Source organism: Gastrolobium bilobum, unplaced genomic scaffold, assembly GCF_033153095.1.
Source record: "Gastrolobium bilobum isolate Gb01-03AN ecotype WA unplaced genomic scaffold, APGP_CSIRO_Gbil_v1 utg7290, whole genome shotgun sequence".
Taxonomy (NCBI): Eukaryota; Viridiplantae; Streptophyta; class Magnoliopsida; order Fabales; family Fabaceae; genus Gastrolobium; species Gastrolobium bilobum.
Window position 1 is genome coordinate 163,790 of NW_026898915.1, and position 130,106 is coordinate 293,895.

The 130,106-nt window shown below is 32.7% G+C and overlaps 7 protein-coding genes and 3 pseudogenes across 22 annotated transcripts; 4 read left to right on the forward strand and 6 right to left on the reverse strand.

The window, feature by feature from the left end:
• Nucleotides 1–14,497: 14,497 nt before the first annotated feature.
• On the reverse strand, nucleotides 14,498–25,407 carry LOC133285427 (amine oxidase [copper-containing] alpha 2, peroxisomal-like; annotated as a pseudogene).
• Nucleotides 25,408–26,050: 643 nt separating this feature from the next.
• On the forward strand, nucleotides 26,051–28,913 carry LOC133285428 (amine oxidase [copper-containing] alpha 2, peroxisomal-like). Its single transcript, XM_061482643.1, has 5 exons — nucleotides 26,051–26,838; nucleotides 26,962–27,346; nucleotides 27,437–27,550; nucleotides 27,924–28,462; nucleotides 28,709–28,913. Exons 1-5 carry the CDS (start codon nucleotides 26,051–26,053, stop codon nucleotides 28,911–28,913), a joined length of 2,031 nt encoding a protein of 676 aa, XP_061338627.1.
• A 4,684-nt stretch (nucleotides 28,914–33,597) lies between these two features.
• LOC133285429 (amine oxidase [copper-containing] alpha 2, peroxisomal-like) lies at nucleotides 33,598–59,549 on the forward strand (annotated as a pseudogene).
• Nucleotides 44,649–49,120, reverse strand: LOC133285417 (amine oxidase [copper-containing] alpha 2, peroxisomal-like). Of its 3 annotated transcripts, none has more exons than XM_061482633.1 (5): nucleotides 48,332–49,120; nucleotides 46,271–46,652; nucleotides 45,923–46,036; nucleotides 45,224–45,762; nucleotides 44,649–45,003 (listed from the first exon to the last, which is right to left on the reverse strand). In XM_061482633.1, the coding sequence occupies exons 1-5, from the start codon at nucleotides 49,102–49,104 to the stop codon at nucleotides 44,799–44,801; spliced, it is 2,013 nt and encodes a 670-aa protein (XP_061338617.1). In that variant the 5' UTR covers nucleotides 49,105–49,120; the 3' UTR covers nucleotides 44,649–44,798. The 3 variants fall into 3 exon arrangements, with proteins under 3 accessions (XP_061338617.1, XP_061338618.1, XP_061338616.1); XM_061482634.1 differs by having other exon boundaries at nucleotides 45,923–46,027; nucleotides 46,268–46,652; XM_061482632.1 differs by having other exon boundaries at nucleotides 46,268–46,652.
• A 6,660-nt stretch (nucleotides 59,550–66,209) lies between the features above and the next one.
• Nucleotides 66,210–69,415, reverse strand: LOC133285418 (primary amine oxidase 1). Its single transcript, XM_061482635.1, has 4 exons — nucleotides 68,249–69,415; nucleotides 68,036–68,149; nucleotides 66,870–67,408; nucleotides 66,210–66,363 (listed from the first exon to the last, which is right to left on the reverse strand). The coding sequence occupies exons 1-4, from the start codon at nucleotides 69,413–69,415 to the stop codon at nucleotides 66,210–66,212; spliced, it is 1,974 nt and encodes a 657-aa protein (XP_061338619.1).
• A 6,138-nt stretch (nucleotides 69,416–75,553) lies between these two features.
• On the reverse strand, nucleotides 75,554–78,819 carry LOC133285455 (uncharacterized). The gene is made up of 7 exons (XM_061482687.1): nucleotides 78,675–78,819; nucleotides 78,314–78,431; nucleotides 77,817–77,905; nucleotides 77,664–77,710; nucleotides 77,431–77,519; nucleotides 76,792–76,925; nucleotides 75,554–76,286 (listed from the first exon to the last, which is right to left on the reverse strand). Exons 1-7 carry the CDS (start codon nucleotides 78,771–78,773, stop codon nucleotides 75,648–75,650), a joined length of 1,215 nt encoding a protein of 404 aa, XP_061338671.1. The 5' UTR covers nucleotides 78,774–78,819; the 3' UTR covers nucleotides 75,554–75,647.
• A 20,626-nt stretch (nucleotides 78,820–99,445) lies between these two features.
• LOC133285430 (uncharacterized) lies at nucleotides 99,446–106,330 on the reverse strand (annotated as a pseudogene).
• LOC133285436 (uncharacterized) lies at nucleotides 106,260–111,985 on the forward strand. 4 transcript variants are annotated; one of them, XM_061482651.1, is made up of 9 exons: nucleotides 106,260–106,312; nucleotides 106,990–107,148; nucleotides 107,261–107,732; nucleotides 108,790–108,907; nucleotides 109,562–109,683; nucleotides 110,319–110,404; nucleotides 111,164–111,273; nucleotides 111,344–111,376; nucleotides 111,595–111,978. In XM_061482651.1, the coding sequence occupies exons 2-9, from the start codon at nucleotides 107,058–107,060 to the stop codon at nucleotides 111,655–111,657; spliced, it is 1,095 nt and encodes a 364-aa protein (XP_061338635.1). In that variant the 5' UTR covers nucleotides 106,260–106,312; nucleotides 106,990–107,057; the 3' UTR covers nucleotides 111,658–111,978. The 4 variants fall into 4 exon arrangements, with proteins under 4 accessions (XP_061338635.1, XP_061338636.1, XP_061338634.1 ...); XM_061482652.1 differs by having other exon boundaries at nucleotides 106,289–106,330; XM_061482650.1 differs by lacking the exon at nucleotides 106,260–106,312 and having other exon boundaries at nucleotides 106,337–107,148; nucleotides 108,790–108,911; nucleotides 109,575–109,683; nucleotides 111,595–111,985.
• Nucleotides 111,986–116,656: 4,671 nt separating this feature from the next.
• Nucleotides 116,657–120,081, forward strand: LOC133285450 (probable serine/threonine-protein kinase WNK9). 11 transcript variants are annotated; one of them, XM_061482681.1, is made up of 9 exons: nucleotides 116,657–116,860; nucleotides 116,943–116,980; nucleotides 117,173–117,400; nucleotides 117,527–117,747; nucleotides 117,947–118,104; nucleotides 118,196–118,637; nucleotides 118,760–119,140; nucleotides 119,255–119,588; nucleotides 119,709–120,081. In XM_061482681.1, exons 1-9 carry the CDS (start codon nucleotides 116,786–116,788, stop codon nucleotides 119,791–119,793), a joined length of 1,962 nt encoding a protein of 653 aa, XP_061338665.1. In that variant the 5' UTR covers nucleotides 116,657–116,785; the 3' UTR covers nucleotides 119,794–120,081. The 11 variants fall into 11 exon arrangements, with proteins under 11 accessions (XP_061338665.1, XP_061338663.1, XP_061338659.1 ...); XM_061482679.1 differs by having other exon boundaries at nucleotides 118,196–118,356; nucleotides 118,441–118,637; nucleotides 118,760–119,307; nucleotides 119,341–120,081; XM_061482675.1 differs by having other exon boundaries at nucleotides 118,196–118,406; nucleotides 118,473–118,637; nucleotides 118,760–120,081.
• Nucleotides 120,082–122,360: 2,279 nt separating this feature from the next.
• LOC133285431 (pentatricopeptide repeat-containing protein At2g22070) lies at nucleotides 122,361–124,709 on the reverse strand. Its single transcript, XM_061482645.1, has one exon. The coding sequence runs from the start codon at nucleotides 124,707–124,709 to the stop codon at nucleotides 122,361–122,363; it is 2,349 nt and encodes a 782-aa protein (XP_061338629.1).
• Nucleotides 124,710–130,106: the final 5,397 nt, after the last annotated feature.

Consider the following 130,106-nt stretch of genomic DNA (forward strand, 5'->3'; position numbering starts at 1 on the left):
TTCGATTTCCTTCCTTTCCTTCCCCTCCCCCCCCTGGATCCCCTTCCTTCCCCTCCCCTCCAAACTCTCAAACAAAGCCTTAGAGTTTTCTATAATCTCATAGTCTAAACATTAATTATGATAGGTACATACAACAAATCTTTAGAACTCTCATGGAGTAATCTAGAGTAGACTATTATACAAGGGGCATGTTACGTTTATAATTTTTTTGTTTACAAATTCTTATAACTTCAATTATGGACACAGAAAGGGCTACCTATAGGTTGGATTAAGGTGTCATATCTTCTAAAGGGGTGTTGTACTAAATACTGATAGGTGAGTGAAGTCGTCAAAAGAAAAATGGCTATTATCAGGTCAATGTCGATAGAGTGAAAATTTCTGTGAACGTCGGCTCTTAAATGGGGTGACAATGTTACAAGTTCCATATTGATTGCCTATACAACTAATGTGGGGCTTATAAGGCCTTGAACATTTTCACTCTTTAAGTTAGCTTTTGAAGTGATGATCTCAAGGTCCGTAAGAATTACATAGTTGAGGTTGTAAGAGTTTGTAAACAAACAATTATAAATATAACCCTTCCCATTATAAAATTTGGGTTAAACTACTTTTAATATAGTTGGACCAAATAATACTAAGCCCACTGGATCAAAATCAAGATTATTATTCAACATTAACAACCCCTGGAAAAGTAAGGATTGAGACACAAGTGTTTGGTAATTTGGTTGGAAATTAGAAAACGAATGTAGAACAACGAAACATTTCATCATTTTTCTGTTTTCAAATACTCCCAAGTGGTAACTAAATTTTTTTTTAGTATATAAGTGGTAACTAATTTATTATTACTATGTTCTGCATCCAAGTGTTTTCAATAGGATATTATGACATATTAACTATATTACGTAGCATAAAATTTTTAAAAAATAATAATATTTAGAAAGGACAAATATAGAATGGATCAATCCTTTTTTTCTAACATCAATCCTTTCTCATCAAATTCAAATGACTTTTGGGCCTTCTAAATTTGGTTTGATCCTAAACTACAGGAGATAATAAGGCCATTGATTAGACTGTACTTTTGTACACTTTTAATGTGCTAAAGTAAAAAAAACAATTGAAAACTTGAAAGTCCCTTTTGAAAATTTGGTAGTAAAGATAGTTAAAATTGATGTCTAGATCAAAGTTGCATATTTTGTGTTTTATGCAGCGTACACTTGACAGGTAGCTATTTTCAAACGTATCCTCTGTATTTGATGTACAGAACTTCACAAGCAAATGCACATTGTTTTCTCGTTCTAGTTATGCCTAACTTGCACATGCTTTGGAGGTCATTTCCATGTGATGGACAGAGTTATTTGATGACATTATTTGCCAAACAAACTTAAAGTGATGAAACTTGCACACCAATGCAGAAGTTTCAACTTTCAAACCATTTTATTTAAGAAAGAAACTAACAAGTAAAAAGACACTCAAATAAAATTTGGGAAGTGTTAACTGTTGCGATCATGGAAAATATACTTGTCGTACCAGTGAAGCGTAAAGTATTGTTTCCACGAGGATTGATCTATCAAGTAATAATTTATCTACGCGATCAAAGTTAGATCCATCTTTAGGATTTTTGAGAATATAATTTAAAATATAAAAATGAAAAAAAAAACTAACCATTAAATGACAAGAACAATAATCAAGAACACTTTGAACTCAAATAACGCAAGAGTAATTAGGGTGTTGATTTCTCCAACGTCTTCCTAACGAATCTACCATTCCGTATGACTAACATTCAATTCATGTTATTGACAATTATTTCATAATTAATTAAACTCTAATCCCTTGGTGTTTTAATCTTTTACCCTATTCAAAACTCTAATCTCTTTAGTGATCTCTCATAGGGCAAGCATTAAGAACAAGAATTATGTGTAATAGATTTTGCAAGTCTATCCTTATATCAAGCAAAACCCAACAATTAACCAATAGGAATCCTACACCAATATTTCTATTGTCATGCAAGACTCATGTGTTCATCTATGAGTGATCAGTTCATAAACCATGTTAGGAGTGAGAAAACAGATTAATTGCATAACATAGAATTGAATATCAAATTACAGGAAATGAATAAATAAAACTAGGAATTAATTGGTTCCATCTAATCCTAACTACAAAGAAACCTAGTCTAACATAGTCAGGAAAACTAAGAAAACAGATAAGAAACTAATGAAAAGCATAATAAGAACTCATAAACTTTGCCTCCAAAGTCGTCGCTCAGCCATCAAAAGTTATTAGAAAAACCCTAAAGTGTATCTTTTATAACAAAAGATCCATGGGCATTCATTAACGATGTTGCTAGCTGAAGCGAGCAAATTCGACAGCAAAAATATAGTTTCATATTTTGGGCATAACTTGAGTTATACTCGTCCAATTAATATGATATTATTTTTGTTGGAAAGATAAAAGAGAGATCTACAACTTCTATGAAGAACACAAGATCCAAATCCATCATCTTTGATACAAAAACTTGTCCGAAAGACAGTTTCAAGAAGATTTTTACTAAATGATTGCTCCTCATTTATTGTTTTAAATCCTTCTAGCTTAACCATTGCTCTAATGCTCTATAATAGCAATTTAAACTTGAAACCAATATATTTTTAAGTCACTATCATATCAAACATAAAAAACTCCAAAGTCTTTTGCATTTAATAATGTACACATTGTCTTTAACCATATTCATCGATATTAAGCACATTTTGGTCCTAATAACATAGTGTATTTGACACTTAACATTAAGAAACAAAAAAAAAATATTTAAAAAAAAAAGTGCATTTTTTTCTTTGCGCCTAAATATGCTATTGTGTGGACGTTATTAATGATTCTCCGAAGTCTAAGTTCACTTCAAATTGGTTGTTAAGTGCAGGATACTATAGGCAAAATTACCAATTTTACGAAGTTACTCATCTCGAGTTTTTATGTCTTTATAAAATTAAGGAGAGAATACCAAATTTACCATCATAGACAGACGAAAGACAAAGAGGTACATCTCCATAATAAAGAACTTGATTTGTAGATTTGTTTGGCGAGCTATATGTGAATGATTGACTAATTAAGCAGATTTGTGTGTCTCGTTCACAAATCTTTTTAACGTTTTTAAATGATTTTTTAATGTTGTCTCCGGTTATCCTTTCTAATTAAGTATAGCCGGTCAAACATAATAAGTGCATTTTCTCTCTTTGCCACGTCAGCCGACAATGTCTGATGATAGAAAAAAAAATAGCTTTATTGTTATAACTATGTCTGACTGGTCATACTTAATTAAAAAAGGATAGCTGTAGACAATCTTATCTAAATATCTAAAGTGACTGTAGAAATACTTTTTCCATATATATATATATATATATATATATATATATATATCAGAAAAATATTTCTGTTTTTATTGCAGATAAGTTATTTGCATTTACTCCAAAACGACATTATTTTAGGATTGAAATATTAAAAAATTATAATTATAAAGACTATAGTAACCCTGAAATAAATTAAAATTAAAAAAATATCATGATTTTCGTTCCAAAACGATGTCGTATTGGGCTTACTGCAGATAATTTATATGCAATAACTGCAGAAAAAACGAACCCTATATATATATATATATATTGTGATATTTTCTAAATAAGTTTATGTTTTTTAATATATATGATTTTTTAGCAGTATTGGGAAGTTGGGTTTGCCCTTTCAACATATGGGAGAAACGTACCTGCCTCATTGGCATACATTGATGAGAAAGTTGATGGTTGAATTTCGAGATAAGAAGGAACAACTTAAATGCTTTTTTAATCCTCGCATGTTTTAAATTATCTAATTTTCTGCGCGTCTGGATATTAGTAGAAGTATGCAGATTAGTGGTGATTTTTTTATATTCTTTTAGGGGGAGGTTAAACCGGTAAAGGAATTGTGGGGTTTTTTTTCCACACTACTTTTTTCTCTTTTTTTCCCCTTTTGTCACAATTTCTAACAATTGTTCTTGGGTATAGCAAAGCCTCGTTTAAAGGAAAACAAACTCTGGACAATAAAGTTAGATGGTTGACTGCTGCTTATTCCCAAATTACTCTCTCAGTTTTAGCTTGCAGGTATTCGCAATTGATTGATCAATTAACTTCCTTCTACAAGGTTGATGTTATAAATTAATTCCTTTGTCCTTAGGGCTTAATAGTTGCATATTCTCCGAATTCCAATTCAAATAGAACTTCATATGTTGATTTGGACAAGTATACACAACCTGTTCAGCATAGGGACAAGCTTTTCAGTTTGCCTCCTTGGGTCATTAGTTTCAACTTTCAACAGTGAACACTATTTTTTGTCCCTCTTTGCGCCTATCCAAGTTGCATCGGTTCCGATTGTCAGCTTTTATTGTTTGCTCCATTGATATAGCAAATGCTAATATGATCAGAGTGGTGGACGGATTTGTTCCACTTCCTTCTTAATGTTAAGCTCAAATCCGTTGAGGAGTTTGAAAAACCCTAAACCTTTTTTCCTTCCTTAGTTGTGGGATAGAGGCTAAGGTTGGCTTGAGAAAAAATTTGAGGGTCGTTAGAGAAAAACCAAAAGTTTTGATTTTGATAGCACTTCTAGAGAGAAGTTAGAAGAGTAATATCTCTTTAAAGAAGTTTGAGAGAAAATCACCATTGTAGATGAGGTTTGAGTTTACCACAATTGTTGGTAAAAGTTTGATCTTTTGTAACCCATTATTTTCATAGTGGAAGTTTGATTCTTGACTAGTGTCCTATGAATTTTTTACTTCTTCACATTGGAGAAGATTTTCCCACGTTGAAATCTGCCTGTATTCTTCTCTATCTCTCTCCTCTACGTTTTTTGTTTTTCCGTTGTGCATAGGCAGACCTGGTAAGTTTAGGCACCCCTCTGACTGAGCCGAACTCCTCGCAAATGCTTCTAAGCCGAGTTGAGGGAACCAAGTTTCCAACATTGGTATCAGAGCTAATGGTGGATTGTCATATGGTGATCCGAGTATGTCTTGATGTGGGAAGCCAAAGTCTTGATGAGTGTAGCCAAGCCTTGATGAAAGAGCCAATGTTTGATGAGAAGCCAAACATTGATGAATCCTGTGAATACTCAACAAAGCTTCTTCTTGAGGGGAAAGAATGTGGGCCTAAGACTTACACTTGAGGGGGAGATGTTTAGGAATTCAAGTGTAAATGATTGAGTGAAAAAGTCTCACATTGGTTAAGAATGGACTAAGTGAGTATCATATAAGTGGAAGGACTCGTGCATTTAATACCTTAAGGTTTTGGATTTGATTGTAGTGTTCCAAGCCCACTTAATGTTGTTGTTCACTTGACCCCTGGTTGACGGTCTCTCCCCACCATGAGCTCCCCCTGCATGACCCAAAAGGGTTGACAATTCTGAATTCATTACAATGGAAAACTATGTATCCAACATTTATTTATTTATTTATAATGTATTAGGATTTTTCAAGTCTGGACTCTGGATGTACTATTTTACTTGGGTCTATTATGCATGGACCATTCATTAATGTAGAAATTTTAAATCTCAGGACTCTTAGCACGTGCCAAATATAAGCCCAGAGACTCACCTCATTTATTAAGCAACAAAGTTATCTCTTTTAACCAAATGATGGTAGCTCAGTTGGCGCTAGGAATTTGAGTAGGTGGGGATGAGAACTTGTATTCAATCCTCCTCAATATCATTTTTGGGAGGGCTTTAAAATCTTAATACTAGGACTCGCCCTAAATCAGACTAGTCGCGAAGCGATGATCTGATTGGAATATCTCTAAAAAAAAGAGTTATCTCTCTTATCTTACACATTAGGATCCTATTTGACATCTTTTTTTTTTTTAAGTTAAAAGCTATTTTTAAGTTAAAATTAAAAAACAGAATTTAAAAAGTAAAGCTAAAAGTTGTTTGATAATTGTATAAAGATGTTCTTAGGGTTTTGAAAGGAGAGAGATGAAGTAATTTTTTATTAAGGTAAATTATAAGAGTAAATGATAAAATTCATAAATAAAAATTTATAATAAGGATATAATTAAAAAGTAAATTTGAGAATTCCAAAAAGATGATATTTATCTTAAAAAAAGTTCCTCTTAGGAGCTTTTAGCTTATATATTTTTTCTTCATCATATAAAAAAAGCTCTTTTTAAGATAAGAACTTTGGTAAAATTATGTTTGGCTAAGCTTTTGATTATAAGGAGAAGAAAAGTTAAAAATAAGAGCTCTCAAACAGGCACTATACCTATTGTTTTAATTTATTTGAGCATTGGAGTGCTTATAGTTGCACCTCCTTGTTCCATTAGAGCACGTTGAGAAGTCATTTTGTAGCCACCTGCGTTAAAACCTATATTATAGAAGCTTAAACACAACCTCACAATATATCCAGATACGCCTATCAGAATAGAATTATATTGAGTCTCACACCTTATCTAGTTTTGATGAAACAAACACAAGAGGACAAGTCATCTAACAGTTTCTTGAGTTTTTAAAAATTAGTTGCCAGATTTTTTATTTTTTTTGATAACAAAATTAGTTGCCAGATTTAATATATGATGAATGTGAAGTAGTGAATAAAACAAAATTGTCATGATATTTTGAAGATTGAAAATGCAAAATAAAATCTTAAATTTCATTAAATGATTAGATGAGATGAATCTTGTTCATATTTTGGATTGCATTAAGTTATAAAAAACTGAAGAGGAAAAATAGAAAAGTTTTCATCTTGATCTAAACATATTTTTTAAGATTTGGTTTTTTTATTTGAATTTTTTTTTAATTTAATCAAGCCTTCTAGAATAATTATTTATTTTTAGTGCATAAATTTTAGAAGGTTTGATTTTGTTTAATTTGAAATTTTTAATTATTTTTTATTAAATTTTAGAAAATTGATTTGAAAGGTTTGGTTTTATTTATTAAATTTTGGAAAGCTAAATTAAAATGTTTGATTTTATTTTTGAAAATAAATATTGAAATTTTTTTCAAATCATGATAATCTTAAAAAAAAAAATTAGCGCAAAAGTTTTTTTCTAATAATTTATTTTGAGAAAAAGTATGTAGAAATTATAAGTCTTTCTTCAAAATTGAAATGCATTGAAGATATTTTGGGTATTTCTTCCTAAAGTACATTTAAGACAATCTGGCAACTAATGTTTGAACAGATTTATTGAGTCATAGGTTGATTTGTACCTATTTACTTATTAATTAGATCTTAGAAGTATGTAAGGTAACTAAAATATACTTTTGTATTTTGATTTATTTATTTTTTAAGTTATTCTTAGAGTTAGCAATAATGGAACAATTATTTTGACATAATTGGGGACGTGTTTTGGGGCTTAGGATTAAGCCGAGTTAAGTACAAGAGTTATTGTCGGAGTAAACAATATGGGACTAGTTATCTAGTGATAAGTGGGATTGTTTAATCAAGACGTATGTTTAGGTGAATTCTTATACTTTAAATTGAGTTCGACTCTATATGAATTTGACTCCCAATTGAGGTTGTGACTTTTTTTTCCATCTTTTAGAAAAAAATTTAAATAATTACTTGAGATTTTTTAATTTTTTACAATATTCTTAATTTCTAAAGATTATTATATTTAAACTTGCATTGATTTAATTGAAATTTATTTTAGTAAATAGTTGAAAATTTATATGTAACTCAATTCACCCCTCTCGAGTTCATTTGAAAAAGTTTTTCAAAAATTATTATTTTAAATTCTTTAAAAAAATTATCATATTTATCTTAAGAATTTTTTTAAAAAAACTGATTTAATAATTGTAAAACAATTGAACATATTTTTTTAAATTAAAAAACTTTTTTTTAAAGAAAGAAACACAAAATACTGCCCATTATTAATTTGATAATATTAAATATAAGAAAACACCCAAAATCTAAATGAAATAGAAAGGATTGAATAAACTAAAGGGTGACTTAAACTGATAAATAGAAAATAAAAAAAAATAACAATCTGATTGTGCTTGAAGCCTACCATTATTTTGCATCATACCAACCTATTGAATTTTGTTTCGTTGATATAATTAAGTTATCCTCTAAGCAATTTTTACATAAAACGAATTCCGCCAAATAATCATAAAGCGCACCCTACAATTGAATTTTTTTTTTGTCCCAAATTTAAGAGTAAATGAACCGGGCCAAAGAAGCATGTTGTTCTCTTGGAAGATCCAAATTGCCATATCTTAAAATAGTTAGGCTTTATAACTCTGTTCCCTATTTGGAGGCCTACTTTATGGAGGAGTTGCTGGGATAAAGAGAGAGAGACCACTTCATATTTTGAGTGGGCCCAGTGTGAATGTAGATGAAGCCTAGTATTCAATGAGACCTATTAAGTCCATTTGCAAAGGTTTGTAATTTGAACATATCCGAAATTCAAATGCAAAGTTATGACCTGCAACTTTTATGGGCCTAAAATCCATAGGTGCCTGTTTAAATTTTATATATATATATATATATATATATATATATATATATATATATTACAAATAAAAAAACTAAATTAATCTAATAATCTTTGTATCAATTAAAAACTTTTAAATATGTTCATGTAATTAAGAATTATAAATTAGTACCTGTATTTTTTTTTTTAAATTCAATAGAGTTCTTGAATCGACTCTATTATTGGGTCGGTTCAAGAACCTAATTAAAATAATTTTTAAAACCATAAATGTCTATTTGTAATATTCAAAAAAATTACTTTATTTTTAAAAAAAAATACTATAGCTTATAAATTAATTTAACCATTGAAAAATAGTTTTTGGTTGCAAGCTTGCAATCGCCCGGCGTGCTATATCATAGTTCTATCTTTAGTAAGCGATGGTAACATTTTGGCACATATTTTACCAAAATATGGCACTTTAATTCTTTGCGCTCCGTATTTGTTGTTGTTGTTGTTGGTAATCTTTGCGCTTCGTATTTTACTCATTGAGTTTCTCTTCTTTTTTATTTTTTTTTATTTTTTTTGGTAAACGAGTTTCTCTTTTATTGTGGCCCTTTTGTAAGTGTTGTTCTTCCGAATTACAACCAAAATCATGTTATTTTGGCATTTTAGAACTTCTAATAATTATCCTCTAAAATAAATTTAGAATAAACAATGTCGTATTTATCATTAAATTATTTAAAAAATTAAAATCATAATATACTTTAAATAAAATTAAAAATATATTTAGGCACAAAGTTAAGTTTTTTTTTTTTTTTTGGTAATAAAAAGGGGGAAAACCCAAAAAAAAAACACTAAGAAGAAATAATACGACGAGGTCTAGAAACCTGCGCTAAATCAGCCTGAAATAAAAAACTAATTCCCGAAGTGGGAGAAGAAAAATAGGATCTATCAGACATAACTAAATGATCAAGAGGTAGGTTCGCAAGCCAATCTGCACAAAGTTAAGATTTTAATCCTAAAGGAACTAAGTCTAGAAATTAAATATATGTCTTTAAATATTTAAACAAAGAAAATTTTACAAATATAAAAGTAGGGCTGGCAATATGGGCCAGCCCGCCCCGACCCGCCACTAGCCCGCCCAAAATGGGCTGGCTCGCCCCGGCCCGTTTTGACAAAATGGGTTGAATTGAGTAACCCGGCCCGTTTTATGAGTGGGCTGGCGGGCTACGGGCCAGCCCGCCTAAAATAAAAAAATATAAAAATAAAATACAAAAAATTAAATTCTGCATAAAATCACATAAAAAAATCTGCATAAAAGCATACAAAAATTTGCATAAAATCCTAATGTGCTTATGAAACCAAGAAGATCAGTGTTTAATAATCTGCATATAAATATGCATCTTTCAATCCAAAAATAATAATAAAAAAATAAAATCATATCAGGATAAAATAGAGTAACAAAACAAGTAACAAAGTGTTGTATGAGCAGTCCACAACAATTCAAAAAAGCCACTTGCATGCAGAGAAATCTAAGATACGGAGCTACATAACAATTGGGTAATCTAAAAAAAAAAAAAAAAAAGGACTTGGCGGGCTAGCCCGCCCCGTGGCGGGCTGACCCATATGGGCTAGCGGGTTTGGCGGGGCGGGTTTGGCGGGCTGGTGGGTTGAAAAACTCAACTCAGCCCGCCCTATTTGGCAGGCGGGGCGGGCCAGCCCGGCGGGCTCAGCCCATTTTGCCGGCCCTATATAAAAGATAACCATGTAAAATAAAATAAACGCAAGTCATAACTAACATGTTACGAGTTGATCTCACCAATACAATATGGGCTGGCCCCACTGTATCGAGCCAAATCGCACACGGTTGAAGTGAGAAGGCCTTTTGGGTAATTTGTTTTCTGGGCTGGGGGTTGTTGTTGATGATGGGAGGACTTTGGTTCACCTTCAGCGCAATGATCCTGATTGGGGGTACCTGCAATGACACTCCGATGCTCAAGTTAGTATCAATGACTGGTTTATGTGTTTCTTACTGAATTAGAAGATAATACATGAGAATGTACCCTCTGTTTATATAGTGGTTCTGATGTCGCCTTAAGAAGGTGGTATGGCCTCTGATTGGCTGTTCAAGGACTGCAGGTTCTACTAGCGCTTTCATAGCCTTATCTTTTTATGTCAATCTATATTGATAGAGTGGTAGAAAACTGGTGCTGTCTTTTGTTTATTTGTACAATGGCGCGGTGGACCTTTATTAGTTCCTGTAATTGCTTCCTTATCTCTAAAGTTATGTTAAAGGACGGTTTCATGCGCGATGGTGGCATCGCGCCCTGTTATGTGCGATGGACGCCATCGCGCCTCACTCTGATCCTTGTGGGTTTGGGCCTTAGTTCTATATATTTGAGCCTTTGATGGGCCAATCATATTTTATTCGGATCACAAGTTAAAAACACTTGTTAATATATTTTTAAGATGGGCTTTATACCTTTCCTATAGCATGAGGGGTTATGAGATTCCTGTAGAGAAAACAATTGGTGGCCCCTGCGAGTTTAAAAAAAAAAAGTGAGACAAGATTTTTGAAGAGTCATTGACATGAGAAAATACTTCTCCAGCAATTGGAGAAATATTTTTCCCGTTTAAGATAACCACCAATGTGAAAAAAAGTTGAACGCGAATACCCCAGATGTTCCACCGTTGAATATAAATTTATTTTAAGTAAGTTTATTATTATTATTGTTATTTTTGAAATATAATGATAAAAATTGAACACATAACCTAATATAAGTTACCCAAATACATCACCACTAAACCAATCATAGCGGTTTATATTATGCAAGCATCCTCGTATCATGGCGAACCTAGAAAATTTTATTTATATTTGCAAACTTATAATAAAAGAATAAAGAAAAAAATTTTAAAGAAAATTTTAAACGTATTAAAATACAAAAGAATATAAACAAAAAAAGAAAATAAAACTTTAACTTAACATAAAAAAACAGTAATAAAGAGTCAGCTAAGCTATTACAATGAAACATTTTGGGTCCTCAACAAAAATCACAGGCCCCAATTTAATTCCTTAGGAAAAAAAGTCAATTCGTGGTTTTTCTGAATTTCAAAATAGATCCAGATAATCAAAATCGTGATCCCTCTGAAATTCAAAATGACTCGCACTAGTTCCTAGAACGGCCTAATATGAGTCTATTTTGAAATTCAGAAGAATTACGAGTCTACTTTCTTTTTAAGAAATTAAATTGAGCCCATTAATTTTAGGAAAAATATTATCTTATTCTGTAAGAGAGTATTTTTTTCTCCTACACATACATCGACTTCCGTGTTTTCTTTTTCTTTTTTTTGTAAGTGAGTGGGTCTCACTCATAACTATCTCTATGACATAAGAGAGCTTCTCTTATGTCACATGAGATTAATAAAGCCCTTAATTTTATTAAGGACCCAATTTTCAAAAAAGTTTAGTTGTGCACGCACACATACATGTCCGCCAATGTCCTGGCCTCTCGAAGTGCCTTGGGCACAGAGCTTTGTACAAAAATATAGAATAGTAAAGCCATGGGATATTAATCAAAATGTTACTATTCACCAATTTTTTTACCTAAATGTCACATGAACATTGTTATTTCCCAATCTGCCACGAGGGTAAATTCGCTACCCGGTGCAGCGAACTCGGTTTGCTGACATGTCACATTTTTAGTGGATAACAAGTATCAAAATTTTTTTTAAAAAAAAATGAAGTTCGCCTAGCATGTAGGCGAACTTGATTAAAATTAAGTTGATGTCCACTAAAAACGTGACACGTCAGCAAACCGAGTTCGCTACACCGGGAAACGAACTTGCTCCCGTAGCAGATTGGAAAATAACATTGTTCGCATGACATTTAAGTAAAAAAATTGGTGAACAGTGACATTTTAGTCGCTGTTCCAAAGCCATGCATGTTCGTATCTTATCATTTTAAGTTATACGACCACAGTGTGAAAATAAATATTATAATTAAAATCGTTCAGAACTTTATTCTTTCAGATGCGCACATTGATTTGATTCGATTTTTCGAGATCGTTGTTGTGTATATTCGTGCAAAAAGTTAAAATAAATGGAAATTTGATGCATTTTACAGCTTTTAGGGTTAACAAGCATTTGTTGGGAACAGTGACCATTTTGTCTCGTTTGGACAAAAAAATTACTAGACTGTCACACCAACAGTAAATTTTGCCAAAATATCACGCGGCATAATTCGTTACACAGTGTAGCAAATTATGCATGCAAGTAATTCGCTACACAGTATAGCGAAATATGCCACGTCAGAACCAAAAATGCTACATGTCAAATTTTGAGAAATTCGCTACCCTATGTAATAAATTTCTCAAAATTTGACATGTGACATTTTTGGTTCTGTGCATTCTGACGTAACATATTTCGCTACACTGTGTAGCGAATTACTTGCATGCATAATTCGCTACACTGTGTAGCGAATTATGCCGCGAGGCATTTTGACAAAATTTACTGTTGGCATGACGGTCTGATAATTTTTTTGTCCAAACGTGGCACTTTGATCACTGTCCCCATTTGTTGTTATTATTATTTTTATATGGATCTTTGTCTAAAATTTTAGTGGGTTCTATTAATTCAACTTCTGGTTTGAGTATTTTTACTTTTTCAGGAGCTGCGATTCTTAGCAATCAAACATGCTACTCTTTAAATATGTCAAATTCTAAGGTTTAGTTGAGATACCGTTAGACCAATAACTCTTAGATATATGTTATTTTTTTTTAGGGTTAGTTTGTATGAGTTTTTTTTTTAAAAATAATTTAATATTTTGACTTTTAAAATATTAAAAAAAAAGATTAAAGCAATTTTATATTTGAATATAATACTTGAAAAATATGTTTATGTAAAATATATTGTTTTAATGTTAGAATTAAAAAACATTTTTTATGCACTAAACTAAAAAAAGACATGTGAAGGTCACGACGACGATGGCATTAGATGTGGCAAGGTGCGATGCTGGAGGTGGCAATGGTAGGGTGGCAACATTGTTAGCGGAGCGGTGGACAGAGGCGGATCTAAATAGATGAGAAGAGGAGCAAGTGCACACCCTTAAAATATGATGTAAAAATACAAAAATACCCTTATTTTAAAATTCAAGTTTTTTCAATTTAATTTCGGGGTAGGATATTATAACAATCAATTAGGATTACTACAAATGTTACTACCAATCAATTTCACCGTAAGATTGATTATGTTGATCAAACGGTTATATTTATTTTCATCCTTGTAGGGTTATGATTCTCCATATTTAATATTTTATATTTATTTTTACCTTTGTATGATATGATTTCCCATATTTAATGCTTTTACATTAAATATGGAGATTATAACCATACAAAGATGGAAATAAATATAACCGTTGGATCAACTTTACAACGGTGAAATTGATTGGTAGTAACCCCATTTGGTTGTTACGATATCCTACCCCTTTAATTTTCCTCCTTCTATTTTATCTTCCAGTGAGTTTTTATTTTCTCCTCCACCTTCATAATATATATGAAAAAATAAAAATTCAGTCACTGGACTGTCCAATGCACTAAGTTCTCCCGCGGGAGAACACAGTTATAAATTTTACATTCAGTCACCGGACTGTCCAGTGCACTGGACTAGTGTTCTCGCGAAGAACTTAGTGCACTGGACTAAATTTTACATCCAATCACTGTACACTCACTAAAACCATGAGACACTAGTCCAGAATCAAACTTCCACTATAAGAATAATGGGTTACAACAATCAAACATCCCTAGCCTTTCACTAGAGGTACAATCAAACTTCACCAAGTATGGTGGTAATATCAAACGTTCCTAAAGATGTCTCACTCAAACTTCTCTCTATAGGTATTTTTCATCTCATATTTTTCTCATCATATTCACATCACTCAACCTCACACACTACATGCTTATATAGGGGAGGGAGATGGTTCTAGACATTGAACCACTCAAAGGATGTGTCTCTTGAGTCTTGCACCTTCATTAATGAGCCTAGAGCCTTGCACCTTCATTTATGACCCTTGAGCCTTGCACCAAAAATAGAGAGTTCTAACCTCTTGGTACTTGAGCAAGCATTGATGGAGGAACAACTCCCAACATATTTTTATAGTAAATGACACACCTGAGACTCCAAACGCTCAAAGTATCATCATCTCTGCTACGATCAACATATAATCCTGAAGCCCATTTCTCAGATTTGTTGTATGGTGTGACCCACACATTATAAATGGTGAAAGCAGCTTTGATTTGTGGATAATCATCAGTTACCAAAAGAGGGTGCACCACTGAGCCTGGAAGCAAAAGATACCCAATTTTATTTCCTTGTTTTGTCTTTTTATTAGGATTTACCATTGCTAGCTCAAAAGGCTTGAACCCCAGGTTGATTCTGGCATCAGCTTCTGTTTTAGCAGTTTCACTTACAACCGTCTAATAACTTTTTCTGTGTGTTGTGTGATCTTTCACTCTTACAGTCTCCAAATTGGACTTGACAAAGAAGTTGGCTTCACCGTCAATGTCAAGGTCAAGATAATAAGTCAAGAAGTGGTCATGGTAGACACCAATGGTATTATCTCTTAGCAATGTGTCGTAGATGTCCTCTTTTATTTGATCCGTGTTGGTGTATTCCCCTGCCTTAATCCCTAATATCCCAGTAAGCCCAACCTATTTTAAAATATAACACGATGTTAGCTTCTAAACAAAAGCTAATTACTCATTTAAGGTATATTATTTGTGATATTGAAAATATAATTTAGTCAACCGCCATTTAAATCTGTAAGTCCCTCTCAATTTTAAATTGCAGAAAAGGAGCACTTCTGTTTCATTTGTTTCAGTTATCTATTTAAAGAAGTGACAGTAAGTTGCACCATAAATAGCACATATGAATAAATAAATTTTTAAAATTCTCAAGGTAACACTCACTAAGAAGTAAGAACAAAATTAAAGCGAATCTCTTAAGAAATAGTGACTCTACTACATATGTTCTTCAAAATTTGCTATTGCAAGTTTGGATACAGAAAGGAAGGATCCAAATTTCACACATGGCATAAAGTATTAAAAGATTGGTGCATGAATCCATACCCCAAGTTTGATGCTACCACTTGGCTTAAACTCCCAATCTATGACATAGTCGTAGTTTCACACGGTTGAAACCATTCTCACCACTAGGCTTACGTCTGGCTTGACCTCAGTTATCTGCCAAAAATACAACGAATATTTATCAACTGAAAAATGGAACAAGAACGCAAAAATAAAATTAAAAGTGAAAAAAAACCATCACTTCACTTCATCTGGGATTGCAGTTTCTGTGTGACGCCACATGATATCACCAGCATACTTCTCAAATATGCATAAGGCTTTAGTTATTTTTACAGGGGTACCATCTGAACCAGCATAGTATGCGTCTAGGAAGGCAGCATTGGCAGGGCTGCAGTGAAGACATAGACTGTCCAAAGCCATATTCTCCACAGTCAAAGTAGGTTGTGTAGTACCATTCCTCTGTTGGGTCTTGATATGGCACAAATAGTTCTGATATGAATCCTCTGTATAGTACTCGACGATATTTCTTCTTTTCAAGATCATAAATTGATGCCCAAGAAATTATTGGGCCAGCCTTAACGTCGAATCCCAAATGAAAGACCCAATTGGCCCAACTGATTACAGAAAATAGAAGGGAAATAATGATCAGCATCGAAGAAACATTTAGTTGATAAACTCATAGTTTATCACGTTTTAAAAGATAAAAATCACTCTTATATTTAGTGACTGTTTGGATCCTCTTTTTTAAGTTAGAAGCTACTTATAAGCATAAGCTAGGCCAAACAGATTTTGGGAAAAGCTCCTATAATGAAAAGCTCTTTTTTCTATAATGAAGAAAAAAGCTGAAAATTAAAAGCTCATAGGAAGAGCTTTTTTTTAAGCTCTTATCTGTTTTTCTTGAATTGTGTGCTCTTTTTTTTTTTTAAATGAAGAGTGATAAAGATAGAAAGAGAGATAATTTTCTTGAAATATGTGCTTTTAAGTAAATTTTAAGCTAAAATTTTCATGTAATTTCCAAACAGCTTTTAGCTTCTTTTAGTCAAAAATCACTCTCTTAATCAATTGTCAAACTTAAATATAAATAATAAATTAGTGATTGAAAACTTATACACTTTATTATTCACAACAATATTCTTGAACAGTTTTACATCAAATGAGTAAAGTCCAAAATAAATAAATTATAATTTATCTTACCTTACAGAATGACCTTCGATCGTGAATCCAGGTCCACCATGTTGCGTGACAGCTATACCCTTTAGCTTTGGACCAAAGGGTGGATTCAATTTTGAAGCTCTGTACTCAGTACCCTCTGCTTTAGGCACTGGAACCACATATCTATCAGAGTAACTAACAATTTTCATATCGTCCATGTCAACCAATGCTGCCACACCCTTTAATGGCCTCGCATACAAATTAACACTCCCATTGGTGTAATAGCACTTTATCTTCGCAGTCCTTTTGGTATTGGCTTCTCCAAACCAACCAGTCGTGAAGGTAGCGCACAGAACTTGAGATATGTTCAGATCCCTCTTCCTCTACGATTCCTTAAATGGTTCATAGCTGAATGGTAGCTGTGACGCAACGGCTTGTTCGCCAAAGGTAAGCATAGTGTTGCACCCTATGCTTTAAAATATTTTAATGATGACACAATTGATATAATTAAATTACAAATCCTAACAATCTTATTTGTTGATCAAAAAACAGGATGATTTTTGTTGGGTGGTTACAGCATATCAAAAGGTTGTTGAGATTCCAAATCTGAAGATAAGATAAAGCTTGAAGTTGTTGCAGTCAATTGAAGATAAAGAGCAGAATCAAAATTTGAAATTAAGAGATAAGGATAAAGTCTAAACAACATTAGCAAAAGTTTATGAAATTTTTTTACTATATATATACCCATGCTCCAATAGTCTCATAGTGAAGCAGCAAATGAGATCTAAATTTTTAGCCTAAGACTTGTGTTCTTTATTAACTTTTTTTACAAGCTTAGGTTTTAAGTGCTTCATCGTCACCTTTTAGCTTTTCTAGAAGTATTAGTAAGGTGGTTCATTTTAAGTTGATTTTTCTCCGTGTGTGGAGACTTGCTATTGTTGGTAGTAACAATAGGTGTGGGTTTATCGGTGGATAAGTGTAAACTTTGATTTAAAGGGTTGAATCAAAGTAGTGTGCCTCAAGAGTAGATTAGGATCTACTTGTACTTGAGTATTTTGGCTCATTGAAATTAGTGAAGTTTTTTTTTAAATCCCATTGGATTGAAATCCAAGTGGGTCGTGGTTTTTTACTCCTATTGAGCCTAGGAGATTTTTCCACGTAGAAATCATTGTGTTTTTTTTTATTTGTGCATCATTCTTGTGATTTCCTTTTATTAGCAAAAATTAGAAAATTATATTAAAAATTATATTTGAATAAAAATAAAAAAGAGAGATAGGTGCTACTACTCAATTCAACCCCCCTTCTTGAGTACCACTGGGACTAACAATTGGTATCAAGAGCGTGGTTCTCTTTATTTTACAGGTAATTCCTGAAGAGTAGATCCAAGAATGGAGTCAATCCGAGAAGGGTACTCAACTCAAAGGCCACCGCTTTTTGAAGGAAAATTCTTCAATTACTGGAAGAATCGAATGGAGATTTTCATAAAAGCCGAGAATTATCAAGTCTGGAATGTAATCGAAAATGGTGATTTTGAAATCACTAAAATGAATGACAAGGGAGACTTGATACCAAAGCCAATCAATGAATATATCGATGAAGACTGGAAAAAATTAGAATTCAACGCTCAAGCCAAAAGACTTCTTCATTGTGGTCTTGGCACACAAGAGTACAATAGAATTATGGGTTGTCGTACAACAAGGGAGATGTGGAATTTATTGGAAGTTACCCATGAAGGAACAAATGAAGTCAAGCAGTCAAAAATTGATTTGTTGATGCATCAATATGAACTTTTTTCCATGAGCCCCAAAGAAAACATACGGACCATGATAACACGATTTTCAAATATTGTCAATGAACTTGGTGCATTGGGAAAAATAATCCCAACTGATGAGCAAATTAGAAAAATACTACGTAGTCTACCTCATGAAGATTGGAGACCAAAAGTGATTGCTTTACAGGAGACAAAAGATTTTAAAATATTTACACTTGAGGAGCTGACTGGATCACTAGTGACTTATGAGATGCAACTTTTATCTCATAATGAAACACTTAAAAAACACAACGACATTCAGCTCGCACTTAAGGCGGAAAAAAGGGGCAAAATAAAAAATCAATCTCAACGGGAAAAAGGAATAGCTCAAAAGTCAGAACGAGAGGAGGAAGATGAAACAGAAAGCGATGAAGATGAAGATCTCGCTATGCTTGCTCGTCGATTCAAGAAATTTTTCAAGAAATCAAAAGGCGACTCAACAAAGAATCGCTCAGGAAGACAAAAACCTAGGGTTGATGAAAAATGCTTCAAATGTGGAAAATCAGATCACAAAATTAGGGATTGTCCTTTCCTGGAGAATGAATCGAAGAAGGAACAAAAAGAGCATGCTAGGGAGAACCAAAAATATCAGAGAAGGGATTTCAAGAGAGCTATGGTGGCGGCATGGTCCGATTCAGAATCTGAAGAAGAAAAATCTGATGAAGATGCACAAGCGAATCTTTGCTTAATGGTGCATAGCGACTCAGAAACTGCTGATGAACCACAAGAGGTAAATCTTAAAATTCTTAAGTCTTCTTTGTGTTCTTTGTCTAAAAAGCATCTTGTTAAGCACATAGAAATTCTGATTGACGAATATGTGGCTATGTGTGATGAGAAAAATGAAATTATTGATGAATATAGTGAATTAACAAAGGACCTGAAAAATGAAATCAAGATTAAAACATGTCTGAATGAAGAAAATAAGAAGCTCAAGTCAGAAATTATTTTGCTAAAAACTAAAATTTTAGATGATGAGAGATCTCTTGAATCACTAAATGAAGAATTAAAAAAAATTAATTCTAAACTAAATCATGTAAATATTGAGAATGCTAAGCTGAATTTAGAGAACGAAAGTCTGGCTGCTAAAGAAAATGCCTTGAAAAATGAAACCAGTAATACAAAAGAAGAAATTACTGTCGCTGATTGGTTTATTAAGAGTGTGAATAAAAATAAACAAGGCCTGAGATTTTTTGGTGTAGCAAGCAAAAATAAATGGAAGCATGTTGATTTGTTTGACAAAAAGATATGTTTACATTGTGGGAGAGTTGGTCATCTTAAGATGGATTGTAGGAAAAGAATTGATGCTTATAGGAAGAACTGCACCTATTCACTTAAGAAACAACGTGAAATCTGTTTTAATTCTAAAATTAAAAATAAAATGACAATTCAACAGATATGGGTGAGAAAAATAAATGGAGTTAAGCCTGATATCAAGAAAAAGGAACCCAAACAGGTTTGGGTTCCTAAATCTAACCTTTAATTTTCTCTTTTGCAGGCAAAAGTGAGGGGGAACAACCTGTGGTATCTTGATAGTGGTTGTTCTAAACATATGGCTGGAGATAAATCAAGATTTCTCTCACTAATGCCTTTTCAAGGAGGGAATGTGACATTTGGTGATGACAAAAAAGGTGAAATCATTGGAATTGGTTTCTCAAAAGTGAGGACAAAGAAGGTAAAAATGTTGATGAAAAAATGTATAGAGGTATGATTGGATCACTTTTATATTTAACAGCTAGTAGGCCTGACATTGTGTTTAGTGTAGGCTTATGTGCACGTTTTCAATCCAATCCCAAAGAATCCCATTTGAAATCTGTTAAACGGATATTAAGATACTTAAAAGGATCTGATAACTTAGGATTATGGTATCCTAGGGGTGCTAATTTTGATCTAGTGGCATATAGTGATGCAGATTTTGCAGGTGACCTTGTTAATAGAAAAAGCACTTCAGGTATGGTTCAATTTCTTGGTCCTTGCTTGGTTACTTGGGGTTCAAAGAAACAGAATACTATTGCATTATCCACTACTGAAGCTGAATATATTTTTGCTGCCCTTTGTTGTGCTCAATTGTTATGGATAAAACAACAGTTAATTGACTTTGGAATAAATGTTGGTTGTATGCCTATCCTTTGTGACAACTCAAGTGCTATAAGTATATCAAAAGATCCAGTGTTGCATTCAAGAACAAAACACATACACATTAGGCATCATTTTTTGAGAGATTGTACAGAAAAATGTTTAATCAAGTTGAATTTTTGTCCCACTGAATTTCAAATAGCAGATATTTTCACTAAGCCGTTAAATAGAGATAGGTTTGAAAAATTGAGACTAGAACTAGGCTTGATTAGTTCTACATAAGGATTTATGTGACCCCCAATATGGATGCTTGAATTAGAACCAAAAATTTGTTGTCCCGTCTGCATACTTATCATCACTTCTATATTTTTTTTATAGAAAAAAAGACCCTATTCCACTTCATAAAGACAACATCACCTACACAAGACAAACTCTAGGTCCTTCTGACTATACACCTAGATTTCCATAGCATTTGGTGACTGTGTGGAGCATGATTCAATGGATGTGGTACTGTTATGCATACTCATGAAAAACATGTTAGTTAGGTGACCAAGTTTTGAGTGAAAACACTACTGAGTGAAAAGGTACTTCAAAACTTGTATAACTGATTTGCTTCTTTTTGGTGGAAAAGTGCATTCTGATTTATTGATGACTGTCATTCACTTTTTTTCCCATTACTTTTTCTAATCTCTATTTGACATCATACGAACCATTCATGAGCAGAAAGATAATTCTGCCTATTTTTGTTCCACTAGTATTAGCAGAAAACTTACATCATATTGTGAAGAGTATGTCCAGATATATATCCTATTTATCTTTGATCCACATGCCAAGTTGAAGGGGAACAACGAAAAAAAAAGGAGGAGGAAGAAGAAGAAGAAGGAGAAGATGATTAAAAAGAAAAAGAAAAAAGAAGAAGGAGAATAAGATGAACAAAAAAAAGAAGAAGAAGAAGATGATGATAAAAAAAAGGAAGGAGAATAGGATAAAAAAAATATATATATATATTAAGAAGAAGGGGAAGAGGATTAAAAAAGAAGAAGAGAAGAACGAGAATAGGATAAAAAAAAAAGTTATAAAAAAAAGGGGAGAAAACTTCAAATGTTAATTATCTCATGGCATAATACAGCATCCAAACAAATGTCATTTTTTTGTTGTTCTTTGCAACCTGAGTCATCTTGCCAATAACACTCCCAGCTTCTAACAACTAAGAGAGTTCTTTAATCCTTCCATTTCCTATCATCTTTTCCTTCATGCTTAAATTTTTCATAAACTTTATTCTACTTGCACTTTTCTGGTTAAAAGGATTCCTAGGTCATGAATTACAAGTCCATGAAGCATCCTTGAAGGTGAATAAATTGTGAGTTAAACACTTGAGTGTCTTCTATCATGAATATTGCAAAATACACCATGCCATTGCAAAGTGCTCTGCTGCTTCCCATTTGCTTTACTCTTTCTCATACATCTCTTGCTCCATTATGCCTAATATTTTCCAAAGTTTGATGATGTCAAAAAAAGGGGAAACTAAGATGCCTTATTTGAGTTAATTAAGTGTTGGTTACTAGTTGAATTTGTCAACATTATCACTGTTTAATTACTACTGTTTGAATATCTGGTTTTGGATTCGGTATCAATTATTCAACTTGATCACATGACATGCTACATTGTTGTTGTTGTATACAAAACTAGCTCGTTGACTATGAAAATAGTTTGTTATTGCTGAACTTCAATGTTGGATTGATCTGTCAAGCTACTTGGATTTCTAAGGCATCAATTGTTTGTCATCATCAAAAAGGGGGAATTTGTTGCACCCTATGCTTTAAAATATTTTAATGATGACACAATTGATATAATTAAATTACAAATCCTAACAACCTTATTTGTTGATCAAAAAACAGGATGATTTTTGTTGGGTGGTTACAGCATATCAAAAGGTTGTTGAGATTCCAAATCTGAAGATAAGATAAAGCTTGAAGTTGTTGCAGTCAATTGAAGATAAAGAGCAGAATCAAAATTTGAAATTAAGAGATAAGGATAAAGTCTAAACAACATTATCATGGGAGCAAAAGTTTATGAAATTTTTTTACTATATATATACCCATGCTCCAATAGTCTCATAGTGAAGCAGCAAATGAGATCTAAATTTTTAGCCTAAGACTTGTGTTCTTTATTAACTTTTTTTACAAGCTTAGGTTTTAAGTGCTTCATCGTCACCTTTTAGCTTTTCTAGAAGTATTAGTAAGGTGGTTCATTTTAAGTTGATTTTTCTCCGTGTGTGGAGACTTGCTATTGTTGGTAGTAACAATAGGTGTGGGCTTATCGGTGGATAAGTGTAAACTTTGATTTAAAGGGTTGAATCAAAGTAGTGTGCCTCAAGAGTAGATTAGGATCTACTTGTACTTGAGTATTTTGGCTCATTGAAATTAGTGAAGTTTTTTTTTAAATCCCATTGGATTGAAATCCAAGTGGGTCGTGGTTTTTTACTCCTATTGAGCCTAGGAGATTTTTCCACGTAGAAATCATTGTGTTTTTTTTTATTTGTGCATCATTCTTGTGATTTCCTTTTATTAGCAAAAATTAGAAAATTATATTAAAAATTATATTTGAATAAAAATAAAAAAGAGAGATAGGTGCTACTACTCAATTCAACCCCCCTTCTTGAGTACCACTGGGACTAACACATAGGGTAGCCATGCCCTTCGTAGACTTTGGTTGAGACGATGGAATGAGTTGACAAATCCACTGTGATCTCGAGAGACTGTTTTTGAAACCGAGCTATGACAAAGGCGCGACGAGGTGGTAGGGATTTGGTTTTGTCGTTTATGTTTGAGGATATCCATGATAGGATGAGAGGCTTGTTAGGTTCGTCCAAACCTACGTATTGAAAGGTGAGGTTGTGGCCGTTGGTTGAGGTTGTCTATGATTTTTTTACTATGGTTCGGACAAGGCTGAGCTCATTAGGGGTTAAAGGGTCAAGTGGGTGAGGATGGCTGCATTCTGCAGAGGACCAAAAGAGCGTGAGGATAAAGAAGAGCAAGATATTCATGGCTATATGTACAAAAAAAAACACACCCCGGTCTTTGTTCTTTTATCATAATGAAACACCATATTCCTTTCGGGCTACATTGAAGGTAAATTTTAAAAATACGTGAGAAATGTAATTATTAGGTATTCATACGGAAAGTTGAATAGATGGAAAAGTTAAAAAAAAGTAATTTGGTTTGACAAAATTTTACTAAGAAAATATATGACAAAAAATGTGTCAACAGTGCATTACTCGAGTTTTCTCAAAAAACTATCCTCAAGTCTGGTTTCTAAACAACGCAAATTCTTATCTTTCTAAAAAAAGTTATGCATTTCACATTGATGAGTTTTGGTCAAAAACTGTTGAAACAAATATTGATTTTCTAAAAATCAAATTTCATTTGCCTAGAAAATTATTGAAAAAAATGGAACCAAACACCACGTTAGAGAAATAACAAAAGGGGTAGTTCCGTAGGTACTAGTTACAATAGTGCTAAGTAAAGATTATGGGGGATCAAGTCAAACAAAAACTCAAGATGGAGTAAAGATACTTAAATTTATATTTAAATTTTAAATATATGTAGGGTATCCACAATAATACATACATGGAGGCCAAATGTGCTGGTCTTTTATTTATTTGTTTGTTTTTATATATTTAGAACTCGTAGATAATTGCATCTAACTTTAAAAAGGGAAGGAAATTATAGCGAAATGCAGCCATGTAGTTGCTATATTGAAGAATATTTAGAGTTGTTTCTTTGTGAACTCAACAGCATGGGGAGATTTTGTTGTTGGTCGTGTGATGTTGAAAATGGTGTTTACTCTATTTCAGGATAGCCTTCTGCGTTGTCGCTGTTGATGATATGCAATCCAACTAGTTTATCCAAATATCATTTTGAAGAATTTATTGGTTTGGCACTCCTCGCTGTTTTTATAAGGTTGCTAATATTATATATTTTATAAGGTTTTATATTTATCATGTAATATAATGTAACCTCACTTTTCTTTCTCTCTCATCATTCTACTTTCTCTCTCCTTTTTATTGTATGTGTTGGAAACAATACTTAAATTATGTTACATAACATTAATAAAACCCTATTTTATATTACATGAATCACTTGCTAAGAAACTTTTCAATACAGAAAGGAAATGTATCACCAACAAAATTACGTTGAAACAACTTCAAAACATAAAATTCAAATAGAGGATAATATGCATCATAATTCCATTAAAAAATAAGTTGACTTTGTGTTTGAAATTTGAACAGTATTATCCCTTAAAATAAAATGTCAAAACCTTTTCTAACCCTAAATTAATATTGCTTTCACTTGCTTGTTCTCGTATGCTGCCTTTCTTCTGAAAAAAGAATTTTATTGTAAGAAGAAGAGTAATTTTGACTTTTTGCATAAAAGGAAAATATTCAAACAAAAAATTTATTATTAACTAAAAAGTTATTGATTAGCTAAAAAGATACACTCATCTAAGATTAATAAGTGTAAGTTATACTCACGTAAAATAAGAGAGTCTCCGGAGAAAAAAAATACTGACCCGTTTTTGTTTTCTTTCTTTTCTGTTTTGCAATTAGTTGGGCCAACTTGGAGTTTCATGTAGGATTTGACAGTCGGTCCGGCCCAATAATTTCTCTAGCTTCAATTTATGATCTTCAAAAGCAAAAATATCGTCAAGTACTATACAGAGGATTCATATGAGAGCTGTTTGTGCCATACCAAGACCCAACTGTGGATTGGTATTACCCAACCAACCTACTTTGATTGTGGAGAATTTGGATTTGGTCAATCTGCATCTTCACTACAGTTCAGCCTTTGACCGATTGTCCTGCCAATGCTGCGTTCCTAGATGCCATACCATGCTGACGATGGTACACCAGTTAAGATAGCTAATTCTACTAACTGATATTAAAACTTCATCTATATAGTATACTGTAATATCAGAGCAGAGAGAGAAAAGAGAAGTCTCTTGAAAATGGAAAAGCAGAAAGGTTACAATATATACACGTAGCTGACGTGGCACCACTAAAACAAGGAATACAATTACTTAGCTGAACTAACTATAACAGAAAATTAACTCACTAACAAACTGATAGCTAATTCTACTAACTGATATTAAAACTTCATCTATATATACTGTAATATCAAAGCAGAGAGACAAAAACAGAAGTCTCTTGAAAATGGAAAAGTTGCATTTTGAATTGATAATCAATTTCTGATACAGGTTACAATATATACACGTAGCTGACGTGGCACCACTAAAACAAGGAATACAATTACTTAGCTGAACTAACTACAACAGAAAAATTAACTCACTCACAAACTGATAGCTAAGTCTACTAACTCATCTATATGCTGTAATAGACTTGTTGCCCCATAATCTTCACTTAGCACTATTGTACCTACCTACCACTTGTGTTATTTCTCTAAGTCAATAGGGTGTTTCATTATAATAAAAGAACAAGACCGGGGTGTGTTTTTTGGACATATGATAGAACCATGAATATCTTGCTCTTCTTTATCCTCACGTTCTTTTGGTCCTCTGCAGAATGCAGCCAACCTCACCCACTTGACCCTCTAACCCCTAATGAGCTCATCCTTGTCCGAACCATAGTCCAAAAATCGTACCCAGTCTCAACCAACGGCCCCAGCCTCACTTTTCAATACGTAGGCTTGGACGAACCTAACAAGCCTCTCATCCTATCATGGATATCCTCAAACACAAACACAAACACAAACGACAAAACCAAATCCCTACCACCTCGTCGAGCCTTCGTCATAGCTCGGTTTCAAAAACAGTCTCTGGAGATCACAGTGGATTTGTCAACTCATTCCATCATCTCAACTAAAGTCTACGAAGGGCATGGCTACCCTATGTTTACCTTTGGCGAACGAAGCCGTGCGAAACAGCTACCATTCAGCTATGAACCATTTAAGGAATCGTTGAGGAAGAGGGATCTGAACATATCTCAAGTTCTGTGCGTTACCTTAGCGATTGGTTGGTTTGGAGAAGCCAAGACCAAAAGGACTGCGAAGATAACGTGCTTTTACACAAATGGGAGTGTTAATTTGTATGTGAGGCCATTGGAGGGTGTGGCAGCATTGGTTGACGTGGACGATATGAAAATTGTTAGTTACTCTGATAGATATGTGGTTCCAGTGCCTAAAGCAGAGGGTACTGAGTACAGAGCTTCAAAATTGAATCCACCCTTCGGTCCAAAGCTGAAGGGTGTTGCTGTCACGCAACATGGTGGACCTGGATTCACGATCGACGGTCATTCTATAAGGTAATATTTATTATAATTTATTTATTTATTTTGGACTTTACTGTTCAAGACTATATGTTTATTTATGTTACTTCGATGCTGATATCATTATTTCCTTTTTTATTTATTTTATGTAATCATCAGTTGGGCCAATTGGGTTTTCCATTTGGGATTCGACGTGAGGGCTGGCGCAGTAATTTCATTAGCATCAATTTATGATCTTGAAAAGAAGAAATATCGTCAAGTACTATACAGAGGATTTCTATCAGAAGAGTTTACGCCATATCAAGACCCAACTGAGGAATGGTATTACAGAACCTTATTTGACTCTGGAGAATTTGGCTTTGGACAGTATATGTCTTCACTGCAGCCCTTCACTGATTGCCCTGCCAATGCTGCATTCCTAGATGCATACTATGCTGGTTCAGATGGTACACCTGTAAAAATAACCAATGCCTTCTGCATATTTGAAAAATATGCTGGTGATATCATGTGGCGTCATACAGAAACTGCAATCCCAGATGAAGTGGTAATGTTTTTTTTTTTTCACTTTTAATTTTTAGTTTTGCGTTCTTGTTCCTTTTTTTCAGTTGATAAATATTCGTTGTGTTTTTGCCAGATAACTGAGGTCAGGCCAGATGCAAGCCTAATGGTGAGAATGGTTTCGACTGTGGGAAACTACGACTATGTCATAGATTGGGAGTTTAAGCCAAGTGGTAGCATCAAACTTGGGGTATGTATGGATTCATGCACCAATCTTTTAATGCTTTATGCCATGAGTGAAATTTGGATCCTTCCTTTCTTTATTCAAACTTGCAAATAGCAAATTTTGAAGTAACATAATCTAGTAAGTAGATTCACTATTTTTTAGAATTGATTTATTCATATGTGCTATTTATTGTGCAACTTGCTCTCACTTCTTTAAAAAGATTTCTGAAACAAATGAAACAGAGGTGCTCCTTTTCTGCAATTTGAAATTGAGAGGGACTTACAGATTTAAATAGCTCTTGACTTAATTATATTTTCAAAATCATAAATAATTTACCTTAAATTAGTAGTAATTAGCTTTTGTTTAGAAGCTAACTGCATGATATATTTTAATGTAGGTTGGGCTGACTGGGACATTATTGGTTAAGGCAGGGGAATACACCAATACTGATCAAATCAAAGAGGACATCTACGGCACATTGCTAGCAGACAATACCATTGGTGTCTACCATGACCACTTCTTGACCTATTATCTTGACCTTGACATTGATGGTGTAGCCAACTCCTTTGTCAAGTCCAATTTGGAGACTGTAAGAGTGAAAGGTCACACCTCACCCAGAAAAAGTTATTGGACAGTTGTAAGTGAAACAGCTAAAACAGAAGCTGATGCCAGAATTAACTTGGGGTTCAAGCCTTCTGAGCTAGTAGTGGTAAATCCTAACAAAAAGACAAAACCAGGAAATAAAATTGGATACCGTCTCGTTCCAGGCTCAGTGGTGCACCCACTTTTGGTAACTGATGATTATCCACAAATCAGAGCTGCCTTCACTAATTATAATGTGTGGGTCACACCATACAACAAATCTGAAAAATGGGCTTCAGGATTATTTGTTGATCGCAACAGAGGGGATGATACTTTAGCTGTTTGGAGTCTCAGGTGTGTTATTTACTATAAAAAATATAACATAATAGTTGATGGAGTAACGTTGCTTACTAGTATTTGCCCTCTCACACTTCTTAGATATTCTTTTATATATTATTGGGTAATCTTCTTGATTTCATCTTAACTTTTTTTTTTTTTTCCTTCCTTCTAAATAATTCAATTCAAAATTTGGCCATACTCCTCATGAAAACGAGGTCTGAGAAATGGTCTATGTTTTGGCATTGTCAATTGAACGTGCAGGGATAGGGAGATTGAGAATAAGGACATAGTATTGTGGTACACCATGGGAGTTCATCATGTTCCTTCTCAGGAAGATTTTCCAGTAATGCCAACATTGAGTGGTGGATTTGAGCTGAGACCGACCAATTTCTTTGAGAGTAATCCGGTCCTTAAAATAAAATCACCAAAAGCTGCGCACTGGCCTAACTGCACCTCTCAACATTAGTTTGGGTAATGCATTTGACTGAAACAACTCGAAGAAATCTGAAGGATTCATGTATTCTTGATTTTGTGGTTTCTTCAGTTTCCATAATCCAGTTGATAAATAAAATGCTACTACTATTTATTTACTTTTCTTAAGGTATGATTTGGTTGATATATATTAGCTTTTTGTTTTGTTTTGGAAAGGGAACAGTGGAGGCTGTATCTTCACTTTGATTCCTGGGTAGAGTCAGTTATAAAAAAAATTAAAGTCAAAATAATTAAACAAGGTTCGCTGAGGGTGATATTTTCAAAAAAAAATAAAAAATAAAAAAATAAGGGTTCGGATCAGGATTAGACGAGTTTTTAATTAATTAACACAAAACAAGACCCAATAATTATCAAATTTCATTTAATGCCATTTAGTTTAATCAAAGTATTTGAACATTTTTAAATATCGATTCAGTTAAGTTTTGATGTTTACGGATTTATTCAAAGTTCAAACCGATCATCACCTCTAAATAAAAGTCTTGAGGTTAGTTTAAAAAAAAAAAAAAAGGTCTTGAAATTGAAAGCACGAGGAAGGATGGAAAGGAAAAAAGGCAAAAGAAAAAAAAAACGTGGAATAAGAAGAGGACAAAATGCTTTAGGCCAAGCATTGGCTGAAGGAAAAGTCAAAACAAATACGCGTAAATTTATTATTATTATTATTTTTTACGAAAAAAAATAAGAAAAAGAAAATGAGCGAAGATGAAAAAAATGATGGAAAGAATTTGTACAATAAGCAGGCAAGAGAGAAAATCTTTAATAGCATCATATGAGGTATAATAGAAATGAGATAATTTCAGAGAAGTAAATCAAAGTTATTAAATAAGAAAGTTGTTTATGGTCATATCATATGTGGTTTATATACTATTAAAGATGGGATAAATAACAATAATGTTACAGGAAAAGGATTCATGTAACGCAACACCAACGAACAAAATTTTTTTTATTGAAAAAAGTGTCTCTTCTAATTCTTTATTATTATTCAACTTGTCATTTTTTGTTGCAGGAAACAAAATTTGTTGCTGTCACGTGACGAAACCAAAGCCCATTAAAGATATACCAAATTATAACTTTTTTATGGTCATATCATATGTGGTTTATATACTATTAAAGATATACCAAATTATTTAATTATTACAGTAATTTTAAGTAATTATTAACTACAAAATTAAACACCAATTCAATAAACTCAACCAATTATAACCACAGTTTCCATCATATTCATTACCCTTTTAAATTTAATAATAGATAAATACTTTCAAATGAAGATAATAGTCAAGATCGACAGTTATAAATAATTTGTGATTTATATATTTTTTTAAATAAGAGAATTTGTTTATATACGCTGGACATATGTGATTTATACATTATTAAAGATATAAAAAATTATTTAATTAATCGCAATGCTTTTACCTAACTATTAACTAAATAATTAATCACCTACTAAAGAAACTCAACCAACCACTTGTAATTACAATAATGCAAACAACGAGATTAGTACTTCACAGAGTGAAAACATGCACTACACGATAATATTTAAAAATTAAAAATTTAAAAAAAGTTAGTTTCTTAAATTTTTTGAAAAATAGCTTTTGTTTAGAGGCAAAATCCAAAATCCTCTATAAAAGACAGCAACAAACACGGAAATATTTAATATGCTCTAAGATCACTTAATGATTTGGTGCTCTCTCTCATAACATTAATTTTTTCTTTCTCATTTTATTCCTGCTATTTTTTTCTTTTAAAATTTTATCCTTCCATTTATACTAAAAGACTAACTAAAAAATAGTGGTCCCAGGCCACGATAAATTCTATCAACAAACACATGCTGAAAGCAAAAGTAAAACGTGCAAAAAAAAAAATCAGACAAAAACTGTGCGATTGGGTGCTCAACTAAAACAATAAAATAAAGGTATATATACATGGTTTTTTAGTGGGTTATAATACTTAATAACATTACATATTTAAATTACAATAGGAAAATATAAGAATCATGTTGTAGGAATGACACTGTTCATTCCTGCAACAAGGATACGGCGTCGTATCCTAAGGATACGGCGTCGTATTCTGACTTTGGTCTGACTTTTTTTTTAAGCGTGGGACCCACACTTGATTTGTGTGTAGGAAAATGCTCTTGTCATGTCAAATGACAAAAAGGGAACCCATTACAATAACACATCTTTTATTGTTTTCGTTCCTTTCGTTTTGTGTTTCTTACGAAAATATTTATTATGCTCCAGGACCATTCAATGATTGGGTGTTCCCTCTCACAACACTAATTTTTTCTTTTTCTTTTTACTACTGCTATTTTTCTTCTTTTTTAATTTTACCTTTCCATTTACACTAAAGAACCACTTAAAAAATAGTGGTCCCGGTTCACTATAAATTCTCTCGTTCCTTGCCGTGAATTCCAACCATCAGCTTCCGCCCTACGCCGTACTCAGCATATTCTACTACATCATATGATATGGTTGACTCGGTCCATCGAAATATGATATTATATTTATTCATTTAATTATTATTTAAGAAACTATTAGATATTAGGTATAAGGGTAGTTTGGTATTTTAATGATATTCTAGATCTCTCTTTTCTGTTATGCTCTTCTATATAAGAGCTCACTCATTGTACAAATCAATTACCACAATCAATGAAATCAATATTTTCTCTTTACTCTCTTTTACCTTCTAATATGGTATCAGAGCATTTTTATCCTCCATGATTGGAGGTTCCGCTGCCATCGATTTTTTTTTTCCTTTCATCATTTTTCCTTACCCATTGGTCACTTTCCCTTTCATCTTCTTTCTCGTTTTATGGTTTTCCAGGTCTACAGATCATCTAGATTGTTCTAGATCTGTGATTTCTTCATTGTCTTAGATCTACGGCGTTCCTGTGCTAGCAAGCTAGCAGTCAGCAACATCGTCTTCAGCGCTCCGCCGCTGGTTCACCATCAGTGCATCGTTTGTTTTAGATCTGTCGCCGTTCATTCACCGCCCAGCTAAGATTGTTTCCTATTTTATTTTTTATTTTTGGTTTCGGGTCGTCTTCTTCAATGGCTTTCCCGAAAACCTTTTATCTCTATGTGTTCCTCCGGGCGTCTCCTTCTCCGGTCATCATCTCCGGTCATTCATTTGCCTTCTGTCGTTCTTCTTTGCACAGATCTGTCGCCACTCTGGTCTCTGTTCTTCCAGATCTGATTCGGATCGTTGGTTTTTTGGACCATCGTGCTTGCTGTTTGAGTTCATGTTCCTGTTCGTCGGAACCAGATCTGGTTCAGGTCTCAGCCGTTCGTCTTCGCAGTCTTCATCTCGTAACCACTCTCCTCCCTTGTCGCCGCTTCAATGCATTCCCTCGCCGGAGACTCTCTTCCTTCTCTCTCCCACAGATCTGTGTCTCTTTATTTTTATTTTCATCCAGATCCGTGTCTCTTTATTTTTATTTTCATCCAGATCCGTGTCTCTTTTCTTTTCTCTTTCTATATTGGGTTTCTCTCTTAACTCTGTGAGTTTGTGAACATCTGATTTTAGATCTGTTTGCTGCATTTTTTTTTCTTCCTTTCAGATCTGTTTCATTTGATTTTAATTTTTTGCACTTTTTGTTTCCCATCATCCCTGTTCTTAGATCTTAGATTTGTTTTATTTTTTCTCTATTTTTTTTTCTGCCATCGTTCCTCCACTGGCGTCGTGTCACTGTTCAGCGTTCATGGCTGTTCTATTTCTCGTTCTTGTCTTCGTGCGACCTGTCAACCACCGAGCCGCGTCGCTCCTGTCTTCGTCTGTACCTCCATGGATCTTCATCATGTCTGTTCCTATTCTTCAGATCTTTGCCGTGTTGACAGCCTCGTTCTCTCTTTGTTGTTGCAATACTCAGATTTTATTTCTGGGTTATTTGTTGCACACTAATTGTTTGCTGATTTGTGTCACCAAGTCATTAAGCTTTAGTTTCTGCAATTTTGTTCAGAATTCATTTTTGGGTTATGTATTTGTTTTCTGAATTTTCTTATGTTGCCATTTCTATTTTGGAAGTTTAGTTGATGTTAGGCTTGTATTTGGCCAATTTGATTTTATTCCCACTTATGTTTGTGGTGTTATTTAAGTCTGATTTGGCTTGTATTTGATTTATTTTTTCCATTGTTTGGTTTTATTTTGGCTTCCTATTCAGGCGGAGCATTGTTCATGTTGCTGATGTTCATTTCAGCACATTCGATTTTGCCGATGTCCATCCCGGCAGTTCATATCAAGGTTGCTGATGTCCATCCCAGCCCTTCCTTCCTTTGCTGATGTCCATCCCAGCACATTTTAGCTGATGTCCATTCCAGCACTGTTTCTTTACTGGCTGATGCTCATGTTATTTGGTTACTATGTTTTCTTGATTTTTCTTGTTCAAGATGGAAGTTATCTTTGTTCACTCTCCATCTTGAGGGGGAGTATTAGATATTAGGTATAAGGGTAGTTTGATATTTTAATGATATTCTAGATCTCTCTTTTTCTGTTATGCTCTTCTATATAAGAGCTCACTCGTTGTACAAATCAATTACCACAATCAATGAAATCAATATTTTCTCTTTACTCTCTTTTACCTTCTAATAGAAACCAAGCACTTAATCAGGAAAGTTTAAGAAATAGCTGTGCTGGCTCTCTCATTTTACCGACACAGTGTAGTCATGAAGATCTTGATCTTCTTTGTCTTCACCATCTTTTGGAGCTTTGGAGAATGTAGCCACCCTCACCCACTTGACCCTCCAACCCCTTCCGAGCTCAACCTTGTCCGAACCATAGTCCAAAAAGCATACCCGAGCAACATCACCTTTCAATATGTAGGATTGGATGAGCCAGACTAGTCCACTATCCTCTCATGGCTATCCTTAAACTCAAAGGCCAAAACCAAAACCAAAACCTTACCACCGCGTCAATTCTATGTCGTGTCCCGTTACCATAAACAGTCCCTGGAGATGATAGTGGACTTGAGAACACGATCCATCATCGGAAGCAAAGTGGACGAAGGGCATGGGTACCCTATGCTAACCTTGGACGAACAAACCGCTGCGTCAGAGCTTCCATTCTTGTATGGACCATTTAGGGAATCGGTGAAGAAGAGAGGTCTGAACTTGTCTGAGGTTATATGTTCTGACTTCACGGTTGGTTGGTATGGAGAAGGGAAGACAAACAGGATTTTGAAGATTAAGTGCTATTACACTAATGGGACTGTTAATTTGTATGCGAGACCATTGGAGGGGATAGAAGCGGTCGTTGACCTTGACCAGATGAAGATTATTGATTACACAGATAGATTCATCGTTCCGTTGCCAAAAGCAGAGGGCACAGAGTACCGAGAGTCAAAGCTGAAGCCACCCTTCGGTCCTAACCTCAAGGGAATTGCTATGATGCAACCGGGAGGAGAAGGAAAGAAAATGTAGGGTTTTAGAAAACTCTTTCTTTGTCTGTGAGTTTAAAATAATAAGGAGAAGGAATTGGAGAATTTTACTAAACTCTTATTTTTTTTTTTAAATTAAAGTTCCCCCAATTTGGGGGATTTGAAGGGAAAAATATTAAAAATTACTTATCTACCCTTAGCATTAAAATGTGAAAACTACATAAATGTGAATCATTTTTAATTGTGACATTATTAGAAAAGTCTCAAATCCGACAGAATTTATCGAAGAAAAATATTTCGTCAAAAATAGTGATGAAATTTTTTATGAAAATCATATACGTCAAAAAATTTCCGTCAAAACTAAAGACGAAATTAGAGACGAAACCTGATTTTGCCATAATCAGTTACATAATTTTTTTAAGGAAAAAATTCAGTCAAAATTATTAATAGAATCTAAATTTCGTCAAAACTTTCAACGAAAATATTTTTGTCCAAAATTTTGACGAAACACATTTCCATCGAAAAGTTTCGACGTAAAACAATTACGTCAAAATTTTTTACGGAAATCATTTCCATCAAAATTTTTGCCAAAAAATATTTCCTTTAAAATTTGTGACTAAAAATATTTCTGTAGAAAATTTTGACGAATTTTTTTTGTCAAAACTCTTTATGGAATCTAAATTTCGTCAAAATATTTCCCTCAAAATATTTCACAAAAAAACATATTCATCAAAAATTTTGACGAAAAATATTTTCATCACAATTTTCAACAAAACACATTTCCTTCGAAAATTTTTGACGGAAAAAATTTCATCAAAATTCTTTACAGAATTTAAATTTTGTCGAAAGTTTTCGACAGAAACATTTTCATCGTTTGCAACGTAGAAATTTCGTCGAAAATATGATCTTTTTTATTTGTTAAAAATTTTAAATTTAATTTAATTTATAAAATATAATAATTATATTTATTTTAAAAATGGGATAAAATAGTAAAAATATCTCATTGACACTCTATTTTCCTCGCTTACCATTTTTTTAACTCCCAAACAAAGGAAGAGAATACCCTTCAATTTCCTTCCCCTCCCTCTCCCTTGGATCTCCTTCCTTCCCTTCCCCTCCAAACTCCCAAACAAAGCCTTAGGGGGCGTTTGGTATGAGAGATATTTTTTTAACCGAGAAAAAAAAGTTACCGAGAATATGACATGATTTTTTTTACCCTAGGCAAGTTATAAAAGGTGTTTGGTATGCCAAAATTTTTGCCGGGAATATTGAGTTATTTTTATAATGCTATGTTTGGTTGGTTGTGAAATATAAATGGGAATATGGAATAAAAATACAAAATTACCCATTTGTTTGAAAATTTGTTGCCAACATTTTTTTTATAAAAAGACAGTGTGGGATATAGCTTACAGGTCACTTCTTTATAAAAGGACAGTGTACTATTTATATGCCTATCAAGATTCTCGGTTATAGGATAAAATAAATACCGCAGGTGAAATTGCATTTAAACTTGCCAATGTCTAGTTCAATTTTTTTTTTCATGGGAGACATTTTAGCCTGGTATTATTCAATATATCTCATACCAAACATGGTACACATTTTTTCCCCACCCCACTTTCCCAAGGATTCTATCAAAATCTTTATACCAAACACCCCCTTAGAGTTTTCTATAATCTCATAGTCTAAACATTAATTATGATAGGTACATACAACAAATCTTTAGAACTCCCATGGAGTAATCTAGAGTAGACTATTATACAAGCGGCATGTTACGTTTATAATTTTTTTGTTTACAAATTCTTATAACTTCAATTATGAACACGGAAAAGACTACCTATAGGTTGGATTAAGGTGTCATATCTTCTAAAGGAGTGTTGTACTAAATACTGATAGGTGAGTGAAGCCAGCAAAAGGAAAAGGGCTATTATCAAGTCAATGTCAATAGAGTGAAAGTTTGCGTGAACGTCGGCTCTTAAATGGGATGGCAATGTTACAAGTTCCATATTGATTGCCTATACAACTAATGTGGGACTTATAAGGCCTTGAACACTCTCACTCTTTAAGTTAGCTTTTGGAGTGATGATCTCAAGGTCCGTAAGATTACATAGTTGAGGTTGTGAGAGTTTGTAAACAAAAAAATTATAAATATAACACTTCCCATTATAAAATTTGGGTTAAACTACTTTTAATATAGTTGGACCAAATAATACTAAGCCAAGTGGATCAAAATCAAGATTATTATTCAACATGAACAACCCCTAGAAAAGTAAGGATTGAGACACAAGTGTTTGGTAATTTGGTTGGAAATTAGAAAACGAATGTAGAACAACGAAACATTTCATCATTTTTCTGTTTTCAAATACTCCCAAGTGGTAACTAATTTTCTTTTAGTATATAAGTGGTAACTAATTTATTATTACTATGTTCTGCATCCAAGTGTTTTCAATAGGATATTATGACATATTAACTATATTACATAGCATAAAAATTAAAAAAAAAATATTTAGAAAGGACAAATATAGAATGGATCAATCCTTTTTTTCTAACATCAATCCTTTCTCATCAAATTCAAATGACTTTTGGACCTTCTAAATTTGGTTTGATCCTAAACTACAGGAGATAATAAGGCCATTGATTAGACTGTACTTTTGTACACTTTTAATGTGCTAAAGTAAAAAAAACAATTGAAAACTTGAAAGTCCCTTTTGAAAATTTGGTAGTAAAGATAGTCAAAATTGATGTCTAGATCAAAGTTGCATATTTTGTGTTTTATGCAGCGTACACTTGACAGGTAGCTATTTTCAAACGTATCCTCTGGTGAAATTGATTATTCATGAAATGATAATTCGAAACCGGGGCTCCAAGCTTTATAGTTGATACTGAAATTCGTACGAAATTACATTCATATTGAGATTTATATGTACAGAACTTCACAAGCAAATGAACATTGTTTTCTTGTTCTAGTTATGCCTAACTTGCACATGCTTAGGAGGTCATTTCCATGTGATGGACAGAGTTATTTGATGACACTATTTGCCAAACAAACTTAAAGTGATGAAACTTGCACACCAATGCAGAAGTTTCAACTTTCAAACCATTTTATTTAAGAAAGAAACTAACATGTAAAAAGACAATCAAATAAAATTTGGGAAGTGTTACATGGAAAATATACTTGTCGTACCAGTGAAGCGTAAAGTATTGTTTCCACGAGGATTGATCTATCAAGTAATAATTTATCTATGCGATCAAAGTTACATCCATCTTTAGGATTTTTGAGAATATAATTTAAAATATAAAAACAAAAAAAAACTAACAATTAAATGACAAGAACAATAATCAAGAACAGTTTGAACTCAAATAACGCAAGAGTAATTAGGGTGTTGATTTCTCCAACGTCTTCCTAATTATCTACCATTTCGTATGACTAACATTCAATTCATGTTATTGACAATTCTTTCATAATTAATTAAACTCTAATCCCATGGTGATTTAATCTTTTACCCTATTCAAAACCCTAATCTCTTTAGTGATCTCTCCTAGGGCAAGCATTAAGAACAAGAATTATGTGTCATAGATTTTGCAAGTCTATCCTTATATCAAGCAAAACCCAACAATTAACCAATAGGAATACTACACCAATATTTCTATTGTCATGCAAGACTCATGTGTTCATCTACGAGTGATCAGTTCATAAACTATGTTAGGAATGAGAAAACAGATTAATTGCATAACATAGAATTGAATATCAAATTACAGGAAAGGAATAAATAAAACTAGGAATTAATTGGTTCCATCTAATCCTAACTACAAGAAACCTAGTTTGACATAGTCAGGGAAACTAAGAAAACGGATAAGAAACTAATGAAAAGCATAAAAGAACTCATAAACCGGTCTCTATGGTGAAACTTTGACCGTTCCTCCGCCTTTTCAGGTTTAGAACAGAGCTCATTAATTTTCCTCCAAAGTCGTCGCTCAGGCATCAAAAGTTATTAGAAAAACCCTAAAGTGTATCTTTTATAACAGAAGATCCATGGGCCTTCATTAACGACGTTGCTAGCTGAAGCGAGCAAATTCGACAACAAAAATATAGTTTCATATTTTGGGCATAACTTGAGTTATACTCGTCCAATTAATATGATATTATTTTCGTTGGAAAGATAAAAGAGAGATCTAAGCCGAACTCCTCGCAAATGCTTCTAAGCCGAGTTGAGGGAACCAAGTTTCCAACATTGGTATCAGAGCTAATGGTGGATTGTCATATGGTGATCCGAGTATGTCTTGATGTGGGAAGCCAAAGTCTTCATGAGTGTAGCCAAGCCTTGATGAAAGAGCCAATGTTTGATGAGAAGCCAAACATTGATGAATCCTGTGAATACTCAACAAAGCTTCTTCTTGAGGGGAAAGAATGTGGGCCTAAGACTTACACTTCAGGGGGAGATGTTTAGGAATTCAAGTGTGAATGATTGAGTGAAAAAGTCCCACATTGGTTAAGAATGGACTAAGTGAGTACCATATAAGTGGAATGACTCATGCATTTAATACCTTAAGATTTTGGGTTTGATTGTAGTGTTCTAAGCCCACTTAATGTTGTTGTTCACTTGACCCCTGGTTGACGGTCTCTCCCCACCATGAGCTCCCCTACATGACCCAAAAGGGTTGACAATTCTGAATTCATTACAATGGAAAATTATGTATCCAACCTTTATTTATTTATTTATAATGTATTAGGATTTTTCAAGTCTGGAGAGAATATGTTCTGGATGTACTATTTTACTTGGGCCTATTATGCATGGACCATTCATTAATGCAGAAATTTTAATTCTCTCCAGGACTCCTAGCATGTGCCAAATATAAGCCTAGAGACTCACCTCATTTATTAAGCAACAGAGTTATCTCTTTTAAACAAATGATGGTAGCTCAGTTGGCGCTAGGAAATTGAATAAGTGAGGATGAGAACATGTATTCAATCATCCCCAATATCATTTTTGGGAGGACTTTAAAATCTTAATACTAGGACTCGCCCTAAATTAGACTAGTCGCGAAGTGATGATCTGATTGGAATATCTCAAAAAAAAGAGTTATCTCTCTTATCTTACACATTAGGATCCTATTTGACGTCTTTTTTTTTTTAAGTTAAAAGCTATTTTTAAGTTAGAATTAAAAAAGAGAATTTAAAAAGTAAAGCTAAAAGTTGTTTGATAATTGTATAAAGATGTTCTTAGGGTTTTGAAATGAGAGAGATCAAATAATTTTTTATTAAGGTAAATTATAAGAGTAAATGATAAAATTCATAAATAAAAATTTATAATAAGGATATAATTAAAAAGTAAATTTGAGAATTCCAAAAAGATGACATTTATCTTAAAAAAAGTTCCTCTTAGGAGCTTTTAGCTTATATGTTTTTTCTTCATTATATAAAAAAGCTCTTTTTAAGATAAGAACTTTGGTAAAATTATGTTTGGCTAAGCTTTTGATTATAAGGAGAAGAAATGTTAAAAATAAGAACTCTCAAACAGGAACTATACCTATTGTTTTAATTTATTTGAGCATTGGAGTGCTTATAGTTGCACCTCCTTATTCCATTTGAGAAGTCATTTTGTAGCCACCTGCGTTAAAACCTATATTATAGAAGCTTAACACAACCTCACAATATATCCAGATACGCCTATCAGAATAGAATTATATTGAGTCTCACACCTTATCTAGTTTTGATGAAACAAACACAAGATGACAAGCCATCTAACAGTTTCTTGAGTTTTTTAAAATTAGTTGCCAGATTTAATATATGATGAATTATGAAGTAGTGAAAAAAAAACAAAATTGTCATGATATTTTGAAGATTGAAAATGCAAAATAAAATCTTAAATTTCATTAAATGATTAGATGAGATGAATCTTGTTCATATTTTGGATTGCATTAAGTTATAAAAAACTGAAGAGGAAAAATAGAAAAGTTTTCATCTTGATCTAAACATATTTTTTAAGATTTGGTTTTTTTATTTGAAATTTTTTTTAATTTAATCAAGCCTTCTAGAATAATTATTTATTTTTAGTGCATAAATTTTAGAAGGTTTGATTTTTTTTAATTTGAAATGTTTAATTCTTTTTTATTAAATTTTAGAAAATTGATTTGAAAGGTTTGGTTTTATTTATTAAATTTTGGAAAGCTAAATTAAAATGTTTGATTTTATTTTTGAAATAAATATTGTATTTTTTTTTTCAAATCATGATAATCTTAAAAAAAAAAAAGATTTAGCGCAAAAGTTTTTTTTCTAGTAATTTATTTTGAGAAAAACTATGTAGAAATTATAAGTCTTTCTTCAAAATTGAAATGCATTGAAGATATTTTGAGTATTTCTTCCTAAAGTACATTTAAGACAATTTGGCAACTAATATTGTTCTAACAAATTTATTGAGTCATAGGTTGATTTGTACCTATTTACTTATTAATTAGAACTTAGAAGTATGTAAGGTAGCTACTAAAATATACTTTTGTATTTTGATTTTTTTTTTAAGTTATTCTTAGAGTTAGCAATAATGGAACAATTATTTTGACATAATTGGGGACTTGTGTTTTGGGGCTCAGGATTAAGCCGAGTTAAATACAAGAGTTATTGTCGGAGTAAACAATATGGGACTAGTTATCTAGTGATAAGTGGGATTGTTGAATCAAGATGTATGTTTAGGTGAATTCTTATACTTTAAATTGAGTTCGACTCTATATGAATTTGACTCCTAATTGAGGTTGTGACTTTTTTTTTTCCATCTTTTAGAATTTTTTTTACATAATTACTTGAGATTTTTTAATTTTTTACAATATTCTTAATTTCTAAAGATTATTATATTTAAACTTGCATTGATTTAATTGAAATTTATTTTAGTAAATAGTTGAAAATTTATATGTAACTCAATTCACCCTTCTCGAGTTCATTTGAAAAAGTTTTTCAAAAATTATTATTTTTAATTATATAAAAAAAATTATCATATTTATCTTAAGAATTGTTTTTAAAAAAAAAACTGATTTAATAATTGTAAAACAATTGAACATATTTTTTTAAATTAAAAAACTTTTTTTTTAAAGGAAGAAACAGAAAATACTGCCCATTATTAATTTGAAAATATTAAATATAAGGAAACAACCAAAATCTAGATGAAATAGAAAGGATTGAATAAACTAAAGGGGGACTTAAACTGATAAATAGAAAATTTAAAATAAAATAAAAATAACAATCTGATTGTGCTTGAAGCCAACCATTATTTTGCATCCTCTAAGCAATTTTTACATAAAATGAATTCCGCCAAATAATCTTAAAGCGCACCCTACAATTGAATTTTTTTGTCCCAAATTTAAGAGTAAATGAACCGGGCCAAAGAAGCATGTTGTTCTCTTGGAAGATCCAAATTGCCAGATCTTAAAATAGTTAGGCTTTATAACTCTGTTCCCTATTTGGAGGCCTACTCTATTGAGGAGTTGCTGGGAGAAAGAGAGAGACCACTTCATATTTTGAGTGGGCCCAGTGTGAATGTAGATGAAGCCTAGTATTCAATGAGACCTATTTTAAGATATTTGCAAAGGTTTGTAATTTGAACATATCCGAAATTCAAATGCAAAGTTATGACCTGCAACTTTTATGGGCCTAAAATCCATAGGTGCCTGTTTAAATTTTTATATATATATATTATAAATAAAAAAACTAAATTAATCTATTAATTTTGTATCAATTAAAAACTTTTAAATATGTTCATGTAAATAAAGAATTATAAATTAATACCTGTAATTTTTTTTTAAATTCAATAGAGTTCTTGAATTGACTCTATTATTGGGTCGGCTCAAGAACCTAATTAAAATAATTTTTAAAACCATAAATGCCTATTTGTAATATCCAAAAAATTTACTTTATTTTTTTTAAAAAAAATACAATAACTTATAAATTAATTTAACCATTGAAAAATAGTTTATGGTTTCAAGCTTGCAATCGCTCGGCGTCCTATATCATAGTTCTATCTTTAGTAAGCGATGGTAACATTTTGGCACATATTTTACCAAAACATGCCACTTTGATTCTTTGCGCTCCGTATTTTTGTTGTTGTTGTTGCCTGTTGGTAATCTTTGCGCTTCGTATTTTACTCATTGAGTTTCTCTTCTTCTTCTGTTTCTTTTTTTTTGGTAAACGAGTTTCTCTTTTATTGCCCTTTTGTAAGTTTTGTTCTTCCGAATTTACAACCAAAATCATGTTATTTCGAATAACATTATACTTTAAATAAAATAAAAAATATATTTAGGCACAAAGTTAAGGTTTTTTTTTCTTTGGATTATATCTGGGTATCCTCACAGGCGATAGCCATGAGACTAATTCCTTCCTCGCCTCGGGTCAGTGCACAAAGCGGTAAAGAGCTGGTCACAGAATGCTTTTCATTCACAAGAATTGGGGTTTGAACCCCCAACCACTTGCTTAAGGGACGAGATGCTGAACCATCATGCCCACCCACGTGATTTTCAAAGTTAAGATTTTAATCCTAAAGTAACTAAGTCTAGAAATTAAATATATGTCTTTAAATATTTAAACAAAGAAAATTTTACAAGTATAAAAGATAACCATGTAAAATAAAATAAATGCAAGTCATAACTAACATGTTACAAATTAAAAACACTAATTAATAAATTTTTAAGATGGGTTTTATACCTTTCCTATAGCAGGAGAATAGTATAAACCATTCAAAAAGCCATCACACGAAAGCTAATTAATTAATAGTATTAGAGTCTCGGTTATGAGTTTGATCCTCACCGTCGCCATTTATTTAATAATTAATTAAGTCTTGTTGAGTTTCTTAGCACAGTTACTAATTCTTTAAGTGAAAGTGTTGCGTAAGAATGATTTTAATAATGTAAAGAACCAATTCAACTTAAAAAAATCAAGTTGTCGGATGAGTTACATTAATAAAATCATTGTCACAAGCACTTTCACTCAAAGGTACTATCTATTGATTAGGGACCATTATAATACAACTGTACTATCTATTTATTTTTTTCCGATAAAACAACTGTACTATCGATTGATTTCTCTAGAGGTCCACTTTATTACATAATGGGATTTTGTCTCGAGATGGCAAAGTTGGAGTACCATCTTATTCAATAGTATTTCAATTTACATGTTGATTAGTCCAAGAAAAATTGGATTTGATCACAAAGTTAAGCCCAGATCCAAGTAGTGATTGAAAGGTGATTATAATGAGACAAATGGAGAACGTGCAAAGTACTCCGACGCTTAAATCAATACCTATCTGCTTATGCTACCTTTAGTATAATGGCATTCATTTTTATTGGTGTATTATGATTAACTTATCCTGTATGCGGATACTTATTGGTGGGCTAAGATATATTAACTTAATTAAACTCTTGTACCTATCCCTTCACCATTGGCTACTTAAGGAGCCTTGTGAGAAATGCTAATGTGAGTCCAGTTCTATATATGTGGGATTGAGTGTGTGCATAATGTACGCGTTTACTTATGGCTTAAATCTTTGTATTTGGGCTTTTGGGCGGTTTATTGAACTATACACTTCATCCCGCTTACTGTGGGTCGAGATTAGATGTTTTCTCAAAGCATCTTATTCAACAAGATTTCAATTTATGCGGCTACTAACAACATCTTATTCAACTTTGGTTGCTTCAGTTGAAGAATTTCACTTGGTTATGTTGTATAGTGATTGGCTGAAGTTTGGCTCTCTTAGTTTTTTTACTTCATGCACTTGTGGTTAGCTACCTCCACAATGTGTTAACGATGCATCATCATTAGGTTCGATGCTGGCAATTAATTGATTGTAACCTAACACATAGCCGTACTTTCTAATAATATTAGTAGGAAGATTCAAAATAATCCCTAAATAGAGATTAAAAAATTGGACAACTTGATCAAAAGTCTATCTTATAGTTTTTTGTTTTTCCCATTAGTCTAACCATGTGTTTCCCTTTTTCAATGTTTCACGTCAAGTCTAATTAAGACAGACTCATCTAATGTATTGTGTGACTAAAATAACCAAGATTTGTCACACGGTATTGATGTTGCGACTTCGACAAATGGATCTCGCCAAATAGAGATTTATCACCAATCGTATATGTAATACAATGTATAAGTAAGAGAACGTTTCTACGAGTATTAGATTTCAACCACTAATTCACTAATTATGCTTAAATTGGACAATTGATCAAGAGAATTTATTGAAAATTAGATTACATAACAAAATAAGAATGCAAAACATGAGTAACTTGAAAATTAAGAAACGCAGTTAGGGGTTCGATTTTCCCCAATCTCCCTTTTATGTTCTGAATTAAAATCTTCCCGTGACTTATTAAAACATAAAAAGGTCTGGTACAAGCGAAATCAAACATTAAGAAAGATTAGTGACATTCACTTTATGAACTAGTTATATAATATTGAGAAAATATGGACCTTCATACCTCAATGAATTGTTAAGACAAATGCAAACCCAACTAATGTTGAGAAGAGCAATTAGGCCAATACACATGCTTTGGTGATTTTGTTTTAAGGACTGGGTTGCTCTCAAAGAAATTGGTTGGCCTCAGCTCAAATCCACCACTCAATGTTGGCATAATTGGAAAATCTTCCTGGGAAGGAACGTGATGAAATCCCATCGTGTACCACAATACTATGTCCTTGTTCTCAATCTCCCTATCCCTGCACATTCAAATCACAATGCCAAATTAGACCCTTTTATACATATAGGCATGTGAAGAATCGAAATGTTTAAAAAAAAGTAGAACGAAATCATTAAAATTGCTCAATAATTTTTAAAAGAGAGTGTTAGAAGTGTCCGAGTGTAAGTAAAGTGCTAGTAAGTAGTTAATAGCATTTCTCCATAAACTATATTATAGTTTTATGTGATTTAGTGACACACCTGAGACTCCAAGCAGCTAAAGTATCATCGCCTCTGCTGCGATCAACATACAATCCTGAGGCCCATTTCTCAGATTTGTTGTATGGTGTGACCCACACATTATAATTAGTGAAGGCAGCTCTGATTTGTGGATAATCATCAGTTACCAAAAGAGGGTGCACCACTGAGCCTGGAAGCAAACGGTACCCAATTTTATTTCCTGGTTTTGTCTTTTTGTTAGGATTTACCACTACTAGCTCAGAAGGCTTGAACCCCAAGTTAATTCTGGCATCAGCTTCTGTTTTAGCTGTTTCACTTATAACCGTCCAATAACTTTTTCTGGGTATGGTGGGATCTTTCACTATTACAGTCTCCAAATTGGACTTGACAAAGGAGTTGGTTTCACCATCAATATCAAGGTCAAGATAATAGGTCAAGAAGTGGTCATGGTAGACACCAATGGTATTATCTGCTAGCAATGTGCCGTAGATGTCCTCTTTGATTTGATCAGTATTAGTGTATATCCCTGCTTTAACCTCTAATATCCCAGTAAGCCCAACCTACATTAAAATTAAATAGTTAGCATCTAATCACCAACAGTTAATTGCTAATTACGATAGATCACATATTAATTTCTTCAACATTATTATGATAAATTTTAATAGAGTAAAAGAAAGGATCCAAGCTTCATGCATGGACTTTGCTGCATGAACTTCATACCCCAAGCTTGATGCTACCACTTGGCTTAAATTCCCAATCTATAACATAGTCGTAGTTGCCCACGGTTGACACCATTCTTACCACCAAGCTTACATCGGGCCTGACCTCTGTTATCTGTCGAAAATCCAATAAATAATTTTTAACAAAGAAAAATATGTATATAAATTATAAAAAATAAAAATAAAAAAATAAAACAGATTATGGGTGTCATGGATAAATTTTGAAAAATGTAATTTTATGATATATAAATCCTAATGTCTTTCAAAAATGTAATTTTGAAAGACTACTCTAGCTAACTTTTGAAAAAAAAAAATACTAAAACTAATTTTTTGGAAAAAAATTTACCACTTCTTTTGGGATTTCAATTTCTGTGTGACGCCACATGATATCACCAGCATATCTTTCAAATATGCAGAAAGCATTAGCTATCTTAACTGGTGTACCATCAGAGCCAGCATAGTATGCATCTAGGAACGCAGCATTGGCAGGACAATCGGTCAAAGGCTGTAGTGAAGATGCAGATTGACCAAATCCAAATTCTCCACAATCAAAGTAGGTTGTGTAATACCATTCCAAAGTTGGGTCTTGGTATGGCACAAACAGCTCTGATATGAATCCTCTGTATAGGACCTGGCGATATTTCTGTTTTTGGAGATCATAAATTGAAGCTAGAGAAATTATTGGGCCAGCCCGAATGTCAAATCCGACATGAAACTCCCAGTTGGCCCAACTAATTGCAAAAAATTAAAGAAGAAAACAAAAACGGGTCAGTATTTAAGCAACATTAGTCTACATACTACAACTCTTAACAAAGGACAAGAGGCAGCCTTGGCTAACGAATGTACCATATTTTTTTTTAGCTTTCATGAGTCATTAAATTTGTATTAGTTGTTAATTTTAAAAATAAATGTTTTAGGATCAATTAAAAAAAACTCTGAACAAGTTAACAGGTATTTCCAATAACATATTTGCGTTGCAGAGTTATATTATATCCCCACAGTTAATCAGTTAGTCTAGGAGTGAGTGAGTTAGTGTTATATCACCCTGTTTGTACTTATGTAAGGATAAAGACGGCGAACATGTGCAATGCATGGGATTGACCCATTTTATCCATCACATGTTAGAGGTTAGGTTAAAATTTTCAACCCATTAAATTATTTGAATTCGCCTTGCATGTACAGGTGGGTTAAAATGAATTCAACTAGCAATGAGATGAGTTGACCTGTGAGGTTGGCTTTTTTAATTTTTTTTTTAAATTACATTAATCAATGATCTTTGTGTACTTTTTTTGTCTTCATTTGATACCCTTTCTGTACATGGGAAGTACAATTTTCTAAAAAAAAATCACATTTTTAATATGTCAATGAATTGGCAGGGCGGCTGAAAGCGGGTTTTCAACTCGCGGAATAAGAAGGATTGGGTCATTTTGACGCAGGTTGGGTTGCGTTATATGCTTTACCACCTTCAAATGGGGATGATTCAACCACCAATTATTAGTTCAAAGTGTTATAAGTAAGTTGTTGCCATTAGAGGCACATTGGAAATAAGGAAAATTGTTTTCTACAGCTACCACTAAATGGGTCCCATAATACTTGAATAAGAATAATTGGGTTTCATATCAAGTTAAGGGAAAAAATATAAACTCAACTAATCAGTTTACCTTAAATAATGATTTTGACGGATTTATTTTACATCATTCACTTGATTAATTTATTCAAAAAAAAAAAATTATACAGCAGGCTTGGTTGAATAATATAATAATTCAAAAAAGAAATAGTCATAGATACCATAAAAACTTCCTCCTATATATAAACGGTGTAAGAAAATATCATGCTGTATTTTTTATTTTTTTTTTGTAGATATATACCACTATATGGGTTCGATAGTTGGGTTTAAAAAAAAGTTAAGAAAAAAATCATAAACTCAGTTAATCAGTTTAATTGAAATAATAGTTTTGATGGATTTATTCTACATCATTCAGTTGATTAATTTATTCAAAAATAATTTTTTATGCAGCAGACTTTGTTGATAATACAATAATTTAATAAAAAAACAACTATAATTTTGGATACCATAAAAAGGACGGCCAGGTCAAAAGTAATGAAGTCATCGTTGGTTATAGCTATATTTAAAGGGAAAAGTTGAAAAAAGTGTGTATCATTTTTCCCCAGCAATTCCTCGATTCTTTAATTAATTCAATTGAATCAAATATGATCATAAATACGGTCAAAATATCTCTAATTCAAATTTTTAATATAATTACATACTTAAAATTTCAACCCGAAAGATGGAAATTTCACCGGTGTAATAACGTGTAGTATTAGTATATAGCTAGACTTAAAAGGGAAAATCAGAATATGACAAATCAAACTAAAGAAATAAAGAAATAATAAATTAAATTAAGCTGACCTTACAGTGTGGCCATCGATTTTGAATCCAGGTCCTCCCGGTTGCATCATAGCAATTCCCTTGAGGTTAGGACCGAAGGGTGGCTTCAGCTTTGACTCTCGGTACTCTGTGCCCTCTGCTTTTGGCAACGGAACGATGAATCTATCTGTGTAATCAATAATCTTCATCTGGTCAAGGTCAACCACCGCTTCTATCCCCTCCAATGGTCTCGCATACAAATTAACAGTCCCATTAGTGTAATAGCACTTAATCTTCAAAATCCTGTTTGTCTTCCCTTCTCCATACCAACCAACCGTGAAGTCAGAACATATAACCTCAGACAAGTTCAGACCCCTCTTCTTCACCGATTCCCTAAATGGTCCATACAAGAATGGAAGCTCTGACGCAGCGGTTTGTTCGTCCAAGGTTAGCATAGGGTACCCATGCCCTTCGTCCACTTTGCTTCCGATGATGGATCGTGTTCTCAAGTCCACTATCATCTCCAGGGACTGTTTATGGTAGCGGGACACGACATAGAATTGACGCGGTGGTAAGGTTTTGGTTTTGGTTTTGGTTTTGGTCTTTGAGTTTAAGGATAGCCATGAGAGGATAGTGGACTTGTCTGGCTCTTCCAACCCTACATATTGAAAGGTGATGTTGCTCGGGTATGCTTTTTGGACTATGGTTCGGACAAGGTTGAGCTCGGAAGGGGTTGGAGGGTCAAGTGGGTGAGGGTGGCTACATTCTCCAAAGCTCCAAAAGATGGTGAAGACAAAGAAGATCAAGATCTTCATGACTGCACTGTGTCGGTAAAATGAGAGAGCCAGCACAGCTATTTCTTAAACTTTCCTGATTAAGTGCTTCGATTCTTAAATAATAATTAAATGAATAAATATAGGGGCAGGATCATCTTACACCGGTGTAAGAATAATAAATCTTACACCAAATCTTAATCATTGATTTTCTACATCTAACGGTTAAGATTTATTAGGTCTCACTCATTAATTAATTTTTAATTCTCAATAAATCTCAACCATGGGATGCACGGAAATCAACGGTTAAGATTTGGTGTGTAAGTTGATCCTATCCCATAAATATAATATCATATTTCGATGGACCAAGTCAACCATATCATATGATGCAGTAGAATATGGTAAGTACGGCGTAGGGCGGAAGCTGATGGAAAATTAATTCACGCCCCCCTCTCTCTCCTCTTTCGTCCTCTCTCCCCCCCCCCCCCTCCCCTCCCTCTCTCTCTCTCTGGGTGCATGGCTCCAGGACCGTGGAAATATTTGATCAAGATGATGGTTTGAATGAAGAAAGCACCGACACATTGAAAAAAAATATTGGTATCGGAGAGAACGTGTATCACGTCGTCAATATTTTAAGACACACACTAAATGTTTGACATTTATTTTTAACAAGCAGTCAATTTTTTTTTGACACACGATCAACACTTCAACACGAATTTAATATATTTTTTTATTTTAGATTTAAATTTTATTTTATTAACTAAAAAAGAAAAATTAATTTATAAGTTAATTTTTTATCTATTATAGAATTTGATATAAAAAATTAACAAGATATGAAAATTACTTTTGCTTTATATTTATGTTATGAAATTTGAATATTTGATTGATTATATAACTTATTATGGACTATTATATGTACTAAATATAAATTATATTATATATATTAAAAATATTATTTAATATCAAAATATGTCTTAATATGTCGAAATATGATATTTTTTATAATTAACGTGTCGTGTCCCATATCCCGTATCGGTATTGGTGCACCGTATGTTTAAATTCAGAGTAAGGAACACAAAACGAAAGGAATGAAAACAACAAAAGATGTTATTGTAATTTTTTTTTTTGGTAAAGGATGTTATTGTAATTTAAATATGTAATGTTATTAAGTATTATATAACCCACTAAAATTTATCAAATGGTGGTAGCTCAGTTGGCGCATAGGAGTTAAGCATGTGGAGACAGAGCATGTGTTCGAATCTCTCCAGTATTACATTTGGGAGGAGTTTAAAATTTTAATCCTGGACCCGCCCCGGATTAGTTGTGAAATAATGAATCGATTGAAATATTTCCACAAAAATATAACCCACTAAAAAACCATGTATATAGCTTTAATTTATAGGTTTTATAAGAGTTATGTTGTAGGAAAATTGATTGTGTAATGTTATAGAGATTCGTTTTACGTGCCGTAGTTTTTTTTTTCTTCAAAAAATGTGGACTCCACAAAATATTGTGTGTAGAAAACTTTGTTGTATCATGTTAAATGACAAATGCAAGCCCCTTATTTTATTTTATTGTTTTAGTTGAGCACCCGTAGCAAAGTTTTTGTCTCACTTTTTTTTTTTGCACGTTTTATTTTTGCTTTCAGTATGTGTCTGTTGTTGTCTTTTATAGAGGATTTTGGATTTTGCCTCTAAAGTTGTTACTAAAAGTGCTTATTATTTCGAGAAGGAATATTCTTACTATTAAAATCTTCTACTATCAACTCACTACCTATTTAATCACCATTGAATCAATATTTTCTCTTTTTTCAAAAACTTTTTAGCATTCTCTCTCTTTGATTCAATGGTGATTAGATAAGTAGTAAGTTAGTAGTAGAAAATTTTGGTAGTAAGAATATCCTTCCTCGTTATTCCGAGTCCATCTTATATATTAATTTTCACTAGTGGACTAATCTCGTTGTTTGCATGATTGTAACAAGCTACAAAGCTAAGACACGTTTTGTTTTTGAAATTGTGAGTGTCGGACACGTGTCCGACACGGACACGCTCCGACACGTTTGGACACGTGTCCGACACGCGGTTAACATTTTGGGACACGTGATCAACTCTCCGACACGCTCCGACACGTTTTTTCGACACGCAGTCAATTTTTTCCGACACGCTCAGACACGTTGTTTTTTTACTCTTTAATTTTATTTTATTAACTAAAAATAAAAAAAATCATTTACAAATTAATTTTTTTCTGTTATGAAATTTGACATGAAAAATTAACAAGATACGAAAAATTATTTTTATTTATATTTAAGTTATGAAATTTGAATATTTGATTGGTTATATAACTTATTATGGACTGTTATATCTATTAAATATAAATTATATTATATATATTAAAAATATTATTTAATATCAAAACGTACCTCAATGTGTCAAAATATGTCATTTTTTAGAATTAACGTGTCAGCGTGTCGTGTCGTGTCCCATGTTAACGTGCGTGCATCATAAATAACAAGTGGTTGGTTGAGTTTCTTTAGTAGGTGATCAATTATTTAGTTAATAATTAGGTAAAAGTATTGCGATTAATTAAATAATTTTTTATATCTTTAATAATATATAAATCACATATGTCCAGTGTATATAAACAACTTATCTTGTTATAAAAAAAAAAAAAAACAACTTATCTTGTTTAAAACAATCTATAAATCACAAATTATTTATAACAGTCGATCTTTGACTATTATCTTCATTTGAAAGTATTTATCTATTATTAAATTTAAAAGGGTAATGAATATGATGGAAACTGTGGTTATAATTGGTTGAGTTTATTTAATTGGTGTTTAATTTTGTAGTTAATAATTACTTAAAATTATTGTAATAATTAAATAATTTGGTATATCTTTAATAGTATATAAACCACATATGATATGACCATAAACAACTTTCTAATTTAATAATTTGATTTACTTCTCTCAAATTATCTCATTTCTATTATATCTCATATGATGCTATTAAAGGTTTTCTCTCTTGCCTGCTTATTGTACAAATTCTTTCCATCATTTTTTTCATCTTCGCTCATTTTATTTTTTTGGTAATAAATAATAATAATAGTAAAAAATTTCCGCGTATTTTTTTTGACTTTTCCTTCAGCCAACGCTTGGCCTAAAGCATTTTGTCCTCTTCTTATTCCACGTTTTTTTTTTCTTTTGCCTTTTTTCCTTTCCATCCTTCCTCGTGCTTTCAATTTCAAGACTTTTTTTTTTTTTAATCTAACCTCAAGACTTTTATTTAGAGGTGATGATCGGTTTGAACTTTGAATAAATCCGTAAACATCAAAACTTAACTGAATCGATATTTAAAAATGCTCAAATACTTTGATTAAATTAAATGGCATTAAATGAAATTTGATAATTATTTTTTTGTTTTTTTTATTTAAAGTTACGATGAATGTTGTATTTAAAAAATAAACATAAACATATAAACCTCCCAGGGTAGCTCAGTTCGCAACTGAGCTCCCAAGGATTTGCTTGAGTCAGTGGTTCTTCAAGCCCTGCCTCAAGCAAATTTTTGAAAAATCTTTGGGGGCCAGAGGACATGCCTCTCTCCTCGAATGAGGGATTAATCTCATCCTTTTTTTGGTAGCAAAGCTCAATGCATCCGTTGTTCTAATGAGGGGCTAGCCTTCAGGTCCTCGAACGGGGGACCAGTCTCGTCCTTCCTCCGATAGCGAAGCTCAATGCACCCGCTGTTCCAACGAGGGGCTAGCCTTCAGGGCCTTACCCTGAAGGCAAAGAAACCGGAGGAGGTTGAATGAGGATACCTCCAGGTTAATACTAAAAAAATAAAATAAATAAATAAATAAACAAATAACTTACCTAAAAAAGATAAACATATATATAATTCATTCACTTGATCAATTGATTTTTTGCTTTTTTTGAAAATATCACCCTCAGCGAACCTTGTTTAATTATTTTGACTTTAATTTTTTTATAACTGACTCTACCCAGGAATCAAACTGAAGATACAGCCTCCACTGTTCCCTTTCCAAAACAAAACAAAAAGCTAATATATATCAACCAAATCATACCTTAAGAAAAGTAAATAAATAGTAGTAGCATTTTATTTATCAACTGGATTATGGAAACTGAAGAAACCACAAAATCAAGAATACATGAATCCTTCAGATTTCTTCGAGTTGTTTCAGTCAAATGCATTACCCAAACTAATGTTGAGAGGTGCAGTTAGGCCAGTGCGCAGCTTTTGGTGATTTTGTTTTAAGGACCGGGTTACTCTCAAAGAAATTGGTCGGTCTCAGCTCAAATCCACCACTCAATGTTGGCATTACTGGAAAATCTTCCTGAGAAGGAACATGATGAACTCCCATGGTGTACCACAATACTATTACACCAATGGGACTGTTAATTTGTATGCGAGACCATTGGAGGGGATAGAAGCGGTCGTTGACCTTGACCAGATGAAGATTATTGATTACACAGATAGATTCATCCTTCCGTTGCCAAAAGCAGAGGGCACAGAGTACCGAGAGTCAAAGCTGAAGCCACCCTTCGGTCCTAACCTCAGGGGAATTGCTGTGATGCAACCGGGAGGACCTGCATTCAAAATCGATGGCCACACTGTAAGGTCAGCTTAATTTAATTTATTATTTCTTTATTTCTTTATTTTGATTTGTCATATTCTGATTTTCCTTTTAAGTTTATATATTACACCGGTGAAATTTCCATCTTTCGGGTTGAAATTTTAAGTATGTAATTTATTGAAAATTTGATTGAGAGATCTTCACCGTATTTATGATGATATTTGATTCAATTGAAGTAATTAAAGAATCGAGGAATTGCTGGGAAAAATAGCATACAGGTCATAAACTAACTGGTAGTAAATATATTATTGTGTGAATAAAGGAGTACTTGCATAATAGATCATATTTTAATAAATAAAATAAATTGAATCTTTTAGCAAGATAGTCACAGCGGAGACAACGACCAAATTGCCATTGTTGACCCCAAATTTTATCAGAATGTCATGTCTTCGAAATTTTTTGATCAAACTGTCACGTCAACAATCTCGCTGTAACACGTGACGAGTTAGGATTTGCCACGTGGCAGCAACTCCTTGGCCACGTAAGCTGTTGCGTAGTCCAGCGAGTTTACGTGGCAGACAACTCCCGCCACAATCTGCCACGTGGCATAACACGCTGGGCTATGTGGCGTCTTAGGTGGTTGACACGTGTGTAACTCGCAATGCAGCATAGCTGGTTACGTGTCACTTTTCTGACACGTGTAAAACTCGCTATGCAGCATAGTGGATCACGTGTCACTTTTCTAACATGTGTACAACTCGCTATGTAGCATAGGTGGTTACGTGTCACCTTTTTTTACACGTGGATCCTAACTAGCTTAGCAGTCCTATTTCATCCATCTTAAGTGTGGTTCATTCTCTATTAGCTAATTTCAATTGAATTTTTTATTTTATATCAGTGTGGGTTTGTTCAAATCAGTTACTTTATGTAGTATTTTTTATTTTACTATGTGGTTCATTCTCTTTAGTTAATTCTGTTCTGCTTTTCTATTTTACATCAGTGTGGATTCGTTCTCTTCAGTTAATTGTTGTTGTGTTTTTTTTTATCCAAATTTTTTCAAAATGAGTGAAAACAATGATTCAATAATTGAATTAGTCTATTACTATAGGAGAAAATATTTTGGTTCTAATGGGCAAGTTTTTGAAAGAGATACAAAAGTATTTCGTATGATCCCGCGATGTAGCTTTAATGAATTGAAGAAGACAGTGAAGACAATATACAAGAAATTGAGATTACAACATGGTCAATCTCTGTCTCGCTTTACTGCTCGATGTGCCTCGGGTAAACAAAGTTGGGATCCGATGAAGATAGTTGAAGATGAAGATATCACCTTAGTAGTAAATGCATTTCAACTATATTCAAATTCCACATTTATTGAGTTGTATACGAAAATAGACTCTGATGGACAGTGCACAGCAGTCAACGTTGTGACCATACACATAAAATATCTAATACATCACATAAAATAACATAACTTAAATTTAAAACAATAAATAAAATTATACTGAAAAAAATTTACTATCTTGTACGCACAGTGGGCATCGGTTGTAATACAAAGAATCTACAAAACAAAAAAAAAACACAAATTGAAATAACAAATAAAATTTATATAAAAAATAAAATAAATAATTCCTACCTATTTAAGACCGGATGCTAAAGACGAAAGGGGAGGTGGGAGGGGGACCACCAGCAAACGAAAACGAAACAAAAAAGAGAGGAAAGAATGAACGACGGGGAACAGAAAGGGAAAGGGAAAAGGAAAAGGGGGGACCAGGGAGAGGGAAAGGGGGGGACCAGAGAATGGGAAAGGGAAAGGTTGTTGGGGGTTGGGAACGGAGAACCGGTTTTTTAAGTGGTGGGGACATGTGTAAAATCGCTGCATTGCTCAGCGGGTTTGATCGTTTGATGACACATGTCACAAATGTGTTGTGTGGTTGTATGGGTGCTACATAACATGATACATAGTATTGCGAGTTTATCACAGTATGACACGTGTCACACATGTGTTGTGTGGTAGTAAGGTTGTCACATAACCAGCTACTTAGTCGAGTGATTTTCTCACCTAAGATGTCACGTAGCTCAGTGTTTTAGTCCACGTGATAGACTGTTGCAGGAGTTGTCTGACACGTAATCTCGCTGCACTGCGCAACGGCTTACGTGCCAAAGAAGCTGTACGACGTGACTAATCCTAACTCGCCTTGTGTTGTAGCACAATTGCTAACATGACAGTTTGATAAAATTTTTCGAGGACATGACATTCTAGTAATATTTTATATCAACACTGACAATTTGATTGTTGTCCGATCACATCTCACAGGCTAGTAAATTATTTTAAGGGTTTTCGTTTTATCCTTTAACATAACACAACAAACTTTCTTACACTCACAACATTTTGTGGGGCCCACACTTTTTAAAACAAAAAAAATAAAAATAAATTAAGGTACGCAAAACGAATCTCTATAACATTACACAATCACTTTTCCTACAACATAACTCTTATAAAACCCTTATTTTAAATATACCTATAACGAAGGATGACTTAATTACTTTTGACCTGGCCATCCTTTTTATGGTATCCAAAATTATAGTTGTTCTTTTTATTAAATTATTGTATTATCAACAAAGTCTGCTGCATAAAAAATTATTTTTGAATAAATTAATCAACTGAATGATGTAGAATAAATCCATCAAAACTATTATTTCAATTAAACTGATTTACTGAGTTTATTATTTTTTCTTAACTTTTTTTATAAACCGAACTATCGAACCCATATAGTGGTAGATATCTACAAAAAAAATACAGCATGATATTTTCTAACACCATTTATATATAGGAGGAAGTTTTTATGGTATCTACAACTATTTTTTTTTTTGAATTATTATATTATTCAACCAAGCCTGCTGTATAATTTTTTTTGAATAAATTAATCAAGTGAATGATGTAAAATAAATTCATCAAAATTATTATTTAAAGTAAACTGATTAGTTGAGTTTATATTCTTTCTCTTAAATTGATTTGAAACCCAATTAGTCTTATTCAATTAGGGAAAAATGTGTATCATTTTAAAGAATATAAAATTGTGTCATTTTAAGTGAGAAAAAGAGATAGATAAAGGAGGAGAGAGTGGATAAAAAAATATAAAAGTTTGGGTCTCATCTTTTTGTGAGAGTGAAATGACATAAGTTGTGTCATTTAAAAAAGACATACACTTTTCCCATTCAATTATTATAGGGCCCATTTAGTGGTAGCTGTAGAAAACAATTTTCCTTATTTCCAATGCGCGTCTAATGGCAACAACTTACTTTTAACACTTTGAACTAATAATTGGTGGTTGAATCATCCCTATTTGAAGGTGGTAAAGCATATAACTCAACCCGCATCAAAATGACCCAATCCATCCTATAAGTTGAAAATTTCAACTCAACCCGCTTTCAACCGCCCTGCTAATTCATTCACATATTAAAAATGTGAATTTTTTTTAGAAAATTGTACTTCCCATGTACATAAAGGGTATCAAATGAAGACCAAAAAAGTATACAAAGATCAGTGATTAATATTTTAATTTCTTTTTAAAAAAACCAACCTGACGGGTCAACCTATTTTATTGTTGGTTGAATCTATTTTGACCCACCTTTATACGCGCAAGGCGGATTCAAACAGTTTAATGGATTGAAAATTTCAACTTAATCTCTCATATGTGACGCGTTAAACGGGTCACGCCATGGATTGAAGATATTTGTCATCTTTATATTTACGTAAGTACAAACAGGGTTATATAACATTAACCCACTTACTCCCAGACCAACTGATCAAATGTGGGGATATAATATAACTCTGCAACGCAAATATATTATTGGATAAATCCGTTAACTTGTTAAATTGTTCATAATTTTTTTTAATTGATCCTAAAACATTTATTTTAAAAATTAACAACTAATACATATTTAATGACTCGTGAAAAATTTGAATACCCAAGATTAAAAAAATATGGTACATTCATTAACCAAGGTTGCCACTTGTCCTTTGTTAAGAGTTGTAGACTAATGTTGCTTAAATACTGACTCGTTTTTGTTTTCTTCTTTAATTTTTTGCAATTAGTTGGGCCGACTAGGAGTTTCATGTAGGAGTTGACATTCGGGCTGGCCCAATAATTTCTCTAGCTTCAATTTATGATCTCCAAAAGCAGAAATATCGTCAGGTCCTATACAGAGGATTCATATCAGAGCTGTTTGTGCCATACCAACCCAACTATGGAATGGTATTACACAACCAACCTACTTTGATTGTGGAGAATTTGGATTTGGTCAATCTGCATCTTCACTACAGCCTTTGACCGATTGTCCTGCCAATGCTGCGTTCCAAGATGCATACTATGCTGGCTCTGAATATGATGGTACACCAGCTAAGATAGCTACTGCTTTCTGCGTATGTGAAAGATATGCTGGTGATATCATGTGGCGTCACACAGAAATTGAAATCCCAAAAGAAGTGGTAATTTTTTTTTCAAAAAATTAGTTTTAGTATTTTTTTTTTTCTTTCAAAAGTTAGCTAGAGTAGTCTTTCAAAATTACATTTTTGAAAGACAATATGATTTATATATCATAAAATTACATTTTTCAAAATTTATCCATGACACCCATAATCTGTTTTCTTTTTTTATAATTCATATACATATTTTTCTGTGTTACAAATTATTTATTGGATTTTTGACAGATAACAAAGGTCAAGCCCGATGTAAGTTTGGTGGTTAGAATGATGTCAACCGTGGGTAACTACGACTATGTTAAAGATTGGGAATTTAAGCCAAGTGGTAGCATCAAGCTTAGGGTATGGAGTTCATGTAGCAAAGTTCATGCATGAAGCCTGGATCCCTTCTTTGACTCTATTAAAATTTATCATAATAATGTTGAAGAAATTAATATGTGATCTATCGTAATTAGTAATTAACTGTTGGTAATTAGATGCACCAATACGGATCAAATCAAAGAGGACATCTACGACATATTGCTAGCAGATAATACTATTGGTGTCTACCATGATCACTTCTTGACCTATTATTTTGACCTTGACATTGATGGTGAAGCCAACTCCTTTATCAAGTCCGATCTGGAGACTGTAAGAGTGAAAGATCAGACCATACCCAGAAAAAGTTATTGGACAGTTGTAAGTGAAACTGCTAAAAATGAAGTTGATGCCAGAATTAACTTGGGGTTCAAGCCTTCTGAGCTAGTAGTGGTAAATCCTAACAAAAAGACAAAACAGGAAATAAAATTGGGTACTGTTTGCTTCCAGGCTCAGTGGTGCACCCACTTTTGGTAACTGATGATTATCCACAAATCAGAGCTGCCTTCACTAATTATAATGTGTAGGTCACACTATACAACAAATCTGAGAAATAGGCCTCAGGGTTATATGTTGATCGTACCAAAGGCGATGATACTTTAGTTTCTTGGAGTCTCAGGTGTGTCACTAAATCACATAAAACTATAATATAGTTTATGGAGCAATGCTGTTAACTACTTACTACTTTACTAGTAATTTACTTACACTCAGACACTTCTAACACTCTTCTTTAAAAATTATTGAGTAATTTTAATGATTTTGTTCTAATTTTTTTAAACATTTCGATTCTTCACATACCTATATGTATAAAAGGGTCTAATTTGGCATTGTGATTTGAATGTGCAGGGATAGAGAGATTGAGAACAAGGACATAGTATTGTGGTACACCATGGGATTTCATCATGTTCCTTCTCAGGAAGATTTTCCAGTTATGACAACATTGAGTGGTGGATTTGAGCTGAGGCCAACCAATTTCTTTGAGAGCAACCCGGTCCTTAAAACAAAATCACCAAAGCATGTGCATTGGCCTAATTGCACTTCTCAACATTAGATGGATTTGCATTTGGCCGAACAATTCATTGAGATATGAAGGTCCATATTTTCTCAATATTATATAAGTAGTTCATAAAGTGAATGTTACTAATCTTTCTTAATGTTTGATTTCGCATGTACCAAACCTTTTTATGTTTTAAATAAGTCACAGGAAGATCTCTTGTCAAGCTGTCTGAATATAAAAAAGACGATCAATTGAGATTTTAATTCAGAACATAAAGGAAAGATTGGGGAAATCAAATCCCTAACTGTCTTTCTTGATTGTTAAGTTACTCATATTTTGCGTTCTTATTTTGTTATTTAATTTTGTTTTCATTAAATTCTCTTGATCAATTGTCCAATTTAAGCGTAAATAGTGAATTAGTGATTGAAATCTAATACTCGTTGGAACAATCTCTTACTCGTATACTTTATTAATTGTACTATCGGTGACAAATCTCTATTTGGCAACATCAGTACCATGTGTCAAATCTTAGTTATTTTAGTCACACGGTGCGTTAAATGAGTCTGTCTTAATTAGACTTGACGCGAAACACTGAAAAAGGGAAACACATGGTTAGACCAATGGGAAAAAAAAAAACTATAGGATAGACTTTTGATCAAGTTGTCCAATTTTTTAATCTCTGTTTAGCGGTTATATTGAATCTTCTTACTAATATTATTGGAAAGTACGACTATGTGTTAGGTTACAATCAATTAATTGCCAACATCAAACCTAATGATGATGCATCGTTAACACATTGTGGACGTGCATGAAGTAAAAAAAACTAAGAGAGCCAAACTTCATCCAACCATTAGACAACGTAACCATGTAAAATTCTTCAACTGAAGCAACCAAAGTTGAATAAGATGCTTTTAGAAGCCGCGTAAATTGAAATCCTGTTGAATAAGATGCTTTGAGAAAACATCTGATCTCGACCTATAGTAAGTGGGATGAAGTGCATAGTATAATAAATTGCCCAAAAGACACAAATACAAAGATTTAAGCCATAAGTAAACGCGTACATTATGCACACACTCAATCCCACATATGTAGAACCGGACTCACATTAGCATTGGACTCATAAGTCTCCTTAAGTAGCCAATGGTGAAGGGATAGGTACAAGAGTCTAATTAAGTTTATATATCTTAGCTCACCAATAAGTATCCCGCATACAGGATAAGTTGATCACAATACACCAATAAAAATGAATGCCATTATACTAAAGGTAGCAGGAATAATGATCAAAGTGCTACTATTTGACAAAATTTTTATCCAAATGTCACGCGAACAATACTTTTTACCAGACTGTCACGTGACGTAATTCGCTACGACTAGTAGCGAATTACGTTTCCCTATGATTTTGTGACACGTGGCCGTATTGTGTACCAAATTTGCTATTACTAGTAGTGAACTTTGTCTAGTCATCTTTTTCTGCGAAAATATGCCACGTGTCACAAAATTATTAACGAACGTAATTCGCTACCAGTCGTAGCGAATTACGTTGTGTGGCAGTTTAATAAAAAGTAATGTTCGCATGGCATTTGGATAAAAAATTTGCCAAACTATGGCACTTTTATCAATGTTCCAAAGGTAACATAAGTAGATAAATAATGATTTAAGCGTTGGAGTACTTTGCACGTTCTCCATTTGTCTCATTATATTCTCCTTTCAATCACTACTAGGATCATGACTTAACTGTGTGATCAAATCCAATTTTTCTTGGACTAATCAACATGTAAATTGAATGGTCCCTAATTACGTGGATAAGTCCAACTTTGCCATCTCGAGACAAAACCCCCATTACGTAATAAAGTGGACCTCTAGAGAAATCAATAGATAGTACAGTTGTATTATAATGTTCCCTAATTATTTGATATTGACTAATTCTTTGAGTGAAAGTGTTGCGTAACAATGATTTTATTAATGTAATCTCACCTAACAACTTGATTTTTTGAGTTGAATTAGTTCTTTACGCAACACTTTCACTCAAAGAATTAGTAACTATGCTAAGAAACTCAATAAAACTTAATTAATTATTAAATAAATGGAGGTAGTGAAGATCAAACTCGTAATCGAAACTCTAATACTATTAATTAATTAGCTTTTGGGTGATAGCTTTTTTAATGGTTTATACTAATCTCTAACACGCTCTCTCACATGAGAGTCCACTGGACTTGAAGGGTAATTAATGCACATACTCACCTACCTGTGTTACGAAACTCCACAAGAGTCAATACTGAATTAATAAGACTGAATTAATTATTAATTAAATAGATCTGATATCATGTAAAGAACTAATTCAATTCAAAAATTTAAGTTATTAGGTGAGGTTTCATTAATAGTTTTATAGTTGTCTAACAATTACATATTTGACAATTAAGTTACTAGCTATAATCTAAGAATGTGAAGTGATGCAATAAAAGTGGATAAATAACTCGTTATTCTTACAGGAAATTCGACATAATGATTGGATGCAGATATAGCAGTACTTACTGTTCTAGAGGCTAAATTTTACTATCATGCATAGTTAGGGAATATCAACTTTTGTTTACTTTTTTTCATCGGGAAATGTGATGTTGAAAGCGCATAGATTAGTGGCTAAACAGAAAGTTGAGATTTTATCAAAAGAGTAACCCTCTGGTTCTCAATTATAATTATCAAATAACAAAATTCAACTCCTAAAATAAGGGTCATAAGCACCTTTATATAGACTAATTACAAATTGATTCAAAATTCTAAATCTAAAATTCTAAAAATAATAAATTTTCCTAAAACAAATATAACAGTAATTAACATCTAAAAATAAATAAAAAATTACAATTAAATAATTTAAAATACATCCCAAATCTTTAATCTCAAATCACGCCATATATGTTGCTTTCCTTTTCTTCCCAAACAAATCACAATCACATCTGCTGCTTTATTGGGACTTGGATTCGATTGTAGTTTGTTATATTTCAAATCACTACCTCTTTCAACAATTGGGCCATACTTATTGGGCAACAACTCTAGTTGACTATGAGTTCCTTGAATCAATAGTTGAGCCATGTACAATGGGCCAACTATATGTGCATCATTCTCCCCTACTAGGAAAAGATTTGTCATCGAATCTTGTTTATCTCCACTGATCTCAATTTTTTTAGACAAAAATTCAAATGATAAATTTTTCTCTATTAGATCTTGATAATCTGATTCACTGTCAGATTTATTATAGATTGGATTATCATCATAAGTTGGATAATCATCATAAATGAGATAATTATCAACAATCGGATAATCATCATAAATTGGATTATCATCATAGATCCGATAATCATCATAAATTGAATTATGATCATAGACTTCAAAGTCAGGATTCCTGATTTGCATCTCGATATCTTGAAAAGTAGATTGATTTCCAGGTTGTACTTCCCAATTCTATCCCTGATTAGAATCCATAAGGGATTGACATCCTCTTCTTCATCATCAGATGCGTCATCTAATTCCATTCTTTCTTCGGATTGAATGCCCAACTTTGTTCATGCAAGTCGCCGCTCCAAATATTGAATTTCCATGCTCTGCACCTCCACAAGAGTTTGCTTCAAAATTTGAATTTTCATGCATATCCGCACGAGTAGTCGCTCAAAATCTTGAATTCTCTTTCTCTGTGCCCGCACATATAGTCGCTTCAAAACTTGGATTTTCTTGTCCAACGCTTGCTTAAGTTGTTGCTTCAAATCCTAGATCCGCTTTCCGAGCTCTTCATTTTCTATAACTCGCAGGTCAAGCTGACGCAATTGTCTATATTCTTCAGGAACAAATCCATGTTCCCTACTCTCGTGGCTCCACCGTCGTCGACCTCCAGGATTCTGTGAAGCCATTGGTTGAAGGCAACCTAGTGCTTTGATACCAAATGATGTCGAAAGCGCATGTAAAAGTGGCTGAACAGATTTCACAAAAGAGTAACCCTCCGGTTCTCAATTATAATTATCAAATAACAAAATTCAACTCCTAGAATAAGGGTCATAAGCACCCTTTTATAGACTAATTACAAATTGATTCAAAATTCTAAATCTAAAATTCTAAAAATAATAAAACTTCCTAAAATAAATATAACAGTAATTAACATCTAAAAATAAATAAAAAATTACAAATAAATAATTCAAAATACATCTCAAATCTTTAATCTCAAATCACATCAAATATGTTGCTTTTTTTTTCTTCTCAAATAAATCTCAATCACATCTGCTGCTTTATTACGACTTGGATTCGATTGTAGTTTGTCATATTTCAAATCACAACCTCTTCCAACAATTGGGCCATACTTATTGGGCCACAACTCTAGTTGACTACGAATTTTTTAAATCAATGATTGTGCCATATACAATGGGCCAACTATAAGTGCATCAAAATGCCTAAAACGTCAAAACTTGAAAAGCATTCAGCTTTCAACAGACAACAGATGAATTATGGAGCAAAATCGGAAGATTAAGTAACTAGTTAACACACTTTTTTTTTGTCTGCCAAACATTGAACTCAACATAATGGAACCTTCATATTTAGGAAACCAATCCTAAGAAGAGAACACTTCATATCTTAGTTTTGATGTCAGTTTTCCTGTGAGTTTATATTTCTCATCTTTCTTTCCTTAAAAAGATTTCTGTTATCAAAAAAAAAAAAAAAGATTTCCTCATATCTTTTAGATACCACACTAATGTTTTCGTCTTGAAGTTAACTTTTAATTTTTTGTTCCTTTTTATTTTAGGGGCGTTTGGAATAGAGAATTTTTTTTTATAAAATTTTATTCCCGGGAATCATGATTCCCGATAATATATTGAGAAAATGATTTTTCAGAAAAATGTTACCAAAAGCTGGCCAAAACATTAGCATGAATGTTGGCTTGGTTGATTGTTAAACATTGCTAGGATGTGACATGATTTTACAAAAAACTATCATTGACCATCATTTTATTAACAACTTTTTCAATTTAAAATTAAAATAAATTTTTTACATAATCATCCAGAAGACAAAATTAACCATAACCCCTGCATTGTGTTGGGCGACTCAATTGCCCTTGGAAGAGCTCCTCGATTGATTAAGGAACTACTCATTAACAGGTTGGAACAGTAAAGCATGGCTCAACATTACCAGCAAATCCCATCTTCGTATACCTTCAACATAAACATCATTTTCCAATTTTAGGGTAAGCCCAATTCGTGGGTGATAGAGATAAAGGAAAAGTGTACCGAAGTCATTGTTGATGACTACATTTGGACGAGAAGTAGAGAGGTCCATGAGAAAGAGCGAAAAGGTGGTGGAGAAGGTTGGAAGTGGATCTGCGACTGGGATCCGAAAGTGAGCATGAGGCAGAGGATCATATGTGAAGCGCAATAAGGAGAAAGAAGAAAATGATAATGAAGAAGAAGGTGTAAGCAAAGGTGATGGTGATGCAGACTTCAATCCTAACAAGGGTATTTTTTTCTCCAAAAAATGGGAAAAAGTTTCCCATAAGAATTCAAGAATATCATCCCCTGTGGTATTTTTTGATAGCATTCCTCTTCACAAATTCAATTTTGAGGAATCTGGAAAAAAAGTTATAATCTTTATACCAAACGTGGATAAATAAAATTTTCAATAGCAATTTTTATAAAATCTAAAAAAAATTGATCTGCTAAACACTTCTTGTATGTGTCAAACAAAGGAAACATAAAATTAAAAAACAATAAACAGACAAAAGAGAGAAAGAGAGTTGAACGTCGAAGTATCGAAGTGTTTCTAGATGAGCTGGCTCACAATTTCACGCATGCATAATCTATTTAGTTAATGGAAAATGTTATATTTACTAATTTGTTTTTACTATTTATTACTATCAAATTTTAACTATTGATTTCCGTCAATCTAACGTTTATAATTTATTAGAAATTAATAATTAATTAATAAGTGTGATCCAATAAATAATATAATATAGGCCGACCTGTAGGTTTATAGGTCCGACATGTATAAAAAAGCCAATAGCTTATTTTCTAAATAGATTTTTTTAAAAGCCTATGCCTGTTCTATTTTACTATTTGTAATAGATCCAATTTGACTTAATATAAACTAAACTGTAAGTCCTTATAAGCCGACTTAACCCATTTACACCCCTAAATATAGGCATGTGCCTTTACCTACGAGGCTACCACTACCATTACTTTGAATATAATATTGCAGGTATTGTTCTCTTCCGCTTCTTTCGATGGAGAAGGGAGAGACGTGGGAGGGAGATTGACACAATTTTTTGTTCCTGCATTTTATTCCAGTGTGCAATATATCTTGAAATATTGAACGTTTATATTTGATGTACATTATCACGGATAAATAAAACATTTGAGAATCTATACATCAAAACAATCATTTCAAAATCAAAGGGCTTCACATTTTTTTGGTTATATCATACGTACTTTGAACATATTTTTAGTTCTCATATGATTTCAAATTATTTAACATACTAGAGGGAAAATGACAAAGTGCCAGTGTCCCTTAATCTGACCTAAATTTTATTTAACAACATGCCTACACGCTTGAAAATATTAAAAGAACAATAAATGTTTTATTTTTATAAAACATTTCAACCTGTTTATCTTCATGAACAATGCATGGTTATAAGTTTGTTAATTATCTGAATATGCTTGCATTAATTTAGTGCTGTACTTTTATTCAAAGCAATGGACTGCTTTCGAAAAAGTTAGCTGGCCTCAGTTCAAATCCACCATGAACTGCTGGCATTGCAGGAAAATCTTCTTGATAAGGAATGTGATGGATCCCAATTGTGTGCCATAGCACTATGTCTGTATTCTCAATCTCTCTGTTCCTGCGTGAACCATTATCCACTAAATCAAGTTAAAATTCAGTAATGTAGTTTCTTCAATTGATTGGTTTTATTTTTCATTTCTAAAAAAAGAAAAAAAAAAAGCGTATATTGAAACTTTCATTAATAAAATATGGTATATAGACAGTCTAGTATTTTCAATATATAGACAATCTTTCATTAATAATTTATTTTATCTTTTAACTGCATCTTCATGGATACTATCCGTGGTTCTTTTTTACTTAAGATTGAAAAAAAAAATGTAGTAGTAGTAAAAAGTTTGATTATAATTAAATGAAAAAAATTATTTTTAATTAAATAATAATGTATTTTAAAAATAACAAAAATGTGATTAAACGATAGATTGTTTTTTATAAGTAGTATATATTAAACATGCACTAAAAATATCAAATTGAATTTTGTCATACAAACTTGAATGTATAAAAATCATTTAATGTACCATAAAAAATCATTTAAAACAAAGATAAAGTTACTTGTTGTCCTTTTACCTCCGGCTCCAAATGGCTAAGCCATCATCTCCACGGCTCCTATCAGCATAGAACCCTCCAGCCCATCTCTCTGACTTGTTATAGGGAGTGACCCACAACTGATACTTTGTGTAAGATGTTCTTCTTTGTGGGTAATCATCATCGGACAAAAGAGAAGTAACCGGCTGTGCACTGATCAGCCGGTAACCCACTTGGTTCCCTAGCTTTGTCCTTTTATTTGGGTTGACTATTAACAGGTCAGCTGGCTCCAAGCCGAGCCGAATTCTACCCTCGGCTTCCCTCTTTGCTGCTTCTCTAACAACAGTCCAGTAACTCTTCCTTGGTGTTCCAAAGCCAGTTGGAGTTGCCCTTTGTATCTTGGCATTGATGAAAGAGTTGCCATTATCATCAATGTCAAGGTCAAGATAGTAGGTTATGTAGTGATCATGATAATTGGCTATGGTGTTTTCTGCCACCAAGGTTCCAAAAACATTTTCTTTTATTTGACTGTTATGTGTATATGGGACTGCTTTCATCTCCATTATGCCTGTCAGATCCACCTATCCATTACACAATAAACTATTCTAGGATAAGTTCAATTTTGTATGACTTGAACTAAATGTATTTTTTTATTTTAATTTATCATTTTGTTATTGTAAAGGATAGTCATATTCCTGTGACTGAATAATAACAATATTATAACAGAATGAATAGTAAGATAAGAAACGAAGTATTATAACTGCTGTTTAATGAGAACACCTATGATTTTAGTTATAAACTTATAATATTCTCCACGAGGTATGGAAGTTTGATAATGCTAATTTTCCAAATTCTAACGTATCTGTTTTAAGGGGGAGATGGTTTAAGAAAAGAGATTTTACTACTGTTTCATCCATAAAGACACTAAAAATTCAGCACTTTTTCCTTCCCCACTTCAATTAATTAAAGGGTTTTTCACTTCTGCAGCGATAGTTTACGGCAAGTATATTTATATCAAGATCCATATGCGGATCCTGACATTTAAAAAAAAAAGTCAGAATTCATATTTCTATGTGTTGTTGTAAAATTTCTCACATTTGCAGTGACATAAGAAGTATATTTACCAAAATTAAATGAGGTCCTCTAAGATAAAATGGCCAAATCATGAATCTACTCAGAAAAAGACAAAGACAGTAGAAGAATCTTACCCCAACTTTTATGCTGCCACTTCGTTGGAATTCCCAATCAAGAACATAATCATAGTTACCCACAGTGGCAATCATTCTGACCACCAATGTAATTTCAGGCTCTCCATTTCTTATCTGCAGAAAAATACATCAAAGTGTGTTCACAGAAAAACAGCAGAAATTCCAAACAACTTCAACCAAAAATGAAAACAAAAACAGTTATAATAACCTTACCAATTTTTTGGGATTGTTGATTTCCATATGCCTCCAAGCCACATTGCCAGAATTCCTCTCAAAAATGCAAATAGCCCTGGGTACCTGTTGCACCTCTCCATTAGGCCCAGACATATAACCATCCATATACACTGCATTGCCTGGGCAATCAACCCTCGGTTGCAAGCTATCAGCTGCACGTCCAAAACCAAATTCACCAGCATCCATAAAAGTCCTGAAATACCATTCCTTTGTAGGATCCATGTAAGGAACAAATGTCTCAGACACATGACCCCTATATAACACTCTTCTATACTTTTGTTTTCTAGCATCAAATATAGAAGCAGTTGATATGATCATTCCAGCCCGAGCATTGAACCCAACATGGAAAACCCAGTTAGCCCATTTGACCTCATGGCCTTTGATGGTGAACCCAATTTCTGATATATTACATGAAGCAGATATTTTTTGCCTGCTACTGCTTGAAGATTGAAAATCTGTACCTTCAGCTTTAGGCAAAGGGGCAATGTACCTGTCATTGTACATGGTAATCTGCATTGAATCAACATCAACTAGCACTGTGATTCCCTCAATAGGCCTTGCCCACACATTAACAGATTCTCCCCTGTAAAAGCATGCCACTTTGAGGGCTCTCCTTGTGATTTGTTCTCCATACCAACCAATTGTAAATGGTACACAAGAAACTTCAGACAAATTCAAGCCCCTTTTGGTTATTGACTCCTTGAATTTGGGATATTTAAGAGGCAATTTGCTGGCTTGAAGAAGCTCATTGAATGTCAAAGGAGGGTATCCATGACCTTTGTAGATTTTATCCGATACAATGGACCCTCTGGTTAAGTCCACTACAAGCTCATGAGTCTCACCCTTGGCTCGAACGACTACCTTGGCTTGACGAAGAATAATAGGCTTGTCTTTTGTACTTGAAGTTAGCCACTTTAGGACATCCTTTTTGTCTGGTTCTTCGACATCCACAAAATGATAGGTCATATTAGGAATAGCACCAAGGTAAGACTCTTGAAGTACGTGCCTTGTTTTGTTGATTTCAGCAGGTGAGAGAGGGTCTAAAGGGTGAGACAAACAACTAATGAAGCTGCATCTCAGAAAAAAGGCTAAAACTAGACAATGAAGAATCATGGGTGCTACTTTATCACACCTTGATATGATCATGTTTTCCACAGCTCTATTGATTATTGTGATATTAAATGACACGATCTTCATGTTGTATTTATAGTACCAAAACTTTGTATCACATAAAAAAGTTGAATTTTGGAGTGTTCCCGGGGGATCCCATAACTTCAATGACCAAGATAAACAATTTACATCCTATTTGTTTCGTATTTCAAAAAAAGCAACTTTTATCTCTTCCTTATTTTAATAGTGTTTTTTACAAAAGTTTAAATTTTTTATATTTTTATAAAATATTTAGTTTTTTAAGAAAAAAAATTTTCTTTTGAAATCTGTTTTTTTTAGAAGTTAAAATTTTTAGCTTTAAAAAAAAATAGATTTTTAGCTTTTTTTGTGACTTGTGCTTTTTTTAAAAGCAGACATCCAAATGAATTTAAAGTAAGAAGTATTTTTTTTCTTGAAAAAATAAGCTTTTGAAAAGAAAAGAAAAATCATCCAAACGGACCCTCAGTAAACTTCCTTGAAGAAGTCATCATGCTTAGCTAAGATAATTGAGGTGGAGGAGTTTTAAGTAGAGGTTATTGATTTAATTTTCTTTCTTAAAGAAAAAATACTTCATTCTATGGTAGGGAACAGCGCAGACTTGAAGAAGTCATCATGCTTAGCTAAGAGAAAATATGGAGGAAGCTTCATTTTATGCTTCGTTGCTTTAAGAATGACTTAATAAAATGGTACGTTATCTGATTATTTTAATCCCCGTATGATTCTTAGAATTTTTATTTGAATTGATATCATACAGGGCAGAGCGGCTTTATTTATTAAAAAAAAAATATTTAAAATGGTCTTTCAAAAATATAGGAGACATCAAGTTGGTCTTCCTAAAATTTTAAGCATCAGTTTCTTTTTTCAAAACTAAGCATCAGTGTTGGAACTAAATAAATGTTTAAAGATATCTTGAGGGACTAAATTGATATTTTCTTCTTCTTCTTCAAAATATTGAGACTAAATTGATATGCAAATGTTCTGTATAATTTTGGATGACTAATCGTATTTAATTTAATGATAGAAATCTTACCCAAATTATGGACATCAAATAAAAAATTTGAAATGAAATTCCAGCAAAAACCTTATCTAATACATTATTCTCAAACCAAATTCGTTCTTAGAACATTGACATATGGTTACAGGGGAAAAAGATATCACATCGTGACATAATGTTGTTGCTCAAAGTCAACATTTGAGTTCGAGCCAAGCCGGTTAGAAAAGCTTAATTTGACTGACTTTCAAATTGCCAAAGATTACTAGATTCAATTTAAGAGTAGAGGATGCTCTAAAACCATTTCATTCTCATTTCTCAACAAGACAAGAAGTGAGAAGTGAGAAAGGACTTGAAGAATTGATCATACTAAGGACTCTGATCCCCTGCGATCTCCATTTAGTGAATGATTAAGAATATGGATAAATATATACCATGATAATGGATATAGATAATGAATTTTTAATATGATAAACATGTTTTTTTTTCCTTTAATATAATTTGAAATTGCTAAACTCAATATTATTTAGTGATGAATTGGTTATGAAGCTGCTACTTATACTTTATTTAATAAATATTATAAATAATACATGAATATAATATTTTATAATGGTGGACCATAGTAATTCCCAAGAAATAAGTTACAAGGCATTAATAAATCAGTTGATATATATTTCAATGCTTTTCTAAGAATTTGAGTAAATTCCTTTTTATCATGGAGTTCATGGTAAAATTGTCAGACAAGTTTTTCATTTGTGTTTCTTCAAAGCAAACCACACTAAATGAAATTATTGTATAATTTAGACCATTTTCAAAGTCAAAGATAATCTAGAGAAGTTTGTACGTTTGATATCGATTTTATACAGACACACACCGGATTGATCTTAAAGCAAATGAAAGAGGAAAATGACCAGATGAAAAAAAAGAAAAAAGAGAACAAATGAACAGAAACGGTTTTTTTTTTTTTTTTGACATGGATAAAATATTTGCATATCTGTATGTAAGAAGACGAAAAGCTAGTGTAACATGTCGACCAACTCAACCCAACCCAAATTCACTTGGTATCTTTTTGTTGGATTGGGCCTGATAAAAAAAGTTTAAAATTTGAATCAGATCTGTTTATTTATTCATTAATAATAAAATACTAATATTAATATTAATATAAAAAATGTAGAAAACAAAATTTATTTATATAAGTAAAGTATTAGATGACTAAAATTTTCTCACATAATTTTACTAAAATGAATTAGCATTGTTCGTCTCACTAAAATGATTGAACAAGTTTATATAAATACTGGCATTTTGGAAGGAAAAAAACATTTTGAAGGCATATGCGGCATTTAAATGAAGTCAAGCAAACTGTTAGAATATTAATATGATGATAAACTAAACTTTTAGGGATTTAATTTAATAATTAAAAAATTTGAAGGACTAATATGGTGATACTCTAATATTTAAAGGATTAAATAGTTTACTCCAAGATGAATTATGTGTTGGGTCCGTGACCCTACTTTTTTTTTTTTATATATTTTTACCCAATTTTTTAACCTAATGAAAGAAAGAAACAAGTGCAAACCTGCAAGAGTGCAAGGTGTGTGAAAAGTGAAAGGGCCATCAAGAAAGTGAGAAGTGTAGGGGGAGCGTCACGCGCACAAGATTGAGAGTGTAACTTACACTAGTGTAAAATGATCCTTACCCTATATTTTTATATATATATATGAGTTCATTTTTTCTGCAGTTAGATAAGTTATTTGCAGTAAGTCTAATACGATGTCATTTTGGGCAGAAATCATGATATTTTTATAATTTTAATTTATTTTAGGATTATTATAGTCTTTATAATTATAATTATTTAATTTTTCAAACCCAAAATGACGTCATTTTAGAAGTAAATACAGATAACTTATATGCAGTAACTACACAAATATTATTCTGTATATATATATGGGTTAAGATCATTTTACACCAGTGTAAGTTACACTCTCAATCTTATACGTTGATTCCATTTATATCTAACGACTCAAATTTTTTAGTAATGTGAGCCATTGGATACAAGTGGATCAATGGTCAAGATTGAGTGTAAGACTTCTAACTCTTACACCGGTGTAAGAATATCTCGCCCTTGTATTTACATTTTTGCGGCTGTTATATGTATAATAGTCAAATCCTTATCATATATATCCGTGAAATCATTAAATGTAGGGAATCATAACTAGAGGTGGCAAAGCGGGCTGCCCGTCCCACCCCAGCCCGCCCCGCCCAGCCCCGCCTTCGAAGATGGGCTAGATATCTCAGCCCGCCCCGTCCCGTTTGGGCGGGCTTCCCGCCAAGCCTGTGACATTTTACACTAAAAATTAAAAAAAAAAAAAAAATCAGCCCGGGCGAGCTGGCAGGCAGCGGGCTTGAGAAACTCAGCCCGCCCCGCCCCGTTTGGCGGGCGGGGCGGGGCGGGTCGGCCCGGCAGGCTCGGCCCATTTTTCCAGCTCTAATCATAACCATACAGATAAAAGTATTTAATATGAGAAATCATAACCATACTCATATTACGATTATCATTTATTGAGAATTAATAATTAATCAATGAGTTTGATTGACAAAAATTATAACCGTTGATTGACGGAAATCAATAGTTAGGATTTAGTGTCAAATTTTAAAATTTGATATCGGTATCAAAAGATTATGCCCAATATATATATATATGTGTGTGTGGTCTAACAATTATATTTTATCGGAACAGTTGACTTCTTTCCTTGTTCTTATTTTTAGATTTTCATTTTTTAGGGGATGATATTTTGATTCCCCTATTGTTATACAGAAAGAATATTTGTTATTATGTACCCATTATTATTATTGATAGTGAAAATTTAGAGGACTTCGATAAAAGTATGTGATTTTTCTTCTCACATTGAATTTTTTATGTAAAAAATCTTGGTACCATTTATTTTTCGTTGCTGTTCTTCTTTAATTTTTGAGTTATTTACTTCGATTGGCACTTGCTTTATTTGTTTGACCCCCAACATTATGTACAAAATTAATGACCATTTAAGTTTCTTGTAATATTTTTTTACTGGCATGGTAAACGTGAAATGGCATGATTATTTTTCAGTAGTTTTTATTCAAAGATTTAACACACCCTGTCCCTTTTGGAGCTCGAATTAATTTCTTAATGCATTCAATTCTTGGTGATGTTTGGATCGATCAAAAACTGATAAATCGATCACGTAATAGAGTTGGTTTTTATGTTGACCGGCCATATTATAGAATTAGTGTTACCCGGTGTGATCAATCTAGTTAGTTTTCGTACAAATTGATGACCCGATTGGTTTAACCGGTGACCCGACTCGATTCATAAAAAAAAAAAAATAGTTTTTTTTTAAAATTGATGTTTTCTTTTTTTTACTTTCGCACACAAATAGTTTACTTTTTTTAAAATATTTGAGTGATCTGTAACTTATTAACTTACATAGATTATGTATCTACAACACCAATATTATCTTAGTTATGTAATATGCAGGAAATTTTAATTTTATTAATAGTGGTAATTTATTTTTTTTATATTAAAATATTTGAAATTAGTATTTATATATATATATATATATATATATATATATATATTTAAGTATATTTATAGCTTTTTAATATAAATCATAGATTTACTTATATTTTTACCGAGTCATATCAATAACTCGTTGGTTGAAAGAGTGATCCAATATCTCAATCGAGCCAATAACCGAACCAGGTTTAATATGATTGTGTAAAAGTGCTTGTAGATTGATTTATGAAATGGCCTCATGACTTACAATGCGTTGAACTTGACGTGCTCCATCCCCAAAATATGGTGAGGTCAATAACAGCAAACTATTATTCTGATCACGAACATTAAAAGAAGAGTTCTCAAATCCCTCATTGAATGATACAAGTCAAGCAAGATGTCGCCGAAGCCTGAACCCCAACCCAAAATCGAGGGGTATGCTTTCAAGTCAAGTGGCTCCGTCCAATATGTATGGGTTAACAATGTTGAATAGAACCAGGCAACCAGCTGAGGTCAGATTTTGAAGAACCATCGCTATTTTTTTTTATCTGTCCTTATTACTTTGGAGGGTTCCACAAGCCCACGAAAGGACACTTGGAAACCCATAACCAAACAAAGAACGTAATACAAATACTGGCAGTGGCAGCATGAGAGCACAGCCAGACTTTTTGTCGACATTGATGCAGAATCTCGGGCTAAACTACAAAACCTCAGATTTGGGAGATGTGAAAGCTGAAATACTTGCTGGGTAAAAAAACCCCAATTTTGCTAACATCATCTCGCTTCGACTAACAGAAACCTTGATTCCTAAACGACACATGCTATTGTACAGGGGACCCCAATCTCCAATATACGACAGCTCGTATCTATTCATTTTCCTTCCATTTCTCACTTCTCACTTCCCATTTCCCAAAACATACACACACACACACACGCGCGCGAAGAAGCTCCACGAGTATTCAAACTTAGCTAGCTCACAGCTCACCCCAGTTTTGACTTCTCACTGAGACAACCGAACCCGACACATATTCCTACCAACTATCTCATCGTAGAAAGAACCCAACTCAAAACATAAACTATTATACAACAGCACAACCAGACAATATCAAAGTTTTCAAACTCGTTCCGGGTTATTTCCTTATTATAAACAAAGTCCAAACCAAGTTTATGCAAAAAGATTCCATTCAACAAATCCTCAAAATAAACATTGATTGATAAGTAAGGCAAAAAATAAAATAAAATTGAAAATAAGATAAGTTACAAAGATCAACGATGTCGTTTCATTTTCAATGCTCTTGCAATCTTGGTCTACCTTATGTTCGATTTTCCAATGTGCAGGTGCAAGGTTCGCCGGTTTGACCACGCTCCCTTCTTCCCATGCCATTGCCCCCTCGCACGCCGTTTCACACCCCGCCCTGTACGTCGTCGTTTTTTAATAATTTATTTATCTCTCAAAACTCTAACCACGTCCCCGCGTAGAGTGAGTGTTGACATTAACATAGAATTGAACCAACCGCACGAGGGAACTTGAAAATTGAAATCGAGGATAAAAAAACGATTGAACGAATTAATGTCTACTTAATACATTCGAAATATAATATGTACCGAGAAAGAAATTAAGAAAACAAGAAAAGAAGAAAGAAAAAAAAATGGCACTGGTAGGGTAAATTGGGACGTTACGTTGATTGCGGTGTGGTATTTTAGAATTAGAAACGCTGAGAAAGCGAAACGTGACGTCTTCTCATGTGTGGGGAAACAATGGAGATGAGTCCACCCAGTGGGGGCCTCATCTTTGACCGGTAAACCATCTCGTCGTACGGTCTTCTGTAGAATTTCACATACGGCAAGAACGATTCCCTGCACCTCTCCCCCTTGCTGCTCGCCTGGCTCTCCCGCCGGAAGAATGTCGCCGGCGACTGTAGGAATGACGTCCGATGCGGCGCCGTCACTCGCTGCGGCAGCGGTGTGGAGGGAAACAGCCCCTTCCTGGAGGCCGGGGGGCCGCGGGGGGTCCTGGCGACGGGGGAAGCGAATGAGAGGGAGCGCGCGTTGAGTGGGGAGATCAGTGCAGGGGAGGGGCTCGTGGGTCCCACCTTGGATGCTGACGTGTCGGTGAGGCTGAGGTACCAGGGCTTTAGCGAGTCCAAATGATGAGAAACCGTGAACGAGAAGCGGGAAGATGAGCACGACCCGATCTTCTCCGTTGATTTCACGGTGGAGGGATCAAATCGGAGGGACGAGGCTCGAGGGTACGCAGCGAAGTCGTTGAAGTCCAGTGATTCTTCGAAATCCAACGATGACACCACCGTCGTCCACCCTGACAGCTCAACAAACGGCCGAACACCCTGCACCGTAATCAAAAACACATAATAATTATATTTTAATTTAACTTAATTACAATTAATTCTTTAGGGGATTGACTTGAATTGAACCAGTACAATATGACACTAAACAATATAGTATATGGTTACATTTGAATTTAAGATAATCTACTAAACACTTTTTACCAAATCTTAAACAGTGACGTGAATAATTATTATTTTTTTGCATGTTTACATTTTTAAAATAGATGGACTTGGTTTGTGGATATGATGAGAGCATGGTGGTGGGTGGGGCCACATAAAAAAGAAAAAAGCAGAGCAAGTGGTCCCTTCACGGTGATGATGGTCAAAGAAAGTGGAAGATGGAGCATGATATGATGATGCTAAAAAGGATACCCAAAGAGGGGGACAGAGGGAGACCACACTTAAATGTGATCTAACAGTATTGGAGTTCAATAACAGACACTGGCTAAACAGTACATAGTAGACTACCAAAATTAGGTACGAAAGGAATTTGAATTGTGTATACCTTCCACAAGTAAGCGAAAAGCGAGGGAGGGTCTATCACAAACGCTTTGCATAGCCGGCCTGGGTAGTACTCCGCCACAATTTTCAGTGCTGCTAGTAACAAGTTCATAAAAGCAGATGCTGACCTGTAATAGCCTGCAACCAATTAAGCAACTCCGTTATTCCTAATCCTTTAATTGTTTTAATTACGGTAATTACAGTCTAAAAGGGTGATGATAATTTATAAAATTCGGCCGAGTTATAAAAGGCAAAGGTTACTGGTAAAAGCTAAAAAGGTGAATCATGAGTTGTTCCTCTGATGCTGCAATAGCATAATTTAAGGAAGCAATAAAGATTGAAATGGACCAATTCTGATACAGAATATTAATAATGACTCCAATTCCCAATAATACCCTTTCTAACATGGCCATTAATTGCAGACTGGAGTCTGTGACACTTGAGGGGCACTCCGGACACTCTCTGTGTGCCCCTCAGGCCTAACAGAGTTCCATATCCCTGCTCTCTCATTTATTGTTCTGATCCATCAATCTTTTCTGTTTCTTTCTGATTTCATTTCTTCCCTTTTTAATTGTTTGCTCTTTTCTCAATAATGTTGTTTGAAACGGCATTATGGAAATTTGGGTGGTGTAGGTGGACTTACTTGCGTCGAAAAGCATGACGAATTGTTCCACGTTTTTTGGCATCGTCGAAATTGCCACCTCCATCGTGAACACCAGCAAACGAGTGAACCTTAAAGATTACAAAAGGAAAAAACAAACAAATGAAAACAAATAAAAATTAGCATGGTTTAGTTCTACTATAGTATCAGAAACGAAATTCCCAAAGGGTAAAAAAAAAAATTATATTTATATCTTCTCGTGTTTCGTAACTTACATTTTCTGGGAATGCAACTTGTGATAGTCTTGTTTCATCCGGAAAATCTGTGACCGCCCCAATTCAAATCACAAACTTTTAACTCAGAAAAAAAAAAAAAAAAAAACGTTGAAACCCAAATTCAGAGAAATAAGAGAAGGGTGATGAAATTACCATAACAGGTCTAGATTCGTCGTCATGACCAGCCACATAGGCAAAACCATCAGCTAGTTCAGCTGAGAAATCATCTGCTATCAAATGATCTGCTTTCAAAAAAATAAAAAATAAAATCTCATCAGTGAAAATTAGTAGTCACATTTCATTATTTCAATAAAAATAACAACATTTTTTTCTTTTGTGGTTTCGGGGCATGGACAGTGAGAGAGAATGGCTTAATGATTACTAGGGAGTGGGGTGCCTTTTACTTTAACGCTTAATTCAAAGGAAGGGAAAAGCAAGATTCTTTGGCGAGAGAAAACAAAAAGAGAAGTCGGCGTGGTTACGGGTTTTCACAACGGGTAAAAAGCTTTTGCAGTAGTAGAAGAAAAAGAATTAACTTAGGGGAAGAATAAGCCATAGGTTGTTAAGTGTTTGTATTAGATAGTGTGTTCAATTTTTACTTATATCAAAAAAGGGGAAGAAGGAGGAGGAGAAGAATGTGGGGAATATACCGGTGACTATACTCTCTCTCCAAGAAAGGCAAGCCCTGAGTTGCTTCGCAGCTTTTTTCACGTTATCCCCCTTAGCTTTCAGAAACCGTTTCACACAAGCATAGTTGCAGAACTTCTCCTATACACACAACAACAACAAGAATAAGAACAAAACGAAAACTTAAGTATATCAGACCCAGAAACCCATTTTATAATAGTAATTATTTTCCTCCCAAACAGTGGCTTTGAACGCTTTCATGAAGAAGTTAACGCGTCAAAGTGAAGCAACACAAAACCTTCTACTCTTTACTCACTATGGCTAAAAAAAAATAAAAAAAATTATCAACCCAAGGTAGAGAGAACATGGCAAGAGAATAATAACCTGCTTCAGAGTGAGAGGGGTTTGTTTTCTGATGAGTTCAAGAACAGCTTCAACTCTCCCTGTTTCCTTGTGATCGCTCAGCTGATCTTTCTTCCCCATTTCGAGAAACACCAACTTAGAAAGTGATGTGTTTGCAATAATTACCAAATCTCCCAACAAGAGAACACAACAGCTGTTATTCCAATCTTTTGTTTCACGCAACCATAAATAAAAAGCTTCTTGTTGAACTCAGAAGACAGAGAGAGAGAGAGAGAGAGAGAGAGAGCATTGAATACAAAGTGATGTAGCAACTTGGAGTCTTTATTTATAGCGAAACGACGGCAGATAACGCCGTTACCAACTCGGGGAAAAAACACACACACAAGAAAGGCTTTTTGAAAACGTCAACACTTGTTAGTCTTGAGACTCCACAGTGTTTTTTGGGTCAATGTCCTAAAATGGGTCCCCACTCAACACCGCAATAATATGCCTCAGACAGGGATTTCTAACGGAAAACGCCGACTTTGTGTTGTTAACTAGTTACCATGTGAGTCTTTTTTTTTTTTCTTTCAAATGAAACCAAAAAAATAAAACTATATTACAGAGAAACTAAAATAGTAAAATTAGCTTAAAATGGTTTTGGATGAGATTTGTACAGAAAGAAACTTTTATAAATAGAAAGTTTCTGTACAATTAAGTGAAAGATGATCATTAAAAGAAATCAAATATAAAACTCCTGAGTTCGCTTAGTTCAATCATAGCAAGCGGCTCAATTTCCCATTGCTTTGTTTGGTCTTTTTAATTCTTATGTTTTAAAATAAAGAAAACAATTACATATTATTTTCTTCTAACCATTTTTACCCTTTTATTTAGTAAAACAAAATAAATTGTAAGAACACATATTTTTCATTGGAAAAAATTGCGTAACAATAAAGAAATAAAAATAATGTGCAAATAACATTATTATTATTTTAAAGTGCATTTGATTTACCAAAAAAAGGGTATTTCATTATTTCAAGTGTATTTTAATACTTCAGATATCATAATAAACAATCGTCTCATATAAAAGTTTAAGCTTTTGACTAAAGATTACTATAATAGTTTTATATTAAAACAATTTAACACATCCCCTTCGTACAAGAGTCTATTGAGTTGAGTTTGAAGGATAAATAATGGACAAATTCATTATTTTGTACTAAAAAATTCTATAATTAAATATTTATTAAACGAATATGAAGGATGAGCAGGAATTTGAATGAGTCACGTCAAAACAGATTTTCATCTAAATATGCTAGACATATATAAAATATTTAAATCCTGGCCTTATTGTTATTTGAAAAATATAAGGTTTGGTTTGGCCTATCAAATTTTTAAAAATAGGGTATTACACTCCATAAATCATAGGTTATTAAAGAAATCATCTTTTATTTATCAAATTATTAAAATAATTTACGTAGGTTCAAACCATATAGTAAATCATTTTTATTTGACATGTGTAATTTGCTCGTTATATATTAAAGTAAGATTGAAAATAAATTATTATTTCAATTCTTTAAGAAAATTGGAAAGAGAGAATTTTTTAGGAAAAAAACAAGGGATAGAATATTGTAACAACCAATTAGTGTTACTACCAATCAATTTCACCGTTAGATCGATTATGTTGATCCAATGGTTATATTTATTTTCATTTTTGTAAGATTTTGATTCCCCATAATTAATGTGAAAGCATTAAATATAGAAAATTATAACCATATAAAGGTGGAAATAAATATAAAGTATTAAATATGGAAAATCGTAATCATACAAAGAGAAAAATAAATATAACTGTTGGACCAACATAATCGATTTAACGGTGAAATTGATTGGTAGTAACACTAATTGGTTGTTACAATATCTTTCCCCAAAAACAATTAAAAAGTTTTTGGTCCGTATTTTAAGTATATTTAAAATTTTACTAATTCAATCAAAAGATAAAACAAATAAGCTAAAAAATTATAAAATTAATTGAATTGTATTGATTTTTTTTTTTGAAAATTTATACACACACGAGGATATACAGACATATAAAATAATGTAACAATTTTTTTTCATAATATCTGTATTTATTTAAAATTTTTATTTTGCTTAAAAATCAAACTTAATTTTTACTCTTACGTTAAATATATATGTGGAAGGTTATATTTATAACCTAAAAGATTTATAAATTCTTATAATCCATTCAATACCGTTTGATTATATGGTTAATTAACGGTACACAATCTTCTCATATAATATTTCACTTTGACAGTTCCACTTCCTTTCACAAGGTTTGTAGGGAGGAAAAAGATGAAAGGAAATGAAACTATAAAAGTGAAATATTATATGAGAAAATTGTTGAACTTTGATCAACCATATAATTGGTCAATAATTAATAGGTTGTAAGTATAACCGTCTCCGGTATATATTATGCAATTGACACTTAATATATATTGATATTTAAAAGTCAAATTTATATTTTAATGTGTTTTATGAAATTGTGTAGATTCATATTTATTATATTTTAATGAATTAATTTAAACTTACATTTAATATATTTTAAGAAAATTATATTTATATATTAAAAAATGGAAAATACTATTGTCAATTATACTGGAAAATAGTAACATGTTCCTGTAGAGACAAAAAATTTAAGAGAGAGAAGAGAAAATGAGGTGAGTGAAAAATTATCCGTGAGACCCAACACATTTTTGTCTGTGTAGGAACATGTTACTATTTTCATTAACATGATAATAATATTTTCCTAAAAAAATTTAGTCATTTATAATTTTATATTATAGTATTTTCATTTATATTTTTATTTAAAAATAAGAGTTTGCTTTTTCTGCAGTTACTGCAGATAAGTTATCTGCAATAAGCCCAGTACGACGTCGTTTTGGGGCAAAAATTATGATGTTTTTGTTATTTTAATTTAATTCAGGATTATAATAGTCTTTATATTTATAATTTTTTAAAATTTCAATACCAAAACGACGTCGTTTTGAAAATAAATATAGATAACTTATATGCAGCAAGTACAGAAATATTTTTTCCTAAAAATAAAGATGAAACTTGGAGGTTTAGAGGGTAAACCTTTTGAAATAGTATTATGCCTTGATTTTTAAGTAGACCTTTTAACGAGCACAAGTCTGTAAGTTAAGCCAAAGGTAAGGCAACTTATAGCCCCTAACACGCCAAACTCGTAATAATTTAAATATTAATTTTGATACCATGATAAAAAAACTACTTCACCTAAAAAAATTTATAATAAATTTTCCTAACGATAAACAGCTTTACAGCGCACACCCTTTTTTTAAAGACTATGTGTAATGTTGAAGTGAGAAATTTAACTTATGTTTACTATTAAGCAATATTAGGAATAAATCCTCTCAATGTTTTGTTTTAAAATTATCATGATTATTCATTAGTAGGTTTTACGAATTTCTTAGTTAAAATTTTAACTGTTTATCTAGGAAACAAACATTGAGATTTGTTGAGGGATCCAAGTGTGAATGATTGAATGAAATTTTTTTATGTTGGTTAAGAATGGACTAAGTGAACATCATATAAGTGAAATGACTCATGCATCTAATGCCTTAAGATTTTGGGTTTAATTGTGGTGTTCCAAGTCCACTTAATATTGCTGTTTACTTAGTCTATGGTTAGCAATCTCCCCCAGTCACAAGCTCTCCCTGCACGACCCAGCAATTGGTATCAGAGCTAATGGTAGATTGATCTGTGGTGATCCAAGTATGTCTTGATGTGGGAAGCCAAGGTATTGATGAGTGTACCCAAGCCTTGATAAAAGAGCCAATGTTTGATGAGAAATCAAGTGTTGATGAATCCCTTGAATACTCGAAGAAGCTATTAAATAAATAAACTTGATTTAGTTTTTTGGTCCATTGTGCTTAGTATACATTTAGCCCAATATCTAGAATTATACTTTAGGAGTTAGTTTAGTCCAAGATCTGGAAATTTTTATTCTAGTCAATTCCATGAAAGTTCTAGAGGGTAGTTGCACCTACCACAATTAATATTTGTACTAGGCTAGTATAGAAAACTCTATAATTATTTGGAGTCATTGTTTTGTTGAGGTGCCACTAGTATAAATAGTGGTCATCTCCATCATTTTGTATCAAGCCAAAAAAGAAAAAAGAGTTGTGTAGCAATAAAAGTGTTCTCTTCCTCCATATCTTTCTATAATCTTTACTTTTCTCAAAAATTCTTCTTCCCAACAGAAGCTTCTCTTTAAGTGGGGAAAAAATGTGAGCCTAGGACTCACACATGAGGAGGAGATGTTGAGAAATCCAAATATTAATGATTGAGTGAAAAAGTTTCACATTAGTTAAGAATGGTCAAAGTAAGCATTATATAAGTGGAAGGAACCATGTATTTAATGCCTTAAATTTTGTGTTTGATTGTGGTATTTCAAACTCACTTAATGTTACTGCTCACTTGGTCTATGATTGATTGACGATCTCTTCCCGTCACGAGCTCTTCATGTACAGCCCAACAAGATTAACAACTCGCTTTAAATTCAAATATTAAAATATTTTTGCTACCCATTTTGTTCCTCAATGTTATTCACTAGTCGGTTAGAAAAATTATTATTGCACATATATATATATGCAGATGCATATATATATTCCTTTCTTTATGCAGCAGCGGCAAACTGGCATTGTTTTTTCACAGCGACAGTTCAATAATGATGTGGGAGAGTGGGAGTGTGATGTGTGCAGCACAGGTAGGAAGGGAAAGGCTGCAGTGATGGATATAGCTGAATAGAAGTTGGACTGTGGGAGAGTAATTACGTGAACAAGTACATGCTCATATTTTTTGGAAATTGGGATGATAAGAAACAAGGGTAACTGAATAAGAGGCCAAACAATACCCAGACACGTGAACGGATATTGCGGGATAAGCAAACACATGTTTAGCGTGTATGTGTTACAGAGAAAGAACAGAGGATTTTGTTTGTAGCAACTTGTTACTCATTGAAATAATGGACTATGAAGTTTTCCCTATCTACCTATCTATATCTATGAGTTATTGCTCCCTTGTGATTTTGTGAACTGTGGTTCCTTTGCGTGTGTGAGAGAGTAAAGTGCAGGATTGTTGTTGGCTTAGAGGTAGAAAACGGTGAATCCCACTTTTCTGGTCTCAGATTGTTCTTATTGCAAGGGGGTTAAATGGAATATTCATTTACCATATATCACCATTCGCAGTTTAGATTTGACAGGAGATTCTTCTCTTCTTCTTTTTAACTTCTTCGTACCATGTTGGTAATTCTTTTCTTTCCCCTCTGCCCCCCCTTTTTACTCTGCACTCTCCTCTGGATATTTGAATGCTACATGTATACGTTTGCTTATTTAATGATTTATTGTTGGAATACTATGAATCTATGTTTGTTTTCTTCAGTTAGTTATTAATTGATGCATTAGCAAATACACTAGAAATATCAAGTCTAGACTTGACTAGTTTCTACTTGAAAAAACACGGCCTTTGTTGTTTAATTTAAACTGCCATTTACTTGTTTTAATTAATTAAATCAATTAACTTTTAAGTAGGCATGCAAAGGAAGCAATATTTTGATCCATTCATTTTTTTTCACCTTCAAACGGATCGTGGCAAGCTAATTTTTTAAAACCCTAATTTTTCATGATTTGAACAGATGTCATAATTAACACAAATTATGTTGATTCATGCGAAAAAGAGTTTCTCTTCACATTATGATATCTAGTTTAAATTCAACAAGAAATTACACAGTGATGGAGCCACGTTTTAGTTTTCAAAAATTAGTCACATTTTAGATATGGATAAATAAACATAGATAGGCTATAGCACCTGAAAAAAATATAATTTAGTGTTTGGTATTGGCTAAATTTTTTAGTACAGACTAAGTAACTTTGCTAGCTCCGCCATTGAAACTACATAAAAGTTTAATTCGTATAAGTTCACTGGATCCAACCCAAAAAAATAAAAAGAAGAAGATAAAGAAAGAAAAGATAAGAGAAGAAAAACATGTCTATGAGCAGGATAAATGGTTATCAAGGTAATCCCAGAGCTTTGCTGAAGTGAGAATATGAGCTCTAACAATGGATAAATTGTCAAAAGAGCATGTGTTTGGATTTTGGATAAGTCCTTTGTAGCCACAATTGAATAATTATTATGTTGTTCGATTTGGCATTAATCTTATATCTGTGTTGGCTTCTTTTTTGTTCGGATTATGAAAAAGTGTGTCTCGCACAAAAAATAATAATTAGGGTCATGAAATTAAAAAAATAATAATAAGTAATTTGCTTTTCTTGATAAATGGCAATGACAACAGGTATTTAAATTTACTGTTTTGCATCATGAATTACATTGTACTACTAACAAGAGAATTCCTTTATATGGCAAATGCTTGCATAAATTAAACACCTTGTATAAATAAAACACCAGAGTGTGCTTGTACGACAAATGCTTGCAGACACAGACGGTGAACATTGTTCAACTTCAACACATAAAAATATCTTGGTTCCATAAGTCAAAATCTTGATACTTGTCCTTCCATACTATTTAAAAAGCACACACTCACCTAATAAATGAAACACTAAATAAGTCCTACGTTCATAGGAGTTCAAGCTCCGTTGTCCTTACGGCGGTGACCCACCATAGAGAAAAAGAAATTAAGAGAGAAAAATTGATGCCCAAGACATTCTCTACGTGTCAATTTTTTTTTTAATTAAAATGCATATTTACTATTACAAAATCTTTTTTTATAAATGAGTTTTTTGATTTATTAATTTTTTATGTAGCTATCAACCTTTGCATTGTTTAAATAATTGCGTGTCTAGAAGTATGTAGCCCAACTTCGAAAGCCAAAGTCAATATATATTGAAATAGATTACAGAAACAAAAAAACAAATTTTTTTTGATAAAAAGACAACAAATAAAAGCATATAATCGTCTGTTAACTGAAAGAGAACAGTGCGTTTTGTGGGGTTGAGGAAAAGCAATTAACCAAGCAAAAGCGCTATTTAGGCTGCTAAGTTGGGCTTTCCAAAGCTAAAGCTGTAAGCTTTATCGTTTTAGTTAAATTAATACTCACAAAGTTGGAATTTAGTGTGACATTTGTTTCACTTGTCCTCATTCAAATATCACCGAGATTCTGTTCTCTCTCTCTCTCTCTTTTTCTTAACATTTTTTATTTTATTTTTTTTAAAAAAAATAACAAATTACTACTTGGATTCTAGAAGTAGTTTAATATTTGAAGTTTTGGCCAAGTATAATTTTAATACAATATATCTTTGGGGTCAGGTTGGCTTAGTTGAGCTAACTGGTGACTCATTGGAAAGAGATATATTATACATATGATTCTCTAATACTTGATTGAAATCTCTCCCACGTGGCCAAAGTTGAGTATGTGGTTTCTCTGGTTCTCAATTCTCACCCACCTACCATATAAGAAAAACCTTTTGATTTCACTTTCTCTGATTTCAAAATTTGAAACACCACCTCACTCCCTCCCTGTTGCCCTTGTGAACATAATGACCGATGCATAATATTGCACAGCACACACCCCACTTTTTACTAGCTAGAACTACATCATGATTGAATCATTACCCCTTTAAATTCAAAGTGTACACATTCCTTTTTTCTCTCTGGCTCAAAATCTCTCTCTCTCTCTCCCTAAACAGTAGTGTTCACAGTCTTGAACATTAGAGAGACAGTAATTTTGCAAAAATAATACAAGGGGACTACGTAATTTGACAAGAATTTTAGTGGGTACGTAGGGCCTGGGTGTCTGCTTTTATGACCTGAAATGGACAGAACTTACGAGGGTTCACATTACCTTCAGAGGACTATGGAAGTGGAAAAGGATTCATTCTTACCACATTCACGAATAAATCTTTGGTATTACTGTTATACCAAAAATTCAATGTATCACATCAATAGAAATATTACATGTCAGTTAAAATTCTTTCTTCTTTGCAAAATTTTTTCTCTCTTCTATAATATGTAATGCTTCCTATTAGTGAGATACATTGAATCTAAGTGCAACAGATGTACTTAAAATTTATTCCACATTTCACAAATTAGATGTTCCCCACCTCCAGCAAAACACTTATATACAGCCCAGTCATTATTCTTGTTTTATTAAACTTTTAAATCTATTTCAATTCTATTATTTGAAAATAAAATAACTCAATTTACTAACTAATATAATTATTATTGTGTTAGGAGTTCTATAAAATGATACTAAATAATTAACAAAAAACATGTCAAAATTGCATAATAGTTTGTAGACATAATCAAAGTATCTTATTTCAAATGTGCACGTTATACCACCAAATTAAAGGCAAAACAATAATGTTACTTATATATACATTACTTTACAAGTGCATATATAGTTTCACTGTCTGATTATAATTAATTATACCTTATTTTCTACACACTAGCTAATTCTGTCACTTTATACATATATAAGAAAATGTACTTAATACTTATATTGCTGTTAATATGTGCCAAGCATTATTATTAAACAGAATAAAAGGTAACCCTAGAAGTTAAGACCCAAAGGACAAGAAGAGAGTAGGGAAATATGCCAGCTCATGAGAGACTTAAAATGGACCAATATCAATAATTTAAATAAATAAAAAATTGAAGGACATTATGGTTGAATACTTGGTTTTAATTAATAAATATTTCTACCACTTTAATTTTGCTTCTTCTTCTTTTTCTCTCCATGCTATTTATAAAGAAAGTCACCATTTCGAAAATTATAATTATTTGATATTCGATCTTATCTTTTTATTCACATATACTATAAGAAAACAAAACTCATGCATATCAAAATATATCTATTATCAATAAAAATGTCCTTGTCTAGTTAAAGCCTTAAATACAGAGAAATTAATGAACTGATTATGAACTCGAAAAGGAAGTTTAAACTTTAGAGTTTAAACCCAAAGTAACAACCGTAAAGGCATCGAATGATTAATTAAACGGTAACTACAACACTATTAAAAGTTAAAAAGGTTGGCCATGCCAACTCAAACTTTTTTTTTCTGATGGCAAAGACTTTAGTCAATTATTTCCTTCCATTTTGAACTTAAACCACCATATATCCCTTCAGATATTTTATTTTTCCAAAATAAAAAAAATATTTGACTACTTTAATTAGGTTGATTTGTTAACCTTTCAACGAGTTGTGAGTTAAGGAAAAACAAGAGACTTAAAAAAAAAGTTGGATGGTATGTGCACAATATCGTTACATAAAGTGAAACAGTGGATATCTGACCTGGACATTTAATATAACTTTGGTGACACATCCAACGGATGAACTGAAATCGACATCAAATTCTTTTATAAGTTTTGAGATTATTAAGTTATGAACATATTTTTCTCATGCGCACAGCTGAAAGACTTGGTTCTTGCCCAACCGTTGCAAAAGCAAAAAGGTAAGGTAATTAGTATTCAGAACCCACCAATGCATAATTGAAGGACTCAACTTTATTGCATTTTAATTTAGTGGTAATGTAATATTGGAGCAGCCATTATTCTGTCCACAGAGCTCAATCGATGATACTCATGAGAATACCTGCTGAGACACTTGAGGGTTATCTGGTCCCATGCCTTTTCATACTGCATCTTCAAACCACATGCAATAACTTTGGACCAGCCTTGAATATCCATTTGTTTTACTTTTATCACTCTCTCGGTTTTTTTAATTATTATTTTGAAAAAAAATGTAATATTATCGCATACATGTTAAGTTGAATTTGAACCACGGTTCATATTCATCTGATGTTATACAATATTTCATACATTATAATGTTTAAAAAATTAATAGTAAATCATTATCTTTTGTAAATTAAGATAATATTTTTGTATTAATTTATTTATTTTGAAATATATATCATATGTACATCCTTGATTTTTATGTTTCTTTCTTAAAAATTTATGATTTAATTATATTTAATATTAATTTTTTACATTTGTTCTAAATATTTGTACGGTTCTATTGGATCAAAATACCGAATTGGGCACAAGGAAAATTAAATCTGACCACCAACACCCATAAACACTAATGTAAAATAATACTAAAAGATGTTTGACGTAAAAAAAATAATTTCCTAAAGAGTTTTAAAAAATAAAATTAAAACATTTTCTTGATTATATAATTTTTTTAACTTAAAAATTATATACTTTACAACTCAAACTACAATTAGATTATTCAGTAAAATAATTATAAAACTCTAACTTTAATTAATATCACCAGATCTAATATTTAATCGCAAATATCTATATTATTAAGGAAGTTTCAGGTAAACATAAAAATATAATTTAAATATATATATATATATATTCTAATATATTTAAAAATAAATGTAATATATAATATATAATATATTCATATATCAATTTATAAATAATAAATTTATAATTATTATAAAAATTATTTATCAAATACTTATTTATATAAGTCAATATTTTAAAAATTCAAAATATTAGTACGTTTAAAAATATTTTTAATTACTTGCATGAGATCTACCTGACCTCCACTTTATAGGAAAAGAATGTCACATGAGTGGTACTGGTACCGTGGTACGCGTGTTTTTTTTAGACAAACCAGAATTTAAAAGCTGAGAGCTCTTATTGGGAGTTTTTTAGTAAACAATTATTTTAATTTTTTTATTTTAAATTGCTTTTACGAAAAAAGTGTTTGACTTCCCTTTTTTAAAAAAAAGAAATTAAAAAATAAACAAAATAGATATTATTTATAATTTTTTAAAAATAAAATTAAGGATTGTTCAGGTTAAGATTTTCGGATTAAGAGGCCTCCCAAAGACTAAGAAACAAAGTAGTGGATCGAGAAGAAGGTCGCCTATGGGCTATGGCCACTAAAGCACGGACACACGAAAAATTTTAAAATTTTGCATTTCTAACACGCGTTTGACATGTGGTCAACATTTAAGAACACGCGGTCAATTCTTTAATATATTTTTTTGACACGCAATCAATTTTTTTGGATACGCGGTCACAACTCGAACACGCTGCGATACGTTTTTTTTTTAATTTTAATTTTATTTTATTAACTAAATATAAAAAATTAATTTATAAATTAATTTTTTTCTATTATGAAATTTGACATCAAAAATTAACAAAATACGAAAATTTATTTTTATTTATATTTATGTTATGAAATTTAAATATCTGATTGGTTATATGACTTATTATAGACTCTTATAATGTATTAAATATAAATTATATTATATATATTAAAAAAAAATTAATATCAAAACGTGTCCCAACATGTCGAAATATGACATTTTTAAAATTTAACATATTGGCGTGTCGTGTCCCGTGTCAGTGTCCGGGCATTATAAGCTACGTCTATGTTTTATGGATGAAACCCGCACTATGCCACACCCAATCATATCGCGTTCTCCCAACTGCTATAAAATTAGAAATATGGAAAAAAAATCAAAAAATTAAACTGAACTCAATTTGAAATAACTAATTTTTAAAAATTAGTTCAAGTTCATAAACTGAATTATTATTTTCTCTTTTTTTATTTCTTTATTTTTTATTTTCTTTTCAGAATATTTTCTACTCGAATTGATTCTGAACTAAATTGAATTATTTTTAAATCAAATCAAGATTTTTAAAAAATTTAGTTCGAACTTTGCACACCCCTACAGAGAATATCTATAAAAGGGCTAATACTAGAAGTGTTCGCGGTCTAGATTGGATCGATTTTGGAAGCAAAAATCATCTGATCTAATCTCTTCGATTTGATCATGTAATCATCCATTCGGTTTGGATTTTTTTTCAAATCCGATCCAATATAATTTTTTTCGGTTTTGATTGGATCGGTTTTCGGTTTTTTGAAATCCTAAAATTTGTTTCATGATTATTATGCAAATAACATTTTTTTATATATTGACTTTGTAATTTTTTTTTTTAAATACAAAAGCACCGGTAAACGATAATATAACTTTTTTTTGCAGTGAGATATAAAACTATACACAAATGAAATTTTATTAATCAGATGTGACTAGGTTTTTTTTTTAGTTTAGTTGATGTATTAATGGATCTTGGGTTTAGATATTTTTAGACTATGATTGGAGAAAGACTCAAATAAGTAGAGAGGAATTAATATATTAGATCGGTTTGGATTGGATCGGTTTTCATCAATCAATCCGAAAATCGATCCAATCCAATTAAAATTTGTGATTTTTTTTCGTTTTTCAATTTATTTGATTTTCGATTTTTCGATTCGATTACCGCGATTTAAATCGATTTGGATGATTAGCACCCTTAACTAATACAATGCTTTGGAGGACACTTATTCATTCTGTAAGCACAGAGCTTCCCTTATGCTTCAAAACATCTTTATTGGCTGGAGATTATGATCCATCTCTAATGAGACATCTCAATTATTCTATTTTAGATGGACATATCAATCTCCGTTGGCCTGCCATTTTCCGCTCGATCAAATTGAACAAAATTAAAATAACAAAGCTTTAACCCCGAAGGGTAGCTCAGTTGGCAGCTGCAATCCCAACGGATTGCTTGGTGCAGGGATCAAACCATGCCTCAAGCAGTTTCTTGGAAAATCTTCGGTTGGGGGATTAGTCTCGTCCTTTTTTCGGTTGCGAAGCTTAGTGCACCCATTGTTACAATGAGAGGCTAGCCCAAACGGGCCGTACCCTGAGGGCATGGTGCCCGGAAAAGGTTGAATGGAGATATCTCCTGGCAATGTACCAAAAAAAAAAAAATAACAAGGCTTTTGAGTCATGATTGGATTTGTTTAACTTGCTAAATTGATGTTTTAACATAGTCTGAACCGAATAATAATATAATGGGTAATCATATTGAAAACATAACCTATTCATGTACTAATATAAAAAAAATCTTTTTAAATTTTCTTTATCATTTCATCAATTATTCGACTAATTCAAAAAAATTAAAAGTGGCAAAATATTGATTAATTATATAATTTTAAAATATATTGAATGATTTTGTCCGGTGCAACACATGCATACACGCCACACACAAATATCAAATTATCTGTAATTTTATTTTATTTATTCATTTTAATTAATCTAATATTATGAAATGCTAATAACTGTAATTTTACTTTAAAAATTTCGTTGGGTTTAATTTATTTCCTTTATTAAATTCTATTGGATTGAAATGAATCGATATTCACTCGCGCTGCAAATAAGTTTATTTGCAAGTTGCAACACTACCGCCAAAAACTCGAATCATATCAATCCCAAATCTGCAACATATAAGCTTGACTTGCAACGTTTCTGTCATTTAAGTCAGCAATCGATTACCCTCAGGAACGGTACAGATTACGGACAATAATTGTATGCCAATTTCTGTTAGGCAGGGATAGTATATCAGAGCTATGATAGCATTATAGTTGCTACAAACTAAGCTCGGAGCGCAAGCAAAGGCTTTATTCGATAGATACAAGACCAATTACTGTAATAAATATTATTTTATTTTCTTAAGGAAACTTAAATATATGAAGCTTCAATTAAACTTGAAGCTCGTGTATTGTACTCAAGCATAGCATACATCGCCTATGACATTTCACTCAACTAATGATATCTTTTTTTTAGGAAAATTATATTTATAAATTTTTTATTTACAAATTACATTATGTACTTCCGGAAGTATATTAGATTATATTATATAATTTCGGAAATAAATAATATAATTTGTAAAAATTTGTAAACGGATTATTCTCCCTTTTTCATATATTTTCTTTTAAATATTTTTTCTATTATTAAGTGAAATTTGTGAAATCCACAATAAGTTTCATCCAATAATTTGGAGAGCAAAGAAAAAAAATATCAAAAGAGAGTATTATTAAAATTTATCACTCAACTAATATGATTCATTTAAAAAAAATAGATTAAACTCTCATTTAGATTTATAATATGTTTTAACTTTAAAAAGAGTGGATTTATTTTATTTTATTTTATTTTATTTTTAAGAAAAAATTATATATAAAGTGCAATTTTTTAGATAGGAGAGAAAGACAAATGATCAAGCAGATAATTAAACATTACACATTATTATTATTACTTTCTTTATTTGGAAGACATGCATGTCCTATTTGGGATAAATGAAAGGAAATATTTGAAAATTTATAATCAAATTAAGATTAGTATTCTTTCATGCCTCTAGTTCATTACCGTTACGAGACATGCATGAAATAATTTGGGTTGTTTCAAAATTCCTTTTTAATTGTGTTTTGTTTTACTTTCATATAGAGTACTATATTGCATAAACAAATCATTTTTTTTCATAAATAAAAAATAAAAAACCGTTGACTTGAACAAGGATACCAGTACAATACGATTAAATTGGGCTTCAACTTTTGTTTTGAAAGTCGTCAGGCTTTGCACTAGCTAAACTTGAATTGAATTATGAGTACATGTCTCATTTCAGCATTGGGCGTAAAAGAGATTGAGGGATTTAGTTCACAACTGTCTTCTCAAAAATGCATCCCCAGATTTTCTTAGTGGTTCTTTCTCTTTCGTGAAAAGTCAAAATAGCTTACTAAACATAAGTTACTTATAAGTATAAGTTAGGCCAACAAATTTTGGAAAAAGTTCTTATAATGAAAAGTTTTTTTTTTTTTTTTTTTTTTTTATAATGAAGAAAAAAACTGAAAGCGAAAAATTTCTAGGAAGAGCTTTTTTTAAGCTCTTATCTATTTTTTTTGAATTGTGTGTTTTTTTTTAAAAAATAAAGAGTTATAAATAAAGAGAGGGATAATTTTCTTAAAATATGTGCTTTTTAGTTAAATTTTTTATGTGATTACCAAATAGCTTTTAGCTTTGTTTTAAACTCTCTTTTTTAACTTTAGCTTATAAGTAGCTTCTAGCTTAAAAAGAAGAAGATCCAAAGAGGCTCTAAGAAAACAGCCTTGGATCCGTTAGATGCAAAATTCAAAATTTTATCTGATTAATATAAAATTAAAATATTTTATTAAAATAATGCAATGAAACATGAAGGATCATATGCATTTAAGTCGCATATGAAATGTGCATGACATGTCACAAAAAAGGGATTCAATTAAAAATAAAAGCAAACATGATAAATATATAATTATCCCAACTAGCTACTTAGCATTTCAATGTTTAAGTATTAACATGATACACGGAAGGATTCTGATATTTCAAAATTTTACATTTTATTTTATAGTAGCATTATTACAACCTAAAATTTTTACAACCTTTTATAACATATTTTTTCACCGTTGATTTTCATCAATCTAATGTTATAATTTATTAAAAATTCAAATTAATAATAAATATGACCCGATAAATCATAACTATTGGATAGACAAAAATGAATGGTGAAAAAATAAATTGTAAGAGGTTATAAAACTTTTAGGTTGTAAGAATAACGCTCCTCTTTATTTTAACTACATATAATTGTTTAAGATTTCGCTGTTGAATTTTTTATTATTAGATAATTGATTTTGAAAAGGATTTCTCATTATCAAATCCAAATCATTTTTTCAACTAATTTTGTGTTTTGGCATCGTAACAACTTATGTGTAATAATTCAGGAATAATAATAATAATAATAATAATAATAATAATAATAATAATAATAATAATGTGTGGTTGTGTGCCCTAATATGTATGTATATCATGTTAGACATGTTAACTTTGGCATAAGATGGTGTATATGTGATGTTATAGGAATAGGCATTGATGTATTAGTTGTCATTAATCGTTACTAGTATGTCATTATTTGATTATAAAATTGTAATGTTACTTGGTGGTAATTTTAGTTTGTAATGTTCAACATTTATTTTTGTTATTATTTAATATATAACATTCAATATTTATTTTGTTATTATTTAATTCTGTAACCGTTAAGATATGAATTAATGGTATTTAAAATAATCATGATTATCATTTATAAATATTTAATTATTTTAATATTACCTAATTAATGTCATTTTTCTTTCACAAAACATCGGTTATAAATGAAAGGTTAATTTAACAAATCAAACCATTTTCATATTCTCTCCAATTCCCTACATCTCTCCATTCCTGTATATTTTTTTTTCCTTTCTCCCAACCTATTTAAATTATTTAAATTCTATTGCAACTATGTTTCTCCTTAGCTGTCAACTATGTTTTCCCTCGTGAATCACTCTTCTCTTCAGAAAGACTTCAAACTCTGCTCAGGAAGCCTTTAAACATAGAGTTCAAACACAGAGTTCAGGTAATCCTGATCCTTCCTTAGAATATCATAGTTTAGTTTTATATAGAATTTGTTATATGTAATCATAATCTTTGGGTAATCCTAGGTTCTTTATATTGAATTTTTTATGGGTAATCTTAATTGTAGATTAGTTTATAAATGAATCTTTATAGTGTAACACTAATCATAATACATATGTTAGTTTTATATGAATTTTGGTGGTATAATCCTAATTCGTAGGTTAGTTTTATATAGAGCTAGATAACGTAATATTAATCCTTATATAATTGTAGGTTGTTATATATGTATTGTGTTGGGAGTTTTATTGGGGGTAATCTTAACTTCTAGAAAATCACAAGTTAATTATACATAAACTTTGTTAGTTTTAATCTTTATATCTAGAAAATCACAGGTTAATTATATATGAATTTTCTTAGGTATAATCCTAATTATTTAATGATAGTAGGTTGAATTGTTAATCGATTATGTATATGATATAAATCTTACCTGTGAATCTTACCCTTGGTACAAATGTTGGATTATTGAGGTGAAAATTATTATATTCTTTGAGAAAGTTTTCCAAGTGATTTGTGATAAGATTGGATCTCCTTAATTTGTGTATGATAACATAATAGTGGAAAAATAGCTTTTAGGATGATACCTCCTGAAAGCGATGAACACATCATTTTGGCTTTATGTTTACAAAGTTATAATGTGAAAATGTGGTTACTCGTTCTTCCCAAAGTGGTAATTGACAACATGGTTTTCCAGGGTACTAGTAGCAATTTTGGTAGAGAGGTGTGTAAATTAAGGATTGATGTTTTGATGATGGCAAAAGTTGACTATATGTGACTAGTAATGGCAAAATTTGAATGTGACTAGCAATAGGATTTAGGGGATCACGTGGGTAGGCTAGCAACGGCAAGTGAGAATAACATCTCAGATATTTAAAAGATAGGCCTAAACATTATAAATTTTATGCATGAGATCTAATAATTGTATAAGACATATTTTAAATTAAACCTTAAATTTTGGTTTTACGTTTTAATATTTGCATTGAATATATTTTTAAAATTTGAGTATGATAAATTTAATCTTGCACTTGTCCTTATAACAAGTGCCATGATAATATTTTTTCAAATTGGATTTACTTTAATTTTTGCAATAATTATATGGTCTTAATAAATAATTAAATGTGATTTTTGACAATTATGTTATTATAATAATATTTTAAATTTTTTTAGAAATTTGGAGTGTAAAATGCTCAAAATAATGATTTGGGCAAAACTTGTCTCTTGTAACTTCGGTTAAAAACATGATTTTGGAATTCCATAAACTAAACCAAACATGCTAAAATAATGACCTCCAGTTCTAGAATTGAAGACATTTATGGAAAATATCTATGGTACTACTGCTGTACCATTCACTCAATGTATCTATCTAATAAAAAATAAAAAATGACTGTCTTCTTGTATGAAAAGAAGAGAAAAACATTTTTTTTTATCTAAGTGTCACTTATTCAATGACAGATGTACCTACTACAGATGTAAGGAAGATGATCTCACATTCATGGAAGTGACGTGTCAAATCTGAGTCACCAAGACATTCTAGAACTTTTCACTCTTAAAAGGCACCCTAGCGACGTGTCAAATACCAAACAAAACCTTGTGGGAGGTTCTCTGAAAGGAGGCATGTACTTGCTTGAAATGCAAGAGGAGTGCCTATAAGTCAAAAAAAGAAACCTTCCCAACGTGCGCCAATTACCACCAAGTTTATATGCTAAATGATGGCGAAAACATGGAAGTATCTTCAAGAATAAGCCATTAGGTAAGGTAAAATGGATAACAAGAGAGTCTTCTATTTTGGGGTGATCATAGTGTGAGATGCACAACTGATTGGTGGAGGGGCTTCTTCTACAAGGGAGAAAATGTCTGAAAAGTACACTATAACCGCAACAAATGTTAATTAATTCATGACTGGCCTACAATGGAATTTAAAATGTCCAAGAATATGAACAGTGTGACCTTGCAAAATCTTCACCCTTGTTTAAGCAAAGCCTCTTTATCTCTCTTGTCGCTCTTGTTATTTCCCACCAGTTCCCTTCATCTGCATGAGCCACACACACTTCACCAAATGGGGTGGCTGCAATCCCTCCTCTCTCCACTGAAGAAGATGTGGTTCCATTTGAATTCTACTCAAAAGAAGAGTACGCTCCTTGATGCTGTCCATAGCTGCATCTCATTGTTGTCTCTCGTACATGCTAGTTTTAATCCAGCAATGCTTGTGTCCTCTTCTTTACACTGTTAAAATATTTTGCATAAAGCTTCTATTCTTCAAACAACCAACTAAATATACCAAAGTTCGCTATTTCACTTCAATTTCTTCCATACTTAATTACCAGTTCATTGGGATTTGAAATTTAAGTAAAAACAAAATAAATCCGATTTTATATATTTTCTTTCTGCACTACAATTTGAATCCTTGGAAACGTGTTTTTTACAAAGACATTTTCCCCTTGCTAGCTTCATTCCATTAGAGGCAAGTGATTTTTGCATATATTTTTTCCCAACATTTCAGGAAGAGGGATTTACATTCTGTACGAAGATGTCAAGTCTTGCCCTTATGAAGACGTGCACATCCTCTGGTCAATACTAGTGGAATCAAATTCACCTTATTTGCCATCGAAAAAATGAAGGCCGTGGACACACTACATAATTGAGAAGAGGCTCGTGATGTATATTAAATATTTACTATGTCCATACCATAGAGTGTTTTGTTTTCCCTTTTTCTTTTAACTTTTGTAGCACCAACATAGAATGATGCTCAATTTTTGTTTTTAAAGAATCTACTAAGTTCTTATTTACAAATCCATCTTTTTTCTTTTTTCTTGAATGCTTACAGTTTTTGCACAAGTTTTTAACAATCATATGATCTACTAAATATGTACATGACGGAGATGTACTCTATCATCCTGAGGTTTTTGAGGAGGGTGGGAGGAGGAAAGAGGAAATTATAATTTTTTGTTCTAAGGCTTTTTATTGGTAAGCTGTCTATTTTAACCTGTTGAGACTTTAGATGATAGTTCGTTCCTATCTTTCCCTTACTGAAGTTGACCTGTGAAAGCACAGGCATTAACCTAGTCTATCTAAAAATGAGTACGGGTTATTAGGTTACAGAGAATAGGCCTTCTAATTCAAACATATAACAAGCTCTACGGAAAAGTCTTTCAAGACCCTTGATAATAATAGAGCAGTGAAACTGACGTCTGACAACATGCATACCGTAGCAAACAAACCGCTCGGAACCTAAATAATTATTTTAGCAGCTGATTGGGTTGAAATCAGGAACACTGATCAACTGTTCACCAATTTTTTTTATCTAAATGTCATACGAACAGTGTTATTTTTCAATTTGCCACGAAGGCAAGTTCGCTACCCAATGTAGCGAACTCAGTTTGCTGACGTGTCACATTTCTAGTGGACACCAAGTTCGCGGGGTAGCGAACTTCAAACTTTTTTTTTTTTTTAACTTGGTACTTGTTATCTACTAAAAATATGACAGATCAGCAAACCGAGTTCGCTACATCGGATAGCGAACTTGCCCCCGTGGCAGATTAAAAAATAACATTGTTCATGTGACATTTAAGTAAAAAAAATTGATGAACAGTGACATTTTGGTCGGTGTTGAGTTGAAATCACTATAATAAGACTAAAGTAATCTGCCAAGAAAAAGCATTCACTAATCACAACCTGCCAAAAAAAAAAAAAGAGGGGGAAATGGTGATCTGACATTATAATTAATCATATGACATTTGATCCTGAATTGGGAATCATTAGAGGCAACAATTATAAGCCATAAGGGATGATTAAATACCTTGTGGTAATTATATTGTCAGACTGACAAAAGCAATATCAGAGGCATGATAATCAAAATGTAAACATTGGGTAGATGCTTCTTAACCAGAGTGTACTTAGTATTTGAACTTTTTTGCACCCTGTTTAATTGGCAACTCGAAGCTCTGTAGTCAATGAAACACCTGAAGCCCCTCTACTAACACCCCCACGAAAAAAAAGGAGAATAATAATTTAAAATATTTGTTTAATTTTTGCAAAATAAAAACTAAATCTCATTTTAATTGATGGCCAAAATAGCTATTTTTTGTGCTTTATAGCCCAAAGGAAAACAGAGGCATTGTGCTATACGCCTATACGACCATAATTGAGCCTAAGACTTCAAAAGGCCATTTAAATGGTCATCAATTTTTGGTGCTCAGGTCAAGAGCTATTATTTATTCATTTTGTAACATATACATTGTGGGTCTTTGAGTAAAATTCACATTACGAAGAATACTATTAGTATACGGGAATATTGTTTCTATGTTACATGAAAAATAATTTGTTGCATGAGATAAAATTATATCATACAACACAAAAAAATCAATGAAATTCACTTATTTTCTTTTTCTCTCTTCTCCTTAATGGATCTCACCTATTTTTTTTGTATGTTGCATAAAAAATAATATTCCCATAGTAATATTATCAATGTCACTTCTCCATAAAGAAAAAGTGATTAGAGTTCGTGGCTCCTTTTTGTGGAGACAATGGCAACAATTCAGAGACCTACAATTTAGAGATTGGAAGAGATATTGGAAGCTGTCTAAATGAATATAGAGATTTTCAAGTAAGAGAAATGAACCTACTTCTCTTGCAAATAAAGGACTTTCAGGTGATATAGATGACATGTCAAATTCTGTAGGTGTTATTGTGTCTGTATTGGTTATATCAGTAACATTTTTCGTCCCCGTGTCTCAGAGGTGACTTGCTTACATCTCATCTTAACGATACTTTTACCCTGCTCTGCCTGGTCAGCTCGTATCCTTTTTATGACGCACAGAAGACAACCCATGAATTAATTATAAGTCTTTGCATGGAAAACTAAATAATCTGATGGCAAAGCCTGCAATAGAAATCTTTTGAACTCGTACATACATTTTTTTAAGTTCTATATGTAGGATATGGGAAGGGAAAAAAAAACACAAAGCAAATATTTGGAAGATAACGTTACATTAAAATGAATAGATTTATTACAGAATGGCATATATTATTTTCAAGATTTCAGAGACTAGAACCTTATTTTGATTTTTACATACTGAGTTAACCATTTCTCTAGAATCCCAAGCATTAATTCCATGCTCAAAGCTGACAAGTAAGCAATCTTCTAGGATTTTCCTAATCTATAATTTTTTTTTCCAATTGGCACTTTAATTCTACCATAATTATGGTAAAATTACTTAAAATAATTAAAATCCATAAAAATAATTCCTTACGAAAATTACTATAACTAATAAAAAACCAACATATAATTTTATTCAACCCCATTTGTCCTGCATCATATTAATTTCATCATAACATGAATTTACTCTTTAAGTCCAAAACCCTCTGATGACTTATACACCGGTTTTAATGATTAACAAAGTCTCGATGAGCCAATTTTAATTCTCTGAATATCACGGTGAACATATCTAAGCTGTGTGTAAGTACGATACGTGCGCAACTAGTAACAGAATCAGTGTTATAATCCAGTCTTATTAATATCAGTTTTCCCTTTTTCATCTCTTTACTGTATCTGTTTCCTATCAAAGTAGTGAAAGTAGTACTTGAGATTATCACAAGAACCAAGCTCTGAGATCAGAATTTATATGAGAAAGATTGCATCAGAAGATCTTAGAAGAATCGAGTTAGCATCAGAAACTGAAAAGACCTCCAGAAAGAAAAACCCAGAAAGTACAACTCATGCAGTGAGAAGACACTTAGAAGACTAAGGCCATGAAGATAAGAAGAGTAATTCAGACTAAAAATGCAGCAGGAAGAGAAGATCTCAGAAGCACACTGAGAAGAGAAACTCAGATGACTACACCACAAGCTCGGAAGACTCTTAACACAAGATAAGAAGAGAAACACAGAAGACAAATACTACAACCCTCTTAAGTCTTTAGGGGAACAAAACCAATACTTTTGCTGAATAGGACAAAATAAAGGCTAGTCATCTCTGGAAAAGGTAGAAGTGGTATAAAAGGTCGAAACACTTGAAGATTCTAGTCCGTGGAGCTACAACCAAATGCAACAGTGAAATCTCTTCTCACATATTTTCTTCAATAGACTTAATGCTTCCAAGCTTATATCAGTTCAAAAGTGTTTCTGTTGCTCAATTTTATTGTATTATCCACTTTTTGAGTGTTCACATGAGCAAACACTTACATTATCATCATTTATTACTGTTGTACTTTGATTGTAAGTGCTAGATAGGTGTGCTAATCATCTGCAAGTGAGGTGTTAACCTAAAGAGACTGTTGTGAGCAAAGAACACTTGAGTAGGGAGCTTGGAGAACCTTAGTAGTAAAAGAACACTCAGCTGTAAAGCATTAAGAGGCTTCCAAAGTTGTAAAGACGACTTGATATTGCGGAAACTTCATCTGGTTTGGTGGGGACTAGACGTAGCCTAAGTGGACAAGGATGAACCAATATTCCAATATAAAGTCCTTTCAGTATGCTCTCTTAATCTCTAACTGTCAAGCTTATATATTCTGATTTCAGAGTAAAAACCTGTTTAGCCTATCAAGAAAGTCAAAAGATCTGATGAAGTCAAAAGACTTGTGCAAATTGATAAACTCATGTTACCTTGAAAAAAGTTTCTTATCAATATAATATGTTTTTAACTCTGACCTGAGAAGATTAAGCCTTCTCAATATTTGTAAACTCCAAGTAACACTTGGGAAACACCTCAGAAGAGTGACAAAATTTCAGGCTGCTAAATTTTCAAAGTAGTCACAATTCAACCCCCTTCTTGTGACTGAATTTTCTCTATTTATTTACATGATAAATGATGATGTATTCATTAAGTAAAACAAGGCTATCTGGCTATGTCATGTTAGTAATATAATACAAGCTAAACATAACACAAAAAAGCAACATACCTTATGATTAGCAACATTGCTTGGCAAATCTATATTCAAAAAGCATCTTTGAGGGTATCTTTGATTCTTTATCTCAACTAGGAAGGCACTGATGATAGGTATGCATACTTGCGCAGCAAGGGTGAAGTCATTAAGTTGCTCTTTCCTTTAACCCTGCACTTATAGTAACCCCCAAATGGTCAAATAGGACAATAAACAGCAGTTGAGAAAAAAGAAAGATTATTGGGTAGCTTATAATATAATGCTTGCGAGACATATTACTTAGAGACATTCATCCAGTCATAGTTCCATTTATATGTTGACAAAAACTCTTTAATATTCAATCCAAAACAAATATTCAAATAAGTTCAGCAATATAGCCATAGAATATTGCAAAGATACCAGTCGTATGAAATGGAGATAGCATGCATATCATAGAAGAAAGCCTGGACATAGCAGGTATATCATAGAAGAAAGCCTCTTGTGCTCTAGCTACCGTGCCTGAGAAGGGACCCTACATAGTACATCTATAAGCACAAAAATGCTGCATGGATTAATGAATCCTGACGATGGGCAATGGTACTTTTAACAAAAGAATAGGGCCTAAAACTCTGCCTCCTCCTTCCCTGTTTCTTGGCAAACAAGCATCCATTTTTTAAGTCATAAAGGAATAATTTGAAGTTCAGAAGTAGAAAAGTATTAAGAATTTAAGATGACTAAAGATGTGGACGTGAGAAATAAAAAGATGCTACATACATGTGATAACCACAATTGCTACCCATGTTTATGCCACTGACTACCTGTTCATATGCAGAACATATATTAGCAACCAGCTGGATGAATTTATTTATCTTGCATAACTTAGTCAAATAGGTCCTATATGCAAGGAATTTCTCAGACAAAAAGAATCTCTGAACAAAATAATAAAAGTCGAAAACCAGAACTAGCGCAAATAGGAGACAAAATCCCACTGTCCTGGAAGTTTTCTTACACCTTTTAAAGATTCTCCTAAAGCTTGTAATAGCGAAGGTGGAGTAAGGGCAATCTTTATACTCAGGCTTAACCTTGCATATTTGTAAAGACTGTGTCCTAGATTCGAACCTATGACCTTTCGGTCACACTTTTAAAGATTTTCTAAATAAATAAAAAGGCTTGCAATAATGTGATAAAGAAAAATAGTCAAGAAGACAACAGAGTACCGGGAAAAAAGTCCATTCCAGCAATGTAATAACTTAGAGAGCAAAACTAAATATTCAAACGGAAAATGTACCAAATTATCTACTGTAGGAAAGAGTGTTTTAGAAATTCCCAGGGAAGTACAATCAGCAGGAGTCCCTGCAAATAATTTGCATGCAAACATTCTGTAAGACAAGAGAATCTAATGTATTTAAATGCAGTTCCACCAAAAGTAATTTAAAAGAAATAATCAAGCATTCAAATTATGATGTAATTTTCTGTTCCCTAATGTTAAAGATCGGAAATTACGTTCAGCATTTCCAAAGAGGACCAAAAGTGATAAAAAATTGTTGAGAGACTGAAGATATATATGGATCTGGAGTCAAATAAAAGGGAGAAAATTTAAATTAATCAAAGAATGAGGGAAAAATAATTTAAATAACTGACAAGAGTTTTAAGTTATAAACTATAAAGTATACACATAAACTGATGGGAAACTTAGTGCATTCACTGACAGACCCAGTTGCCACACTATATTTCCATCAATTGGCACAAGCTTGCTACACTTTCACAACAAATCAGTCACTTTCACCCATACGGATGAGTTCCCAATTGTCTAGAAACTACCGAGATATACGGTTCTAATTTCTAAATCCAGATATTTAATATCTTATTCCAAAGACTACCGGTAACTCAAATAAATTAGAGGTAAGTCCAAATCTCAAGCTTAACATCAGGCAGAACACATCATATAACATGAGGTCACCCAAGATCCATCACCCTTTCCATAGGGCTCAAAATTGCTACAGGACATCTATATTTGGAATAATGTCAAAGGATGTAATGGAAGGGATGGAATGAAATGACATTTGTTGCCATTGTGTGGAACTGTTTAAAATGCGATGGAATTGAATGGAACCTGATGGAATCTATTCCATCCAATACCTCTATTTTTAACCCCTAATTTGAAGTATAAGATGGAAACAACTTACTGTTTACTAATTTCCTTGTCATTCTGTTCACTTTACAAATAATAGAATAAAAAATTTCTTCCATTCTATCATAAAATATCCAAATAATTATGTGAGAATTTAATTTCATTCCTTCTAATTCATCATAAGATATCCAAACATAACTTGAAGGTGAAGGGGGTTAAATAATCAAAATGATAAAAAGAGAAAATAAACGTACATATTTGTTCTTGACTCTTGAGGATGTGCAGAGTGAGCTAGTTTGAATACGCAGAAGCACAGAAAAAATATAGATGACATCCATCAATGTTAACTTTATTAGCGGCTATAGGGTGAAGCCAAGTAATACTGTGACTAACAACTGAGTTCTCACTGGAAATGATCCAATTTTTGAAACAGAAAAACAGAACCAGTACAAGTTAACAAATGTAATACAAACCACAAAGTGCCAGAAAAATCAAGTGTTGCTACAAAGACCAAATAAACAAACAAAATAATAATGCAGCGTTGAGAGACGAAGAGAGAAAAAAATAGGGTACTTATCAGGGGCGCAGACTTGAACATTGTAATGATTGGTGGCGAGGAAAGCGTGAACCAAATCTCTGAGACCAGGTGCATCGATTCCATAGTCGTTTCTTCCATCTTAAGAACATGAGAGAGAGAGAGAGTAATAAAAAAAATGTAATTATTAAGAATTATTTTTGTAGGTAGAAAATTGGTTAAAATAACTTAAAATGTTTTATTATTGAAAAATTATTTTCTCTTTTTACGTGAGATAATTATTTGATATATTTTTTTGAAAAAATATTTAATATTTTAAATAACACAAAGATATATTATTTTTAATAAAATTATATTATTTTAGTATTTTTTATATTTTATTTTTTTATAAAGTTAGGAAGAAAAAGAAAGCTGAGGAGAGAAAATGTAAAAATGCATATAGTTTCATAAATGACATAATTTTGTATCAATTAAATGACACATATTTTTTTCCTTTTTTAGCATTTAAAAATGAGAAAAATATTTGTCTTTTTAAAGGAGATAAAGTTATATCATTTTAGGTGAAAGAAAGACACAACATAGTATTTTATATTTGAAATTTAAATTTTAAAAAAATTCACTTATTTTTCTTTCATGATTTTCATTACTTGTGTCTTTCTCTTATGAAAAAATAACATAATATTATGTCATTTAAAAGAACAAACACGACTAGGGAGAGATTTATCCACTTAATATAATCTCCCGCTTTAAAAATAATTAATCTTCGACTGTCGAGTGAAGGATACCTTGAAAAACCAAAAAAAAAAAAAAAAAAGGAGAAACACTAAACCCATAAAAGATTGTGCCACCATTTTTTTTAATGGATGATGGATCTCTCTCCACATCATGTGTGATGTGTCTATGATAAAATATATCTATTTCTAACATCAAAAAATACAATCTCGTTTATTGTTGGGAAATATGTTTAATTTGACTTATAAGATAAATTATCTTATGCAACACATAATAGAGTGAGTGAAATCCACTATAGAGTAGAGAGAAAAAGATAAAAAAAAAATAAAAAAAGTTTCTTATTTTTTGGTGTATTGTACGAGATAATTAATCCGATAGAATGTGAGAAACACATTTTCCTTTTCTTATTTAGTAGTAAAAAAAAGGAAAAAGTTCACCAATGCCCCGGTGGTTTGCTTCAGAATCATTTATGTTCCTGTGGTTTTTTTCTATCACATATGTCCCTGTGCTTTGTAAAAAATAAGAAACCACAGGGGTATATGTGATAAAAAACATACCATTTTACAAACCACATGGGCATATGTGATAAGAAAAAAACCACAGGAGCATAAGTGATTCTGAAGTAAACCACAAGGGCATTGGTGAACTTTTCTCTAAAAAAAATGGATTACTCTTTTCTCGTATCCTATGACACAATAAATAATGAAACCCACAGTTTATTAAAAAAAAAACAGATTTCGATATCTCTTGATACGAGAAAGTTATCCTATTGCATAATAAAATAAGGGTTTTATAAGAGTTATGTTGTAGGAAAAGTGATTGTGTAATGTTATAGAGATTCGTTTTGCGTGCCTTAATTTTTTATTTATTTTTTTGTTTTAAAAAGTGTGGGCCCCACAAAATGTTGTGAGTGTAGGAAAGTTTGTTGTGTTATGTTAAAGGATAAAATAAAACCCATAAAATAATTTCCCTAAAAAATAACGGTGGGTAAAAGGAGCAAAGAAGCACCCAAACGGCACCGTGTCTCTCTCATTCTCGCATGTATCTGCTGTGACTCTGAGCCGTTCTCTGCTTTCGCTGTTAGTGCTTTGTGTCATGTAAACTTGATCTTCTTCACTAATTGTCTTGTGCTCTTTCTGGGTTTTTGCTATTTTGTTTGTTCTGTAACTGGCGATGTCCCTTACATTTTTTGATGATCTGGTTGAATCATATGTTTTTCACAAGTATCTTGTACCATGGAGCATTATTTATCTGTGCCTGAAACCCATTCACATGCTAACGTTTCAATGTCGTTCCTTTCCTTATTAATCTTAAAAAACAAAAAAAATTTGAAAACAATTTCTTGTTTAAATTCTTTATATTTTTTCTTTTCGATTCTCTTCCCACTTGAATTTTATATTGTGGGTTCATGTTTCTTTCCTTTTTACTTTTTTTTCTTTCTTAAAAACTGTGGCGTGGAGATATAGTGACACAAATCTATTTCTTTAATCCACAAGTAGAAGTAGGATGGGAATTGGGAAATGAGTAATAAGTTAATGAACTTCTGGATGATTTATCTATAAATTTGTGTGATATTTTTTGGAGGGGTTTAAAGCCTTAATCTTGGACCCGTCCCGAATCGGATTAGTTGCTAAGCAATGAACCGAAAAAAAGAAAAAGAAAAAAAGAAAGTAGGGCATAATTATTTCACTGTTCAGGTTCCAATTTTTTTTCCTTGTTTTTCTGCCCTGACCTCTCTAATATATGGTGAGTGCAGCATCTAATTGTAGAACAAGTATCTCATATGGGTTTGAATTCTCTTCTTATTGTCTGAAAGCTAAACAAATGTCGGGTTCAAGGTTTCTCTTCAGTAATGGCATCCTTTCACACACCTTAGATGCTCCTCCAGTTAAAGTCTTCCTTGAAGCTCATACAGGTACATTCAAAATGAGTAAATATTTTAGTAAATCAAGTAAATAACTCTTATAAGAATTTCTTATGCCTTTCCTGGTTTATTTTAAAACTGATTTGGATAGCTTCTGGTCCAGGTGCTTACACAACATCACGTACTCACAACAATGCTTCATGCTTGTTATTTTGGGAAAGACATATGAAAAGACTTTCAGAATCTATACTAATTCTATCAAATTTGGCTCCACGGCTTCTATTTAAATATAATAATTCTGCAATTTCGCTGCCATCATCAACAACCTTGCCAATATTGCAACCCATAGTGCAGATGCTTGTTAAGGATTCAATGTGCAAGGTCTTGCCAATTGCATTGAAAGAGAGGATTGATTGTGAGGAGCTGGCCATTACAACTCTTGTTAGCGGTAATTTGGAAGAATTGAATGCATGTGAGACTGTGGATGAGAAAAGATTGAATAAAATTCTTGATGTGCATGCGCATGTTGAGACTTATTTCCCTCCTGCATTTGGTATCCGAGGAAATGGTGCACATTTGGCTGTAGTGGGATATGGGAGGGATGTTGCAGCTGCAAAATATTCAGATTGGGTAAGGTTAGTTTATGCCATTTGAATTAGAAGCGTTATTAATCTCTTCTATGCTTTTTCTGAAATCCTATAAAAGACAACCTGGTGCTATTCCTGAAATCCTATTTGAGAAAAATAATAGGACATTAATTAATGAGGGTACTGACACTTAAATGTATGAGCATTTTTTATCTATTATTGTTTTCTTAAAATTGCTTCAATGAGTTGTTTAGAGTCTAGACTCTCGAGGCATTTTGTTTTGTAGATTAAGTTCTAGAAGGGAGACATCCAGGAATCAATGGTGAAGATTTATTCAAACATACAATTGAAGAACTGTTAGAAATTATTGATATAATATTGTCCTGTCTTAGAAATACTCTTTCTATTCTATTTCAAGCCAGCATGTGTTATTTAATGATTTGGCTTCTCAGGTTTTATTTTATGTTTAAAAGGGACACCAGTGACTTCATTATTGATTTCCCGGATTTTATTTGGCATGTCTGTCACATGATTATAGATTAAATATGTTAATGCTTTTTGAAACCAGAACCAAATTTTTATTAAAAAAAAAAAAAAAACTTATTTTTAGGGTCTATAAATCCTGTATCGAATTGATTCTCTTTTAAACTTTATTATTAATATTTATAAATGCCAGTGGAAACTTAAAAAATATAAAGATTGATATTATGTTTTGGAATTGAAAATTGCATAATTTTTTCCTTCCCTTTTGCAGTCATCTTGTTTTGCTTTAGGGTTGGAAAGAGGGGGGGGGGGGGGGGGGGGGTGTTGGGGCAAAGAATGGAGGACAGAATGCATTGTTGTAGAAATTTATATATAGGTTCAAATCATGTTAGTTATAACTTTTAGAATCTTCCCTTGTGTGCAACCCCCACCCTCTCCATGCTCTCTTGCATCTATCTACAAAATCAAGTCTTTGACAATATAAAATTGCAGTAGTCATTGTAAAGAACCAATTCAACATTAAGCTTTTGGGTTGAATTGGTTCTTTACAGTCATCTTTCTTACTTCTTGTAGTGCAGATGTTCCTTGAAATTATTAGTTGGAAATTTTGTCTACAATGCAGGATTAGGAAGACTCTGGAAAAGCTCAGGCCCCCTTCAGTGACAGAACTGTTGCTGTCTAATGATGGTGATCAGATACTTGAAGGATGTGTGACAAATTTTTTCATTGTATGCTGCAAGGTGAGCTTATTTGATCTCTCAGCATAAATTCTTGTTTACAAGCTTATTTTATGCTAGAATTCTCTGAGCCTTTTTCTTAGTAACCCTACTTTTGCTGAATCACCTCCAATAATTTGATCTAAAGCTGTTGCTAAACATGGTTGGATTGCTCATACTTTGGTATTGTAATAGGACTTCTTTGAGTTATTGTAATGCTAAAACTTATGCAGTGAGCTTGCTTTAAATAAAAGTGATTGTTGGCTAGGATGGACTAATTTTTTATAGAGATTAACAAGCATAGCTTTTTACTACAAACCTTCTAGTTCAGCTTCTATTCATTTTGTAGTATGGTAATTTTCAGAATGAATTCCTATTCTTTGTTTGTCATGTTGATGACTAAAACAGTGCTCGTTTCCTCATCGATTTCCAAGCCTTTATTTAGTTTGTTTTCTATTTAAAATATTATTTTATTGCTTTCTTGATCATTTGATGCTCACTACATTTATCGACTGCAAAAGGAATCATGATTTGAGTTTCTCCCGTGTTTCTGCTTTTTTTGTGTTTATTAAAACATTATATGAAATAAGCTTATGGATCATGGATTTTACTTTATCCTTCTGGTTGTGGTATACGTGCATGTACATCTTTTAGTGTTCATTTCCTATTTTATAATAGGATTGGGATTCAGATGATGGGAAGGCCCTGAGTGATTATGGAAATAAATACCCTTTTGAAGTACGGACAGCCCCTATCACTGATGGTGTTCTTCCAGGAACAATACGCCAACTAGTGCTTGAGTATGATTTGATTATAAATCTTCTTCTTTTTTGCTGCTGTATTTTCTTCGACCACAGAGGAACTATGCCCTTGCATAGAAATTGTAGAAAAATTTATGTTATTTACAATGGACTATAGTTCAACAATTTGCTTCATACTAGTATCGAATTAGGGCTTTATCTTATATTGCTAACAATAAGACTTACAGCATAGCCTTTCTGTTTTTGTTGTGTTTGAATTGTCTACTGATGGTATATTGTCTAATGTCTTTTTTTGTTTAAATGTAGATGTACTCATAATTTTTCCAGTTCTTTGCCTAAGCAATTGCATTTTTTTTTTATTATGCTAATATGGAGTTCTTAGCACTACGGTGTCACAGTTGTGAATTTATTTCTTAAAACCAGTTAGGTTTATAGGGGAACCTTGCTTTCTCTAATATTGGGAGATTGTCTTGGCCACATAGAAATGTACATTGCAGGGGTAAAATGAAACTTGAAACAGGAATATTGCTTTGTTAGGAAGATGTGACCACGGGATGGAAGCGCAAAAACAATAAAAAGAAATCGGCCAATGTCATATTTGTATAGGTTAGAGACTAACAAGCACAAACTGTCTGCTTCTCACGCGATTGAGCACTAGTTTGCATCATATGCAGGGTGTGCAGGAGTGAAGGAATCCCATTTCGTGAAGTTGCTCCATCATGGTCAGAACATAAAATCTGGGAGGAGGCATTCATCACAAGTATTTTTTTTTTTTTTTTGTCTTTTCATTTATTCTTTTTTCAGTTTTTGCGTTATTGACGATGGAATTCAACTGCTTGAGATTAGTATGTTGTACAATAGCTCTTTTAGAAATGTGGATATCTATCTTGACTAATTGGCTGATGAAGCCTCGTTAAAACTGTTTAACTTCTACAATTGCTCCTGGATCTGAATCAATGGTTGAGGGTTCTGATGCCATTAAACTGTGATTCATGCCCAACAGGTCATGGTGGTCTAGGAAAGTTATTTTACGTTAATAAGTTATAATTACTTTTCCTCATAAGAAAACTACTTTGTACTGGCTTGTAGATGCTAGTTGAATAGGTTGTACTGGCTTATTTACCAGTTTGGTCATGTAACACTGCCATAGTATTTCAGTTTAAAGTATCAAACCTTTATACCAAATGATGGTGGCTTAGTTGACGCATGGGAGCTTAGCAGGTGGGGGTGAGAGTATGCGTTCGATCTTTTCCAGTATTATCTTTGGGAGGAGTTTAAAGCCTTAATCTTGAACTCGCCTCAAACTCCGAATTATTCCATAGGGAACCTATGAGATTACCGGGGGGAGAAATAAAAAAAAAAAGTATCAAAACTTTTTACACTAAATGCTTCTTAATCTTAAACAATTGCTTTTAATATTTATTCTATACAAACTTGTGCAAGATTTCAGACTCTCTCTCTCTCTCTCTCTTGTTTTCATTATATTTTAACTTCCACTTGGGACCTAATGACATTGCAGATAGCTTAAGGCTTTTGCAACACGTGGATAGTATTCAGGTTCCAACAGAATGGCAATCAGCCCATTCCAAAACGTGGAAGGATTTATCATGGACAAAAAAGCAATTTCAGGTGGTAAATTTGTAATGGTGCTACAATTATATTACTTTTATTAAGATTTTCTCAATTTGAATAACTGCAGGGTGGACCTGGGATGATCACAACCGTAATCCAGGTAAATTTATTTATTACTTCAACATTTTGAATTCAACTACATATGTATCCATTTTTAGGGTTTGTGATCTTTGAATTTGATTTTAAAGTTAAATTTAACTCATGAGGAACAAAGATGTTTAAAGCTTTGATTCAATCAAGCTTAACTTGCTTTTCTTGTTATTAAATTATATTCCACAACGTCGCAATTGGAAAACTGAAATTGCCTTTTTTTTCCAGGATAAGATTATGGAGAAAGCAATTCTGGAAGGGTACCCAATAAGTAACATATGTGCAGAGTAAAGATACTGCACTGTTACTTTTATGCTGGGATGAAAGGGACAATAGTTGACCTTCTCTTTCTCTTCCTCTTCAGTTGGCCTATTCATTGACAATTCCATAGTTTCTGACCTCAATGAATAGATGATGACAATGTGATCTCTTGGAAGATGACCACTTTATTGATCTAAAGTCTGAACATCTTTATGAATAAGCCATGGACCAAATAGAGAGACAGAGAAATCAATAAACCACTTATGTGAAGATGAGAATATCCGTTTATCTCTGTTTATATGGAAAATGACTTCTTAAAGATGAAAAATGTTTTCTGAAAATTCATTTATTTTTTGTTTGGTTATTAAAAAAAAAAAAAAAAAAGAAGATGCGTCTTCTTAAAAAAAATGGGATTGAGACGATTAACAAACTATTAGTAAGTTTTATATTAAATATGCTTCTTTTTTGGATTCATATTATGTATGCTTCTTGAACCAAAATAAAAATACACTTCTAAATATGGTGTACGCTTTCTAGTTGGTATGAGCACTCGATAGTTAAACACTTATCATAAGCTCAACACTTTACGCTTGAAGAAACAAAATTAAAATTTGTGTTTCTTCAGATCCTGTTTACAAATAAATTTTGCGTTGCTCTTTTCTCACTTAAACTGAATAACTTGCAAGCAGTAAACGAATATGTGAATGGGAAACCTTTTACTAGGCTGTTTAAAATAGTGAACTGTATATCTTATAACCAGTTTTAAGAACCGAAATGGTTTTATATACAAGTTCAAAATTGAACCAAACCAAAAGAATTGGTTTCAAAAATCAATATTAAAATCAGTTCAGAACTGGTTTAAAATTGATTCGAAATCAATTCAAAACTGGTTCGATACTGATTACAAATAAAGAATTGATTTTGAAATATGAATTGGTTTCGAACAGGTTCAAATAAAATAAAATCGATTTGGTTAAATAAAATAGTTTGGTTCAAAGAAGCAAACCCGTTCGGTTAGATTCATCAAATGAAATGAGTTCAGGTCACTATGCATACCTTATCTTTTCACTATTGCTTATTAGGTATATGAAATCAGAAATTATTGTATATAAAAATTTTATGTTTATGTCTCTCTTTATAAATATTTATAAATATTAATATGGTTTTATTTATGGAAAAAAACTACTCTTATGCTACATGTGATAATTTAATCTCCTACACACCTTTCGATAACTGTGCCACATTTTTCTTTTTCTTTTTATTTTTCAGGTGATAGAGTTCACAAATTTGTCTTCATGACATGAGATAAATTATTTCCTTTAACATGAGATTAATAAAACCCTTCATTTTTTCAATGCAACATTTATTTAATGCTTGTAAGGAGAGACATGGATATAAAATTTATACTTGATCAAATTATGATCCACTCCCATATGAATTCACAAGAATTGGCATTCATATAGGTTCAAAAGATGTTACTTCCTTACAAAAATTTAACATTGCATTATGTAAGATGCATACCTCCTTTGTTGTTGACTTGATGGTAACAACACAGTAACAGCATATTACTTTTAAAAAAAAATATATCTTTTTTTTAGATTTTTTATTTTATTTTTTTTTGGAAGTTTGGTGTCAAAATAAGGTATAGAAACCCACTTAAAAAAAATGCAAGATGTAGAAATAGCATGGAATTAGTAATCCGAAAAGCGAAAACAACATCAATACTCAACCAACCAACCATTCAAGTCAACGAATGCTTGACAGCATGACAAAAACATTCTGCTATTAGCAGAGAAATTAGGTTTAAGCATTTCCGGAGAGAGAGAAAAAAATAATTAAAAAATTGAAATGTTTCGTGCGAACATGCCAACAATATTGATCTGTTGTCCTTGAGCCGAACGACAAAAATGAACCTAGGAAAACACGAGATTTTTGAAGAAAGAAAAAACAGATTTTGATTAACGTAGAAATCGGATATATAAAACAGTTATTTTTTAAAAAAAAATATTTCATTTTTCATTTTTTATTTTTTTTGATAAATCACAAGTATCATATTTTATTTGAGTCAAAAATATTCACATCATGATAAGGTTAATTCTTCTAAAGAAAATTTTTTACATTCATAAAAATTTAAATCCAAAATCTTGCTTAACCAAAATCAATCATATATCAATTTAACCAACTCTTGTTTTATCTTTTGTTTTGGATATGGTGGCATCTGGAGAAATCGTATTGGATGACTCTGCTACATAATCCAAAAGTTTAGTCTGTGTATATGTAAATGTAATAGAGACAATCAGACAAATGTAACTGCAGGATTAGACACTTCGATTATAATAACACTTATTTCTCAAATTACACGCATTTCCATTGTCTTTTGTTCTAATCTTTAGAATTGTAACTCTTTTATCAAAAAGGAATCACCTCATACACCCGATTCAGAAGAAAGGACAAAATTAAATTTTTCTTTTTTCTTAGAACGTGTTAGTTTCACAAGATCATATCAGACAACTTTAAGTGTTCATTATTTTGTCCATTACTAAATAAAACCTTTGGGGTTCTCCTACACGCAGTTATGATTTTACGGTTTGGGGGGGGGGGGGGGGGGGGGGGGGGAAAAAACCTTTAGATATATTTATAATTTTATATTAAAAATCATGTTAAAAATTCATTTCCTAACTTTTCACCCAATTTTAGAAGTATAACCAAACAAATATCTAGTGCTGAAATATTTACAGCATAAATGAAGGCTTAAGAGTCATAGACTTGCCTAGTTAGTTGAGAGACAAATCGCAGCAAGAGCAACTTTGAGTTTGCTATAAATTATGGTATTTAGAGACTATAACACACTGTAAATTCAATTGCGTTGGTAAAGCAGAATTCGATACAACCAAACCAAAACCCTTTCTCATCAATGTTGCCAAGCTTTCTATGTGAAGTTTATTTGATGAAGTATTTTCTAGGTTTTATTGTATAATAATACTTTATCAGTTTTTTACTTCTCTATTTTTATTTTTTTTTATATATTCCCACGAAATACACCCATAGGCACAAATGGCTTGTCATGAAATGATGGAAGATTCTGGTCTTAAGCTGCTATGTCCTAAGCCACCACCCTTTTAGCCTTATCTGGCACCGGCCTCTACATGATGATGATAGGCACTAAAACCTGTTTGGGGCACCATGCATGTATGTGCATAGCCTTGCTAGAAAGCAATTGAAATTTTTAGGTCACTTGGTTTGGTTGGTATCCCGAATCCTGATGCAAGCTTTTCATATTCAGGTATTTTATTCAACATATTGTGGAAGATTTATATTGGAAAAACATAAATACACTCTACTCTTTGCAAAACAAAAAAAACTTGGAAAAGAATAGAGATTATACTTGATAACAAAAAATTAAAATTTAAGGTTCAAAAGCAATTCTCTACCAAAAATCCAAACATGCACAAGCTTGAAGCCTAGGCCTAGTGTTCAGTTGGTAAAACGAGCCAACCCATCTCGACTCGACCAACTCGCATGCAACCCAAAAAAAAATGAGCCGGAATAGGGTTGGCTCGAAAAAAAAACGAGACAGAAAACTCAACTCAACCCGACCCGAGTCGAGTTAAGGTTGGCTCGCGGGTTGGCTCAAAAATATGACTCGTGGGTTGGCTTGAAAAAATAGCTCGCGGGTTGGCTCGTTTTGAGTTTATTTAAATGAACTTGTAGTATTAATAGACCAACTATTGACTTCCATTAGCTTAAACAAAGGGTTATAAAATGAGAAATAAAAGCAAAATATTCTAGTTTCGAATCTTCTTCACAACAAATTTGCACCAACATCGAAAAACAATCAGAACCATTTGCTACTAACTGGGTAAGATGTTTGAACCAAACAGAGCCAACACAGCCTAACAATATAAAAATAGCAGAGATGTGAGAAGATTAGAGACTTGGGTTTAGAGAAAGAAAAAAGATGTTGACAGCATGTGTGGGTTTTATCCATTTTTGTATATTATATTTTGTATTTTTTATAAAAAAAAAAAACTCAACCCCCGTGCTAGCCCATTTGACTTGCGGGTTGACTCTTTTTTTCCCGAACTGGCTTGGCAGCTATTTTTTCCAACCCAACCCAATTTACTTTTGGCGGGTTACGAGCTACCCAACGGATTGGCTTGTTTTTGCCAACTCTATTCAGCAGCACTGGTCACATTCTCTCTCTATATCTGAGGCCACTAACGTGGTACCCACCCCTTTTTATTAAAAAAGAAAAAAAAATCTTTTTACCCATATTTTTTTTATATTTTCCTTTAAGGCCTAACTTTTTTTTTCTTTTTAATAAAAAATAAAATAAAAAGCAACGGTGATCCCAGTGCAATGAACTTTTTCTCCTTACCAAATATCTCCACTGTCCTCCACAGCTGTGGTCCTAACCCCAAATTTTGTAGGCTACCTGTCCTCCTCCACAGTGGAAAACTGAAAAAAGAAAGCACCCATATTCAAGTAACACCGAGGACATGGCCCAAACAAGTAATAAATCAAAAATAAAAACATTATAGTAAAACCATAACAAGACCCAAATAACTAACTTGGAAGGTTTCATAGTATTTTTATGATGCAAAGCTAATTTCCCCATAAATGCACAGTACCCAAATTCCCATTTTCTGGTAGAACACCATATAAAATGTTTGATGAATAAGAAAGCCTAAAACTTTGTTTGGTCCATGTTGTGCAAGCTGTTGCATTGAGAGAGTGATGATGGTTTTACAGCTCGTGATGAGATGTAAAAAGAGAGAGTCTGTTTGTGTCAGTTTTTGTCTGGTAACCGTGGTGTTAGATTATAGGTATGCCTGAAATATCACTCTCCAACCTTGTGAAGTCTTCTTAGCCTTGTTGTCTCGGGTGGTTGTCACTTGTCACTTGGTAATTAACCTTGTCCTTTTGATGGACCTTCCTAGGCTCTCTCTCTCTCTCTCTCTACCTCCACTTAAAACCAAGTAATTAGTTACTAAAGTTTCCTCTGATTTATTCTATATACATTGACAAAACTACTAACTTTTTTTCTCTTTTCTCGTGTTCTTTATCCCTCTTGCTCACATGAGAGCAAGTAAAAGCCTTTGTAGAGAGCAAACAAATAAAAACAAAGAAAAGAACAGATAATAAGAAACAAAGCATCATGAATGGTGCTGCAATTGTTGAGGCAGATAACTCTGAGTTTGTGGAAGTGGATCCTACGGGAAGATATGGAAGAGTATATACCCTCTCTTTTACTACTCAGCTTTTGTTTTTAGTTCTTTATTTTGATTCCGGTTTTTGAATTCCATTTTTTGCAGTACAATGAAATTCTTGGCAAAGGAGCTTCCAAGACAGTGTATGCATCATATCCTTAATCTCTTGGTTTTCAGCAAACCCACCGCAGGATTTTCCAAAAAAAAAATCTCCAACTGCTTTGAAATTTCTCCTTTTTATTCTTGTTTAAGTGGAATAGTTGTGGGGTTTCACCAAAATGAGTTTTTTCTTTCTTTCTATCTTTTTAATATGAGGCCTTATTCATTTGTTGCAGCTACAAAGCATTTGATGAGTATGAAGGGATAGAAGTAGCATGGAACCAAGTAAAGCTTTATGACTTTTTGCAGAATCCTGAAGACCTTGAGAGGTTATACTGTGAAATTCATCTTCTCAAGACATTGAAACACAAGAACATCATGAAGTTCTGTACCTCCTGGGTTGATACTGCCAACAGGCACATTAACTTTGTCACTGAGATGTTTACCTCTGGGACTCTTAGACAGTAAGCCTTGTCCTTTTTCTTATTATTGGTATATCTTCCCTTCAATGCTTTATTCAGGTCATTTTAACTGCTGCTTCTTGTTTTTGGCTTTTGATATGGGTGTGTTCATATTCATTGTCTGAGCAGGTACAGGTTTAAACATAAAAGAGTTAACATCAGAGCTATTAAGCACTGGTGCAGACAGATTTTGGAAGGGCTCCATTATCTCCACAGCCATGACCCTCCTGTGATTCATAGAGATCTCAAATGTGATAACATCTTCATCAATGGCAACCAAGGGGAAATCAAAATTGGTGATCTTGGTCTTGCTGCAATTCTCCGCAAATCTAATGCTGCTCGTTGTGTTGGTGTGTAGAACAGAAAGAAAACCTTTAATTTTATTCCAAATATGAATATAAAATTGTTACTTTTTTCTTTGATAATTAGTTCTTTATGATTTACATTTCTCTGAATACAAATGCTTCAGCGTATTTTATGATGTCTGCACAATTTATCAGTTTAAGACTTTGGATTTTTTTTATTTTTTTATTTTTTATTGTACTCCAGGCACACCTGAGTTTATGGCTCCAGAAGTGTACGAAGAGGATTACAATGAATTGGTTGACATATACTCTTTTGGAATGTGCATCTTGGAGATGGTCACCTTTGAATATCCTTACAGTGAATGTAACCATCCTGCTCAAATTTACAAAAAAGTTGTCTCTGTAAGAACCAATTTTTTTTTTTTTTTGCCTTGACTCACTTTCCTATTTGGTTTTTCTTTCTGCCCCACTTATTTACATGTTTATTTTACAGGGGAAGAAGCCAGAAGCTCTTTACAAAGTAAATGATCCTGAGGTTAGGCAGTTTGTAGAGAAATGCTTAGCAACTGTGTCCCTCAGACTTTCAGCTAAGGAACTCTTGAAGGACCCTTTTCTCCAAATTGATGATTATGGATCTGACTTGAAAGCAGTTCAGTATCAAAGAGATTGCTATGAAGTAACCCCAATAATTAGACAACCTCTGAATGGAATTCATAGCATTAACAACGCCTTCATGAGTGGGTACACTGATAATCTTGGTGGTTATGGACTTATATCTGAATTGGATTATCATCAAGAAGATTTTGAAACGAGTGAGATTGATCTCTTTGATTGTGAAGAGGATGATGATTTGGCTGAAGTTGACACCACAATTAAAGGAAGGAGAAGAGAAGATGATGGCATCTTTCTAAGAATCAGACTAGCAGATAAGGAAGGTTGGCATTTCGCTTTCTTATTTTCTTCTTGAACTTTTTTGGTCTTTTATTATTCTATATTATTTTGTTGTTCTCATTACATGAGCAAAGAAAGCAAATTAACTATGCATTCCTCTAAATAGGTCGAGTTCGAAACATCTACTTCTCGTTTGACACTGAGACTGATACTGCATTGAATGTTGCAAATGAAATGGTAGTTGAGCTTGATATGACTGACCAAGATGTAACAAAATTAGCAAATATGATAGATAATGAAATTTTAACCTTGGTTCCAGAGTGGCAAATGGGACCCAGAATAGAGGAAATTTCAGAATGTTCAAGTGCAAGTTTCTGCCACAATTGTGCTGCAAACGGTTCCATATTTGATTATGTATCACCAATTAATCCATGTGCCAAGAATCTGCAATTTCTTCATTGTTCTAAAAGCGGATGTGCTGCAGTTCATGGTCGATTTGAGGAGATTACATACCAAGTTGAAGGGTCTGCAAATAGTGCTACAGAAGGTACACCAGCTGAATCAAGCAAATCCACTGGCATTCATTATACCGATATATGGGCTCAGAGAGATGAACCGGAGTTATGTCCTGAAGGGTCAAAAGACATACATTGTGACCAAGCTCATGTTGCATCTAGCCTATCAACCATCAAGGATGATGGAAGCACCAATAATGTTGATGATCAAAGTGGTCTCAATACTAGAAAGTCTCCTTCTAGGACTGTATCAGATTGTGTTCTCTTGGACTACGAGAATGAAATTAGGCAAGAACTAAGATGGCTCAAAGCAAAATACCAAATGCAGTTAAGAGAGCTTAGAGACCATCAACTAGGGGGTAAACCAAAATTTACTTGCTTATCTCCTGACTCTAAAAAATTAGATCATGGGAAAGATGGAGTTCTGAGGCTATCAGTTACACCCCATTTGAAGAAACAGCACAACAAACCACTATTGAGATATATAGCTTCTGGGAAGCATTTTCCTGTTGATGCTGAGAAATGCACCACTTTGGCTGATCAAATGATTCAAAATGTTGATGAGACGGGTCAGTCTAACAGTCCTGAGCATATGGTCACAGCCAAAGATTTCTTTACACGAGCTTTGCTTCCACAGTCGCTTCACAGGGCAACCTCGCTTCCTGTTGATGCTGTAGATGTCTAGAATCTAGAAACTATTAAAGTTCATTATTTTGTCATCATAAGTGGGCACCAATGTACCTATACTTAAAGGGGTGCCTATTTGCTTAAATTTAGGGGAAAGGAAAATCAGAGCCAAAGGTGATGGGAGTTACTAGATGTAATCTAGCTTGTGGGCACCCTTTTCTAGTAAGGTCACTTGATCTGGTACAAAAAAAAAAATGGTCAGATGTGAACCATACACAGGCTAACACAATTACATTAATGTAAGCAAAATTTTCCCTTGAGTTGCTGAATTGCATCTCCATATCCTTGAGGTACTATATACTTGGAAGATAATATGGGATGCTTTCATCTCTATAACAAGTTTTTATCCATTTCTCTTTTTTTAACATTTCCCACTAGCCTAATGAGTAATAAGCCAAGTCATTTCAGAAATGGGTGTATTATGAATTATCCACCTGAAACAAGCTGTAGGTATCATGTAACCATATACTTGTAGAATTAAGAATGTCTCACGAACCAAGGAGATATTTGTTTTTAGTTCCTTGGCAATGTAATAAAGAGAAAAATTAATTCAAAAGTTCTTGTGTGAATTCTATACTTAAAAAATAAAAATCACTCCCGATTAAACCCGACAGTTAGGACAGGGATATGGACAATCGTTAATAGAAAGAAAATTCTGAAATATATATTGCAGAAAATTATGCAATGCCACAAATTCAACCTAATAACTTTTAAACTGTTAGATAAAGAAATATCAATGATTTTATATCGTATATGATATCTCTTTAACAAGTTGTTTGACAACTAACCTTATATTCTCCATTTCAATGGATAACGCTAAAGATGACCCGTCTGAGACCATAGTAAATGGTCCATCTTTTGGAATGATGAACTGTTCTGTAAATATGAACACTTGGACATAACAGCTGCGCCATGTGGTTTTGCTGCTGTATGTCATAGAGAGTAGAGGCCAACTTGGTAGATATTTAAAAAGGATGGACAAGATATTGATTGGCTATGACAAAATACTATTACTGCCTTATAAATAGGCATACCCCTACATGGAAAATTTGTTGGCCAAACAATGAACAAACCCATTAATCTAGCAAAAGGTTTAAAGGAATTTAAAGTTTAGAATTCACTGCAAGTTGGATATGTCCCTTTCTCATTGAAGAGTCACGTGCTAAAAAAGTTTGAGAGAAAGCACTCTAAATGTTTACTTGAATATCTTGTGTCTATCTCGCTTCAGTTACATGGCACTCTAAATCATGATATGATGTCCTATACTTTCATATGATGGCGTATCTTCGCATTTCTCATCCTAGCAGTTACTCCTAGATTTTTTTTAAGAAAAAAAAATATATTTGCTATTTATTTAACTGCCGTCAATTGAGTTTTGAAAGAAAAAGACTTCTAAATGCGACTACTCATGTTTATTAATTTAATGTAGCTATCGTTGTCCTTGTTCATTATCTCTCTTCATTAATGCTTATGCTACAGGTGGGGTGTTTACACATTTTAAAACCAACAAACTTCTACATGGCATCGTGTGAAAATGGAACATGGAATAGAGAAGGCCACACAAATGAAATGAATATCATCATTAACACACGTAGACAGATTCCTTTTATTACTAGCTTTATAGTGGCACTTTACAAGTAACAGTTAAATATGAAACGAGAAAGCAAGCAAAAAAGCCCAAGTTACGTGCTCTAAACAGCAGCACATCATCTCTGCCTAAAATTAAAGTATTGTCAGTCTAAGCCATTAGAATTAGTCTAACGGTGAAAAGTGTTGATAATTGTGTTAGGTGTTATGTGTGTTTTAGTCCTTACTCATGTATTAAAAAAAAAAATTATTGCCACGCTCCCATCACTATTACCCGAACTCCTTTACTTTTTTTTTTTTTTTTTCACTTTGTGCTCCTCAAATTAAAATGCTCTAATGCTCCTTATAGATAAACTTTCCCTCAAGCCTGCGATGCAGAAGAAAGAAGTTGGAAGTCAACGAAAGTAGGGAGTATTAGCAAATACTAATTCCAGATTCATCAATCAATATGAACGGGCCATCGCTTGTACAAGAGGGTGCGCTGAATTATTGAAGTGATCGATTCTAATCCAGAGTTGTCGAAAATGTCCAATTTGGTAATACGAGACTTCATCTGCGTTGCATTGTAAAGGCAGGAACCAGTACAGACAGGCAATTGATCAACTCTAAGCATTCTTGTACTCGTTCACTTGAAGCCAAATCTCAGTCAAAAGCCAACTAAGATAGAAAATAATGACAAATCTATGCTCCTGTTAAGGTTTATATTATTTTCGGTTCACTAAAAAAAGGACATGTGCTGTAAAGCTCCCACTATGCAATGGATCTATGGAAGGGTCAGACCCATTGAGAGGGTTTGTAATGAGTACTCTTATCTTACATTTGCAAGAGGCTCATTACATAATTCAAACCTGTAACTTCCGGATGACATGACAACAACACCAACCATTGTATCAAGAACCCCTTCGTTTTCAGTTAAATATACTTGTAAATTACTTATCAAATTGCAGTCAGATTCTACATGAAATTCCACTGTATCTCCTACCAGTAATCATGACAGGAACATGAACCATCCTTGAAATGATGAAAACGCGTGGCATCTCTTACTATAATTTCTCTTCCCACAAGCTTTGAGATATATTTTATGGCGGAATGGCAGTCATTACAAACTCTAAGGTTCTTCATGATCCTTAGTGTAGAGTATCCAGGAGTATTTATTAATGCAAATGCAATAGCGAGTTTTTCGCTATGATGTCTAAGGATCTGTTCCTTCACTTCTTGCTCTAGGTCATGCAATACAGAATCAGTGTCTGGAGTAAAGCCCATTTTCTTTATCTCCTTCCATATTTTTGAAATCATACTGTAAATCGCATCTCTTTGTGGGTGAAGCGCATCTTCAACCCCAAAAATATGGACCTTGTTCTGGATTTGAACCCAACTGAACCCCTGTTCTTTCTTCACTGCTTTCTCCTTCATTGACTTCCTAATCTGAGCAGCAGCATCCCATTTGCCACAAGCTGAAAGCGTATTAGCAAGCGCTGAGTAAGCCCCACTATTATTGGGATCAATAAGAAGCAATTTTTCAGCGGCCACTTTAGCTAAATCCACATTTTTATGAACCCTGCAAGAAGACAAAAGCGACCCCCAAGCTATAACATCTGGTTCAATAGGCATACTTCTTATAAAATTATATGCTTCTTCAAGCAATCCAGCACGTCCAAACAGGTCAATCATGCATGCATAGTGGCTGGGGGTGGGTTCAATGTGATGAACATTTTTCATCAAACTAAAGTAATACTTACCCTGTTCTACCAATCCCACATGTGTGCAAGCAGACAACACACCAACATAAGTAATATGATCAGGCTTTAGGTTAAATTTCATCATCTCTTCAAACAGTTCTATGGCCTCGTTTCCGAGACCATGTTGAGCTAGAGCTATAATCATGGAAGTCCAAGTCAATGTATCCTTGTTGGAGCATATCTGTTTGAATACTTTCCTTGCATCTTTGATGCTTCCAGATCTTGAGTACATGGTAATTAAAGCATTACCCACAGAAACCGATGATACTTCTTCCAATCGTATGGCAGTTGCATGAAGCTGCTTACCATGATCCAGGGAAGCCAAGCTCGAAAAGACACTTAATACTGCTGCCAGGGTATAATTGTTTGGCTTTGGACCTTCTCTAATCATTGACCTGAAGAGCTCCAAAGCGTCACTAATTAAGCCATTTTGTGCGTAACCGACAATCATGGCAGTCCATGCAACCACATCATGACATTCTAATGAATCAAATATCTCTCTCGCTGGGTTTATATCCCCAACTTTGACATAGCCGTCCAACAATGATGTGAATGCTATGACATTAAGACTTGAAGTACCGGTTAGTTCTACAATCCTTTGCGCAATTTCATTGCCACCTGATTTTGCATACATCGAGATTAGAGCATTTCTCACTGCTCCAGATATGTCAATATCAGCTCTTACCATATGTGCATGGATTTGTTTCCCAAGTTTCAAGTTTTCAAGATTGGCACAAGCTGACAGAACACTTCCCAATGTGAACTTATCCGGCTTTAAAGATGAACTCTTAAGCATACTAGAAAATGTTTCCAGGGCTTTAATGTCATATCCGTGATGACCATATCCTGCTATGATGGAATTCCAAGAAACAATATCTGGATCAGTCATTTGCTCAAAAAGGGCTAGTGCAAGGTCAAGTCGACCAAACTGCATATGCATTGAAATCATAGTATTCCAAGTTGATTTGTCTTTCACCCTCATTCGGTGGAAAACAACCTTTGCCATCACCGAATCACCTGACTTTGCATACATGTTAAGCAGTGAATTTGCTACAGGAACAGCACTGGACAGCCCCAGTTTTACAATGAAGGAATGAACCTTCCTACCAATATCCAAGGCTTCAGTTGCGGCACATGAGGCAAGAACATTGGTAAACGTGAAATGGGTTGGCGAAATTCCAGAGGAAATCATGTTCAGAAACGTCTGAATGGCGCTATTGAAAAGACCCATGTGGTTATACCCCACTATCATCGTAGTCCAGGAGACGGAATCAGGTTGAGGAATTTCATCAAACACACGGTGTGCAGCTTCCATGTTGCCCCCTTTAGCATACGCGGAGAGAATGGTGTTCCAAGAGAACGTAGTCTTAAGGGGCATTTCACCGAACACGCGGTGAACATCAGAGAAGGAACCAGTTTTAGCATAGAAATTGAGGAGGTTGTTCATCAAGAAGACACCCAAGTGAAAGCCCTGTTTGATGATTCGAGCATGAATTGATCTTCCGATGAATGGGTCTCTGGATTTGATTGCAGACTGTAGAAGATAGACGTATAAATCCGAATGGGAGGGAGGTTTTGGGGTCTCCATCAACACAAACACAATGTGTTGAATTGGTGACAATGTTTCCCTCCCAAGCTTGCACCAACATTAAGGCTTCGTTGTTATTACTGTAACGATTTGAAAAACCGGAATTCAAATATGTTGCGACCTTCTACACTGCACCACGTCGAACAAGTAGTCGAGTACGCCCAGACCCCAGTAACCTTTTGTTTATATGGCTCCCTCTTTCTCTCATATTACGTGAATTTCTGTAATTATATTTTAAGTATATATTTTTGAAAATATATATTTATAATATTAAAATTATTTTTTAATTATGTATTTTCGAGAATATATAGTTAAAAAATTGTTGCTGATTTTCTTTTAATTTTATATTCCTGAAAGTACACAATTAATAAATAGTTACAGAAATTCTTATAACTGATAAAACTATTTGCCTATATTTATACTTATATTGTGATCTTTGGGGTGTTTGGTAGGGTTTTTGATAGAGATACCTAGGCAACTTGAAATGGATTTTGAACTTAACTGTGTTTGGTAAAAGAGTTAACAAAATTTAGGTAGGAGATTCCTTTGCCCAGCCAACACATTTTGTTTACAAAATTTCTTTGGAAGCACTGTTCCAGAAAATCATATTGAGGGGGGTATTTTGGGTTTGCTGGGAAAAAAAAAATTGAACGCAAAATTGTTGACCAAATTGTCCCTAATGTACTATTAAACGTGTCTTTCAACTCTCTTTCCTCAGAAGTCTTACGTCTCCAACATCACATGTTTTCAAGATAAAGAATGGCAGCGTGCATATCAGGATTACGAAGTGCATACATGAAGGGAAGGGTGGCTGTTGGCTATGTCAAGAATTTTCAGCCCATTGCTGCAACACAGCCTTTAGCCACTGGTCTTACATCATCTCAGCCAACACAATCTGACCGTGACAAGGTTATTCTTCGGTTTGGTTGACTATGGACTATGGATTCAACCGGATGGTGAAGCTGCATAGAGTAATTGTACATCTCATAGAGTAATTGTGAAGCACAGAACAACCTGTGCTCAATGATAAGTCCATGAAATGTGACTTAAAACATGTGATTTTTAATATGAAAATGCAAAAAAAGAATACTCTTTGTGTTAATAGATACCCCAATTATATTGAGTGGAAATGTTGTTGATTTAAATGCTAATGCGCTTCATTTTTATTTTTCAGGCCCACATATTAATATTTTTTCAAAGCAAAGAAAAAAGAAAATAAAAAGAAAAAAATAAGAAGAAAAGAAGTGGGCTGGATTTTGTAAGGCAAGGAAGAAGAGCCCAATTGAGCAACAAAAAAGAAAAGAAATTGGAAGAAAGAAAGACAAAGTAGCGTGAGGCACACTTGGAAAAGCGTTGTGTAACCATCGAACCCTAACCCTCATCTTGTGAACCAACCCATTTTCACCCAACCTCATTCCTCTCTGATCATTGAACTACAAAACCACTTCTTGAGCTGTGTTCACACAAAATGGTTCATCTAACCCAAGTCTAAACCAAACCATTTTCACAAAATACAATTTACAAAAGAAAACCCCAACTGTTTTGTGAACCTGAGGCAGTAACGCTTCGTTGGCAAGGAGTAGGCGTGGAAAGAAAAAATGCTTGCGCAAAGGATGATCAAAGCGTAAGAGTGAGGACACGTGGCTGTTGATGCAAGGGTCACGAAGCTTTCACATGCAAAAGAAGCGGATATAAAAGAAGGAAGAGCGTCACTGTAGGGAGCTTCTTCTTCCTCTTTTTCATTTCTCTTTTCCATTTTTCCTTTAGTTTTATTTTTACGTTTCTGGTATTGTAATGGAGTCTATTTTGTTTGTATTAAAGCATGTCAGTACAGTACCGAGGCTATTCCTGTGAATAGTACTCAGTGTTGTAGTTTAACTTTTCTGCACTTTATTTTCTTTGTAATTTTCATTTCGTTTGCTGTTTTTGTAGCTCAACCCTTATGGGTATGAGCTAAACTTTTGAAGGTTGGGTCTAGGTACCCGAACCTCAGTAATGGATGATTGTTAATTACTTTTGTTAAACTTTGATTCTCAGTTGTTTAATATCATGCTTTGTAATTAAATATTCTGTCATTGAGGCCTGATGGTAGATATTATGTTAGGAAGTAGTCATCGAGAGGTGACTAATTCTGAAAATGTATTAAGCACATGGACTTGATTGTGAGAGCATTCAAAGGCTGTCACTTAGAGATGAGGGCAGCCATCATGTAATTTTGGACTTGAAATGCATGAGTCCTTACTTCATCTAGCACAGAGATGTGTAAATGATTGTTTGGGATAAAATAATTTTAAGAGATTAAAATCAACAAGAAGTGTTCCGTTAACTGAGAATTAAATTTTAGTAATATGTAATTGGCATTCAAACCATTGTTGTGGGAAAGGTAACCAAAGCTCAACCTATTTTTCCAACTATTTTCACAAACTCATTTTTTTGTTCCTCTGATTTTTCATTTTTCAATCATCAATCTGTTTTTACAATTTGTTTTTGTTATCTAAAAATCTTTTTACATCATATACTTAAATTGCTTTCTACTGTTTTCTTTATCCCTTAAACCAAGAAATTAATTCTGAAAAATTCTAAAAAAATTAGATTCACGTGGTCAGTGATATTTTAAATTAGTCTTGCGATTATTTTGTTTTTATTTTTACTTTCTTTTTAGATTAGATTCAATTTTAGTAATTGAACTTTGCGTTTTTGAAATTTTCGCCAAAAAATCCTTGTGGGAACGATAATTGGGACTCACAAAAGTCCTATATTACTTGTTGTCGCGTATACTTGCATAACTGTTTGCAAGGCAACACTCATTGCCCCATTATATTTTCGCTCAATGCCCCATTGTATTTTCTGCAAACTTATTTTTTGTTGTTAAACAACTTATTTATTTTACCTTTTGACCTCTTTTCTCCTCTCAATTTAGCATTTATAAACTTTGTCAAACTTATTTGTTGCTCATATGATTCTTCTCAAAGAAGAGTAAAGACTTTTGGCTCATATAAATCAGTTTATATATGTTTTTTGAAGAATGGATATTGAAGATATGAGGATTTAACACTTTCAAATCCTTCTCCCAAAAATAAATTAAAAAAAAAGTTCTTAATCTGTCAAAAACTTCAATGGGTAGACACAGGATAATACGAAGGCTATGAATATGCGGCCTCTCCTTGCAAGATGATCAGTTTGCTTGTTAAGATTTTTATTTTCGTAAAAAAAATTGCAGTCAAGCAGATATTATTATGTAAAGTATGAAGTTATACATGGTTTGGTAATTGTTTTATTACTTTAAATAAATAAAAAATTTACAAGGGTTATTTCTGTTTTTTTCACTCATTTTTCATCAATATTTTACTTTCAATCAAACATAGACTCAGAAAATTTAACCCAATTTTTCTGGTAATATTTTTACTTACGAAACAACTTTTTTTTTTAATTTTCTTACCAAAATCATTTTCCCACCATATGCCTAGTAATTGTATTTTTCTGGTAAAATTTTTTTTCTCCCCTACCAAACGCCTCCTTGGTATTCTGTTAATGTGTGCCATACTGAGATGTTAAGAAATTTAAAAATAAAATTCATAAACTAAAATTACACAAAACTAATATTTTTATAATATAAATATATTAATATTTTCTAAAATAATTCAAATTAATAATAAATATTTTTTTTCAAATGTAGCATAAAAATACACGTTACTAAACTATTTTTTAATAGTATTATTGAATTAATATACAGTAAACTTATTATCCAATAAATTCTATTTAACTAATTAGTAATTTTTACCTTTTAACCTATTTAACAAGTACTCGTATTTAGCCTTATTTTACCAAAAAATTTCAGGTTGATCAAATTTCATATATATACGTCACTATGGGATATATTTATTCAATCTAGGGCGATTGTTACATGTGACATTTGGAAATATTTTCGATAGTAAAGATGTACCAAACACTTTAATAAGGGAGTACTTAGAGTCACCTTTTTTTTAAGTTAAAGTTAAAAAAAAATAAAAAATTATCTGGTGTTTATATAAAATTGTTCTGAGGATTTTGAAGGAAGAAATATGAACTAATTTATTATTGGGATGAATTATTATGGTAAAGGATAAAATTTATAAATATAATTTTAGAATAAGACTAAAATTGTAAAATAAATATAAAAACTCCAAAAAACTGACATACATTTGAAAAAAAATATTCCTGATAGCTTTTAACTATTAACTTTTTACTTCAATATAAAAAAATGCTTTTTTATAATAAGAGTAATAATAAAATTATATTTGGTTAGACTTATGCTTTTAAGAAGAAGAAAAGTTAAAAAAATAAATAAAACATGGCAAATAAGAACTTACTGCATCAAAAATATACTCGTGATATATTCACCATAACAAACCATTTTCGTTTGAATGGGAAAATTAAATAAATAAATAAAGTAGTAATAAATAAACTGTGATAAATGTGACCAAAATTGCGACTAAACTAATTGGATGTAATTAATTCACCGTTTTATAATTAATTCATCCAATCCTTTGTAATTAATTTAGCTGGTAATCGTTAATTGATTTCAGCGTTGCTATTATTGTTATTAATACACGAACTTTAAATTTAAATATCCATTTTACATTTTTTTTTCTTTATTTATTATGGATCATGAACTTATATTGTTCATCAAACAAGGCATACTTCGTTGAACATTTTTTTTTGCTACTCAAGGGTGTATTGATTACGTGATAAATTAGGTTGATTGATCATTTTATCTCTATTTAAGATTATCATTTTTCTCACTTTTAAAACTATATACCAATATGTCCTTCTCATATTGTATACCAATTTATTTCTATTTCACCGACATATACTCAAGTACAAGGCTCCTATACTTGAGTAAATGACCTTAATTACTTTATTAAATATGTTGTGTGTGATTACATTTTAAAACCCCAATTTACTCGAATAGGAGGTTATAACCTTCAGTCGAATCTTTCTCCCTCTCAAAATATCTTGACAATAGCTTTCAATTTGACTTTCCAAATCTTCTTATACGATATTTTGAAGACACACACAGCTAGGATCTTCTCTTAGATAAGATTGGTCAAACCAATGTGTCTTCTTTCAACTTACCTAGCAAATACAAACAAGATTAAGTATTTATATCGACATTCATCACCAAATAAAGGGCACAAACAAATAATGTAATTGTTAGCATAACATTAACTATATACCTAAGATGGTTAAACAAATGAACCCAAAATGTTTGTCTGTGATATTGGAAAAGACATTGGTTCAAACAAGTGTGATGTTCACTCCACTTATAAAGTACCCGTTTATGTTCCTTCTTTGGTAATATTGTCCTTATATACCACGGACAACCATGTAAGTGGTTTTGAAATTTTCTCACAAATC

Bases quoted from the DNA above. Each gene is read 5' to 3' on its own strand.
- LOC133285431 (XM_061482645.1), bottom strand. From the start codon at position 124,709: ATGGAGACCCCAAAACCTCCCTCCCATTCGGATTTATACGTCTATCTT.
- LOC133285418 (XM_061482635.1), bottom strand. From the start codon at position 69,415: ATGATCATATCAAGGTGTGATAAAGTAGCACCCATGATTCTTCATTGT. The intron at 68,150-68,248 runs GTAAGGTTATTA...ATTTTTCTGCAG, and splicing joins TCAACAATCCCAAAAAATTG to ATAAGAAATGGAGAGCCTGA. The intron at 66,364-66,869 runs GTAAAAGGACAA...TGGTTCACGCAG, and splicing joins TTAGCCATTTGGAGCCGGAG to GAACAGAGAGATTGAGAATA.
- LOC133285417 (XM_061482632.1), bottom strand. From the start codon at position 49,104: ATGAAGATCTTGATCTTCTTTGTCTTCACCATCTTTTGGAGCTTTGGA. The intron at 46,653-48,331 runs GTCAGCTTAATT...TTTTGCAATTAG, and splicing joins ATCGATGGCCACACTGTAAG to TTGGGCCAACTGGGAGTTTC. The intron at 45,763-45,922 runs GTATGAAGTTCA...ATTTTAATGTAG, and splicing joins GTGGTAGCATCAAGCTTGGG to GTTGGGCTTACTGGGATATT.
- LOC133285455 (XM_061482687.1), bottom strand. From the start codon at position 78,773: ATGGGGAAGAAAGATCAGCTGAGCGATCACAAGGAAACAGGGAGAGTT. The intron at 77,906-78,313 runs GTATATTCCCCA...TTTTGAAAGCAG, and splicing joins GAGAGAGAGTATAGTCACCG to ATCATTTGATAGCAGATGAT. The intron at 77,520-77,663 runs GTAAGTTACGAA...GTAATCTTTAAG, and splicing joins AAGTTGCATTCCCAGAAAAT to GTTCACTCGTTTGCTGGTGT.
- LOC133285436 (XM_061482649.1), top strand. From the start codon at position 106,977: ATGGTGAGTGCAGCATCTAATTGTAGAACAAGTATCTCATATGGGTTT. The intron at 110,405-111,163 runs GTATTTTTTTTT...ATGACATTGCAG, and splicing joins GGAGGAGGCATTCATCACAA to ATAGCTTAAGGCTTTTGCAA. The intron at 111,377-111,594 runs GTAAATTTATTT...TTTTTTTTCCAG, and splicing joins TGATCACAACCGTAATCCAG to GATAAGATTATGGAGAAAGC.
- LOC133285428 (XM_061482643.1), top strand. From the start codon at position 26,051: ATGAATATCTTGCTCTTCTTTATCCTCACGTTCTTTTGGTCCTCTGCA. The intron at 27,347-27,436 runs GTAATGTTTTTT...TGTTTTTGCCAG, and splicing joins CTGCAATCCCAGATGAAGTG to ATAACTGAGGTCAGGCCAGA. The intron at 28,463-28,708 runs GTGTGTTATTTA...TTGAACGTGCAG, and splicing joins TTAGCTGTTTGGAGTCTCAG to GGATAGGGAGATTGAGAATA.
- LOC133285450 (XM_061482672.1), top strand. From the start codon at position 116,786: ATGAATGGTGCTGCAATTGTTGAGGCAGATAACTCTGAGTTTGTGGAA. The intron at 117,748-117,946 runs GTGTGTAGAACA...ATTGTACTCCAG, and splicing joins TAATGCTGCTCGTTGTGTTG to GCACACCTGAGTTTATGGCT. The intron at 118,105-118,195 runs GTAAGAACCAAT...TTTATTTTACAG, and splicing joins TTTACAAAAAAGTTGTCTCT to GGGAAGAAGCCAGAAGCTCT.